This window comes from Mustela putorius, unplaced genomic scaffold (assembly GCF_011764305.1).
Source record: "Mustela putorius furo isolate JIRA1106 unplaced genomic scaffold, ASM1176430v1.1 tig00003853_pilon_pilon_pilon, whole genome shotgun sequence".
Classification (NCBI taxonomy): domain Eukaryota; kingdom Metazoa; phylum Chordata; class Mammalia; order Carnivora; family Mustelidae; genus Mustela; species Mustela putorius.
In genome coordinates this window covers 42,059,461-42,189,773 of record NW_025422005.1, presented here as the reverse complement: position 1 = coordinate 42,189,773, position 130,313 = coordinate 42,059,461, and the positions used below count along the sequence as shown (strand labels likewise).

Below are 130,313 nucleotides of genomic sequence, written 5' to 3'. Positions count from 1 at the left end.
GACACAGAGAGAGAGATCACAAGTAGGCAGGGGTGGGGGGGCGGCTCCCTGCCAAGTGGAGAGGCCCATGTGGGGCTTGAAAAGAGCCAGTTTTTAGGAGAATTTTTTTTTAAGATTTTATTTTTATTATTTTATTTGAGAGAGAGACAGTGAGAGAGAACATGATCGAGGAGAAGGTCAGAGAGAGAAGCAGACTCCCCGTGGAGCTGGGAGCCCGATGCGGGACTCGATCCCAGGACTCCGGGATCATGACCTGAGCTGACGGCAATCGTCCAACCAACCAAGCCACCCAGGCGTCCCTGAGAATTCTTTTATACAGTATTCTGCACCTTGTAATTTATAGTCTTTGGGTTATTCATATAGAAGAGAAATGAGTGTTTTCAGCTTCTATGAAATATGATTAATTAAACCAAGATAGTTAATTGCTAAAAAGAAAAAAAAGGAGGTATGATATGCCTTACAAAGAAAACAGGTGTTGGATAAACTTAGTTCAGACATGAGTTACAGTGCTATTGGCCTTGAGTTCAATGTTAATGAATCAACAATATATATTAAATAATGTGCCTTTAAACAGAAACATAAAACAAGAAATGTTATGTATTGATAGGTTGACAAAACCAGAGGATTGCAGAAGTCTAACCCTGTATTTCTCCTATGAGCAATGGCTTAGTATTCACTAATTTAATGTTCACAGCAACTTTTAGAACATAACTACTACAGAAAGAGAAAGCTGTGTGTGTGTGTGTGTGTGTGTGTATAAAGAGGTGCCTTCCTGCCCTAAGGGTCTGTGATAAGAGCCTCTTACAAATCTCTGTGGCATAAAGCATCAGAACAGCTGGAAGTTCACTCCCTCTAGGAAACCTGTAATTGTTCCTCTGACCGTTCATTCAGCAGAAACTCCTCGGCTGAGGAGCCATTGGGCAGGAGGGGAAACCAGGGTAGCTATAAGGAAGGACAAAAGGAAGAACTTGTGGCAAATGAAGGTGTTCTGAAGCTGAACATGCTGCCTTTGCAGGGGCTGAGTCCCCTGTCTCTGGGGGAAGGGACGTGTTCAAACTGATGCTGGCTGGTGTCAGGGATACTGCAGGAGATAGCCTTATACCAGGAGGGAAATTGAACCAAATGGACCTCGAGTTCACAGGTTATTTTCACTATTTCAAAAAGCGTTATAGAAGTTATGTGGATTATACCCACCATACCACCTCCAATAAAAATTGCCATAGGTTCAAAACATCCACATCTGGACCCCATTTCCTACTGAATCAGAGCCTCTGGGAGAAGAGCCTAGGCATCAATATTTAGAAAGATTCTTCCAGGTGATTCTAAGCCCTCACTGCATTAGGTAAAGAACTACTGAGCTAGGACTAGGTCAATTTAGTAAAATCCCCAGCTGCTCAGAGAATCTCCCCCTTTCCTGCCTATCCCTAGCCTAAAGCAGGGCACTGAAGAAGCTTTTACTAAGTGTGAAGTTCTTTCCTGAAACTCGGATTAGCCAATAAAGACAGCAATGTGACTGGCCGATAAGCCAGGGTCACCAATCCAATAGAACAAGTGACAAGGTCCAGATTAATTATTATGGAACAAATGCTCGCTGTCCACTGGACGTTGGTTTCAAAGCAGAAGTCCAAAACACCGGACTCTGAGCCCGCCCGCCCGCCTCAGGGTCAGGAGGCTGACCTGCTTTAGAGCTGGAGGTCGGGTCACTCCCGAGGCTCTTTATAGAAGCTGACGCCCTGCTGTGTAGCAGGGGCCCAACACAGGAACTCCTGCGTGTTGGGCCCCAAAGGCAGCGGGAAGGGAGGCATTCCCGTCAATATAAACCTCCACAGCAAGTGCAGACAAAGGCCATCAAGCTCCTTCAGGGCTACCTCGTCCAACAACGACAACAGTATACCCTTTACTACTTCAGTTTGCATCTCCCCAAGCGCCTGCGCACCAAGACACTAATGTCCCCCAGTCGCCAACAACCCCGCCGCGGATTGAACCTAGAGATCAGAGGAGTTCCTGAGCGCCGGGGTGACGTCACGCCCTTTGGGGGCGGGATCAGCCCGCAAGGCTCCACCGCCACTGGTCCGCAACACGGCAGTAACCAGGGGAACTGCAAACACTGTAGGGTCTGCTTCCGGTTCGAGCACCCGAAACCCCGCCTCTAGGGATGGACGTGGCTCGGGCGGTTATTCTCCTGTCCCTCTTGAGGCTCCCTTGGACGGAATCCTATGCTAGGGAGCCTGAGCTACCCCTGCCAGACCCAGGGTGGTCTCTGGTCGGGAGCCTTACTGGTCCGGGATGGGAAGAAGAGGCTAGGGGGAGTGGTCAGTGGTTTGGCCACTGTGCAGAGCAGAGCTGTCTGTGTTGGTGTGTGTAGGAACCTGGTACATGCGGGGGGAGGGGGGGGGGCTCAGAAAAGGTTTAAAGTGGAAAGGAGATGGGCGCCTGGGTGGCTCAGTGAGTTAAAGCCTCTGCCTTCGGCTCAGGTCATGATCCCAGGATCCTGGGATCAAGCCCCACATCGGACTCTGCTCAGCAGGGAGCCTGCTTCCCTTACTCTCTCTGCTTGCCTCTCTGCCTACTTATGATCTGTCAAATAAATAAATAAAATCTTTTTAAAAAAAGTGGAAAGGAGAGCTAGAAATCTGAAGGGGGGGGGTCTTGTGTGTTCATCGGATGTGGAACTGTGAAATCTGGGAGTTGGTAGGGGGTAAGCTGTCATCCTGGGGAGTGCGGGTGTCAGCTGTTGGGAAAACGGAGTTGATAAGGTAGGTGGGGAAGAAGAGGGCATGCTCTCTTTCTGAGCTTGGATATTAATAATTAGTACTCTTCAGGCCCAGGAACCCTGTAAGCGCGCTGAAGCAACACCTGGTTAGGTTTCTTAACAGCCCTTTGAGGTCAGTGGTGTTACCCTGTTTTGCAAATGAAAAAACTGAAGCTCAAATAAGTTAACTTGCCCCAAATCAAACAGCCGGCAAGTGGTAGAGTGAGAAAGAAACCCAGACTCTTGTCTCTGTGGCTAAATTACAGAGTTTGAGATTTGAAGTGGGTTTCAGAGGTCCTTCATTCCAGACGCTGCAAATGAAAGTATGTGCAAATATCTGGGTTGGATCGGCAGTACCTGAAAATCAGTTCCCCTTTTGAAGGGAAAGCTCACTCCGTTCCAACTGATTTTTTTTCCTGGGACACTTCTCTAAAACCATGACAGCCAATCAGTTTGACAACCAGATGGCCAGAAGCCTCCTGTGGGCCACTATTTAGGGTTCCCTGAATCTAATCATAGAATTGACCATTGAAAACAAAAAATAGGCTGCTGTGATTTCATTTTGAAGATAGGAGGACTAGTGTCTAGACAGACTGTTAGGGTCTGTGCTAGAATCCAGATCATTTTTTTCATTTCACCACTGTCCCAGAAATTTGCTCCTTGTATCCACTTAATGTAGTGTGGGAAAATTTTTGTTTAATTAAACAGTCTGAAAGGTACTTTAAAAAATGTCTTTGCCTTTTGTACTTCAGAGGTACTATTAAATGTCAGTTGCAGTTTGCCTTGTGGAAAGATCATTTCCAATGTAATATTGCTACAGAACAACAGTTCTCAAATATTTATCTCAGGACACCTTTATTCTCTCTTTTTAAAATTTGACAGAGGGAGAGAGCACAAGCAGGGGAAGTAGCAGATAGAGGGAGAGGGAGAAAAAGCCTGCCCCCACCTCCCAAGCCGGGGTTGGGGGCATGGCAGATGCAGGACTGGATCCGAGGACCAGGGGATCATGACCTGAGCTGAAGGCAGTCCCATAACCAACAGAGTTACCCAGGTGCCTCAGGACACCTGTATGCTATTATGTATATTATTTTTATGCTTTTGTGTATATTATATCTATGATATTTACCATATCAGAAATTAAAGGTAAGAAAATCTTTTTTTCTTTTATAAAGATTTTATTTATTTATTTGACAGGCAGAGATCACAAGTAGGCAGAGAGGCAGGCAGAGAGAGAGGGGGAAGCAGGCTCCCTGCTGAGCAGAGAGCCCGATTCGGGGCTCAATCCCAGGGCCCTGGGACCATGACCCTAGCCAAAGGCAGAGGCTTTAACTCTCTGAGCCACCCAGGTGCCCCAAAGCTGAGAAAATCTTAAAACATTCACTTACCAGTTATTTAAAAATAAAAGTAAACTTGGGGGGCCTGGGTGCTCAGTTAGTTAAGCATCCAGTCCTTGGTCATGATCTCATGGGTTTTGAGATCCAGCCCCATGTTGGGCTCCACGCTCAGCAGAGAGTCTGCTTAAGATTCCTACCTTCGGGGCGCCTGGGTGGCTCAGTGGGTTAAGCCGCTGCCTTCGGCTCAGGTCATGATCTCAGGGTCCTGGGATCGAGTCCCGCATCGGGCTCTCTGCTCAGCAGGAAGCCCGCTTCCTCCTCCTCTCTCTCTCTGCCTGTCTCTCTGCCTACTTGTGATCTCTCTCTGTCAAATAAATAAATAAAATCTTTAAAAAAAAAAAAAAAAAAAAAAAAGATTCCTACCTTCTTGGGGCGCCTAGGTGGCTCAGTGGGTTAAAGCCTCTGCTTTTGGCTCAGGTCATGGTCCCAGGGTCCTGGGATGGAGCCCTACATCAGGCTCTCCACTCAGCAGGGAGCCTGCTTCTTCCTCCCTCTCTCTGCCTGCCTCTCTGCCTACTTGTGATCTCTGTCTGTCAAATAAATAAATTAATTTTTAAAAAAAGATTCTCTCCTTCTACCCTTCCTCACACTTGTGTACTTGCTCTCTCTCTCTAAATAAAATAAATCTTTTTAAAAAGTAACCTGTTACTTCTGAATATAAATAATATTTTAGGGGCACCTGGGTGGCTCAGTGGGTTAAACCTCTGCCTTCTGCTCAGGTCCTGGGATCGAGCCCCACATCAGGCTCTCTGCTCAGCGGGAAGCCTGTTTCCCCCTCTCCTTCTGCCTACTCGTAATTTGCCTGTCAAATGAATAAATAAAATCTTAAAATATACATATTTTAATGAAAAATAGCTAGGCCTTTCTCCCAAAAAATTGGTAAGAAGAGTAGCATTATTTTACATTGTCTCAAATCTGTTCAATATCTGGCTTGATAGAAAATAGCCAGACTAGGGCACCTGGGTGGCTCAGTGGGTTAAGCCACTGCCTTCCACTCGGGTCATGATCTTAGGGTCCTGGGATCAAGCCCTGCATCGGGCTCTCTGCTCAGAGCAGAGCCTGCTTACCCCTGCCTCTCTGCCTACTTGTAATCTCTCTCTGTGTGTCAAATAAACAAAATCTTAAAAAAAAAAAAAAGAAAAGAAAATAGCCAGACTCTCATTTCTGCTTCAGCAACTGAGCTGTTGTATCTTTTGTGTATATGAAGACAGTCTGGTCTAACACAGATTTTAATTGCTTTTTCAAATAACTGTGGACATTCTTTTTTGATACTATACCAAAAACTTAGTGAGTAGTAGTTTCTTGAAAGGAATGTACAGTGTGACTTCTGAAACCATATTGGTGAACTTTTGTACTGTTACATTAAAATCCATTGGTTTATCTTGCTCTTTGTTCTGATATTTTACCCATGTATAATTTTATTACATTAAGCATTGGTCATTTGGAAAACGTTGGCTCACTGCATTAAGCAAATCTTCCAAATGTCAACATTTCAAATTTCATAATGTAATATCAAGTAGAATGTCATTGTACAATATCAAGAAAATCACATTTGTTAATATCATCAACTATCTCATTTTTTAGAAAAAAGTTTAAGCTACTAAACTTAAGGTAGTAGAAACAAGTTTTCATTTGGCCAAAAAGTACTGTCAGTTGTTTTGTTGAAGGAAAAGACTCACCTTTTTTTTGTTGCTGTTGTTGTTTTGTTGAAGGAACAGACTCACCATTTTTTTTTACATATTTGAGAAAATGTTTGTGAAACACCCGAGTCTGAATAACTGTAGTTTGTTAGCTGTTCATTCAAGTGAAAATGGCATTCTATAACCTATGTGGCTAGCTCAGCTGGTAACTCAAACAGGCACACAGGTTTTTTCTGGGATCAACTATTATACTTTGGCTTATAGCAGAAGTGCTTGATGTGTACTTCCCATTTTGTCACACCGAATATTAAAAATATATGTACTCATGAGATGAAATTGAATAAAATTAATTTTTACTATTTCATAAGAAAAAAAATAGATGTCCATGGAAGTAGAGAGGGACTAGTAAGATAATAAAAGTTGCTGTTGGGGCGCTTGGGTGGCTCAGTGGGTTAAAGCCTCTGCCTTCGGCTCAGGTCATGATCCCAGGGTCCTGGGATCGAGCTCTGCATCGGGCTCTCTGCTCTGCATGGAGCCTGCTTCCTCCTCTCTCTCTGCCTGCCTCTCTGCCTACTTGTGATCTCTGTCTAATAAATAAATAAAATCTTTTAAAAAAATAATAAAAAAGAGTTGCTGTTAATGCTGAAAAGATTGGGAAAGAACATTTCCCTTTTCAGTGTGGAGGACTAAATAATCGAAAAATTCTGCCAAGGCACCTGGGAGTTGATTGAGCCACTGGCTCTTGGTTTTGGCTTGTGTCATGATCCCAGGGTCCTGAAATTGAGCACCATGTTGGGCTCCATGCTCAGTGGGGAGTCTGCTTGAGGATTCTCTCCCCATTTCCCTTTTGCCCCCAACACCCCACTCACACACACTCTCTCTCTCTCTCAAATAAATCTTTAAAAAAAACTTTTCCTGGGCGCCTGGGTGGCTCAGTGGGTTAAGCCACTGCCTTTGGCTCAGGTCATGATCTCAGGGTCCTGGGATCAAGTCCTGCATCGGGTTCTCTGCTCAGCAGGGAGCCTGCTTACTCCTCTCTCTCTCTCTCTGCCTACTTGTGATCTCTCTCTGTCAAATAAATAAATAAAATATTAAAAAAAAAAAAAGCTTTTCCTGCCAAGAAACACCCAGAAATGCTGGATAAAATGCAATAAACGTTCTTTTAAATGCATACAGTATGGAGGAGGGGTGTTTTTTCTTTTAATTTTACACTCATCTGTTCTGTTTGAATGTACTTTGTGTATTATTTTTTTAAGACTATTTGAGAGAGATAGAGTGAGCGAGTGGGAGCATGAGATCGGGGGAGAGGCAGAGGGAGAAACAGACTCACCACTGAGCAGGGAGTCAGACATGGGGCTTGATCCCTGGACCCCAGGACCCCAGGACCCTGAGATCATGACCTGAGCCAAAGACAGACAGATGCTCAATGCACCGAGCTACCCAGGTGCCCCTGTGTATTTTATTTTTATTCTTGCTATATCATGTCTTTTATTTTTGTCAGTGTGTTCTGTTTTCACTTTAATTATTTTTGGGGTAGATAATACTCAACACATGAATTAAGATTCAAAAGTATGAAAGGTCAAACTGTTAAAATTCTCCCTCCTACCCCTATTTCCAGTTTCCCAGTTCCTCTCCCCATCCTAGAAATATTTTATGTAACTACAACCAAATACATATATGCACACTTGAGTAATGTTATCCCCCTGTATAATACAAACTTTAGCTTTCTTTACATGCTATTTCACATCTTGAATTTTTCATAAAATAGATTTTTTAGATTATATCAGTGCATAAAAAGTTGCTTTTTTTTTTTTCATAATTCCTAGTGTTCAGTTTATGGATGTACCATCCTTTATTTAACCACCTGTTGGTGGATATTAGGATGGTTTTCAGTGGCACCTGAGTGGCTCAGTCAGTTAAGCATCTGCCTTCCGGCTGGGTCCTAGGATGGAGCCCCACATAGGGCTCCTTGCTCAGCAGGGAGCCTGCTTCTCCTTCTCTCTCTCTCTCTCTCTCTCTCTCTGCCATTCCTCCTTGTGTTCTCTGTCTCTGTCAAATAAATAAATAAAATCTTTAAAAATATATATATATATATGTCCTCTCTTCGTGAGTCTATAATTGACAGTTCTTTCTGTAACTGATTTCCGGTGGTATGGCACCAGAGCTCCCCCCACCCCTGCTTCTTGCCTCCTGACTGCATTTTATTATTTTCTTTTACTTATTTTCTTTTATTTTAAGAATTTATTTATTTATTTGACACGGAGAAAGAGAGAGACAGTGAGAAAGGGATACAAGCAGGGGGAGTGAGAGAGGGAGAATCAGGCCTCCCACTGAGCAGGGAGCCTGAATCAGAGCTCCATCCCAGGACTCTGGGATCATGATCTGAGCCAAAGGCAACACTTAATGACTGATCCTCCTAGGTGCGCCCCTGACTGCATTTTGGTAAGGTTTCTCTTTATTAATTTCTATAACTGGCGCGCATATATATATATATATATATATATATTTAAATTCTTAGCCTTTTATTTTTATTTATTTTTATTATGCTCAATTAGCCAACATATAGACATCATTATGTCTTGTTTGTTTGTTTAAGATTTTATTTATTTATTTGACAGAGACAGAGAAGGAATACAGCAGGGAAAGTGGGAGAGGGAGAAGCAGGCTTCCTGCTGAGCAGGGAGCCGGATGTGGGGCTCAATCTCATGACCTGAGCCAAAGGCAGGTGCTTAAAGACTGAGCCACCCAGGTGCCCCAATTTTCTTTTCTTTTCTTTTTTAAGATTTTATTTATTTGACAGAGAGATCATAAGTAGGCAGAGAGGCAGGCAGAAAGAGAGAGGGCAGCAGGCTCCCCGCTAGCAGAGAGCCCCATGTGGGGCTCGATCCCAGGACCCTGAGATTATGACCTGAGCGGAAGGCAGAGGCTTAACCCACTGAGCCACTCAGGCGCCCCAGGTGGTATATTTTAATATCCTTCAAGAAATCCAGTAGGGGGGCGCCTGGGTGGCTCAGTGGGTTAAAGCCTCTGCCTTCGGCTCAGGTCATGATCCCAGGGTCCTGGGATCGAGCCCCGCATCAGGCTATCTGCTCCGCAGGGAGCCTGCTTCCTCCTCTCTCTGCCTGCCTCTCTGCCTACTTGTGATCTCTCTCTCTGTCAAATATATAAATAAAATCTTTTAAAAAAAAAAATCCAGTAGGTCAGCAGCTCAGCGGATGAGAAAACCTCATTACCCAGAACTCTTGCTTTTCTCCAATGGGTTTTGGTTTCAAAACAACCCCTCCCAACTTCTCCACAAAATTCCCTCTCTCTCTGTTGGAGTAACCTATGATTGTTTCCCGTGGCTTGTTTGTACGAAATTGCAATTCTCCGTTATTCCCAAATAAACTTGTTTTTACTGGTTAAAAACAAAACAAAACAAAAAACTTATTTTTAAGGTCAACACTGCCAAAAGAATTTACTGCTTCTTCCAGCCAATACCTGGAAACAACCCCCATTCCCGCCACCCAACCCTCCACCCCCAATCTGTGGGAGCCCAAGGCTGGATAAGCCTCCATTATCTAACACAGACAGGTTTCCCGTGGCCAAACAAACACCTTCCATGATTTTATAATTTTTCACTTCCCGGACTCTCTTATGTAGGCCCGGTTCACCCACCTCCATATTCTCTCCTTCTCCCTTCAAAACTTTCAGTCACCTCTGTACAAACAGAAGTTTAAGTCCAGTTCACACAGGACAGTCCCTTTTGCTGTAGTGTATTATCTATTAATGAGTAAAACCTGTTCTCACTTTAACTAGCCTCCCCCTGTATCTTTGACAGTAGTCATTATTATGATCCCGGCTTTACTGATTAAAACACTGACCCTTAAGAGGTTGGCATCCTTGCCCCAAATCACGCAGCGGAGCTGGGTGGGCTTCGCCTAGCCAGGGTTCCAAGTCTCCAAAAGGCAAGCAGCGTGGAGAACCGCTCTGGGCTGTGCGCCCCTAGGTGGAGCAGTTGCGAAAACCAGGGACACAGCGGCAGCTCTCTCCGGCGTGGACGGAGTAGTGGACGGGCTCTTGGCACCTTCCCAGCCTGCGCCCAGATGCTGCGCGCCCTGACCAGCGCCCTGCGCCTTCCAGGCTCCTGGAGATCCCTTCGCACCCGGGGCTGCGCCTCCCATGGAGCTACTGGGGACCCAGAGATCCAAGTGCGCGCCCTCACCGGCCGCGACCAAGGTAAGGGCGCTGTCGCGGGAAGCGCCGAGGCGGCGCGGGAGCGAGGGCCAGGGGGCCCACGACAAGCGGAAAGACACCAGTAAGCGGAAGGCGGGACGCTCACTGCGTTTGACGATTTGATTCCCAGCTGCGGTTTCCCAGTCAAGGCTCCCCAAGCCTTTCCGAAGCCTGGGCAGGTGGGTGACCACCCTGCTAGCCGCCCCGACCCTAACTGAGGTCACCTAGGTCCCTTCAGTCCCCCATTCGGGAGCTGGGGGCTTTAAAGGAGGGGAAGGCAACTCGCTCAAGGATAGTACGAGGCACCCACCGCCAGCACCAGTACCACCGCTTCCACCCCCAGTAACTTTAATTAAAAGGCTCTAACCCTCCGGGCCGAGTCCTGGCTGGGTTCCAGAGGGGCGAGGCAGCCGAGCCAATCCGCCAGTGGGGCGGACCAAGGAGGAACGAGAGCAGAGCAGAGAAGGGACGGGAGCTGGGCTTGTTGCCCTGCGCTCTCTCCAGGCCCACGCTGGCTGACGTTTGTGCCTTTTTGAGTCAGAAAGTTGCCGCTGATCCCTGGTGACATGGTTTGGAGACTATGGCCAGGAAAGAATTCTTGGTAGGAATTGGGAAAGGTGGTTTTGTTAAAGCACAGGGACAGGACCTCTGGGCAGAAAGAGAGTCCAGGGGTTTTGAGAGATTAAGTTCTAGAATATACCTGAGGTTTTGTGGAGTGAGGTCTGGAGCCAAGGACCAAGAAAGAATTCTTGAGACATCTTTGGTGCAAAATGGTGGTATATTAAGGCATGGGGACAGGACCCGTGGGAAGGAAGAGCTGCTGCCCCTGGGTTGTGAGGGGTGGCAGGTTATGTACCATGGGGGTGGGGGAAGGAAGGAAAAGGGAGGTTTTGATAGAACTTTCATATGCTAAAGAGGACCTACAAGATACCAGATACCAAAGGCCTAGCCATTGCCAAGGTCATTCTGCCCTTTTTTTTTTTTTTTTTTTTAGCAAGCCATTAAGACAGTTGGGAGATTCCTAAGAATGTCACATATGTCCCAACTAGGAGTGGTGGGTGGGAGAAAGCTGCTGGGTGTCAGCTTTTGCTTTGTCCTCAGCCAGCCTTCTGTTCCCTCATCATTCCCACCTGAACAATTTTGACCCTGAAATCTTTAAGGTGGAAGGTGGAAGGTCTTAGCTTCTGTAACATCTTCCCGCTGAACAGGGGCGTAGAGTGGTCCCTACCTACTCAGGTCAACACTGGTCAGTTGGGGACTTTATAGGGGAGTTAGGAAAGTCTGAGGCAGCTGAATCCAGGGGAGACAGCTCAGGTGATCTTCCCAAGTGGAAAGGATCATCTGTGGAAGTTATGGCAGTGAAGGAGTCGATGCCAGGTGAGGAGACATGGGAGAAACAGCAAAACATGATTAATGTAGCAAAAAGAAAATGAAGCTCAAATTAAGTTTTTTACTAGTTAACAAAAAGCCCTTTTCCAGTCCAGGAGTTTAATCAATCATTAAAGGAGAGAGGGACTGTTTAAAGTGCTAACTTGAGTATGTCAGAACCCAAGAAATATTTTGTGATAATCTGGAACATAACCATAGTATTTTGTTTTTGTGATAATATAAGGGCCTGCTTAGCCAGAGTGATTCCACTTTGGTTAAACAGTGATTTTGTTGTTTATGCAGTAAAACTTAAACTGACCCTGCCCACCCCCTCCGGAGGAACTTACTTAGAAGCAAGTCTGGGAAACCAGTAAAATATGGTCGACCAGCCCCTGATAACAGAGCCCAAATACAAGGATGGGTCAGGTCAGGTAGTGATAACAGAACCCAAATACAAGCACGGTCAGGTCAGGTGGAGACAACAAAGTCCAGAATGCAAGGACGAGTCAGGCCTGGTGGAGACGATCTCATTGGCCAGACTCAACCACATGGCCTTTGCTCTACAAAAGCTAGTCTGTGAAGCTGGGGGTCATCGATCTCTCTGTAAGAGATGGCGCTGACCAGTCGGTTTGATTCTTGGTGCTGGCGCGAAATAAAGCTTTGCTTGACCTTCGCTTTGTATCAGTCTTGCTCCTTTGATCACGGACCCCATCAATAGCACAACTTCTACTTTGTGTAGCAGTTAAAACATTCAATACCATTCTATTTGGTAAAGCTGCTTTACATATTTGTATCACCATAACATTTTAATAGAGAAATACTACTTTGAGGGGCATTTAGGACTGACCATGTACTTTGTAAGAGCTTCCATGTGCCAAATGACCAGTTCCAAAGGGGGAACAAAAGTGGATGTTAGTTGGTCATATCAATGAGACAGAACAAGTTCACCACTGTTTTAAGTTTGGAAGGTTGGCCAGGTTGGTAATGGCTTTAATAATGCATCCGTGATTCTAAGCAAAACCCAGGGAACAGTGGCCATATAACTAACCACTGGGTTCTGTTAGGAGACAAGTCCTCCAATTTTGGGTTTCTGTAACTACAGTCAAGATATCAAGGGCTGGGGCGCCTGGGTGGTTAAAGCCTCTGCCTTCGGCTCAGGTCATGATGCCAGGGTTCTGGGATCGAGCCCTGCATCGGGCTGTCTGCTCCACGGAGAGCGTGCTTCCTCCCCTCTCTCTCTGCCTGCCTCTCTGCCTACTTGTGATTTCTGTCTGTCAAATAAATAAATAAAATCTTAAAAAAAAAAAAAGATATCAAGGGCTATTCAGTTTTGGAGATTCATCTTTTTAATGTGTAATAAAAGGTAGTCCATCGTTACTTTGTAGGGACCAAGGGAGTCCAAACCTAGGGACAATTTTCCTTCACGAAGTTTTTCTCACCTCCATGGCCTTTTTGCCCAAATCAGTGGCCTTGTATAAACCCTATATTACTTTCATTGGTTCCTAAGGTCATATCCTTTGAACATCCTTTGAAGTGAATTACAGCTATCTCCTTAGGTAGGTGTACAGCCTTAAGAAGAGTTAATAATTTTAGGCCTGTATTGGACTATGGAGTTATGGCTTGATAATAAACCCTTTTTCTTCCAAATTGCTCCATGGACATGTAGGGCTAGGAAAGCATCTTTGGAATCAGTATTAATATTAGTTTTTAAGGCTTTGGCAATTGCAAAGTGCTAGTGAGCACTACAGCATTACCATGTTTTCTTATTCCTTTTATGAAAACTATTGTCATCACTGGGACACCTGGGTGGCTCAGTTGGTTAAGCAGCTGCCTTCGGCTCAGGTTATGATCCCAGCGTCCTGGGATCGAGTCCCACATCGGGCTCCTTGCTCCGCACGGAGTCTGCTTCTCCCTCTGACTCTGCCTTCCACTCTGTCTGCCTGTGCTCGCTCTTGCTCGCTCTCTCTCTGACAAATAAATAAATAAAATCTTAAAAAACAAAAAAACTATTGTCATCAGTAAACCAACTATCATTTGTATTTTTAATAGGGGCATCTTAAATATGGCCAACTAAATAAAGTAAGATCAATAACCTCTGAACAGGGGCGCCTGGGTGGCTTAGTGGTTTAAAGCCTCTGCCTTCAGCTCAGGTCATGATCTCAGGGTCCTGGGATCGAGCCCTGCATTGGGCTCTCTGCTCAGCAGGGAGTCTGCTTCCTCCTCTCTCTCTCTGCCTGCCTCTCTGCCTACTTGTGATCTTTCTCTCTGTCAAATAAATAAATAAAATCTTTAAAAAAAAAACTGAAAACCTTTAAAAAAAAATAACCTCTGAACAGTTTTGCTCTATAGAGAAGTACAAGGGTCATAGGGTAACTAGGTTTAAAATTTGACAAGTTCTGATGGGGTCCATTATCAAAGGAGGGAGACTGATACAAAGCGAAGGTCAAGCAAAGCTTTATTTCATGCCAGTATCGAGAATCAAACAGACTGGTCAGGACTGTCTCTTACGGAGAGAGTGACGACCCTCAGCCTCACAGACTAGCTTTTATAGAGCAAAGGCCATGTGGTTGAGCCTGGCCAATGAGATTGTAACACACAGAGAAAGTTGCATAGTCATGCTAGGTCACACATGGGTGGCCAATGGAATTACAATTTACCCTATAGTAGCTGTTTGAACTAGCCTATCACTCTGGTCAGAACTGGTGCCCTAGTTTGGCACCCAAAAGGTGGGGTTTACATTCTTTGGTGGTTAGGGAGGTAGTATGTGTGCTTTACTGATTGGATGTCTCCACCTGGCCTGACTTATCCCTGCATTCTGGGCTCTGTTATCTCCACCTGACCTGACCCATCCTTGTATTTGGGCTCTGTTATCAGGGACTGGTTGACCATATTTTACTGGTTTCCCAGACTTGCTTTTAAGTAAGTTCCCCTGGGGGTGGCGGGCAGGGTCAGTTTAAGTTTTACTGCATAAACAACAAAATCACTGTTTAACGGAGATGGAGTCACTCTGGCTAAGTATCCCCCTTTTCTTTGGAGATTAGTCAAATCCTTGACTTTTCAGCCAGTTCTATGTCCTCTTTTCTACAAATGACATTAGGGCATTTATAATGCAGGGGCCAAAAAGTAACATTTAACAATAGGAACAACAATGAACTCAATGAACTCATTGTTTTTTGAGTCTTAGCTTTAGTCCTAAATCAGCGGGGTCCATCGGCAGCAGCATCCATCTCTGGGGGACATCCTCGTCCTTGGCTCGTTTGATGTGACATGCGTGAATCCAGGCCCTGATGACTTCTACTTTTATTGCTGTGAGCGTGGTCAGGATGACAGTAAACGGTCCCTTCCAGCGAGGCTCTAAGTTTCCCACTTGGTGGCGGCGTATTCAAACCAAGTCCCCCAGTTGGTAAGGATGTGGTTCCACCTCCATCTCCATCTCAGTGTGAGCAGTTTGGATCCCTTCATGGCCTCTTTTTAGGACAGACTGTAATGCCCGCAGTGACCTTGGCCATCTGCAGTGCCTTGGTGAGTGCAATCAGCTCCACTTTTTGCACCTAGGTTCTGTGTGGCAGGGCTGCCGTCCAGAGTTCCTGCTCAGGAGAAACCACCGCAGCCCACACATACCTCTTTCCATCAACCATGTAGATACTCCCATCTGTGAACAGAGTCATCTCCGCATCCGGGAGGGAAGTGTCTCTGAGACCCAGCTTTATTCCTGTGACCTGGGTTAGGACCTCCCTGCTGTTGTGTGGGTGGTTAGCCAACTCCTCTGGCAGCAATGTGTCTGGATTTAGCACCACCAGGGGCTGGAAAGTCACTTTTGGTTTGTTGAGGAGGAGGGTCTGATACCCTGTCACTCGGGCATTTGTCATCCACCGGTGGTCAAGATGAGATTTTGACCCAAAGTCAATTTACTTGCATCCTTGACCATGAGGGCTGTGGCAGCAATTATGCGGAGGCAAGGGGGGAACCCGGCCACTACTGGGTCTAGTTTTTGTTAAGATAGGCTACTGGTCTTTGCCAAGGCCCCAGAGTCTAAGTCAAAACTCCTTTGGCCACCCCTGCCTTTTCATCCACATACAAGTGGAAGGGCTTGGTAACATCTGGGATGGCCAGTGTTGAGGCACTCAGTAAGGCTGTTTGTAATTCCCAAAATGCTTCTGCCTCAGCTGTCCACTCTACCATAATGAGTCCTCCCTTAGTCAGTTCGTAGAGAGGTTGGGCAATCTCCACGAACCACGGTATCCACAGCCTACAGTGGCCCACCATCCCAAGAAACCCCCTCACTTGTCGGGGTGTGGTGGGGAAGGGGTATCGGGTGGTCACCTGTTTCCTGGACTTAGACAGTGAATGCACTCCCTCGTGGACATCAAAGCCTAAATAATTAGTGTGGCTCTGACAAAGCTGTGCTTTCTTTGCTGACACCCAATACCCTTTTTCCTGCAGAGTCTGTAAGAGAGCTCTCGTCCCCCACAAGCATGACTCATAGTCCTCAGCAGCTATCAGCAAGTCATCATCATACTGTAACAGAATGACTCCTGGGTTGGAGGTTCTGTACTCATGCAAATCCTCATGTAGCGCCTTGTTGAAGATAGTGGGTGAATTCTTGAATCCTTGGGGAAGTATTGTCCAGGTGAGCTGGCCTTGGAACCCTTCCTGTGGGTCAGACCACTCAAAAGCAAAAAGGGGCTGAGATTCCCTTGCTAAAGGTATGCAGAAAAATGCATCCTTGCGATGTAAGACGGTATACACAGTTCTTTTGGGGCCCAGGAAGGAGAGTAGGGTATGGGGTTAGGCATCATCGGGTGGATATCTTCAACCCATTTATTAACTTCCCGCAAGTCCTAAATGGGTTGGGATTCCCCAATTTCTGCCTTTTTGACAGGCAGCAAAGGTGTGTCATTAAAACATAATTTTTTTCTCTAAAATAACACTCATTTCCAGAGATAGCCAAATCAGGACTAATGTATTTGAAAAACAAGTCCAGTTTTAACAAACTTGGCCTAATTATTTACATAAGATGAGCAAGAACAGTGAGTGATCATATAGATCTTTAAGAATCTGCTTTGCTGGAACTTCTTATAAGGAATCCCTAGGTTGAACTTTTAGTAGCCTCTCCAGGCCAGAAGCCAAGCCACATACTTGCCATCAGACATGCCTGCAATACCTGTCGATTTGGGCAGATTCCTCTTCCTGAGGTCCCAAAAGTATCCTGAGGTATCTGCACCTGCCAGGAAGTGACATTCTTTACTCACGTGGTGAGGCTGCTGGGAACTCTGTAGGCAGGGTACCAGGCCAACAGTCCAAGGGGCTTTATGGTTCCAAGTTTCATAAAGTCAACCTTAGTTCCTAAAAGCTGTTTGGTCATATCTGAGTCTATGTATGTCTTTCTCAAATATGACATTCCACTCAAAGTCTTGGTAAAATTACTAATGGTGTCCCGTTACAAGAACAGATTCTTACTGAACTTATGCAAATAACTGATTGCCATGGAAGAATACTTACTGAGACCATTTGAGTTTCAGAGAGTTCAGATAGAAGAGTTGAATGCTTTGATTTGTTTACAAATTAGTATTTTTACATTTCTGTAAGTCACAGATAACTTAAGTAAAATTTTCCTTAGTGTGGAAGAGCAAACATTAGAGAACCAGCAGTGTTTAAAATGAGACTTAACACTATCATCTTTTAGTTAATTTAACCCCATGTTACTAATTCTGGTTTAGTTTGAATGCAGCTTTAGTTCTGGAAATTCTTACCCATTTCAGTTTTAGGATTTTTAATATAGAGAATACCTGGTTTTGTCCTTAAAGTCCTTTATATGAATGTCCTTTAAGGTGAAACTCATTTTACAAGAGAATTAAAACAAAAAAACCTCAGAAATGGACATTGTTAATGATCTGAGATTTCACTATGATACTGTAGACAAAGAAACTCAGTTATTCTGCGACCCACTGACACATAACACGTCAGTAATTACAGTATCAAGTGATGAGCTATCAAACATTAAAACTGGGATGCCTGGGTGGCTCAGTGGTTTAAAGCCTCTGCCTTCGGCTCAGGTCATGAGCCCAGGGTCCTTGGATTGAGCCCCGCGTTGGGCTCTCTGCTCAGCAGGGAGCCTGCTTCCCCCTCTCTCTCTGCCTGCCTCTCTGCCTACTTGTGATCTCTGCCTATCAAATAAATAAATAAAATCTTAAAAATATATATATAAAAGGGACACCTGGGTGGCTCAGTTGGTTAAGCAGCTGCCTTCGGCTCAGGTCATGATCCCAGCGTCCTGGGATCGAGTCCCATATCGGGCTCCTTGCTCAGCAGGAAGCCTGCTTCTCTCTTTGCCTCTGCCTGCCACTCTGTCTGCCTGTGCTCACTCTCTCTGACCAAAAAAAAAAAAAAAAATCTATATATAGATATAAATATAAATATAATATTTTATAATATTAAATATAAATATAAATATCTATATATAGATATATCTATATATTTTATATCTATATCTATATATAAAATTTAAAACTTTAGGAAATGCATAGAATCTCTAGAATAGTTATAGCATTTACTCAAATGTAACCCAAGGTTTATTATTTGTTTAGCAATACTTCCTGAGTAACTTAGCATACCAAGGAAAATTCTAATGAGTTAAAGAGATTTCATTTACAATTTAAATCTTGTCAACATCTGCTAAAGTCGTATAAAATTTTAAAGCACTTGCCTAAATATAATTAGGGATGTTAAAGACCTGATACAGGCAAAATGTGGGAAATGGTTTTACTGGGCAGGCAAAGAGGAAACAACTATTTACATTTTCTTCCTAACAGCAGATTAATTTAAGAAAACTGTCTTTTTGAATGGAGACCATTTTAATCTTATACCAGTATACCTTTAAAACCCATTCATTTCAATCTTAGTCTGTTCTGACCACACCTAAAACTTTTTTTCTGAAGGTTTCCCTTCACAAACCTTTTACTTTCTTTTACATTTATATTTTGTCCCAAGCCACTTCTTTTCAAACCATCTCATTTAGAACAAAATTACCTTTTATCTTTAACAAAATGCATTCCCATTCCATATCTTTCTTAAGTATCTATTTTTCCACATACAGAATTGTTTCCCATATTTCCATTAGTCTTAGTTACAGTTAGAATTTTGTACTCTTAGAAACACCTTAGTCTCTAGTCAGTTAAGTATTAACAACTTGTGAACTGTTGCAACAGAATTTTCAGATGGCAAATTTATAAATCAGTTAAGCACAAAACATGTTTACCAACAGATTTAAATATTCTTAGTTTCTTTGCAGTAAGTCAAAAGCATTTACTTGACTTAGTATTTTATCCTATTTGAAAGACCTAGATGTCCAACGAATTTAATTCCATTTGTCATCCAAGCAAAACTTTAACTTTCAGGTTACCAAAGACTTTGAAAGCTATATAAACAATTACCCATGAAAACTCTGAGACAATGAACCATCAGTTTAGTCATCTTTTTGCTAACAACCCAGCAGAGGTAACATGAGGTTATTTGACCTTCAGTAAACCTTGACAGAATAAAAGTTTCACACTTACTGCTGTAACTTTGAAGACAGGTCTATCTTAATTAAACCAACAAACGTAACTTAATTTAAATACTGATTTATGTTCCACCAGGGCCCACCCCATTTTCAGTATTTACCTAAGACACGGGTGGGGAAATCTGAAGCTGGGGGTGTTAGGTCCGGGGTGCTCTTCTTGCTCCTTAGTAGTGAAGAGAGAAGGAGCCTTGGTGCATGGTCTGGAGGCCAGTCTTGCAGGCCGCACCACGATGGTGCAGAAACGGGAGAAGGGGGAGACAGAAGAAACAAAGTGCTGCCAAGAGGCAGAGAAAGGATTCCTGGTTTTAGAGCTCATCAGCCCCAACAGAGAAGCACACGCTGTGTTTTCCCGCCAAAAAGGGGGGAGAGGTTAAGCAGTCCATGTCCGGCCAGAGAAGAGAGTGAATTTCCCTGAAACAAAGGAGTTTGGGCAGCTGCTTGGGAATATTCCTTAAAATCTTTGCCTTGAGTTAGACTAACTCCAATTGGCTCCAGTTAAAGCCATTAACACAGGAAATGAGTGAGGGAGAAGCCCTCACATCTATTAGGAGGGACAGAGAGAAAGTCAGAGTCCCCTTTGCTAGGGATGGCCTGTGTATCCTCCAGCAACCTGGGTTTATAAGGAGAAGGCTTCTTTACATAATTATCATCCAGCATGTCTGGAGGGAGTTTACTAGCTGACTCATTTGGGCAAACACATTCTGCAAAAGGCCTTTAGGTCGGGGTCCTGGTGTAGAGCATTGAAGGCCTAGCTATGAGCAATGAAGGTACCCTAAGTCCATTTGCCCTGTTTCCTGCAGAGGAGATCTAACTGATAGATCCCACTGAGGCCATGCAGTGTGACAGGAGCTCTGTCCTTTCCTAAGTTTTGCAATCCAAATTATTTCCAGTGGGTTAAAAGGCACTCTAAGGTAGAGTCCTTGGAAACTGAAGAAGCCTACTGAGGCCATGCTCCCAGTAAAGGAGGTCCATTACCAAATCCCTCCTGACTCCTGGGTGGCGTCCCACACAGGATTATGTCAGAGGTTCCCGTGTGTCAAAATCGACCTGAGGCTTCCCTCAAGACATCGCTGTTGATCACAATCCTGCCTTACCCAGGAAGGCGTTCCTGCCCGTAAAAGGCCCTGGAGGGGTGCCGGCACCCCTACCCTTCTCCATTGCATCCTAGGTTGCCAATGGGTGCCTGGTGAATGGACCAAAATACTGTGCCATGCTATGCCATCTTCTGTCCTGAAGATTGCATACTGTTTTGCCATTTTAACCCATGGAAATACTAGAAAAGTGAGGCGCTGGGTGGCTCAGTGGGTTAAAAGCCTCTGCCTTTGGCTCAAGTTACTATTTCGGGGTCCTGGGATGGAGCCCTGCGTCGGGCTCTCTGCTCAGTGGGGAGCCTGCTTCCTCCTCTCTCTCTGCCTACTTGTGATCTCTGTCTGTCAAATAAATAAAAATTAAAAAAATCTTAAAAAAAAAAAGAAATACTAGACAAGTCTGTCAAGAGGAAATTACCCAATTCATAGCTTTAAGTAGTTTGTAAAAGACACTGACGAGAAACAGTAAAGATTGAAATCCATCATGGTCTATGTGACATTCCAACACATGTGGTCCTTACAGCAAACTTACCTAGGAAATGGTCCCTGGTTGCATTTTAATTCAATCAGGTACTGGTTTTGACCGGCTCCCAGTGGTGGTCCTGTGGCCAGAAATGGCTAGGCCAGGGATGTGGAGGGGATCACATTAGACCAATCAGGAGGAAACCTCACACGGGATTCTTAAGGTTGGCAGCCATCCTGGTGACTTAGGTGGCTGTCCCGAGCCCAAGACAAGACCACTTGGTGTAAGAACAGGAACAGAGAGAGGGCATCAAGTTTCTGAGTCTTACTACCATTCTGGCCAGGGTACTGACTTCCAGCCAAAACGCAGACATTCTCCTGTAGAATAGCCACAGGTTAGAGAGGATTCCAGCCTGAGCAATTGACTTGCAAGTGTTCCAATAAGACCACACTCCTTGAAAAGCCCCTGAAATGAGACTAAAGGAAGAGGAGAGAATTTTGCACTGAAGCTCAGAGTCCAAATGTAAAGACTCACACCCCCATGTTCGGCCACCAAATGATGAAATTCTAGTATATATGTGAGATTTGGTGGAGGGAGGTCCAGAGTCAAGGACTAAGAAAGAATTCTTGAGACATCTTTGGTGCAAAATGGTGGTATATTAAGGCATGGGGATAGCACCTGTGGGCAGGAAGAGCTGCTGCCCCTGGGTTGTGAGGGGTGGGTAGTTATATATCATGGGAGTGGGGGAAGTAAGGAAAAGGGAGGTTTCAATAGAACTTTCGTATGCTAAAGAGGACCTACATGATACCAGATACCAGAGTCCTTGCCATTGCCAAGGTTGTTCTGCCCTTTTTAGCAAGCTATTAAGATAGCTGGGAGATTCCTAAAGAATGTCACATATGTCCCTCCCAGGAGTGGGGGTGGGAGAAGGTTGCTGGGTGTCAGCTTTTGCTTTGTCCTCAGCCAGCCTTCTGTTTCCTCATCATGAAGAGGGACTGATTATGTAAGATTTTCTATCCTCTGGACAGGTGGGTAATGTTAGGGCACCAGGAAGTTGAGTCTATAGGTTTCTGGAGATTGCTTTTTTCTTATGAATCATTAAAGCAGTTGCAAATGGATCAAGACTGGAGTCCTGCTGGAAGCTGATCTCTAGCAGTTAACCTTTTGTTTTTCCCCTTTCCTTTGTTCTGGGGCAGCCAGGAGTGCCTGAGGAATGTCGCACTTGTTCTAGCTGGGTGCAGGGCAGGGGCAGGTGTCACAAAGCAGCTTGTGCTTTGCCCTCAGCCTGCCTTCTCCCTCATCAACTGGCAGAGAACATTTTCGATTGCACCTGTTGTGTTGTTTTTGCAGGGGTGAGAGGAGACCAAAGTGCATTCAGTGGGGTTACTCACGGACCTCATTTACCATCAGTGCAAAACCAGTTCTGTTTTGGCTTTACTTTCTCCCCAATCCCAAGCCCTCTCCCTAAATTTGTTGTAACTTGGTTTGTGTTTTAATTTACGTAGTTCTTTTTTTTTTTTTTTAAGATTTTATTTATTAATTTGACAGAGAGAAATCACAAGTAGACAGAGAGGCAGGCAGAGAGAGAGAGGGAAGCAGGCTCCCTGCTGAGCAGAGAGCCCGATGCGGGGCTCGATCCCAAGACCCTGAGATCATGACCTGAGCCGAAGGCAGCGGCTTAATCCACTGAGCCACCCAGGCGCCCTAATTTACGTAGTTCTAATGTACATAGATGGTGGTGTACTGTATACATCTTGTGTTTATTCCTTCGTCTTCCCCCCTGCCTGATTCAAAGGTTTTTGTTTTGTTTTGTTTGTTTGACAATGTAGAGAAGTTTATTAAGTGAAGATACAGAAAAACCTCTCAAGAATGAGAGGGGTCCCCAACCAGGGTTGTCAACCAGGGCCATTAGGGTTGGTCTTTTATAGAAAGCTAACCAGGGAACTTAAATCCTCTTAACTTAACCAATCCTCTTGACTTACTCCTTTTTTAGGGGCGGTCATTCTTTGTTGGTCACAGGTTGTTACCATAAAGACACCCACCCCCACGCCTAGGGCAGGGTGGTCCGATTTGTCCCCTTATTTCTGGTTTCCCCACACCTCCACCTTTTGGGGATTTCTGAGAGCCTGATCACTTAGCTCCCTATCTCTCCCTACATAGCTCCCCTGTCCCTTCCTCATTCCGCTCCCTGGAACAGTAACTCTAACTGCCCTTACGGAATGGGATGATGACCGCTCTGGCTGCTTCCTGCTGAAATAAGGCAGTGGGCTTATGGCAGTTAGAATCTATCCAAGGGTCCATCCAGGTGCTTATGGTATGACTCCAGGGGGTCATGATGAGCAGCAAACAGTGCAGGGAACCCTCCTACACTGTTGGTGGGAATGCAAGCTGATTCTAAGTTGTTGTTGTTGTTGTTTTTAAGATCTTATTTATTTATTTGACAGAGAGAGCGCCAGAGAGCACAAGCAGGCAGAGGGAGAAGCAGGTTCCCTGTTGAGCAGAGAGCCAGATGTGGGGCTTGATCCCAGAACCCTGAGATCATGACCTGAGCCAAAGGCAGAGGCTTAACCCACTGAGCCACCCAGGCTCTCCAGATCACTATCTCTTTGATAATCAGTGACCTGAAACAAGGATTTGTGCCTCAACTTTACAAAACAATCACTTGTCAAATTAAGGCTCACTTGCAAATGACAGAATGTTTTATCCCCAAAACACCCCCAAGGATTGGCAGATTAAGCCTCTGCCCTTGCTAGAGGGCAAGTACAAGGCTGGAGAAAGGCCATGAGAAAGGAACTACTGAGAAAAGGTGGAGGAGGCAGGAGGAGGGGGAGGCTCACAGAGGAGAATCCATTCCCCTCCAGCCCATTTTAGAATCATTTGATGTTTGCATTAGAAGGCAGGGCTTCTGCTCCTACGGAAGCTGATGGCACCACCGCATTCTGCACTTCTTTACCTGTTGCCCTTGAAAATAGGATTAGTTGGGGCGCCTGGGTGGCTCAGTCCTCAAGCATCTGCCTTTTGGCTCAGGTCGTGGTCCCAGCATCCTGAGATCCAGTCCCACATCGGGCTCCTTGCTCAGTGGGAAGCCTGCTTCTCCCTTTCCCATTCCTCCTGCTTGTGTCCCCTCCCTGTGTCTCTCTCTGTCAAATAAATAAATAAAATCTTTAAAAAAAGAAAAGAAAATGGGATTAGATTTTTAACCACTCTTGGCTCTTCTTATGATTTGACTCAATTCCTTAGCTGGGTGCGCAGGGTTCAGCACCACAACCTCACCTTCTCATCTTCTCTCTTCGAGCCGGGGGTTCATCTTACACGGTCCCACTTCTGGTTTGTCCCCTTGAATTCTCTTTCCTCTCTGCTGATATAAGTCCTTCTGCAATTACTCTTCCCCCTCCCATTATCCCTTTACTTTCCATGTATCTGGACTGGGCTCTCTCATAGGCTGTTTGTTAGCTCTGTGGAAGTAAGGATTGCCAGCTGAGTCTGGCTGTTAATATAAGGCACATTCACTTCTTCTCTGGGGCTCAGTTTCCCCTTCTATATAGTATGGGGTTGTAAAACCACTTGGTCCCTAATACCTTGCAGTGTTTTCTTTTTTCTTTTTTAAATGATTTTATCTGGGGCGCCTGGGTGGCTCAGTGGGTTAAGCCTCTGCCTTCCGCCCTGGTCATGATCCCAGGGTCCTGGGATTGAGCCCCACATCAGGCTCTCCGCTCAGTGGGAAGCCTACTTTCCCCACCCTCTCTGCCTGCCTCTTGGCCTGCTTGTGATCTCTGTCTGTCAAATAAATAAATAAAATCTTTAAAAAAAAAAAGTTCTTAAAAAATAAATGATTTATTTATTTGCGAGAGAGAGAACGCACACGCGCGCACACAAGCAGGGGGTAGGGGCAGAGGGAGAGGGAGAAGCAGACTCCCCACTGAGCAGGAAGCCCAACGTGGGGCTCCATCCCAGGTCCCTGAGACCTGAGCAGAAGTTAGATGCTTAGCTGACTGAACCACCCTGGTACCCCTTACAGTGTGCTTTCTATTGACTCTTCCAGGGAGCAAGAATTTTCTGTCCTCTTCAAGGTCTTTCTGGCTGGACTAAGAATCAAATTGACGTGAAATAGATTAACAGGAGAAAATCAAATTTAATTCTGTATGTACAGGGAATTCATACAGACATGGAAATTCCAAAAAACCGGGCAAAATGAGATACATAAGTCACTCTGAACTAAGGAGAAGAAGGTAGGGGTCTGGAACTTCAGAGGGAAGGAATACAATTCACAAAAAAGATGAAAAGGAGTAAATGTTTGCTAAACAAATGTTTGCTGGGCCACCCAGAAACAATGGGACATAGAGGACTTTGATCAAACAGGCCATAGAGTGCCTGGGTGACACAGTCGGTTAAGGGGTTAAACTTCTGAGTCTTGGTTGCTGCTCAGGCTCAGCAGTCAGCAAGTATGCTTAACGTCTTTCTCTCTCTCCCTTTGTCCCTTACCTTCTACTTGCTCTCTTGAGTTCTCCTCTCTCTCAAATAAATAAACCTTTTTTTGAAAATATTTTATTTATTTATTTGAGAGAGTGAGAGAGTGAGCATAAGTTGGGGGAAGGAGCAGAGAAAGAGGGAGAAGCAGACTCCCCACTGAGCAGGGACCCGGACTTTGGGCTCCATCCCAGGACCCCAGGACTATGACCTGAGCCAAAGGCAGTCCGTTTAACCGACTGAGCCACCCAGGTGCCCCTCAAGTAAATAAATCTTAAACAAGGCATCTGGGTGGCTTAGGGGGTTAAAGCCTCTGCCTTCCACTCAGGTCATGATGCCAGGGTCCTGGGATGGAGCCCCGCATCAGGCTCTCTGCTCCGCAGAGAGCGGAGCAGGGAGCCTGCTTCCTCTCCTCTCTCTGCCTGCCTCTCTGCCTACTTGCGATCTCTCTCTCTCTGTCAAATAAATAAATAAAATCTTTTTAAAATCAATCAATAAATAAATCTTAAACAACAATAACAAATCAGGTCTTGCTATGTTCCTTCCAGTCTACCATACATAGTTCATAGTAGTTATTTATGGTGATAACGCTCTTCCTGGATCAGATCCTGTATCTAAATTCTTTTTGGGCAGTTGTTGGGGAGGGGGAGGTAAAGAGCTCTTCCTGAATTTGCTGGGTTTGACTGTTTTTTAACTCAAATAATCTTCATGCCAAAGTGACCCAAAGCAGCCTGCTCTTGGTCCCTGCCACTCCCCCCTATATTACCTGACCTGAGATGGAGGCCATCCGGTTAGAAGTGAGCTAAGGTCAGCTGCTAAGGAAATTATTAACCAGTGGCTTATGGGTTTGGTAAGATCGGAGATAGTGTGATACAGATCTACTGCACTGCAGAGGGCAATGCTCTCGGTATCAGAGCTCAACAAAAAGCTTCAGGACCATGGCTGAGTTCTCTCTTATTTCTCCAGGATTTGACATGTAGGAGTACAAACTGAATGAAAGCCAAAGACACCCTGTCTGGCTCCTCATAGCACCCAGCTTGAAGTTCTTTCCTTCTCTTGAATCCTGGAATTTTCCCTAGCATCTATGTCTTTTTCCTGTTACTATACCCATAAACTCTGGATAAGCACTTATGGGCATCATCTTTTTTTTTTTTTAGATTTTTAGATTTTATTTTTAAATACTCTGTACACCCAGCATAGGGTTTGAACTTACAACTCCAAGATTTAGTAAGAGTCACATGCTCTAGCAACTGAGCTAGCTAGGTGGCCCAAGCATTATCGCCTTAAATCCTCTAACAACCTTTTTATAATTTCTTTTTATGGATCAGGAAATTGAAGGCCTGAAGAGTAAACCAACTTGCCCAAGGTCAATGGCTAAGCTGTGACTTGAGCCAAGCACCCTATTTGTCTTCTGAAGAAGAAGATAAAGATGGAGAGAAGGGATAGAGATGAAATATGGGAGACATCCAGCCAGTAAGAAAAGAGACAGAACAGGAAAGTGAAGAAGAGAAAGTTTCTATCAATCTCAAGATGTCATGACTGTGTTAGTTTTCTATTGCCACATAACAAATTACCTCAAGCTTTACAATAACTTTAAGCTTTACAATAACTCAAGCTTTAAAATAACACACATTTATTGTCTTATAGCTTCTGGAGGTCAGAAGTTCAAGCATAATTGGGCAGGGTTCTCTGCTTCAGGGATTTACTGAGTTGTAATCCCGGGAGTTGGCCAGGGCTGTGGTCTCATTATAGGCTTGACTAAGGAGAGATCTACTTCCAAGCTGGGGGCTGCCTCTAGTTGCTTGCCACATGACCCTCTCTATAGGCCCACTAGTTTGGCTAGTGTGCCCTACCAAGAGAGAGTCTTATGTATGCATTGTAGCCTAATGATGGAACTAACACCTCATCACCAGTGCCATATAATTAAACCGCAGTCTTGGAAGTGACATTTTATGATCTTAGCTGCATTCTTTTGGTTAGAAGCAATTCACAGGCCTTGCCCACACTCCAGGGAAAGAGATTATTAAGGCCATGAAGATTGGGCCCAGTCTAGGGTCTATCTGCCACGAAGACCTTGGATTGCTATACTCCACGAAGACCTTGGACTGCTATACTCCAGTGTGGTTTATCTTTATCTACTAGAGTTTTTCTTCCTTTAAGTTGTAGCATTTTCTCTCCTGGAGCTCTAGAGCTGGAGAAGACCTTGGGCGCCTCTGTGGGACTTCCAGAGGCCTGCTGGGCTCAAAGAACTTTTTGAAGGTTTCCAAGGAGGCCAAGGAGGCCACCTAATCTGAAATGTTATGGTTTTCTGTCCTGAACCACAGTTCTCTAACTCCTGGCTGGAAACTCTGTCCCTTGAGAGCCCTGAAACTTTCATTGTTCCTTCCCGTGTTACAGATCAACTCACACTGAGAAAGCCATCTTAATAAATAGGGCTTGCTCCACAGACAAGGCTAAGAACCCTGGAATGAAATAATGAGAGGACTTTGAAGGCTAAAGGATAGGTAAACATGAGAGGGAAAACAGCCAAGAAGGTATAAGAGTATTTGAGCCCATGCCCAGAGCTGGGCTCTCTTCTCTACAACTGGCCCAGATTGTGGGGGTGGGTTGAGGCTAGAGTAGGAAGCAATGGCCAGATTGGGGAAGGGGGGCATCTTTTGGGTGATATTAAGGAATTTGACTTAATTTTGGTGAGAAGGGAAAGGGAGGGACGTGATTGGATTTGGGTTAGAAAGAGGATTTGGACCCAAATGAGGGAATCACTGTGGAGACGGGAGGAAGAGCAAGACTGAAGGCAAGAGGGCCAGTTGGGCAACTTATGTAGTAGAGGAGAGAGCCCATATCAGGTTACTGGCTGCAGGGAGGGTATCAGCTGAAAGGTCTGAGATCTGTTTAAGAGGTTGAATTGTTCAGTGAGACTGAATAAATTGCATAGGTTAGGAAGAGGGAGCAGCAGCCTTCTGGGTTGACAGATCATTTGCTAACGAAGGGTACAGGAGAAAGACTGAGCCATGGGTTTACAAGCTCTTCCACTTCTGTGAAGCAGAAGGAACAAGCAGTTATTCTCTACATTTTATCGTCAGGGAAACTGAAGCATGGGTGTATGTGACTTGTCCCAAGTCCCAGTGCTCATGAAGTGTAGAGGTTGCCCAGAACCCGGGCTGCTGCCTCCATACCCCAGCCCAGGAGTGAGCAGGCCTATTGGCTCACCCAAGGCTACCCTGTCACTTGCAGGAATCACTGAGATTCTGATGAACAGACCGAGTGCCCGCAATGCTCTGGGGAACGTCTTGGTCAGCCAGGTGAGAAAGGGCAGACACCAGGGTGGGGCGGGGGTGTTGGGCTGGGGCTGGGCTGGGGGGTATCTGACAAGGTCTCCTCTGCAGCTGCTGGAAGCTCTGGCCCAGCTGCGGGAGGACCAGCAAGTGCGTGTTCTGCTCTTCAGAAGTGGAGTGAAGGGTGTGTTCTGTGCAGGTGGGTTTCCTCCCTCTGGGCTCATCAGGATATCCCCAGCCTACAGGGGGTCGAGGGCTGAGGTGAGCTCTAGCATAGGACTTACTATTCCCGTTTTTCAGATGTGAACTCAAAAACTCAAGAGGTAAAATTCCTTGCCTAGTGTTACACAGCTAGTAAGAAGTAAAACAGAATTTTACCTTGGCCCCTCTCATCCCCAAATCCTTGTTCTTTCTGCTACACCATGCTTTGTTCTGACCCTTCACTGAGGAAATGAAGAAACCGAGTCCAGTGACATTCACAAGGTCTGTGGCCAAGATAGGACTCTGTGCCCCTTTGCCCATCCATAAGATCTCAGTCCCTGTCACCATAGCTCTCCACTGCCCCTTGACAGTTTGGTTCTCACAAGAGGACAAGCACCATGAACTTCTGTTTCAAAGACTAGAAACATCCCATCCCACAAGAAGCAAGTGAGTGAGAGATATGCTGGGCTGAGCTAAGAACCCACTCTGGGGTGATTGGGGAAGGGACAACAGTGGTCAGTGGGGAGGTGGGAAGAGGACGTGGGGCACTGTAGGAGATCTGGGTCTGTTCCTGACTTGCTCTGGAATCCTGAGATCACCCCTACCCCTCCCTGCACCTCAGTTTCTCCATCTGTCATGAGGGGTTGGAACTAATCAAAGACTTGCAAGGGCTCTCAGCTCTGACTTCTTAGTCTCAGGCTTGAAGAGAATATACTCACCTCCTACTCTTACCTCCACGCCCCTGCCAGCCTTAGATGACACTACTTTGACCAGGGTCCTTGCCCACCTCCATGCCACTGTATCCTGCCCTCGCTTCTCAGTTCTCATCTTACCTGACTGCTCAGTCTCCTTGGACCACACTTGTCCCCTCCTGTTAAAAAATAATCAATGTCAACTGTTTCTCAATAAAACTGAAAAGAAATTATATATATATATGTATATATATTAAAGATTTTATTTATTTATTTGTCATAGAGAGAGAAGCGAGAGCAAGCACAGGCAGACAGAGTCCCAGGCAGAGGCAGAGGGAGAAGCAGGCTCCCCGCCAAGCTAGGAGCCCGATGCAGGACTCCATCCCAGGACGCCGGGATCACGACCTGAGCCGAAGGCAGCCGCTTAACCAACTGAGCCAACCAGGCTTCCCAAGAAATAATATATTTTAAATATTATATTATACATTTAAAATTGTGGTAAATATACACATTACACAGTTTACATTTTAACCATTTTTAAGTATAAAATTAAGTAACACTGAGTATAGTGTGGTGCAACTATCTGAGTCACAAGGCCATGCAACTATCGCCACCATCCAGTTAAAGAAATTTTTCAGGGACGCCTGGGTGGCTCAGTTGGTTAAGCAGCTGCCTTCGGCTCAGGTCATGATCCCAGCGTCCTGGGATCGGGCCCCTTGCTCGGCAGGGAGCCTGCTTCTCCCTCTGCCTCTGCCTGCCATTCTGTCTGCCTGTGCTTGCTCTCTCTCCCTCTCTCTGACAAATAAATAAAATCTTAAAAAAAAAAAAAAAGAAAAATTTTTCATCATCCCAAATTCTGAACTCATTAAGCAGTTCTTCCCCATTCCTCCTTCCCCTACCAGGCCCTGATAATCTCTGTTGTACTCTCTCTATATATAAAGTTACCTCATACAAGCAGAATCATACATTTGGTCCTTGTGTCTGGGTTCTTTTACTTAGCATAATGTCCTCAAGTTTCATCCATGGTGTAGCATGGCAGAATTTCATTCCTACTTATGGCTGAATCATATTCCATTGTGGTGTTTTTGTTATGTTAAGATTTTATTTATTTATTTGTCAGAGAGAGGGAGAGCACAAGCAGGGGAGAGAAGGCAGAGGGAGACGGAGAAGCAGACTCCCTGCTGAGCAAGGAGCCTGAGATGGGACTTGATCCTGGGATCCTGGGATCCTGACTTGAGCTGAAGGTAGACACTTAAACGACTGAGCCACCCAGGTGCCCCTTGTTTATCTATCTTGATGGGCACTGGGTTGTTTATACCTTTTGGCTATTGTGAATAATGCTGCTATGGGTACTGGGAGGCAAGTCTCTGAGTCTTTGCTTTTAATTCTTTCAGGAGTGGGATTGCTGGATCATATAGTAATTCTACATCTAACTTTTTTTTTTTTTAAGATTTTTTTATTTATTCATGGACAGAGAGAGATCACAAGTAGGCAGAGAAGCAGGAAGAGAGAGAGAGGAGGAAGCAGGCTCCCCGCTGAGCAGAGAGCGCAATACGGGACTTGAACCCAGGACACTGAGATCATGACCTGAGCTATAGGCAGAGGCTTAACCCACTGAGCCACCCAGGCATCCCTACATCTAACTTTTTGAGGACGCACCCAAGTGTCTTCCATAGCAGCTGCGTCATTTCCCATTCCCAGCAGCAATGCACCGGGGTCCTCCACACCCCTGCAAGCACTTGTTTTCTGTTTCTGTTGTTGTTGTTTGTAATCCTAAATGATGTGAGGTTGGTGTCTCCTTATGGATTCTATTGGCAATTCCCTAATGACCAATGATGTTGAGCATCGTTTCTTGTGCTTATTGACCATCTGTACATATTTTCTTTGCAGAAATGTCTATTCAAGTTCCTTGTCTTTTGTGGTTTTTGTTACTGAGTTCTAGGAGTTCTTAATGTATTCTAGATTATTACCGCCTTATCAGATATGTGATTGACTTGCTAGTATTTTCCTCCATTTGGTGGGTTGTCTTTTCACTTTTTTTAAAAAAATATTTTATTTATTTATTTGACAGACAGAGATCACAAGTAGGCAGAGAGGGAGGCAGAGAAAGAGAGGGAAACAGGCTCCCTGCTGAGTAGAGAGCCCAATGCAGGGCTCAATCCCAGGACCCTAGGATTGTGACCTGAGCCAAAGGCAGAGGTTTAAACCACTGAGCCACCCAGGTGCCTCTTCTTTTCACTCTCTTGATAGTGTCCTTTGAGGCACAAAAATTTTTCATTCTGATGTCCAAGGTTTTTGTTGTTGTTGTTGCACCTGTCCTTTTTAGACATACAAACCTCCCCCCCGACCTTTGCCTCCCTGGCTTCCTGGACCATGCTTTCCTGACCTTTCGCCTTCTTCTCTGGCTGCTTGTCCTCAAGTCTCCTTTGCTGGATCCTCCAACAGCCTGGGATTCAGTAATGGGTCATTTCACAAAGGCTGTCCCAACCCCTCACCATCCGCAGGTGCAGACCTGAAGGAGCGGGAGCAGATGAGTGAGGCAGAAGTGGGGATCTTTGTCCAGCGGCTCCGAGGCCTGATGAATGAGATTGGTGAGGGTCTTGGAGTGGGTTGGAGGAGGGCGTTCAGGGACGCTCCTGATGCCAGCCCTACCCCTCCTGCCATCCTCTCCCGTCAAGAAAGGACAGTTTCTGTTGTAAGCTCTGTGGAAAGACAGAGGACTCTCCCAGGTGGGATGAGCACATGGAATCCTACAAGGGGGAGGGTAAAAAGGAGGTTCAGAGGGCATTTCTCCCAGAGGGAGCTCTGGCTCTCAGCTTTTGTGTCCTGCTGGCTCTGACCCCTGACCCCTCTACCTTCAGGGTTCAAGTCCAGCTACTCCATAGGAGTCAAATTTCACCAACCATGCTTTCAGGCTTTGACAATTACTGTTCCTTTTGCCTGGAATTTCTCTCCTGGGCCACCTGAACTTTTTACTTACCCTTTAAGACCACTGGGAAGCCTTCCCTGGCCCATTCTCTAAGCTTTGTCAGAGCACTGATCACCCTGGGTCATCATTGCCTGTTCATAGATCTGCCTTCCCCATGTCTATTCAATTCTATGTTCCTAGCACCGAGCAGGGGGCTTGACACACAGAACAGAAAGGCTGATGGTCCCAGGGAGGCCAACGGTAAAGAGGGCCTGAGTGGGGATCATCTAGCCCATCTCCTCACTCCAGTACCCCAGCTTATTTCCCCAGTAAGAAAAACCTACTTCTAAGATAACTGGCAGAGGTACCTGGTAAGGTTCCAAACCTGGGACCAATGAGGCCATAGGCCCTCCCCAGCCTTGAGTCCCTGTCCCGGTCCTTCTAGGGCTTCACAGGCTGAGCCCTTCTTCATCTCCACAGCAGCCTTCCCTGCGCCCACGATTGCAGCTATGGACGGGTTTGCCTTGGGTGGAGGCCTGGAACTTGCCCTGGCCTGTGACCTCCGAGTAGCAGGTACTGGGCAGAAGGAGAGGTGGGATAGGGTGAGAAGGGATGTGTAAGTAAAACAGATTATGTCTGGGGATGCTGCAAAGTTGGCCACTACTCTGGGCTTTCCAAACAGCAGCAAAACTAAAGGCTACGTGGGAGATTGCAGAGTTTGGGTGTAAGCTGGTTCCCCTCCTGGCCCAGCCCGGACTGCTGTAGTGCCTGTCACCTCTCAGAACCAGACCCCCTCATCTCTAGAATGCTTTTGCCAACCCCAGAGCAACTGGCTAGATGACAGAACAAGAGAGGGGAGACGGGGGACAAAGACAAATTGTTCAACTTTCTAGTTCTCTGCAACCCAATTCTGTGTCATGTTTTGCACAGAGACAGTCACAGGGGCAGCTGGTCACTACTGCCTGGCTACTCACAAACATGCCTGGGCAGGAACACTGCTCTCTGGTTCCCTGGCATCAGCCAAGGTTTGCATTACCCGTTCAGAGCAGTTGGCCTTTGCAGACTGGAGGGAGGGGTGGATATAATTGATCGCCTTTAACCTGACTTAATGGTCAGGTGTACACTTCTAGGAGACAGTTAGAAAAAGTCCAAGCGCTAGGTGGTACCACTATCTTCTCTTCCCCTCACTGCTTTCTCCTGCCACTCCAGGTAGAACATTTAGAAATATGTACCTCCAGGTACAGAGGTAGCCTGTATCTACATGATGCATTATCAAAGAGAAGGCAACAGGATACCAAGTCAGGTCATGCTCCACCTTGCTTCTCATGTGCCCATATTTAGGGCAACTACCTTGCAGGGTTTGGTAGATAGCAAGGAGAATGTAAAACCCCGTAGAGGCAGTAGTGGCCGTTCCCTGCAGCCACACTGCATAGTTCAGATGGCCTGTAAGGGAATTCAGGAGATGTGGCTTGAACACAGGGAAATTTCAGCCTGATGAAAAGCCAAGGGGAGTAACTGTGGTGGGAGCAGGAGTCACTGATGCTCTAGCCCAGGCCAGAGGCAAGGGTCCAATGAGACAGAGAATCCCTTAACCCACAAATAGGCACTGGGCACCTTCCAAGAATCCCTTCCTGTTACAAGAACCATTATCTCATTTGATCCTTGGCAGCTCTCTGATGAAGGCAGAAGAGGGGGGACTTTATTTATTTATTTATTTATATCAGTGAATGAGGCTCACGGTGAGACTTGCCTGGATGGGCACCTCCGCCCCTGGGAGAAGCAGTATGAGGGTCTGAGCCTGCTGACTTCCATGCTAGGGCTCTTCCCAAAGCAGAGTCTGTGGAGAGGTCTGCTGTAGCCACCTCATGAGGGAAGCGGTTGGTGGTGGGGTGAGCAGAGCTTAGAGGCAGGTGTCTCTTCCCTCTGGGGAATGGCACTGCAGGAGAGCGTGCGTGCTTCACTCTGCTCTGTTTAAGCAGCTTCCTCAGCCGTCATGGGACTGATCGAGACCACCCGAGGGCTCCTCCCTGGAGCAGGTAACTACCTACTGGACCCATCCTTCTCTTACTTAATCCCCACTCTCTCTAGGTTACTTCCCTGCTTTCCTTTTTTGCATTGTGCTCTGGGTTCTGCCCTTCCATCCTAACTCAGAATCTCCTCCTCTGAGAAGTCCTGGTTGACTCCCAAACTGGGCTTCTCTGGGCTCCCACTTCCCATGTGGATTTACTAACCCTGCTTCATCCCGGCAGGAGGGACTCAGAGGCTGCCTCGATGCCTGGGAGTGGCCCTGGCAAAGGAGCTCATCTTCACAGGCCGAAGACTGAGTGGTGCACAGGCCCAAGCCCTAGGGCTGGTGAACCACGCTGTTTCCCAGAATGAGGAGGGCAACGCCGCCTACCATCGGGCACTGGAATTGGCCCAGGAGATCTTGCCCCAGGTGTGGCTATAGCCCAACACAGGAGGGAGGGCCTGTGTCAGGGGCAGCAGACAGGGGTTGGAGGACACTCACCTCTGGGGAGGCCAGGGCTATGCCCCAAGGGGCCACACAAGACCCACTCATCCAGACTTATATTTAAATTCAGATTACTTAAAATAAAACATTTAGTTTCTCAGTTACACTTTCCCATTTCAGATGCTAATAGGGACATGTGGCTATTGCCTCCTACATTGGACAGTACTGTAATAAAATGTCCCCCAAACTAAAAAAGCAACATTCTAAGCAGATAAAGAACTACCAGCTTATTTTTTCGACCACACTGCAGGGTGGAGAAATTCCTGAAATACATCATGTAAAACGTTGTGTTAGGACCCAGCGTACGTGTAGCCTTACCAGCCAGCTGCCAAGTCCAGAGCCTGCAGGAGACAGGCCAGGATCTGGCTGATAGGGGGTCCAAGGACCTGGCAGCCTCTAACTGCGGGCTTCTCCAAGACAGAGAGGGATGTCCCAAGTTTCCATATGAAAGCAGCTTTAAATGGAGCTAGGTCTTATAATTTATAATAAACACTGAGCCCATATGGAGCACGTCCTACTCATCAGACATGATCCTATGTACTTTAAAACGTCTCTCAATTAGCACCCAGCTGAGCTGATTACCCTTGTTGTATTTGTGATGTAACAGACCCAGAAAGATTTAGTGACTTGCTCAATCAATGTCACAAAAAAGTGATTGCAATACCAGAAAAAAAAGACAATACTGGTATTTGGGCTTTTATTTTGCATGATACAAAATATAATATAGAAACTGGTATTCTAAAGAGTGAAGAATATTAACCTCAAACTAAATGTCAGATCCATTTCCAACAGAAAGAATTTACAAACATGTTACAAAACAAAGATACGTTTATAAAACCGTTAGCCACATATTAAAAACAGATAAAAGTATTTTAGTTAATCACAAAAAAAGGTATTTTATTTAAGAAAGGAATCTTTCTGTCTCCCTTAAATTTAAATAATCCTTTTTGTCCTAACTTTGAGGTCTTCTTTGACAGTAAGGATTGTAACTTTTGAAAATTAATAGTGAGTTTGGTCTAAAAGAAAGCATTTGTTTTGTCTTTCTTTTTTCTTCATCACATACAAACGGAATCTGATGCTGTTACCTAGACCATTTTAATCTGCCAGGTTTCTACTACACCTGAGCAAAAAGTCTTTAAACCAACATAAAACTCTGAGTACCTCAAGGAAGTGTGTGGCTGACTTCCCTTCCCAAACTAGGGAAGGGGGAGGGGGCGGACACTAGCAAGACTTGTGGACTATAGGGTTTGTCTTTTTGCATAAATTGAATGCAAGAGGATTCAGGTTTCTGAATATACTGAAACAATGGTATTCTACTAATATAATTACTAGTATTTCAGTACTTAAAAGTAGCTTTATATACCAAGACACTAGCTTACCAAAAATTAGTTGTAAATTCACTAATCCCAATCCTTAATTTCTAGCAGAGCTACTGGGTGCTGAGAATGAGAGGGTTCCTGGATGGGGTGAGTGTTGGGGATGGTGTGGTAGTTGGCTGTTCTCTAGAGGATAAACCACCAAGACTAGGGAGTCAACGGTAGATAGATCCACACATTCAGGAAAAAAAATGTATGTTTTCAGCATATACACATGGACCTTATCTATATAGTTTTACTTTTCTTTGGTGAGAAATCCGTTTATTAGTTAGTTATCTTTGCTGACAAGCAAAACAGAAGAGTAAAGGCATAAGGTAAAAATCAAAAATAGGGTCGAGCACCTGGGTGGCTCAGCGGATTAAGCACCTGCCTTTGGCTCAGGTCATGTTCCCGGGGTTCTGGGAATGAGTCCCACACTGCACTCCCTGCTCCACAGGGAGTATGCTTCTCCCTCTGCCCTCTGCCACACCCACCCCAAGCACTCATGTTCACTCTTTCTCAAATAAATAAAATCTTTAAAAAGAAAAGAAAAAAGTAGGGTGACCCAGGTGACCCTGTCATCCCAAGGCTGTCCCAGTTAAAAGTGCAAGTCCCACATCCCGATAACTATCAGTCCTTGGCAGACCAGGTTAGGTGGTCACCAAAACAGCTTTCAACTCCCCAGAGATGACTACTGGCTTCTGTTTTGTTTTTATTTTTAATTTATTGGTTTTTTTTTTTTTTTTTGAGATGGCCACTCTTAACTTACACACTCTTCCAGAAATTTTCATTGTATATATAAGAATATATATTATGCACATATACTCACATATTTAAATAACTCTGAACTCCTTTTAAGATGGTTTGGAGGGACAAAGAACACACCTTTAGAGGCTAATCCAGTTCTAAGAGACATTAAAAATATGAAATTAAAATATGCATAGTAAGGATTCAAGCAGTATGGAAAAGTATAAAACAAAAAAGTGAAGTTCTCCACTCTCCTGACTCTTCTCCCCAAAGGAGTATCACGCCAACATTTTTTACACAAACGGGATAATGATATACATACTTAGTATGCATCTTGGTTTTTTTTTCACCCAATATTTTGGAGTTTCCCATTTCAGCACATACTTATCGACCTCATTCTTTGAAATGCACACTTCTTCATTCACAGTACAGGTGTGCCATCATTATGTAACCAGTACTCTAATAATGAACATTTATGTTGCTTTGTGTTACCATAAAATAGCTGGAGTATATAACTGAACATCTTCACATACTTACAGTCCATCTGTAAGGTAGATTCCTACATGGAATTGCAACATCAGGGTACAAACATCCATCTAATAACATTTGCCAGTTCTAATCAAGTTGCCTTCAGAAGCACTGTACCAACTTACTCTATTAATAATGTATGCAAATACCTATTTCCTGAATCTCAGCAAATAGCATTTTACGATTTACCTATACTTAGTCTTAGGTGAAAAGGGGCACCTCATGGTTTTGAACTGCATTTCTTTAAGAGTAAAACTGAGTAATCCTTGTGTTTATATTCCTTTTCTGTGAATTATCCTTATGAATATTTATTAAAAAATTATGCCAGGTCTTTGTAAATCAAGGACATTTGCTGGTCACAAGTATCACAAATACATCTTCTGTTTTTGACTTCTGTCTTATTTACGGTATTTTTCCCAATATGAGGTCATTCATATTTATGTAGCTAGCTTTTTCATTTGTGGCTTCTCTGTTAACACACTTTAAAAATCTTTTTCTGATTGTTGTACTTACAAAAACCTCAAATAACACAATACAAGCAATAGAGGAAGTAAACGCAGTCTTTGCCTGGAAGTGAGGCTGGGGATGGAGGGCCAAGCCTGGAGAGGCACAAGTTGATTAGAAGCAAGAGCAATGAGGCAAAGGTGGCCACTCTTTGATGTGCTTGCTTCTAAGTGGCTGTATAAAATGCCCTCTTGGGATCTCAACCCAGGCTGGTCCGACTCCAAAAGCCCAAGATCCTCATCTTGACCTTTAGTTTACTCTGCTGGTATGAAACCTTCTTGCAGAGGAGGCTTGCATCTGCCAAGATGAGAGGGGTAGGGGAATGGAGCAACAGTGGGAAAGGTGACTGGAAATCAAATCCAAGCTTCACCACTTTTTGGACAAACATGGCCAAGTGTTTCACCTTCCTGAGCCTCAATTAAAGATGGCACCATCCTTGAAGGGTGGGTAGCACCATTAGACAAGTCTGTGGGTAGGAAAACATTTTGTTAAGTTGTAGCACGTTATACACACTGGTGGGATGGATTAAATGACAAGAATTTGAGATAGTCAGAATTGGGAGGCTCAGGGATCAGTTAGGCTTCCTTCATTATAGATAAGAATATCAATATGGTGGCTAACTGAACATTAAAAGAAAAAGAATATCAACTGAGAAGTAGTAAGTACTAACACCAACAAAATGTCAGTAACAGTCAGTAGAAGAGCTGAAAAGTGACTCAGACTGATCTCCCTGTTGATGACTCTCCCCACCATGAAGCTATGTCTCTCTCTTCGAAACCCCTTCCCACCAACTGTTAGCACCAATTCCCTCAACCTAGCCTTTTCTCTTTTCTTTTCCCTAGGCACCCATTGCTGTGCGGCTGGGCAAAGTAGCCATTGATAGAGGAATGGAGGTAAGTAGGTTCTGGGTCAGGACTTGGATTCACTAAAGTCAGTGGGGTGGCTGGAAGGCAATGCTTTCATGCCAGTGCAGACTAAGAACACAGCTAGAAAAAACTCAAACTGGACTCTTCTAAGAGACATTGAGTCTGACCTCTCCCTCTGCCTCAGTTTACCCACCCATGAAATGTAAAGTTCGGCCAGGTGGCATTCTGAATTACATTTTATCTTCATCTCTCTTCGTTAGATAGAAGGTAATTGAGGTCCAGAAAGGGTAAAAGACCTGTCTAGGGTCACAGAGCAAGTGAATAAATAGAATACAGCTCTTGTGTGGCTCCTAGGCCATGTTCTTGGGTTTGTGCTGGTGGTAAGGTGGCCTCATGGATAGGACTCAGGGTGGTGTCTTAGACGCAAGCTAATTCATCCTTAAAACAACTTACTCGTCAACTCACTCATTACACACTGAATCTAGACCTGAGCTGAGAACAGGGACAAAGAGATCAGTTAAATATGGAACTGTCTCCAAGGTGGGAAGAGAGGGCAGATACACACAGAATCACTAATACAAGATTAAGGATACCAAGCAGAGTTGCCTGGGTGGCTGCATCAATAAGGCATGCAACTCTTGGGGTGCCTGGGTGGCTCAGTGGGTTAAAGCCTCTCTGCCTTCAGCTCGGGTCATGATCCCAGAGTCCTCAGCTCAAGCCCAGCATCGGGCTCTCTGCTCAGCAGGGAGCCTGCTTCCTCCTCTCTCTCCCTCTCTGCCTGCCTCTCTGCCTACTTGTGATCTCTATCTGTCAAATAAATAAATCTTTAAAAAAAAAAAAAAAAAAGGTATATAACTCTTAATCTTGGGGTCGAGCCCCACATGGGTGAAGAGGTTACTTAAAAGAAGGCGGGGTATCAAGTAGACACCCTGAAGGGGTGAGAGCTGTGATATTATTGATGTGGCTAGTGGCTACTACTGGGTATTGTTGGGTTAAAGAGGTTTTGTAGATTTGCGCCTTGGGAAGGATGAGGGTTCAAGAAAAAGAGAAAGGTATGAGCAAAAGCACAGAGGTATATAAGTAAGCAACCTGACTTAACAGGAGTGAGGAATGAGTCAAACTACACAGCACAGAGATTGGCACAAAGGCTCTGGTGCTAGCCTGGCCTGGGTTCAAAGACCTGCTTTTCTATATACTGTTGTGACCTTTACTTTCTTTTTTTTTTTCTTTTTAAAGATCTTATTTATTTGAAAGAGTGAGGGAGAGCATGAGAGGGGAGGTCAGAGGGAGAAGCAGACTTCCCATGGAGCCTGGGAGCCTGATGTGGGACTTGATCCCGGGACTTCAGGATCATGACCCAAGCCGAAGGCAGCCGCCTAACCAACTGAGCCACCTAGGTGCCCCTGACCTTTACTTTCTATGCATGATTTCTCAGCTGTATAGTAGCAATAACAGTGGAATTTATACACATATGGTGATTCTCGTAGAACAGTGCTTTTAAGTGGTAGTAATAGTAAGCATCAGGCAGTAGACGCTGGAAAGTTGTCAGAGCCTAGGATGTTATTCCCCAGGGCAATGAAAGCCTGTGAAATTTCCTTCCCAGGAGGGACAGGAGGGACAGGAGGGACAGGAGGGACAGGAGGCAGGGTACACAGCCAGATGTGAAGACGTAACTCTGGTTGTTGCAAACACAGCTCACACTTACCCTTCTCCTTAGCTCTCCAGGCCAAGTGCCATCCTCCCCAACCCTTTGTCCCAAAGTCGTTTTATCTCTGTTACAAATGGTATTCCCTCTCCAGGTAGGAAATTCCTGATCATAATCATCTCTGTTCACAGGGACTAGCCTACAATAAGCTCAATAATACTTCGCTGGAGGAATCCATGAACAGTAGGGAATGGGGGTGCAGGCAGTAGGATAGTTGGCACTAAAGTCAGGCTGATGTAGGCACCACTTCTTTCTCACAGGTGGATATCGCATCAGGGATGGCCATTGAAGGCATATGCTATGCCCAGGTACGTAACTGCTGCCAGTCCGCGGCCAGGCCAGAGTGGGGAGCCTTGTACAATATGTGACCAATTTAATGGTTCCTCCCAACTTGAAAAGTTAGACTCTGGACCACTGCCTCTTACAATCAGCCTGGGACAGTCCTAGGGAAACCACACTGCTTCTCTCTAGGACTGTTTCCTAGGCCATCCAATATACTCTGCCCCCAGAATCACAGAGCACACAGGCAGGTACCTGACAAACCACCACTTCCACTCTCTGTACTAGTGGTTGCTGCAGAGGTTAGGCTGGAGTCAGGATGTCAAGGCCTTGGTTATAACCTGCAGGCTGTGTGTGTTCAGTGGGGGTGAGGGAGGAAGGGTGGTGGGGGTGGGGGTGGTGACCTGCGGCTTACTTAGCCTCGGATTCCTGGGTGAGTCAAAAATACAATCTCCAGGTTAACAAATATCCAGAATGCTCTTAAACAAAAAGTCCTGGAACTTGCAGAACTCAAAGCTAGATTTCTTACTGAAAAACTTAACTGTTTTTCTCTACTAAATAGCTGCAGGTCAGATGGCTGCAGGCGATCAGAACTCTCTAGAGGCATGTAAGCAGTGGGCAAGAGACTAATGGGATAGGCCACAGATGCTAGAGATGTAGTCTACATTCCCTAGGAGACCAAGGAGCCACTGAGGCATTACCTCAGAGGATAGGTATGAGCAAAAGCACAGAGGTAATGGAAGAGAGGTGGAAGAGATAATGGAAGGAATTGGGACTCTGACCTTGTCATGGGGTAGACGAGTTTGAGCAAGTCTTTACTGGCCTCTCTGTTCCTACAGCTCCACCCAAAATTAATACTCTGTCTTGTTTCAGAACATCCCCACCCAGGACCGCCTGGAGGGCATGGCAGCCTTCAGGGAGAAGCGGCCCCCCAGATTTGTTGGCAAGTGACTCCCATTTAACTATAAATATGGGAGATGCCTGCCTTCCAGGACAAGATCCAGAAGGAAAATTTGCAGGGTGACTGTTCATCATTTCACCTCTTCGGGCTTCAGTCTCCTCACAAGGACAAGGATAGATATAAAACAACTGGAATGGTGTTTCATACCAAGGTACTGCCCATGCTACCTACAGTTGCCTTCATAATTCCTCATCCTGACTAGATAATCGCTGGGGTCAAGTTGGCTTTGGAGCCTATCTTTCCCTCCCTATGCAAATGACAAATTAAGGATTAAAACAGACCACTCGGGGCATTTTTCTTGTTGGCTTTCAGGCCTGACCTCTGGCTCTCAGTTATTAGGTGCTCACCAGAGATGGCAAAAGGTTCTAAGAAGCCTCCAAGTTTCTTCCTCTGTACAACAGAGATACTACACAAACCCTGGCAGTAGCCGAACAGGCGTCAGGAATCAGACTGCCATTCATTAAGTGCCTCAGCTGCCTTATCTGCAAAATAAAAATGCTGTGAGGAGGAAAGAAAGAAGAAAAGAAAGAAAGGAAGGAAGGGAGGGAGGGAAGGGGAAAGAAAAGAAAAAAGAAAAGAGTGCTTGTGAAAGTGAACTGTGCCTCATGTTCAATAAACGGAATTATTATTATTTTTTTTTAAACATTTTATTTATTTATTTGACAGACAGAGATCACAAGTAGGCAGAGAGGCAGGCAGAGAGAGAAGAGGAAGCAGGCTCCCTACAGAGCAGAGAGCCCGACATGGGACTTGATCCCAGGACGCTGGGATCATGACCCGAGCCGAAGACAGAGGCCTTTAACCACTGAGCCACCCAGGCGCCCTAAACGGAATTATTATTAATGTACAGTGTTCTTAGGAGAACCAAATGAAATTATCACTGGGAAAACCTTTTGTGAACTATACAGAGTGCCAGGCAGTCTTTGGGCTGTGGTACATAGCCTTTGGGAGCACTGAAAAGCGAGCAGTTAAGTCTGAGGGAGAGAGTAGAGGGTCAGGAAATGGGCAGGTAACAGTGGAGTGAAGCATGAAGGTTCAACAGGCATTGTGGAAAGGAGAGGAAGGCTGAGGGGGAACAGCAAGAGTGAAGGTGAGTGGGAGGATAACACACTTATAAATGATGAAGGCTAATAAACACATGCACACTAGCTAGCCTTCCTGTTGAACCAAGGTAGGAGAAGAGAAGGCTGCATCTTAAGCTTTGGCCTTACGGTCATTTTTTAATTCATCTGAGCTTCTCCAGCCTAGGCCTGGCCTAGAGACACTAAGCCAAGGGCACAGATATATATCAGTTAACATTGTTGTTATGCTGCTAAATACAAGTGTGCCCAACCCTGTGTTCCTGGAAGAAGAGTAACACAGAAGAGCCCAGGTCATAAAATCAGTACGAACTATATTAGGTGGAACTATGTCCTGGGTATAACCACTCTGGAAAGTAACCACCTCACTGAACATCCTTTTTTTCATCTGCTAAATGGGGAGAATACAATTTATTTATCCCAGAGGATTGCTGTGAGTGAAATAAAACTTGGAGGGATGCCTAAACAGGCACTAATTCCTACATCATCCTCACATTAGCAAGAGCTAGTATCTGGTAACAGAATGTTCTAAAGTACTAGAACCCAGTTCAAGAAATGAAGACAGCCTTTTGAAATTAAGCAGAACAGAGAATAAGAGAAAATACAATGCAGTGTCAGAACTGTAGGAAGAAACAGGATGCTGGTGAGCAAGAATTTGGAATATGATTCAGAATAAGGATAAGCCTCATTTGATTCCAAAAGATGGTATACAGTACTCCAGTTAAGAGTCCAGTTAGCTAAAAGCACAAATACCTAGTATGAAAATATGCTACTCTTCATAAAGGAATTTACTTTTGTGTTTTGGACAGATGAATGGTAAGACCCATTTCATTAGCTGTCAGTAATAAGGAAGGAATTCATACTCTGTTCCACAGAGGTTTGCAAAGGACAAAAACAGAAGCTTCTGGTAGTGTGCACTGCAGCTGAGGTTGGTTCTTAAAAGCCCCTATTTTTCTTGCTTCCATGCTAGGCAAGAGCACTCTTGAAATCTATAGCAAAATATTTTTTTTGGCTTCCTCGTCCTCTTGGATTGGTCACAGTCCCACAATATCAAAACTTGACAGGATCAAGATTTACAGTCCCCATACAGTCTTCACCTAAACACTCTACTAGAACTCCTAAGTTCTACTCTTTTCCACCACCACACCCACTTACACAGAATGTCCCGTTCACTCAATCCAATGTGTCAAGTTGGAGGAAGAAAGGCCAGAGGCAGAATATCCAAAATTGGTTAAAAAAAAAAAAATTTTTTTTTCTTCCCTCTACCCCCATAAGTGGAAGATACTTTGGTATTTATTTTATTTTATTATTATTTTTTTAATTTGACAGAGAGAGACACATCGAAGGGAGGGAACATAAGCAAGGGGAGAGGGAGAGGGAGAAGCAGGCTTCCTGCAGAGCAGAGAGCCAGATGCGGGGCTAGATCCCAGGACCTTGGGATCATGACCTGAGCCAAAGGCAAATGCTTAGCAACTGAGTCATACCCAGGCACCCTGGGTATTTATTTAAAAAAAAAAAAAAAAAAATCCCCCCCCCCGCTCCTTTTTCCTCCCCTCCAATGGAAATTCTGCCTCCAGTAAGCATGTATTAACTTTTTTACATACTTCTTTTCTCTTAGCCTCACATAAGTAGGAATAGTAACTCAGGATACTCTTTTAAACATGAAATTTAACATAAATACTAAGGTATCCCCATAGGTCTTTCTTTTCCCCTTCCTCTGACAAATTCCCAGATTTAAGAAACTGGCCAGGGTTAGGAAAAGTAACTGGCAGTGCTGTTGCAACACAAGCTCACAGATCTTCCCACAGAGTCCAAGACTTGACTTTTCAAAACTACTGAAGGGGTGTTTGCAGAATGATTCCAACGTGATTTGGGATTGTGGCTGTCATTCAAATCCAACCTTTCTGTAGTCTACAGAAAATCAACAATAAAAGGCCAGTGAGGCAGCCAACCCACAAACTCCAATGACAACTAGTTCCAACATACAATTGCTGGCAAGGCAGAAGTCCTGACAATGAGAACAGAGAGCACCTCTGAAGCCCCACAGGTTAAGAAGGGCATTCAACACAGAGGAGGGGGTCTCTGATAGTTCATGAAATGCATTCTGAAGTCATCTAGAATGGAGGTTGCAATCTGCTGTGTTTGGGGGTCTGCCTCACTGTGCTCCTGGATGTCACACAAAAGCTGCAATCCTTCTTCTTCAACTAACATTTTGCAGTATTTGCTGGCTGAAAGAAAATCAAACAAAGAAACTTGGTGGACAAACTGGCATTTTAAATATTCCCAAGTCACCACATTCACCTTTTTGAAAAAGGGGTACCAAGGATTAAGCCCCCAACATAAGAAATAACAGATAAAATTAGTCAATTCAAAAGGAATATGTCAAAACTTAAATAATGCTTGACTTGTGTAGTACAGTAACAAATGATTATTTTAGTATGTTTACTTCCAGATGGCTCTAAGCTTCAAAATCTCTAATCCTAGCTAAAAGAATAAGAACTTCATTTTATTACATGTATTATAAACATGTCAAATTCAGACATTATGTCTAGCTAGATAACTTGAAAACACTAGATGCTGGATAAAAGGTAACAAAAAATTTAAATGCATATTCATGTGTACAAAGTAAAGGATTTGTTCAGGAGCCAGATACAAAGAGCAGAGAACACCTAAGCTCATGTAACTACTAGAGTTATTCTGGGTAAGCCTCACTGGATTCTCAAAATCCAAGAATTTATGTCTTAATTTATGAAGTTAGAAGCAATATGTATATAATAAAATATATTTCAGTGCTTAAAGCTGGTCCCTCAAAAAACTATACAGGAGGAGGGATAAGACAATGAAACATCTTTAAGGTTGGTCTGGGCTCTAGGTGGGTATACAGGAGTGGGCTGGACAAGTCTTTCCCAAGAATTCATAAACCATAGTACTGAGTTGGTATAGGATTTGAATTTATACTACACCTAAATGTTCTGGGAACCCTTGAGCTGAGAAGTAAACATAAAAATTAGTCCAATCCCAGAGAAACCTCTAGAGCACCTGACAGAAGCAAATACTAAACTGCTGAAGGAATATGTCTATGATACAGCCCAAAAAGGATTCTCTTAATCAGTCCAAAAGCGAGTTAGACACAGAGAAAGATAATGATAAAAAAACACCGCAATTACCAAGAGTGTAGCACAAAGAAACAAAAACATGGAAACTGTTCTTTTAAACATTTAAAAAAATATATTTATTTTGGGGGTGCCTGGGTGTCTCAGTCGTTAAGCAGCTGCCTTCAGCTCAGGTCATGATCCCAGTGTCCTGGGATCAAGCCCTGCATTGGGCCCTCTGCTCAGTGGGAAGCCTACTTCTTCTTCTCCCAGTTCCCCTGCTTGTGATCTCTCTCTTGCTCTTTCTGTGTCAAATAAATAAATAAATAAATAAATAAATTTATTTATTTATTTTTGAGGGGGGGGGCAGGAGAAACAGGCCCCACACCCTGCACAGAATCCCACGTGAGGATCAGTCCCACAAGCCTGAGATCACAATCCGAGCGGAAATCAAGAGTCGGACATTCATCCAACTCAGTCACCAGGTGCCCCTGGAATTACTATTTTTTAAGTCCACAGGATGTGTAGGATAAAGTGAGAGATGGTACAAGAAACTTCTGATAGATATTCCATAAGGAAAATATAGGAAAAGAGTAATATATTTTTTTTAAGATTTTATTTATTTACTTGAGAGAGAGACAGTGAGAGAGAGCATGAATGAGGAGAAGGTCAGAGAGAGAAGCAGACTCCCCATGGAGCTGGGAGCCCGATGCGGGACTCGATCCTGGGACTCCAGGATCATGACCTGAGCCGAAGGCAGTCGTCCAACCAACTGAGCCACCCAGGTGTCCCAAAGAGTAATATTTTTAAACAGCTGAGAATTTTTATCAGTTTTGAAAAGTTTTAACTGTGACCTAAAGTCCAGAGGCCATAGAACAAAAAGTTGACTAAACACAAAGAACAAAGTCAAGATGATAAAGAGGGAAAAAAAATATTTTCAAGAGTTCTTTCCAATTAAAAAGAGAAAGGGCAACAAACAGTAGACATAAGGTGAATAAAGAATATCAATAGACAATTCAAGGAAAAGAAAAGGACTCTTCAATATAAGATGGCTAACCACATTGAAATGTCAAGCAAGACTATCACTTTCACCTTAGATTGGTAAAGATCAAAAAGTCAACTAAACACTGTTGTAGGAATGTACGGCGACTGGCAAGCTCTCATACATTACTGGTAGGAATGAAAACTGGGAATCAGTTCTCTGGAAAACAGTTTAGCAATACCTATCAAAATTATAAATGTTCCTAACATTTTGACTCAGCAATTCTACATATTCTGCAGATGAACTCACACACTTGCAACATGATATATGTAACAAATGCTATATACTATGTGTGAACTAATAGTACGCTATGTACAAATGCTAATACTATGAGCCAAGCAGTGTTTTAAATATTTAACAAGTATTAACCCACTTAATTCTCATAATAGTCCCATGAATTAGGTATTTTTATCCCCATTTTAACAGATAAAGAAACTGGGACACAAGTGAGGTCAAGTTATTTGCTCAAGTTCCCATTATTAGTAAACAGCAGAAACTGGGAACAGAACAGAGTCTGGTTCTAGCATCTGTCCTCTTAGTTAAGTGAAAATATGCATTTTCACTTGATAGATATAGTGTGTATATGGCTATATACACATATATATACCTATAAACATATATATATATATACATGTATGGTGGTATATGAATTATGTTAATACACACTAAACTAGTGCTTATAATAGAAGAGAGTAGAAACAATGTCCATCTAAAGCAGACTGGATCCATAGAGTGAAGAAATACTAAGCAATTTAATTCATAATGGTGTTATGGAGTTCTGCCAGTTGCTTGCTTTTTAACTTTGGGTAAGTTACTTGACCTCTCTGTGCCTTGTTTTCTCATCTGTAACAGATGTAGTATAGTAATAATAATGCTACCCTCTTCTAGTTGTTGTGAGGATTAAATGAGTTAACTCATAAAGAGCTTGCAACGCTGCCTGGCACAGAGAAAGTACTCAACTAAGTTCTAGTTGTTATAGTCATTGCTATATACTAAAGTCTGTTCCAGGGCCATTCTAACTGGCAGATCTGCCTGCATCTGTTCATATGCCAGCACCATTCACAATACTTTTTTTTTTCTTTAAGATTTTATCTATTTAAGAGTGTGAGAGAGCTAGCAAGAGAGTGTGGGGGACGTGGCGGGGGACAGAGGGAGAAGGAGGCTCCCCATTGAGCAGGGAACACGATGCTGGGCTGGATCCCAGGACCCTGGGATCATGACCCGAGCCTAAGGCAGACACATCACTGAGAGCCACCAGGCAGCCCTCAGAATACTTTTTTTTACAATTTAAAGAGAAATGTTAAGACAAGCTCCTTAAAACCATTTTTCTTGGTCAGTTCTTTCCTGTTTATTCTGCCAGGTTAACTTTAGAATAATTTTCAGATCCCTCATATCACACTTGAATTGTAGTATATCCATAAATTGAAAAGATCTGACATCTCTCTCTTTTTTTTTTCTTGATTTTATTCATTTATTCATTTGACAGACAGAGATCACAAGTAAGCAGAGAGGCAGGCAGAGTGAGAGTGAGAGAGAGAGAGAGAGAGAAGCAGGCTCCCCACTGAGCAGAGAACCCGAAGTGGGGCTCGATCCCAGGACCCTGAGACCACGACCGGAGCCGAAGGCAAAGGCTCAATCCACTGAGCCACCCAGGCGCCCCCTGACAACTCTCTCTTAATAAATATTTCCATCTAGGAATACAGTATGCATCATAATTACTTCAGGTTTTTCAGTTATTTCTCAATTTTCTGCATATAGGTCTCATACTGGTTAAACTTGTCTTTGGTATTTTATACTTTTGTTGGTAGCTAATCTTTTAATTAATTCTAAAAGTTATCTCTTGAGTTTTTTAGTATAAAAATATAGCCTATATTGCTTTTATAATAAAAACAAAAATGTTTCACAATAATCCTTAGCAGAAAATGTAAGCCCCCAATGCTCAAAACAGCCAAACATGGAAAAACATTTAATCTGACTGGGAAACAGTTCCTGACTCCTGGCCCTCCAGGCTCCCACAAACCCATTACAAAGAGGCAGATGTATGTATTACTATAGGAAAAGCATTATTCATGATAAACTGTTGAGTGGAAAGAGGAAGCTATAGGACAGCATGCACAGAATGAGCCAATTTTGTTTAAAAACATTCATATTTACATATAGTATATTTTAACAACAGCATGTGCACAGGAAAAGTATTTGGAAGGACAGTTATAGTTATCAAATTACTAACTGTATTTGCCTATGGGAAATAGGAGTGGGAACCAACTTTCACTTTCTATACAGCTTGATATCTACCTCCAAATATATAATTCTATAGCACTTTAAATGTTTATTTAAATTTAGTTTAGTTAACATATATGTATTAGTTTCAGAGGTAGAATTCAGTGATTCATCAGTTGCATTCAACACCCAGTGCCCATTACTGCAAGTGCCCTCTTTTTTTTTTTTTTAAAGATTTTATTTATTTATTTATCACAGAGAGAAATTACAATAATCCTTAGCAGAAAATGTAAGCCCCCATCTATCTACAAGTAGGTAGATAGGCAGGCAGAGAGAAAGGGGGAAGCAGGCTCCCTGGTGAGCAGAGAGCCCAATGCGAGGCTGGATCCCAGGACCCTGAGACCATGACCTGAGCCTAAGGCAGAGGTCTAACCCACTGAGCCATCCAGGCGACCTCAAGTGACCTCTTTAATGCCCATTCCCCCAATTCTGTAGAATTCTTAAAACAGAAACATTTTCCAATTTCTTTTTTTTTTTTTAAGATTTTATTTATTTATCAGAGGCGGGGGTGGGGGGAGCGAGCACAGGCAGACAGAATGGCAGGCAGAGGCAGAGGGAGAAGCAGGCTCCCTGCTGAGCAAGGAGCCCGATGTGGAACTGGATCCCAGGATCATGACCTGAGCCGAAGGCAGCTGCTTAACCAACTGAGCCACCCATTTTCTTTTTTAAAAGAATTAAATTCAGGGGACACCTGGGTGGTTCAGTTGGTTAAACTATGACTCTTGATTTCAGCTCAGGCCATGATCTCAGGGTCATGAGATAAGAGTCCTGCATCGGGCTCCATGCTCAGTGGGGAGTCTGCTTGAGATTCTCGCCTCCTGCCCCTCCCCTTTCTCACACCCTCTAAGATAAATAAATAAAATCTTAAAAAAAAAAAATGGAAGAGTTAAATTCAGTACACAGCTTAACACATTTCCAAAATTCTATCTTGAACTTAGTCTTTATACAGAAAAATAGTTGGAAAACTACTGTTTTGAATACATACGGTTTTTACTGCAGACATGATACATTGCCCATAGTGCCCAGAGCTGAACTGCTGGTTGAGAGAAGTTGCCAAGGAGTGGGAAAAATGCCTTGAAGGATCTAAAAAGGCACAAAGAAGTTCACTCAGAACTCAGGCTAGTGTCGGAAGTAGAATAATTATTTTCAACCTTTTCCACATAGGGTCATGTCCTCACTGAGACAGATATATTGTTGAGCATATGTCAGAACCTAACGTTTAAGAAACTTCATTTGTGTTAGGCACTCTTTACATTTAACATCTCATTTCATCCTCAATCTTGCACACTATCAGATAGCCTCATTTTACAGATGAGGAAAACTGAGTCTCAGAGATCTTCTAAGTGATGTTCCCAAAATCACAGAAAGAGGATTTGAACAAAAGGTTATTTGACTATAATAATTTTATCATTGTACCATGGCCTCTACATAGTAAAATGAGGGCAAGGTTTAATAGAAATACTACACCATCACGAGATTACCTGTAAGTCACCAATGCTGTCATCTTACAACTTGAACTTGGCCAATTCTGGATGGTAGCATACTACACAAAAAGAGAAACCAAGATTATAGTATTTTATTCCATAATTTTTAAAAAGTCATAATAGGCTTTTCATGTTATTTATCATTACATATATATGAAAAAACAAATTTTCAGAATATGGGAATGATCACCCAAATTAAGGTATCCCTACCTGCCAAAATATCAATTAGATAAACATCATATATGTAAAATATGAACAGTCATGTGGAAAATAGTGCAGTAAAAGAGGGCTTCTTTACAAAGATGCAGGATTGAGCATGCATTCATTCCTCCCCTAAATCCCATGAACAGAATAGTATAAACAGTAAAAAAGATAAAAGAAGGCAAACACACAAGAACAAAGCAGAAGGAAAATGGTAATTAATTTAATAGATCTAGCACTGGAGAATGTTAAACAATGAACCAATTTGAACAGAACCCCCAAGAGACTTAAAAATTTGGTACACCAGATACTTCAGGAAGTAAGATCAGAGGCAGGATTGAAAACAGGAGGAATGGCTGAAAGTACTGAAGAATCAAGACTCCCAGGTCTTCTCTACTATCCCTAACAAAAATTTCTGGACTGGGCAACCTTGTGAACAACTGCAGGTTGGGAATACCATGATTACAACAGGAGATGAAGTGAAAATCTAAATGATAAATGCTGAGAGTCCTCTGTCCTCAGCTCTCATCTAACGGGCTTCCAGACCGTTGGAACCAAGCTTGTAATTTTCAGTTAGAAGAACAGAAGGTTCTTCCTCAGGTAAATTCCAACCAGTTCAGGACAAAAGATCTAGTAACAGTGACAATGACTAATCAAGATCATTCTAAGTAAAACCCATAGTTGACAAATTCTACCCATCTACACTCAGCTTCCAAACAACTCCACTCTTAGATATGACTGGACAGCTGAAGATCACCATATACTTTAAGAAAATCTGTAACATAAAGGGACATAATAGGGGAAAAAAAGCAACGTGCAGGAAACAGAGACCTTGAAGGAAAAGAAAAACTTAAAAACAAAAATAAAACTTCAAATTAATATCAACCATGGAAAAAGAGTACAATATTGTATTAAAAAAGCACTCAAAGAACAAAAAAAGAGTTCTTAGAAATTAAAAACAGAAATATGTAAATACAAAATAAATATGTAAGTACACATAATAATTATTGTATTAAAATACAAAGATTTTTTTTATAAAGATTTTTATTTATTTATTTGACAGAGATCACAAGTAGGCAGAGAGGCAGGCAGAGAGAGAGAGGAGGAAGCAGGCTCCCTGCTGAGCAGCTCAGAGAGATGCGGGCCTCGATCCCAGGACCCTGAGATTATGACCTGAGCCGAAGGCAGAGGCTTTAACCCACTCAGCCACCCATGCGCCCAAAGATTTTTTTTTTAAGATTTTTATTTATATGACAGACAGAGATCACAAGTAGGCAGAAAGGCAGGCAGAGAGAGAGGAGGAAGCAGGCTTCCTGCCGAGCAGAGAGCCCGATGTGGGGCTCGATCCCAGAACCCTGGGATCATGACCTGAGCCGAAGGCAGAGGCTTTAACCCACTGAACCCACTTAGCCACCCAGGTGCCCCAAAATATAAAAGATTTTTTTAAAAAAGGTAAGAAAAAAAATAAGTCCATGAAGGCTGACATTCCAGGAAAAAAAAAAAAAAGAAAAGGGAAGGTAGGGAGGAGGAAAAAGAGAGAAGGGAGAAATAAATTTCCCAGAACTAAAGGAAACAAGCTTCCAGAGCAATAAGTAGCCAACACAGGAGAAGAAAATAAACCTACATCAAGGCAAACTGCTGAGATTTCTAAACACTGAGGACAAACATCTTAAAGGTCCCAAAGGAATATGGCATGTGGCTTCTTAACAGTGATACCAAGAAATAGAAGACAAAGTAGCAGTGGCTTTAAAATTCTGAAGGGGAAATATTCCAAACCTAAAATTCTATACCCAGCCATGTGACCAATTAAATGTGAAGGTCAAGTAAAAGCCTTTTCAAACAAAGAAGGTCTGAAGTTTTCTATTTCATGCATTTCTTCTTAGGAAACTACTAGATATGATCTAACAGAATAAGGGAGTACACACACACACACACACACACACACACACACACACACCAGAAGGAATACAGTCCAAAAAACAAGGAATCCAACACCAGAGAGGCAAAGAGAATCCCTAGGATCAGAGTAACGGAATATTCCAAAATGACAGCAGTATGACAGATACACAAATAAGGAGACAAGAAAACGGAAGGTTCTGGGAGAGAAGCCTCTGAGAAGATGAAATGGATAGAATATGTTTGAAAATACTGAAAGGAGGGGCGCCTGGGTGGCTCAGTGGGTTAAAGCCTCTGCCTTCAGCTCAGGTTGTGATCCCAGGGTCCTGGGATCAAGCCCTGCATTGGGCTCTCTGCTCGGCAGGGAGCCTGCTTTCCCCTCTCTCACTCTGCTTGCCTCTCTGCCTACCTGTGATCTCTGTCAGATAAATAAATAAAATTTTTTTTTAAAATTAAAAAAAAAAATACTGAAAGGAGATTGATAGTTAGAGTATAGGAAATGGTGTGCATAGGGACAAAGAGAAGAATCTTCATTTTCCAGAGTGGGAAAATGAATCAACAGATAATGCCTATTACTGCAAAGTCAAGAAGTAGCAAAAGATGTTATTCAGAGATAATGGAGGTAAAAACCAAAAGATATAGCTTGAAAAGGAGCTGAAAGTGGGAAAGAGAACTGGTAAAGCCATATACAACTGTTTGCAAATATAACTTAAAAAAAAAAAAAAAAGATTTTATTTATTTGACAGAGAGAAAAGACAGACAGGCAGAGAGGGAACACAAGCAGGAAGCAGGCTTCCCAATGAGCAAGGAGCCCAATGTGGGGCTCTATCCCAGTACCCTGTGATCATGACCTAAGCCAAAGGGAGATGCTTAACTGACTGAACCACCCAGGCACCACTGCATGTGAAACTTTTATAAAAGAAAAATACCAGAAGGAATGTAACAAAGTGTTAGCAAGGTTAGCAGCAGATGGTAGGGTAGGAGGGATTCAGAACATTTTCTTTGTACTTTTCTTTTTTTTTTTTTTAAGATTTTATTTATTTATTTGACAGACAGAGATCACAAATAGGCAGAGAGGCAGGCAGAAAGAGAGGAAGGGAAGCAGGCTCCCCACTGAGCAGAGAGCCTGATGTGGGGCTCGATCCCAGGACCCTGAGATCATGATCTGAGCCGAAGGCAGAGGCTTTAACCCACTGAGCCACCCAGATGCCCCTCTTTGTACTTTTCTATTATGCTCCCCCCATTTTCTACAATGAACATGTATTTCTAAAATTCTTACTATCTAGAAAAGTAAGTTTCCTGCAAGAAGAGATTACTCCAGAGTTGGTAAAGAGGTATGGTCCTTGTACCAGATCCTGGAGAAGAGCACTCCTCTGAAGGTCTTGGGACATCCAGGGCTGTTTGTCAGATGTCAGGTGGGCTATGATGCCTGCAGCCAAATAGCTGACTTCCATTTCTTTGCTATGGAGCAAGCTGCTAATGTGTTTCAGCACATCTTCAGTCACCAGTTTGGAAGAAAGTTCTCTAACTTCAGCTATGTTGTTCTACAGGTTAGTTGAAGCAGAAAATATCAGGGATTGGAAAGGAAGACAGAATCAGACACTGGTTCCTCTCCCTCTCCTACGGCTTAGCTCAGATACAGACAGAACACCTAGTCCCACCCTCCTCCCTCTCAGTTTAGCCTAATACCCCACAATCCCACCCCTTGAAGACAAGGATGATCAGCAATGACAAGTCACTGAGTAAGCACTTACTAAGTGCCAGGCACTGTACCAGGCAAAAATGTCTTTTTATCTGGCTTATCTCATTTAATCTTTTCTTAAATCATTATTTGTTTTATTTGAGAGTGTGAGCATGCACAGCAGGGAAGCGCAAAGGGTTAGGAAGAGAGAATCTTCACCAGACTTCACTCTGAGCTTAATCCCACGACCCTGAGATCACAATCTGAGCGGAAACCAAGAGTCAGATGCTCAAACGACTGTGCCATCCAGGAGCTGCTCATTTAACACAGTTGTAGAAATAAGTAAGTCACTCAGCAAGACTTAACTTCTCAGTGAACTTGTCAGGTTTATACTTATAAAAACTGGCTAAACTAAAATAAAATCCAGGCCTGATTCAAAAACTTTGAAGTTCCTCAGGGCCTACTGTATGTTACATTAGCTTGAAAGTTAACAGTAACAATGAAAGGCAGGTGACATTGTGTTTTTTATATATTAGTTTTCTATGCTGTTTAACAAACTACCACAAACTGGGTGGCTTAACATATTTTTTCCCTCACAGTTTCTCTCACAGTTCAACCATGGCTTAGCCAACGCCTGCACTCTGAGATCTCGCATAGCTGCAAAGTGCTAGCTGGGCTGCATTCTCATCTGCGGGCTCCACAAGAGGGAAACCTATTTCTGAGCTCCCTCAGACTGTTGGCAAAATTCATCTCACAGCTGCAAAACTGGGGGTTTCAGTTTCATGCTGGAGGCTACCCTTAGCTCAATAGAAGCTGCCCATAGTTCCTTCCCATGTGGGCTTCTCTCTTCCTCAACCACTTATTTCATGGCAACTTGCTTCCTCTAAGACAGTGAAGAGTGTCTCTAACATATCTGCTAGCAAGAAGGATTAATACAGTAGTCCCCTCTTACCTGTGAGGGACATGTTCTAAGACCCCGTGGATATGCCTGAAGCTGCAGATAGAACCACACTCTATATATACTATGTTTTTTTTCTACATATACATACCTATATAAATTAGGGACAGTAAGAGATTAACAAAGATAACTAATAGAACAATGATAACAATGTATTATAATAAGTTACACAAATGTGGTCTCTCTCAAAATAACTTATTCTACTGTACTCACCCTTCTGCTTGTGAGTAGATGACAAAATGCCTATATGACAAGATAAAGAGGTGGATAACGTAGGCATGTGACATAGCATTAGGCTACTACTGATCTTTTGATGAATGGTCACCTGCTTCCACATTGCGGATAACTAAAACTGTAGATGGGGGGGCGGGTCTACTGTATATACATCATAACATCATCACCAGAGTGATGTCCTGTCATCTTTGCCATATTCTATTGGTAAGAAGCAAGTCACAGTTCCTGCCCACATTTGACAGGAGGGCATTACGCAAAGAAACGAACACCAAGAGTAAGAATCACTGGAGGTTCCTTTGGGGTCTACCTACCACAGAGATGAAAAAACAAAGGTTTAGAAGTGAAACATATAGTCAAGTTGAACACAGGAGTTATTGTATACCCCAGAAACTAGTATGTTAAAAGCAGCATATGGTACTATGCCAAAAACTGCATTATTCTGAGCTCACTTCCCCCCAGTTTTTCACAAGACCAGCTATACCCTATTAATTTCAGCAGAAACTACACTGTTTTGAGATCTACCCCAGTTCTCCCCAAAGGCAGCTATACATATCCTCACCAGCAGCAGGATTTCAGCATTAAGTCGATCAGATGGAAGCCCCAACAAGGACGGACAATATGATAGCATCCTCAGTATAACTAAGGACAGAAATCTCCAGATTTCTCTTATAAGCCCGGCAGAGGCTACTTTTCTAGTAGCTTTTTCAAGAGCCTTATTTCAAGAGTCTATGAACAAAATGTTAACAAGATGCAAGCCACAGGAGAATGTGGGTCTTCTCCATTCAGAAAAAGGAAGGAAAGGGGGCAACCTCATAAATCCTCAGCATTCTTACAGGCTCTCAGAAAAGTAAAAGATCTTTTAGAAAAGGTTAGCTGAGAGGCACTTTGGTGGCTCAGCTGGTTAAGCATCCAACTCTTGGTTTTGGTTCAGGTCATGATCTCATAAGTCATGGGATCCAGCCATGTGTCGGGCTCAGCAGGGAGTCTGCTTGAGATTCTCTCTCTCTCCTCTCCCTCTGCCCTTCCCCTTGCTCTCTCTTTCTCTAAAATAAATAAAGAAATCTTAAAAAAAAAAAATAAGGTAGCTAATAGTAGGACACTTAACATTATATAGCATATATGAGGCTCCAATCCACCTTTCTGGCTTTATTTCCTATGGCTTTTCTTCTTCCCACCATCTCCCCAAATTCTAGATATTCTGTATTACACTGCCCCTCAAATGATTGCATTTTCTCATCTTCCCTAGCCAAAAGACCTTTGTCTCCTGCTTCTTTTGTCTCTCTTTTCTACTTTTCTGTACGTTCCAGATTTCCAATATTAATCATTTAATCCTCTCTACTCTGGTGCAAGTTCTATATGTGCTAGGGATAAAAAGGAAAAGACACAGTCCCTGCTTTCAAGAAGGGCATGGTCTAGAATTAAAAGCTCCCACGAGACTTTGTGCTGCTTTTCTAGCACTTAGAAAACTATTTGTGTACTTAACACCACCTCCCAAGTATTATAAGACCATCAGCTCAATACATTTCATGCATGGCAAACTGAAGGGACTTAACAGTATGTCTTCATTACTTTTTGTAAATCTTCACCTTTATCTTTTGGAAAAAAAGAAATTTCTCAATTATAAATATCCTGATTGAGAGCTAGTATAACAGTATGAGCAAAGAAAATTTTTTAAAAAATTTATTCATTTACTTTAGGAGGTACGGGGATGGGGAGAGGCAGAGGGAAAAGGAGAGGGAAACTTAAGCAGACTCCATGTTTAGCCTGGAACCTGACGCCGGGTTTGATCTCATGACCCTGAGATCACAACCTGAACTGAAGAGTTGGGACACTTCTCTAACTGCATCACCCAGTGACCCAAAGAAATTTCTAAAAAATTGACTGCCTTGATAAAAAGAAAGTATAGTAGAGTGGTTAATATCAGAAGGTCTGGGGCCAGACTGCCTGACTTCGAATTCTCATTCTAGCTCCTAATACCATTGTAGGATAGGGTAAATGGCACTTCTGTGCCTCAGATTTTCTGTCTATAAAATGTAATGAACAATGGGTGGTAGAGTACAGAACATAGCACAATTTTTCCTATCCCTGTTTAACTTAGCCATGTGACTTCCCTGCTCCTCAAGGGATGGTTACCTTCTTTGATCTGGGCTTAACTATGGACATATAATAAAAAATATAAATTTGGTCTTTGTCCCCAATTCTTGAAATTCATTGGATTTCTTAAATCCCTTGGAATTTCCCAAGTAATAGGAATAACAGGAGCATCTTTGTTCTAATGAGGCAACTCTTGGCAGGCACCTAAACAGCTTCAGGATGAGGACTAGTTGCCAAAACAAAACAAAACTAAACTAAACCACAACAACCTTAATTAGAAGACTGGGTTTAAGCTCCACTCTATAACTTCTTGGGGATGGGAGAGGAGCTGAAGACTGAATTACAATCAGTTGTGCCTATGTGATGAAACCTCCATAAAAAGTCCTAAATGATGGGTTTGGAGAACTTCTAAGTAGGTGAACACATCAAGGCACGGGAGGGTGGTGTGCCCAGAGAGAAGATGGAAGCTCTGCATATACTCATCCTTCCCACCCTATACACTTCTTCCATTTCACTGTTTCTGAGTTGTATTCTTTACAATAAACTAATAGCAAGTAAAGTGTGCCTTCCTGAGTTCTGTGAGCCATTCCAGCAAATCATTAAACTGAGGAGGGGGTTGTGGAAACCCTTACTTTACAGCCAGTCAGTCAGAATTGTAGGTGGTCCAAGACTTAATGACTGGCAACTGAAGTGCAGGCAGTCTCATGGGACTGAGCCCTTTAACTTCTGGGATCTGATGATAATTCCAGGTACTCAGTATAAGAACTGAATGGAACTCAACTGTAGGATATCCAGTTGCTGCTGGAGAGTTGGAGAAGTGATTATTGGGAAACACCCCAGACCACCTAATGTGCTTTGCCCAGTGACACATTAGAAAAATATAACATTAGCAGAGATTTAAGAAGAACTTACATAGTGCGACTTGCCTTCTTGTGCTACCCTGAACTGGCCAAATAAAGAAGCCCATGGAGACATGCGGCCCAACTAACAACCTGCACCAACTATCACAGCAAGAGTCAAGCCATCTAGAGCATCTAGCCCTAGCCCTAGGTGATGCCACCAGGTATCAGAAGCAACATGAGTAACTAACTCCACATGAGACCAGAAGAACTGTACAGCCAGGTTCAAACTGTGGACCCACAAATTCAAAAGTACATAAAATGGCTACAGTTCGAGCTATAGTTTGTTCACAGCAACAGATGATTGATATGGTATTACTTTACAGGGAATCATGTGAAGATTAAATGAGTTAATACACAGAAATTCCTTATAAAAGTGCCTAGCATATAGTAGGTGCTACATTAAGTGTTAGTTTTATTTATTTTTTTAATTTTAGTAGTTAGAATCAACTGAAAACAATTCACCTTACCCAAAGACCAAGTACTTTGCTTTGTATTGCTGACTCTGAAAAAGTCTGTCAAAAGAATACACAGGTTACTTTATCATGAAAAAAAGAACTTTACATACAAACTCAATTCTATTTTCCCACCTCCAAGACTTGGATGAAGATTGCCAGTCCTTGATTTTCCATAAAGTGACTACAAGCAGCTGGAGACTCATCTGTAAGATTCCAAAGGGCTTTCAAAGTAAACAAGAGGGTGACATCATCTAAATTCTCAGCAGTCTTTTGTTTTACTATTGCTAGAAGTTCCTAAAAACCAAAGAGACAAAAAGTTAGATGCCCCAGTGACTGACTCGATTACAGTGTAAGAAAAGGAATAGTTGTTAAACCACTTCATATCTTCATGATCCATTTTTTCTCTATATAATGAGTTACATCTAACTCCTAAGGTTTATAATGAGATTAAAGGGGGGGAGGAGGTAAAATTTTATGAGCACTTGACCTAGTTCTTGGTCCTTGTAAATAAGATTCATAATCAAGTACATATTAGGTATTCCATTGTTTTTTTTTTTTTAAGATTTTATTCATTCATTTGTCAGAGAGAGAGAGCATGCGCACACACAAGCAGGGCGAGCAGGAAGACAGAGGGAGAGGGAGAAGCAGACTCCCCAGTGAGCAGGGAGCCCAATGTGGGACTCAGTCCCAGGACCCCGGGACCACAACCCAAGCCCAAGGCAGATGTTCAACCAACTGAGCCACCCAGGTGTCCCCCATTGTTCATTTATTGAGAATGTTTAGTAAACACCTCCTGGAAATCAAGCACTTATTCACGTTAAATGAGACAGATTAAAAAAAAAAATAGTTGGTTTTTCCTCAACTAAATAAGAATTCTAAGTTTTGGGGATGTCTGGGTGGCTCAGTTGGTTAGGCTGCTACCTTTGGCTGGGGTCATGATCCCTGGGATGGAGTCCTGCATTGGGCTCCTTGCTCAGCGGGGAGCCTGCTTCTCTCTCTGCCTTTGCCTGCCACTCTGCCTGCTTGTGCTCTCTCTCTCTGTCTCCGACAAATAAATAAACTCTTAAAAAAAACAAAAAAAACAAAATAAAGTCCTTAAAAAAAGAAAAAAGAATTTTAAGTTTTGGTAAATGTTCTGAAGAAAACACACAAAAGCCTAACAATGTATTTTAGAAAAGGTATGAAAGGGATGCCTCCCTGTACAGGTAATATGTAAACTGAGACAAATGAGACCAAAAGAAAAAGAGGGATATGTGAGTTAAGCAAGAAATGAAGACATGGTGGTGGTGGCAAAGTATATGACAGGCAAGAGAAAAAGTATGCTATTCTAGGTCACTGAGCAGATCAGGATGGCTAGAGGGTAACAGTAGTACTACAATCACGTGTCCTAATAGTTTAAAGAAACCATGGGTTCACTTGAACAGATTCCAAAACACCATTTCAGATTAGAATATTTCTGGACACAAGTTAAACCAGTATTCATGCTTTCTTTCAAAAATATTAGACTATCGGGCGCCTGGGTGGCTCAGTGGGTTAAGCCGCTGCCTTCGGCTCAGGTCATGATCTCGGGGTCCTGGGATCGAGTCCCGCATCGGGCTCTCTGCTCAGCAGGGAGCCTGCTTCCCTCTCTCTCTCTGCCTGCCTCTCCATCTGCTTGTGATTTCTCTCTGTCAAATAAATAAATAAAAATCTAAAAAAAAAAAAAAATTAGACTATCATAACAGAGGGAAAAGTTAGGTGTCTTCATTCAGCCACCTAATAAAAAGGTACATAAAATATAACAGCACTAAACAAATCAGAGTATGTCTATTTTCAAGAGGAATGAGACCACTTCAAATATCTTACTTCATCAAGAAAGCATGTATCAAAAGAATTTATCACAAAAGTAAAACTTTAAGTGTGCTTGGGTGGCTCAGTCTGTTAAGCATCTGCCATTGGCTCAGTCATGATCCCCGGGTCCTGGCATCGAGACCCACATCGGACTCCCTGCTCAACAGGAAGCCTGCTCCCTCTCCCACTCCCTCTGCTGTGTTCCCTCTCTCGCTGTCTGTCAAATAAATATACTCTTTTTTTTTAAGAGTTTATTTGTTTATTTGACAGAGAGAGATCACAAGTAGGCAGAGAGGCAGGCAGTTAGGGTAGAGGGAAGCAGGCTCCCCACAGAGCAGTAAGCCTGACACAAGGCTTGATCCCAGGACCCTGAGGCCATGACCTAAGCCAAAAGCAGAAGCTCAACCCACTGAGCCACCCAATAAATAAAAGCGCCCCAATAAATAAAATCTTTAAAAATAAATAAATAAATAAAATAAATCTGGGAGAGCCAAGAGGGAAGTGTAGAGTGACACATAGTACTTAATGACAGCAATCATCTAGAAGATCAAGGGGATGGGTAGCAGCAAGGGTGGGAGTAGGGAAAGTGAGGCTGATCCTGAAAACAATGATGACTGTGGTCAGGGTCAGGCCCATATTTAGATGCTTTATGTATTTTACCTTAATGACATTCAAAACAACTGCAAAATATTACTCCTATGACAGATTATAATGAGATTAAAGGGGGGGAGGAGGTAAAATTTTATGAGCACTTGACCTAGTTCTTGGTCCTTGTAAATAAGACTCATAATCAAGTACATATTAGGTATTCCATTGTTTTTTTGGTTTTTTTTTTTAAGATTTTATTCATTCATTTGTCAGAGAGAGATGCCTGTTTTTCAAATGATGCCTGTTTTTCAAATGATGCCAGTTTTCAGATGAAGAATCTGAGGCATAGAGAAGATAAATTATCTGAAGACTTGACTAGATAAATTATCTGAAGACTTGGCTGACCATGTTTTCACCTAAACAGGCTGAACCTGTTTTCACCTAAAGTCCAAATTTTTCATAACATTACATAAAACTCTTTCTCTGAGAACTACAGTGCTACTCTTCCCTCTGTGTTCCTTCAGTACTTGCTATCTCTATCTATTCTGTATCTTTGTCTACTCCTGTTACCATCCCCAGCAACTCCATCAAATCATCCTGACAAAACTGCTGCCTTAAAGACCCCACTTTATGCCCCAGGCCCAAACATCTGAATACTGAAAAAAGACTGTGCTTGAGTCTCACTTTCAATATTTGCCAAAACACTTTAAGAGGGCATTCAACTGTATCTGGGGATTTACTGTATTTCTCAATGAATTTGCTCCCAACGCTACTCTTTTTTCATCATTCTTTCTCTCCTCCAACTTTAATCACCATCTTTTTACTCCTCTAATTTGATCACTTTATCTAGTTTTTCAGAGAACTACCACTGTTCTTCCCAATAAAATCTCCCAGCCTACCTGCACTTCCATCACTGTATTCCTCGTTCCCTTCTGCTCTAATCTAAAGCCTACTGTACAATTCTAGTACACACATACAGATTTGGCACTGAATTATTTCCGTCTTGCCTTGCCATCAATTTTCCCCTTTTTGTTCAGAATTATTTTCATGGGTATAAAATAGATATCAATGTAAATGATCTTGGAAAAAAACAACTACTGGCCCTACTGGCCCATGTATTATCTTCCTTTATCTTTCCTTCTCATTAAAATATATTGAGGGACGCTTGGGTGGCTCACTTAAGTATTGCCTTCATCCCAGGATCCTGGGATGGAGTCCCACATCGGTCTCCTAGCTCAGTGGGGAGCCTGCTTCTCCTTCTGCCTGCTGCTCCCCCAGCTTGTGGTCTTTCTGACAAATAAATCTTTAAAATAAATAAATAAAATATATTGAAAAGTTGTCTCCATTTCTCACCTCTCATTTGCTCATCATTGTAGTCCAAACAGGTTTTGTCCCATTATTCCACTAACATAATGTAAGCAAGACAACTAATAACTTCTATCTTGCCAGATGCAACTGGCAACTCTGTCCTCATTTCACTCAACCATTTAATAGCATCTGACATAACTGCTCAATTTTTCTTGAAATAATTTTCTTGGATTCAAAAACATCACTCTTTGGGGCGCCTGTGTGGCTCAGTGGGTTAAAGCCTCTGCCTTCAGCTCAGATCATGATCCCAGGGTTCTGGGATCAAGCCCCGCATCGGGCTCTCTGCTCAGTGGGGAGCCTGCTTCCTCCTCTCTCTCTGCCTGCCTCTCTGCCTACTTGTGATCTCTGTCTGTCAAATAAAAAATAAAATCTTTAAAAAAAAAATCACTCTTTCCTGGTTTTCTACTAAGTCATTTTAGACACTCCTATCTCTCTTTTCTGGCTACCCCTTCTCTTCCAACATACTTGGTTTCAGTCCTTTTCCTTTCTCTCTATATACTCCACACTCTTTAGGTAGGTACTTGCATCCTATATCAGAACTGATGACTCAAAATTATTCTCTAGCCCTGTCCACCCAATCCTCTGAGCTGCATCCTGTATCAAGCTGCCTCCTTGGTATCTCAAGCATCTCAGACCTTAACACATTTAAAATCACCCTTGATTTTTTTTTTTTAAGATTTTTATTTATTTATTTGACAGAGATCACAAGTAGGCAGAGAGGGAGGTGGGGTGGGGGAAGCAGGCCCCCTGATGAGCAGAGAGCCTGATGCAGGGCTCGATCCCAAGACCCTGAGATTATGACCCGAGCTGAAGGCAGAGGCTTTAACCCACTGAGCCACCCAGGCACCCCCACCCTTGATTTTTATCCCCCAAACCTACTGACTAGATACCAAATACCCAGAAGACTCCACTTGTAAAACAATACAAAAGGTAAAGGTCTCAGGAATTAATTTAAGAAATACAGAATATCAATATGAAGAAAACACCACGTACTTCTGGGGACATGAAAGACTGAATAAATGGAGTAACAGATAGTGTTCTCAGAAGGAAAAATCAGTATCAGAGATGTTAATTCTTCTAAGTCAATCTATACACTTAACAAAACCCAAAGAAAACCAAGCTTTTTTTAGAACTAGATAAGCCAAGGGCACCTGGGTGGCTTACTCAATTAAGCATACAGTCCTTGATTTGGGCTTGGGTCATGCTCTCGGGGTTGTGAAACTGAGCTCCACGTCATGTTCCATCCTCAGTGGGAGAGTCTGCTTGAGATTCCCTCACTCCTCTTCCTCTGCCCTTCCTCCCACCCCCCGCTCATAAGTGTGTACACACTCTCTCTCTAAAATAAATCAATAAAATCTTAAAAAAAAAAAAGAACCAGACAACCCAATTCTGATGTTCACATTAAAAAAAAAAAAAAAAAAAAAGATAACTAAAAGAAACCCAAGGAAAGATCTTAACTATTAAGGAATTATAAAGCCAATAAATAAACTATGATATCAGCATATAAATAGACATATAAATTAACACAGCACAAAGTCCAGAAATAGATGCAAAGAGATACGGGAATTTAATATATGATAAAGGCAGCAATGCATAAGAGTGGAGAAAAGATAATATATTCATTAAGGAAAAGGTACAAAGCAAACACTGAGCAAACAGTTGGAGCAACGCTCCAAGTAAATCAAGTACTTTTTAAAAATCATGAGAAATTTTGAGAAATACTTTCAAATGTGCCATCAATGTCAGAGAAATAAAATAATAAAATCAACCCTATAAATATTTTAAAGTTACTGCATGGCAAAATATGCCATGAATAAAGTAAAAAAGTCAAACAACCAAGTGGGGAAAATAGATGCATTTCATATCACAAAGCCTCAATTTCTTAATATATATAGAAATTTTATAAATCAGAAGAAAGCTAGCAATCCAATGGAAAACATATCAAGGACATGAACAAATAGTTCACAGGAAACATAAATGACTGGGGGGCAGGAAGGTATCACAAGCCTCATGCCAAAGTAAGTATAAAATAAAACGATGAGGGGCGCCTGGGTGGCTCAGTGGGTTAAAGCCTCTGCCTTCGGCTCAGGTCATGATCCCAGGGTCCTGGGATTGAGCCCCACATCAGGCTCTCTGCTCAGCGGGCAGCCTGCTTCCCCCCCCTCTCTCTGCCTTCCTGTGATCTCTGTCAAATAAATAAATAAAAATTTTTTTAAAAAAGCATTTTATTTAGAGATGTGGAGATAGATACTAGAAGAAGTAGTAGTAGAGTAGAAAGTTTCTTCTGGGGAGCAGGTCTTACAGATGTTTCTTTTTTTTTTTTTTTTAAGATTTTATTATTTATTTATTTGACAGACAGAGATCACAAGGAGGCAGAGAAGCAGGCAGAGAGAGAGATGAGGAAGCAGGCTCCCTGCTCAGCAGAGAGCCCGATGCGGGGCTTGATTCCAGGACCCTGGGATCATGACCTGAGCCGAAGGCAGAGGCTTTAACACACTGAGCCACCCAGGCGCCCCCAGATGTTTCATTTTATAAGCTTTTTAGAAGGATCTGACTTTTTAAATTATGTTCACACCCTTTTTATTGGAAAAAAGAAAAGTTATAAGAATGATAACCCACTTACCTTAACTGCCATGAGGAGCTCTTCCTGAAGTTGTGCAGTTTGCTCAGGTGAGAGCTATAAGCAAACAAAAAGCCAAAAGTAAAATACTAGCGGGTCAGAGCTCCCTCAAGAAGAGAGAGAGAAATCTTGCCTTTAGCGATCACATACCTGAAGGGCTAGAATAGAAGTGATGCTCACTGCCATTGTTTGCATCTTGGGGTTCTCATGTTTACAGAGCCATCTCATCACAAACTTGGCAGCATCAAACCTGAAAAGCAGTATTTTTCTCACAATAAAGTTTTAAACCATACGTAAGGAAAGAGGAAATCACTTAGCCTCCCCAACGAATTCTGTATCTTAGATTTCTAAAGCCTCAGCTATGAAAATCAAAAGCATCTGACAAAAAGATTAGGAGAGCAGGCAAATAGGAATGTAAGCGAAATGCACAGAATTCAGAGAAAGATAAGCAGATCAAAGAAAGGCTTATTTTAACCATTAAGTTTCTACTATGATGGGTCTGAAAAAAGGAAAGAAGATCCCGTAGAGGCAGTACTTTGTAATCTGAATTGTAGACAATGCTAAGATGCCACAGCGAACAAATCACTTAGAGAGAATGCATGCCCTTTTTTAAAATGAGGCAGCTGGTAGTCAACTGCTATTGATTGCAGCTGTAGGAATAAAGACTGCATTAAGAAAGACCTAACTTTTCAAGAAAAGGTAGGTAGAAATAGTTTTGTTTTTGTTTTTTTTTAGTGAGGAAGACCGCCTTCCCTATTGTAATTTTAAAAGTCAACTCCCAGGGGCGCCTGGGTGGCTCAGTGGGTTAAGCCGCTGCCACTGGCGCAGATCATGATCTCAGGGTCCTGGGATAGAGCCCCGCATCGGGCTCTCTGCTCAGCAGGGAGCCTGCTTCCTCCTCTCTCTCTGCCTACCTCTCTGCCTGCTTGTCATCTCTCTCTGTCAAATAAATAAATAAAATCTTTAAAAAAAAAAAATCAACTCCCATTTTAAGTACACATCTCAATTAGATTTGAGAATGGCTTAGCCTACAATTCTGCACCAACATATCACAGGCTTTGTTCATGTTAGCCTGTGCTTAATTTTCCTGCCATCAGCAGCAACTACTACAAATGTTTTTGAGCTTATGGATCTGGAAGACTATACTATAAAGGACTCAGGAGGAGCTCCTCTGGAGTCTAAGAAGATGATTTTCTTAATTATTATCAACAAAATTGTAAGAAAGACTTTCATTTAGAACAGACTCTACTTCTTAAGCTAGGCACTGCCATAAGTACTTTACAAACATTATCATGTCTAATCCTCAGAAGAGTCACCATTTTATAAGTGAGGAAACTCATGCAAAGATAATGGAAGGGATAGAACTTGAATCCACGTATGTTTGACTCTCTGGACCCCATGTTCTTAACCACTCACTATTCTGAACTAGAATCACAGTTTGGGAGACATTTTCAAGCACAGCTGGCCCTGGAACAACACAGGTTTGAACTGTACTTGTCCACTTATAAACAGATTTTTTTCAATAAATATACTGGAAAATTTTTTGGAGATTTGCGACAACTTGGAAAAACTCAGACCAAGCGCATAGTCTAGAAACATCAAAAAATTAAGATAGGTATTTATAAATGCATAAAATATACATAAATACTAGGTAGTAGTTTCTTTTACTATTTATAACCATAAAATATACACACATCTACTAAAAGTTTAAAATTCATTGAAACTTACACAAACACCAACCCTACATGGTACCATTCAGTCAAGAGAAATGTAAACAAAGTATTAAATAGTAACAGCATAAAAGTAACTGTAGTTCATACTCTACAACTGTAATTATTTCACAGCCACCTCCTGTCAATATGGGGGTGAGCTCAAGCGTTCTGAGTATCCACTTAAAATGCCATGCAAAACTAATCACTCCGTATGAGCAGTTTGTCTTTCCAGTAAATTGCAAAGTAAAAAGTAATCTCTTACAGTTCTTGTGTATTTTTCATTGTGTTTCATGAAATACTGTAAACCTTGAGTAAAACCATTGGGGAAGACCCACATAAAGTGCCACCAGTGATGCTAGATGTGCTCCCTGAAGTCAGGAAGTACCTTGCTAGTAAAGGACTGCCTTCCCCCGAACTCCTTTTTGTAATGTGACATTACAAAAAAAAGGTGACTGCCTGATATCTACTGTAGACTGAGGTCTGCAGCTGAGGTTACCCATCATTTTAAGACAAAGGAGTCCAGTATAAGGACCACTGTAAAAAAAAAAAAAGAAGAAAGAAAGAAAAGAAAAAGAAAAGTGAATTTGTTAAGTTGTTGTTGCAGCTATGCCAGGAGGCATGAAAACCTTGCACTTTTTGCAAAACACATTTTTATCTCTTTTATGTGGGTACAGGATTGCTGTGAGAAACTCATACTTACAGACTCAAATATGATTCAACGAAAAGTGAATTCATGGGGCACCTGGGTGGCTCAGTGGGTTAAGCCTCTGCCTTTGGCTTGGGTCATGGTCTCAGATTCCTGGGATCGAGCCCCCCGCCCACGGCCCCCGCATGGATGGGGCTCTCTGCTCAGCAGGAAGCCTGCTTCCTCCTCTCTCTCTCTCTCTGTCAACTTGTGATATCTCTCTCAAATAAATAAATAAAATCTTTTAAAAAAAAGTGAATTCATTATATGACAAGTTAAAACAAAAAGAAGGTGAAGGATCTAAAACTATAAAATTCAAGGGGCACCTGGGTGGCTCAGTGGGTTAAGCCGCTGCCTTCAGCTCAGGTCATGATCTCAGGGCCCTGGGATCAAGTCCCGCATCGGGCTCTCTGCTCAGCAGGGAGCCTGCTTCCTCCTTCTCTCTGCCTGCCTCTCTGCCTACTTGTGATCTCTCTCTGTCAAATAAATAAATAAAATCTTTAAAAAAAATAAATAAAATAAATAAATAAATAAATAAATAAAACTATAAAATTCAATGCCAGCAAAGGATGGTTTGATAATTTTAGAAAGGGGTTGGAATTTAAAAATGTCAAGATAACAGAAGCAGCTTCTGCCAATCAAGACACAGCAGGTGAGTTCTCAGACACCATTAAGACAATCATGGAAGAGAAAAGAGAGTAACCTGAACAAGTTTCTAATGTAGATGAAAGTGTCCCATCCTGGGGAGGGGGAGAGCCACAAAGGACATTTATTAGAGAGAGAAGTGAGCACCAGGAATGAAGGCAAGAAGGGACAGGCTAACTCTACCGCTTCGTGAGAATATAGCTAGCTTTATGGTTAAGAATTGTCCCTATCAGGGCTCCTGGGTGGCTCAGTGGGTTAAGCCTCTGCCTTTGGCTCAGGTCATGATCCCAGGGTGTATGGTTAAAAATTGTCCCTCTTGGGGGCCCCTGGTGGCTCAGTGGGTTAAGCCTCTGCCTTTGGCTCAAGTCATGATCCCAGGGTCCTGGGATTGAGCCCCGCATTGGGCTCTCTGCTCAGCAGGGAGCCTGCATCCCCTTCTGTCTGCCTGCAACTCTGCATACTTGTGATCTCTATCAAATAAATAAATAAAATCTTTAAAAAAAAAAAAAAAAAAAAGAATTGTCCCTGTCTATAAAGCTGCTAAGCCCCAAGACTTGAAGGAAAAGATAAATACTGGCTGCTAGTCTTTTGGTTGTACAACACGGTTTGGACAAGAATCCTCTTTCTGGTGGCACTCAGGTGGCTCAGATGGTTAAGCATCTGCCTTTAGCTTGGGACATACTCCTGGGGTCCCGGAATCAAGCCCCACGTAGGGCTCCCTACTTAGTGGGGAGTCAGTCTGCTCCTCCCTCTCCTTCTGCTTGCCACTCACTCTCTACCCCTCTCTCTCTGTCAAATATGTAAATAAGTAAATAAACTCTTCAAAAAAAAAAATCCCTTTTCTGGATTGGTTCCATCAATACTTTGTCCCTGAAGTCAGGAAGTACCTTGCTAGTAAAGGACTGCCTTCCCCCCCACCCCTTTTAAAATTTTTCTTTAAATTCTAGTTAGCTAACATATGGTGCAATATTGGTTTAGAACTGCCTTTTAAAATTCTATTTTTTTTAAGATTTTTTTTTTTAAGATTATATTTATTTATTTGACAGAGATGACAGGCAGGCAGAGAGAGAGGAGGGAAGCAGGCTCCCTGCTGAGCAGAGAGCCTGATGTGGGGCTTGATCTCAGGACCCTGGGATCATGACCCGAGCCAAAGGCAGAGGCTTTAACCCACGGAGCCACCCAGGTGCCCCAAGATTTTATTTTATTTTTTTTAAAGATTTTATTAAAATTATTTTGAGAGGCGCCTGGGTGGCTCAGATGTTAAGCGTCTGCCTTCAGCTCAGGTCATGATCCCAGGGTCCTGGGATTGAACTCAGCTTCGGGCTCCCTGCTCAGTGGGAAGCCTGCTTCTCTCTCTCCCTCTCTCTCCCTGCTTGTGTTCTCTCTCTCACTGTGTCTTTCTCTGTCAAATAAATAAATAAAATCTTTTAAAAATAATAAAAAAATAAAATTCTTTTGATATTGGATAATGCCCCTGGCCACCCAGAATGCCATAAGTTCAACACTGAAAGCACTATTTGCCCCCAAACACAGAGTCTCTAACTCAGCCTCTAGATCAGGGGATGACAGGGACCTTTAAGGCTCATTACACAGGTATTCTATAGGAAGGACTGTCAATGCTACGAAGAGAATCCTGATAGAACATCATGAAAGTGTGGAAAGATTACACCACTGAAGATGCCACTGCGGTTATCAAAAAAGCTGTAAAACCCATCAAGCCTGAAACAATAAATTTCTCCTGAAGAAAACTGTTCAGATGCTGTGCATGACTTCACAGGATTTATAACAGAACCAATCAAGGAAATCATGAAAGAGATTGTAGATATGCCCCAAAAAGGGTGGGATCTTGTAGTTTAATGGTAAGGATCTTGGAAAAATTAAAGAGCTAATACAGCCCACACGGGAGAAATTAACAGATGTCAACTTAATGGAGATGAGCACTTCCAAACCAGTGTCCAACAAAGAGGAAGAAGATGCAGGAGAAGCAGTGACAGTAAATTAACTGGCATTAGATAATCTGACAGAAGAGTCTTATTTTTTTTTTTTAAAGATTTTATTTATTTATCAGAGAGAGAGAGGGAGAGAGCGAGCACAGGCAGACAGAACGGGAGGCAGAGGCAGAGGGAGAAGCAGGCTCCCTGCTGAGCAAGGAGCCTGATATGGGACTCGATCCCAGGATCCCAGGACGCTGGGATCATGACCTGAGCCGAAGGCAGCTGCTTAACCAACTGAGCCACCCAGGCGTCCCCAGAAGAGTCTTATTATTCAAGACTGCTTTTGACTTCTTTTATAACCTGGCCCCTTCTGTAATACGGGCAGAGAAACTAAACCAAATGGTAGAAGAAGGACTGGTACCAAATAAAAATATTTTTAGAGAAATGAAAAAGCAACGGTGGCAGACAGAAAGATATATTTCTGTTAAGGTACACCAAGTGTGCCTGCCTCCCCTTCCACTTCCTCCACCTCCTCCACCCCCAGGATGGCAAGACCAACCCTTCCTCTTCCTCCTCAGCCTATTCCCCATGAAAATGATGAGGATAAAGACCTTTATGATAATCCATTTCCACTTAATGAGCACTAAATAATCATCATGCTTACAGTTAATAAATGTATCTATTGTGTATGTATCTTCATATGAACATCTAACAACTATACAACAAAAACTGTAGGAGATGCTTCTGTGTCATCATCATCATCATCGCCTAAGCATTCATAATGCAGAAGATCACATGCAAAACTTGCAAGTGGACAGCCTATTCTTATATGGCATAAGGTAAGTGATATTTAGTATAAAATTAAGAAAGTGTTAGTTTTCTTACAGCTTAAAACTTTGCTTTCAAAGAATTACATTACCATACACTATGCCTTTCTATCATAATTGGAGAAACTGCCTATAAGCCTATCATTACAGGTAAATAATTTTACTTTTTAAAATGTACCAATGTGGGGCACCTGGGTGGCTCAGTGGGTTAAGGCCTCTGCCTTCGGCGCAGGTCATGATCTCAGGGTCCTGGGATCAAGCCCGCATCAGGCTCTCTGCTCAGCAAGGAGCCTGCTTCCTCCTCTCTCTCCGCCTGCCTCTCCGCCTACTTGTGATCTCTGTCTGTCAAATAAATAAATAAAATCTTTTAAAAAAAAAGTAACAATGTTTCCAATATTGTATTAGGACTGTATACTGTATGCCATAAAAATTCATTGCAATTCATTCATTAGAAGAAGGATATGCTGGGCGCCTGGGTGGCTCAGTGGGTTAAGCCGCTGCCTTCGGCTCAGGTCATGATCTCAGGGTCCTGGGATCGAGTCCCGCATGGGGCTCTCTGCTCATCAGGGAGCCTGCTTCCCTTTTTCTCTCTCTGCCTGCCTCTCCATCTACTTGTGATTTCTCTCTGTCAAATAAATAAATAAAATCTTTAAAAAAAAAAAAAGAAGAAGAAGAAGGATATGCTACCATGAAGCAATTCTATTGATTATACAACACTACCATAAAGTAATCTTATGGCTGCTTCTTCATAATCAGTGCATGACTATATCCCCAATAAAAAAAAAAAAATATATATATATGTTTTGTTTCGTTTTTGTTGAGAGAGAGTGTGTGTGTATGTGCACATGAACACTCTTCACGGAGCCTGCCAGTGCCACAACCTTAAGATCATGACCAGAGCCAAAATTAGTAAGAGTCAGGCACCTAACTGACTGAGCCACCCAGGTGCCTTGTTAATAAGTATTTCTTTTTCACATTATCTTTTTTCTTTCTTTCTCACTAAGTAAACTCCACCCCCAATGTGGAGCTCAAACTCATGACCCTGAGATCAAGAGTCACATGCTCTACCAACTGAGCCAATCAGGAGCCCTACACTGTCTTTTCTTTTTCTTTCTTTCTTTCTTTTTTTTTTTTTGGTAAAGATTTATTTAGAGAGAGTGCACAAGCAGGAAGAGGGGAAGAGAGAGAGAGGAGGAGAGAAGCAGACTCCCTGCTGAGCACGGAACCTGACACTCAATCTCATAACCCTGAGATCATGAGCTGAGCCAAAATCAAAAGTCAGATGCTTAACCAACTAAACCACCCAGGCACCCCTACCTTTTCATTTTTGTCATCTAGCCTTAGTAATACATACAATGTCTACAGTGTTTTGGATGATATAAGATGATACCGATGTAGGTACAACAGACAATTCATCTTAACATGTAAAATACATGTTAATCGACTGTTTATCACGAAGGCTTTCCAGTCAACAACCGACTATGAGTAGTTAAGTTTTTAGTGACTCAGAAGATATACACGCATTTTTGACTGTGCAGGGTTGGTGGGGCAAGTGTCCCTAATCCCTGCATTGTTTAAGAGTCAGGGTACTTCCAATCACCTCTGTGGCAGATGCTTAACAGAAACATTTTCCTCAGACACCTTAGCCCAGCCTTAATCAAACCCTCGCTAATAAGCTAAAAACCAAAAACCAACAATGTTCAGAGTAACACTGGTTAATATCCCAAAATCAGATGACCAAGTTTTATACTTGCCTGTCAAAGGGAACATCCACAAGAATCCTGGAATTAGTCAAGGAGAGAAGACAATTCTTCTGTAACTTTAAGGGAATAAAGAAAAATAATTTTGAGCAAAGGTATACCCCATTCTAAATAAAGATTCTAAGCACCTGGAAGGTGCTACCAATGAGCTTTTCTTATTGAGAACTCACTGTGTACCTGGATCTCTCCAAGTTAATCATTTAATCTCACTATGTCACATTCACCTCTGCCTAAAGAATAATCTGTCCCCGCTTTTTTGGCAAAGCAAGGGGTCTCTTCCCCCTGAACCCTAGTGCCTGTGTACCAATCCAAATTAATTACCTGAAGCCTGGCCATGTACAGATGTCCTTACTAGACCTCATAACTAACTCTGTGATAGAGCTATACTTGCAACCTAAGACTGCTAACTCTGTGATAGAGCTATACTTGCAACCTAAGACTGCTACTGTTGAACTGGGCCTTTACAGATAGGAAAGAAAGAGAAGGTCTCCTGAGAAAGCTGAGAATAGAAAAATATACCATCTCTTTGAAAAGCCATGAGTAGGCCAGTCTAAATGAAGTACAGTGTATGAGGAAGGAGCAACAAGCCTGAAATGCCAACAGGAACTAGGCAGTAACATAAAAAAGTGAAGATAGCCGAGTGGGACACAGCAGAGCAATGGTGGGAATTATGAACAACAGGAGAATTCATGCCCTTTTATGGGGGAGATTTTACTCTGATGGCTTCCATGAAGGAATTAATACTAAACTCTGAAGGAGCTGCCAACTTTTCAAGAGAAAGTGAAAATGCAGATTTTTTTTAATTGCAGAAAGACCACCTTCCTTATTTTTTTTTTAATTTCCATTGTAAGTACACACTTCAGTTACATTTGGCAAATTGATACAGCTGTATAACCACTACCATCCATCATCACCATAACTGAGATAAAAAATATTTCCATCACCCCAAAGAGTTGCACTATACTACCTTCTAATCAATACCAACCTCAGAAAATTACATTGTCATTACAGATTAATCTTTCCCAAAGTTTCACACAAACAGAATCATATAATATCTACTCTTCTGTGTCTGGCTTATTTTGCTCAGCATATAATGTTTTTGAGAGTCATCCATGTTGCATGTAACAGCACTTAATTCCTTTTTACTGCCAACAGGAGTTTCTTAAAAGAATATACCACAATTTGCTTATCTATTCACCTGTTCAATAAGAGAAAGGTTTTTGGTTTTAGGGGATATATTATGAATAAAGATATAATGAACATTCATGTAAAAGGCTTTGTATGAAGCTGCAATTTCATTTCTCTAGGAATAGAAAGATTAGATAGTAAAGAAGATCTATGTCTAACTTTAAAAGAAACTACCAGACTGTTGAACTGGTAGTTGTATCATTTTACATTCTTAACACCTATTTATGAGAATTTCAGTTGCTCCACACCCTTGCTAACCCTTTGTATTGTCAAGTCTTTTAATTTCAACCAGTCTGGAGGGTGTGTAATAGTATCTACTAGTAATTCAATGTGCTTTTATGCTTTTCTTTTTTTTAAAGATTATTTATTTATTTATTTGTCAGAGAGAGAGAGGAGCAAGAGTGAGCGCAGGCAGACAGAGTGGCAGGCAGAGGCAGAGGGAGAAGCAGGCTCCCTGCCAAGCAAGGAGCCTGATGTGGGACTTGATCCCATGATGCTGGGATCATGACCCGGGCTGAAGGCAGCTGCTTAACCAACTGAGCCACCCAGGCGTCCCTCAATGTGCTTTTTTTTTTTTTTAAAGCTTTTATTTATTTATCAGAGAGAGAGGGAGAGAGAGCAAGCACAGGCAGACAGAATGGCAGGCAGAGGCAGAGGGAGAAGCAGGCTTCCTGCTGAGCAAGGAGCCCGAAGGCAGCTGCTTAACCAACTGAGCCACCCAGGCGTCCCCCTCAATGTGCTTTTAATTTGCATTTTCCTTCTGACTAAAAACACTGAGCATCTTTTCACATGTTCATCTGTCATCTGCTTAATCTTCCTCAGTAAAGTGCTCAAATCTTTTGCCTTTTTATAAAATGGATTTGTCTTATGTGGAGTTAAGAGTTCTTTATATTCTCTATAAAAGTTCTTTTTCATATATACAAAATAAACATTTTTTCCATCCCATGACTTACCTTTTTTAGTTTGTGTACGTGTATGTATGTATATGTGTGTGCATATGAGAAGACTTTAATTTTGATGAATTCTAATTTATTATTTTTCTTCCATGACATGTGCTTTTTATATCCTAAGAAAATTTTGCCTACTCCAAGGTCACAAATATTTTGTTCTGTTTTCTCCTAGAAATTTTATGGTTTTCAGCTTTTATATTTAGATCTATGACTCAATTCAATTTAACTTTTTTTTTTTTTTCAATTTAATTTTCACATACGATGTTAACCCTGTAAGGATGTACTAAAGTGTTAACAATACACGGATTTCTGGGTCAATGGCTTCTAACAAATTTTTAAAAAATTTAAACCCAACTGCTAATCCAAATATACTACTTTTTTCTGTAACAAACATAAATTCCTTATCTATTCTCTCTCAGGGAGATGAAAAATCAAAACAAAATAATGCTAATACTAATAATAGCTAATACTAACTAATACTAAAAAATTTTTTCATATTATTTGTCCTGAAGTTAAGAAGCAGTCAAGTATTCAATTCAAATTACCTGCTGGTAATGGGGGAAATTTTTCAGAGCCTTGAAAAGCAGACAGGTGACCTCTGACAACAGACGAACGGGCATCCCCCTGGCCAGGCCCTGGCGTGTTAAGTTGAGGGCGCAAGCACTGGCTGTGAACTGCACTGGCAAATCCAATGGATGATTCCTCATTCCTACAGCCACAAGCTAAGGAATAGGGTGAAAAAACAAGATGAACTTGTTTTTAGTGGCATATGACAACAGGAGCATTTTTTTTTTTTAAGATTTTATTTATTATTTGACCGAGACAGACAGACAGACAGACAGCACAAGCAGGGGGAGCAAAAGAGAAAGAGGGAGAAGCAGGCTCCTGCTGAGCAGGCAACCAAGCAGGACTTGATCTCACGACTCTGGGATTATGACTTGAGTTGAAGGCAGATGCTTAACAGTCTTAGCCACCCAGGGGCACCAAACATTCTTTATACTGTCTGCATTTGTGTTAGCTGGCAAAAATATTTGTTCACTGGAATAGAAAGTAAAAGATTTTTCCCTATCCTAAGCATTTACTTCTCAGGGCAACAGCAATACCTTCCCATCCAAATGAGGCTATTAACTAGATTCTCTGAACTTCCATTTCCTCCATGATTTCGTAATCATTTATTGAGCCTCACTCCATACAAGGCATTGTGATAAATACTACAGGAAATTACTTACACCCTATTCCTTAGCATAAAGCCTTGTGAGAAAAACACGGTACGTAAACAAATAACATTGTGAGGGATATCAAAACATGGAACTGGGAGGGAAAAAAAGCACCAAAAAAAAGCACCATAAGCTATATAAACTGCTACCTAAGGTAACTGGGGAGGGAGCATTCATTTCTGGTATGGATCAGAATTCTTCATTCCAAGAGCACCTTTAGGCAGGGACTCAGGTAAGATTTGGACAGAAGGAGGTGGAGATAGAGATGGAATGAAAAAGGGATTACTTAGGAATGGAAATGTGATAAGGAAATACACAGAACAGATAAAAGAATGGGATGAATCTACCAACAGAGGAGGAAAAAATTTCAATTTAATAAAATACTGAAATAATTTGAAAACTGCAAACATTAGAAACTAGGTCATTAAAAGAGAGACTGTAGAAGATCTACAACACAAATGTAACACGAAGGCGTCGTATTAAGCTTAGACCAGACCTGCACTAACATTCAGGGACAGTACAATCTGTTCTGTCTATCTCTATCTACTTCAGAAACCAGTCTGCTGATACTGGCATGAACCATGATTTTAAGAGACCAGAGCCCCTCGCTCTGACAGCTGCATGAAGTAACAGAGACTAGACACAGACCTAGGATACATTTCCACTATGGAAAATGATTTTTTTTCTATATTGCTAATTTGCTCCTAGGATTTCACCAGATTGCTATCATCCAAGTTAAATATGTAGAAATAAAACAACAAAACAAAACATGATTTTCAAAAATCATAGAATCTTAGATATAAAAAGGACTTTTAGAATATCTAATTCAAGCTCCTCATTACATACGGGAAACAAAGGTCCAGAGTTTTTCACTTTATACAATACTGCTTTTAAGTTATGAACAAATCTTATCTCCGACAGTGTAGAAATACCCAATTTTTTTTAAGGAACTATAAAGAATTACAGAATAATAATAAAAACAAAGTGACTTCGAGTCTTCCATTTTCATCTTACATTTCACTTTAAATAAATGTACTTTTCTTTCCCAAACCACTTAATATTTCCAAAAACATTTAAAATAAATTCATTTTTCTATAAACCAAAGCAAAGTTTGGCCCTATCAATACTGGTCATTTTACTTTATTCACAAAATACTTTAAATGGTAGATCTTGCACCCTTAATTATTGTATTTTGTTCTGTTCTTGTTGGAGACACTGTTGTTTTCTTTCAGAAAACCAAATGTTAGGTTTTAAAGAGTACACAAATGAATAAATAAGAAACAACATTTACAGCAAAGTGAATATATGTTTATAGATTAAGAACTCCCATTTTAGGCAAAATAGTATATATGTCCTCTCCTTCTCAGACTAAATCAAAACACTTGATGACTTGAATTAATTTAGATGCTCAAAATGAGAGATGCTCTGGCCATTAATTAAGCCTAACACTATTTTCCTTTCTCCCTAAGGGTACCTTGGCTCTAATAAGGCCAAGTATAAGTAATAAGTTACTGTATTCCATGTGTTTGGTGAACAGCTTTAATTGAACTAAGTAAAAAGTAGTAACAAAAACTACCTTTCTGAGATGTAGTTACCTTTAAAATAGCAGGCATGGTTATCTGCATTGAAAATGTCTCGGTGAAGAGCCTGTAGAGTGCTTCCTTCATAAAACATGACCTATTCCTGTATCGGCTCAGTGCTTCTGAGATCTGACTCATATTGGCTCCTCCAGCAACCTGAAAAACAAAGATGTTACCAGTAGGCTTCACAGTTCAGGCTTTTAGGGGCTTTAAGTGTTTCAAACAGTGAAAGGTGTTCAATTAATGGTCCAGGTGCTTTACAAAGTTTTTTGAATCCTAAGCCTAATAGGTAATGTTTTCTTCAACCTAATTTTACAATTAGGGGCCAGAGAGAGATAAAGTATGGAGCTAAATGTAACGAACCAATTATGTGGTGGAGCCAAATTCTAAAACCATCTCCCTAAAACTGTATTACAGTTAAGACTTCAGTTGAACAATGGGTAGCATATATATTTTTAAACAATCAAGAATCATGATTGCATATCTTCTAAGTACTACTCATATAGGATAAATTAAGATAATAAGAGAAAGGTAAAACGCCACATAAAATAACTAAAATGAAAAAGGAAATTGACATTTTTGTAGTAATATTATTTTATTATTTGTTATTTATTAAATGTTAACATAATTCTTCCTTGCTATCACTTAGGTGATAGTTTTTAAAAATCTATACATAGACTTTGGGTCTAGAGGATAATGGTGTCCCCATATCCAAAACATAAAATCAACAAGGAATGCAAACAAAAGAACCCAATTTTCAATATTCTTGGAGTGAAGGGAAAAAAGGCAATAAAGTGGGAAACTCAGAATTTTTCAGAAAAGAAAAACACTCCCCTCTCTAATCCACCATGACCAGTAACAAAATCACTGAAGAAACCTCACACTGCTAATTAACATCAATAAAGGACAATGCCTGTGAATTAGGAACTATGTCAATTAAGTAACAAAAAACTAAAAATTCAAATAAATTCCATATAAGGCTATTATAAGAAATATTTAAGTAGCAAATCTACACATTTCAGCTGAGAAAAATTCTTCCTATAAACCAACAGGGGTACCTGGATGGCTCAGTTAAGTGTTTGACTCTTGATCTCAGTTCAGGTCTTAATCTCAGGGTCATAAGTTCAAGTCTTGTGTTGGGCTCTACACTGGGTGTGAAGCTTATTTTAAAAACAAAAACAAGGGGCACCTGGGTGGCTCAGTGGTTTGGGCTGCTGCCCTCGGCTCGGGTCATGATCTCAGGGTCCTGGGATTGAGCCCCGCATCGGGCTCTCTGCTCCACAGGAAGCCTGCTTCCGTCTTTCTCTCTCTCTCTCTCTCTGCCTGCCTCTCTGCCTACTTGTGATCTCTGTCTGTCAAATAAATAAATAAAATCTTTAAAAAAAAAAAAAACCCTCAACAACAAATCAAAAGAAAATTTTAACACAGCACTTTAAACTAAATTGAATATTCTCAATAAGCATTTTGGCATGTGAAAAAAAATACCCTCAACAAAAAGATGGAAAATCAGTTGATTAAAAAGGAAAGAAAAAGACAAAATTATATAAAAACTAAGTTAAAAGGTACCCAAGGAAGGGCGGTTTGAATAAAAATTTACTAAGGGGAAGAAACGTAAGAAAACAAGAAAGAAGTACAAAGGATCTTAGATTGAATGTTGATATGAAAAAAACGACAAAGATCCATGAGGCATCCACCTGAAGTTTCTGAGGGGAAAACAAACTATATTTAAAACTGTTAGCTAGGGGGCGCCTGGGTGGCTTAGCCAGTAAAGTGTCTGACTTCAGCTCAAGTCAGGATCTCAGGGTCCTGGGATGGAGCCCTACATCGGGCTCTTCACTCAATGGGGAGTCTACTTGTCCCTCTTCCTCTAATAAAATATTAAAAAAGAGAAAAAAAACAAAAAACAAAAAAAGGGAGGAGCCTGGGTGGCTCAGTTGGTTGGGCATCTGCTTTGGGCTCAGGTCACGATCTCAGGGTCCTGGGATCGGGCCCTGCACTGGGCATCCTGTTCAGCAGGGAGTCTGCTTTTCTCTCTCTCCCATCCCTCCCCCAGCTCGTGCTTTCTCTTTTGTGTTCTCTCTCAAATAAATAAAACCTTAAAAAATTAAAAAAACAAAAACAAAAACAAAAACAAAAAGCATATACAGAGAAAATTCCAAAATGACTGCATATACCCAAGAAAAGGCTCAGAAAAGACCTAAAAAGACCTTAAAATTTTTATCTCAGGCTACTACTTGGCAAAGTAGTAGAAAAGCCAAAACAAATATAGTAACAAAACAGCAAACCCTAAGGAAAGCAAACAATCTGATTTCTAGAATTACCATATATCAGTTTCAAATGTCCAGTTTTCAACAGGAAAAAAAAAAAATCCAAGGCATGCAAAGAAATAGAAAGGTACGGCTCATTCAAAAGAAAAAGAAATCAATAGCAACTGTCCTGTTTAAAACAAAAACAAAATAATCACAGATCTATTAGGAAAGATTTCCTGAAAATTTTCAGAGAACTAAAGAAGATATAGATAAAAATCAAGGAAATGATTTAAGAACAAAAGAGAAAAACCAACAGAGATAGAAAACATAGAAAAGAAAAAAATTATGGAGCTGAAAAGTACAATAACTGAAATGCAAAATTCACCAGGGGGATTCAAAGGCAGATTTGAATGGGCAGAAGAATAAGCAAACATGAAGAAAGGACCATGGAAATTATTGAGTTAGAAAAGGAAAAAGACCTAAAAAAAAGTGAATGGAACTTCAGGAACCTATGGAATACCAAAAAGCAGACCAAATTACACATTATGGGAGTCCCAGAAGAGAGAGAGAAAGAGGATTTGAAGAAAACATGGATGAAAACTTCCCAAATTTGATAAAAGACATGAATATGAACATCAGTGAACTCAAGAAGACTCATACCAAGACACATTATAATCAAATTTTTGAAAGCTAAAGACAGAGAAAATCTTGGAAGCAGCAAGAGAAAAGTGAGTCACAAACAAGGATGCTCAATACAATTATGTGCAGATTTCTCATAAGAAATTTTATAAAGGCCAGAAAACATGGGCCAGTATGTTCAAATTGTTAAAAGAAAAAACAAACAAACAAACAAACAAAAAACAAAAAAAACCCTGTCAACAAAGAATCCTATATCAAGAAAAACTGTCCTCCAAATGTGAGGGAGAAATCAGGACATTCCCAGATAAACAAAAGCCAGAGAAGGTGACTACCACTAGACCTGCCCTGTAAGAAATGCTCAAAGGATGGGACACCTGGGTGACTCAGGCAGTTGAGCACCTGCCTTAAGCTCGGGTTGTGATCTGGGAAACTGGGAGAGAGCCCTGCATTGGGCTCCTTGCTCAGCAGGGAGTCTGATTCTCCCTCTGCCTGCCTCTCCCACCACTTGTGCTCTTTCTCTTTCTCCCTTACAAGTAAATAAAAAATCTTTTTAAAAAAAGGAATGCTGCAGGGAATGCTCAAAGGAATCCTGCAGGGAAAAATAAAGTAACATTAGAGAATAAGAAGGAACCATACGAAGTAATAAGGATCTCAAAAAAGGTAAATACAAGGGCAACTTAAAAGGCTAGTGATATATTAAAACTGATTAGTAGGAGCCCCTGGCTGGCTTAGTGGATAGAGTACTCGACTCTTGATCTCAGTCATGGATTCAAGCCCCATGCTGGGCATACAAATTACTTAAAGAAACAAAAAACCAAAAACTGACTGGTAACTCTACATTTTGTTTTATACAGGATTTAAGAAACTAATACATTTTCAGGGCACCTGGGTGACTCAGTAGGTTAAGGCTGCCTTTGGCTCAGGTCATGATCTCAGGCTCCTGACATCAAGCCCCGTATCGGGCTCTCTGCTCGGCAGGAAGCCTACTTCCCCCTCTCTCTCTGCCTGCCTCTCTGCCTGCTTGTGATCTCTGTCAAATAAATAAAATCTTTTAAAAAATAAAATAAAGAAACTAATATATTTTCTAAAAAATAATTACTCTAAAAGCTATTATTATAATTTACGTTTGTAACTGCAAATTTTGTTCTCTACATAATTTACAAATTTTATTTATTTGAGAGAGCGAGAGAACATGAGAAGGAGGGAGGGGCAGAGGAAGGGGGAGAAGCAGACTCTCCCACTGAGCTGGGAGCCCAACACAAGGCTCAATCCCAAGACCCTGAGATCATGACCTGAGTTGAAGGCAGATGCTTAACCAACTGAGGCACCCAAGTGCCCCTGTTTTCTACATAATTTAATAGGCAAAGGGATTAAAAAGAATTATCATTTTACACTTTGGGGCAGAAAATGTATAATGACGTAATTTGGGGACATCATTGATTAAAAGGGCTGGGGATGAAGATGGAAATTAGCAGGGTTTTGGTTTTTTTTTTAAGATTTTATTTATTTATTTGTCAGAGAGCGAGCGAGTGAGCACATGCAGACAGAATGGCAGGAAGAGACAGAGAGAGAAGCAGGCTCCCTGCTGAGCAAGGAGCCTGACGTGGGACTCGATCCCAGGACGCTGGGATCATGACCTGAGCTGAAGGCAGCTGCTTAACCTAACTGAGCGACCCAGGAGAACCGGAAATTAGCAGTTGTTGTTTTTTTTAATATTTTACTTATTTATTTGATAGAGAGAGAGCACAAGTAGGCAGAGAGGCAGGCAGAGAGAGAGGAAAGAAGCAGGCTCCCTGCGGAGCAGAGAGCCCGACGCGGGGCTCGATCCCAGGTCCCTGAGACCATGACCCGAGCTGAAGGCAGAGGCCCCAACCCACTGAGCCACCCAGGCGCCCCAAAATTAGCAGTTTTTTATGTTCCTGAAGTGAAGCTGATATAAATTCAAATTAGAATATTTTAATTTTAGGATATTAAATGAAATCTCCATGATAACTACAAAAAATAGTTATAGAATATACATACACAAAAGGAAATGAGAAAGGAGTGTAAACATTTCGCTATAAAAAAAATCAGCTGGGGCACCTGGGTGGCTCAGTGGGTTAAAGCCTCTGCCTTCAGCTCGGGTCATGATCCTGGGGTCCTAGGATCGAGCCCCACATCAGGCTCTCTGCTTAGCAGGGAGTCTGCTTCTCCCTCTCTCTGTATGCCTGCCTCTCTGCCTACTTGTGATTTCTGTCTGTCAAATAAATAAATAAAATCTTTTAAAAAACATTAAAAAAAAAAATCAGTTGGAGTACCTGGGTGGCTCAGTCAGTTAAGCATTTGCCTTTGGCTCAGATCACGCTCTCAGAGTTCTGGGATAGAGTCCCATGTTGGGCTCCCTGCTTCTCCATCACCCTCTAACCCTCCCCTTGCTCTGTTCTGTCTGTTGCACTCTCTCTCTCAAATAAATAAAATCTTTTTTTTTTTTTTAAGATTTTGTTTATTCATTTGAGAGACAGAGATCACAAGCAGGCAGAGAGGCAGGCAGAGAGAGAGAAGGAAGCAGGCTCCCCTGCTGAGCAAGAGAGCCCAATGCGGGGCTCAATCCCAGGACCCTGGGATCACGAACTGAGCCGAAGGCAGAGGCTTTAACCCACTGAGCCACCCAGGTGCCCCAGATATTATATATTAATAAAAGGTTAAGTACAGCAAGAAGATATAAGCATAAACATTTATGCACCTAATTACAGACCATCAGAACATATTACATGAAACTGACAAAGGGAGAAACAGGGGCGCCTGGGTGGCTAGTGAGTTAAAGCCTCTGCCTTTGACTCAGGTCCATGATCCTGCGGTCCTGGGATGGAGCCCCGCCCCACATCCCCGCCCCACATCCGGCTCTCTGCTCAGCGGGGAGCCTGCTTCCTCCTCCTCTCTCTCTCTCTCTCTGCCTCCTTGTGATCTCTGTCAAATAAATAAATAAAATCTTTTTAAAAATGCTTAAATTAAGAAGACAAGAAAAATCTCAAGTCAACAACTTACCTTTTCATAACTTAAGGAACAAGATAAAGAACAAATTAAACCCAAAACTAGCAGTGTGAAGGAAATAATGATTACAGTAGAGATCAATGAAATAAAGAATAGACAAATAACACAGAAAATTAGTAAAACCAAAAGCTGGTTCTTTGAATAAAATTGACAAGCCATTAGCTACCAGATGGACTGAGAAAAAAAGAAAGGCCTCAAAATACTAAAATCTGAAATGAATGTGGGCACATTCTTACCAATTTTAGAGAAATAAAGAAAAAATTGTAAGAGTATTATGAACAATTATGCCACAACAAATTGAATAACCTAGATGAAATGGACAAATATCTAGAAACAGAAAATTTTAAGAGACCTATAACTTAGTAAGGACAATCGATCAGTAATCCAAGATCTCCTGACAAAGAAAAGCCAGAACTGATGGCTTTGCTATTAAGTTCTAACAAACATCCAAGGAAGAACACCAATCCTTCATAAAATTTAACAAAAACTGAAGAGAAAACACTTCCTAATTCATTCTACAAGTACAGCATCACTCGATACCAAAGCCAGATAAAGATACAAGAAAATTACAGATAAATACACTTTATGAACAGTGATTCAAGATTCAACAAAATACAGACAAACTAAATTCAGCAGCATAGTAAATGGATTACATTCCATGGCCAAGGAGGATTTATTCCTGGAATGTAAAGATGGTTTAATATATGGATAGTGATATGGATAGCATATGGATAACATGAATAGTTAATGGACATTAACAGAACTAAGGGAAAAACCATGATCATTTCAATTGATGCAAAAAAGCATATGACAACACCCTTTCATGGCAAAAACACTCAACAAACTGGAAATAGAAGGAAACGACCTTAGCTTAATAAAAGCCATGTATTTAAAAAAACCTGCAATGAAAATCATACTCAATGGTGGAAGACTGGAAGTATTTATTCTAAGATCAAGAACAAGACAAGGCTACCCACTTTCCTGACTTTCACTGAACATAGTACTGAAATTCTAGCTAGAGCAAATCAGGCAAGAAAATGAAATAAAAGACAACCAAATTGCAAAGGAAAAAGTAAAATTATCTCTGCAGATAATATTTCATATGCAGAAATCCCTAAAAACACACAAAAAAGCCAATAGTGCTATAAATAAACTTAAGAGTCGCAGGAAACAAAACCAACACAGAAAAATCAGCTATATTTCGAGGCACCTGGGTAATTTCAGTCAGTTGAACATCCAACTCTTGGTTTCAGCTCAGGTCAGGATCTGAGGATCATGAGATGGGAGTCCCACACTGGGTTCCACACGTAGTGCTGAGTCTGCTTATGCATTCTCTCTCCAATCCCTCTGCCCCTCTCCCCACAGTCTCTCTCTCTTAAATGAATAAATCTTTTTAAAAAATCAGTTACATTTCTATACAATAACAAGTAACAATCTGCAAAGGAAATTATGAAAACAATTCCACTTACAACAATACAATAAAGTACTTAAGAATTAACCCAGAGGTGAAAGACTTACACAATGAAACTACTACAAAACACTGCTTAAAGAAATGAAAAAAGACATAAACAGACAGACAATTTCACAGATCAAAAGACTTAAGATAACAATACTATCCAAAGTGACCTACATATTCAACATGATCCCTACCAAACTCTTAAGAATTTTATTTACCAAAACAGAAAAATCCATCCTAAATTCATATGAAGTTCCAAAGGACCCCAAATAGACACAGCTATCTTGAAAAAGAACAAAAATGGAGACGTCACCTTCCTAATTTCAAAACTTAACTACACAGCTACAGTAATCAAAACAGTGGTACTGGCATAAAGACAGACATACAGACCAATGGAACAGAACAGGAAACTCCAAAATAGGAAGCCCTTACATATATGGTCATATATGAGGTCAATGATTTTTGACAAGGTTGCAACAACCATTCAATGAGGAAAGGACAGTTTTTTCAAGAAACTGTGCTGAGTAAACTGAATATGCACATGCAAAAGAATAAAGTTATGTGCCCCTACTTTGTATATATAAAAAAAAAAAAATAACTCCAAATGGATCAAAGACCTAAATATAAGACCCTAAAACTATACAACTCTAACAAGGAAACAGAGGGCAAAATCTTCATGACAATTCCCTGGGGCACCTGGGTGGCTCAGTTGGTTAAGCATCTGCCTTTGGTTCGGGTCTTAATCCTGGGGTCCTGGGATAGAGCCCTGAAGTGGAATTCCTGCTCAGTGGGGAATCTGCTTCTCCTCATGTTCATGCGTGCGCATGCGTGCTCTCTGTCTCTCACAAACAAATAAGATCTTAAAAACAAACAAACAACTTCATGACAATGGATCTGGCAATGATTTACTATATAGAATACCAAAAAAACAGCAACAAAAGGAAAAAATCTAAATATCGGACCTAAAGTGAAATTTTAAAGTAATCTCTATACTCAATGTGAAGCTTGAATTTATAATGCTGTGGTCAAGAGTCAGATGCTCTACCAACTGATCCAGCCAGGCACCCTGGACTTCATTATTTTTTTTTTAATTTTGTTCATCAAAATATATCAACAGAGTAAAAAAGCAACCCACAGAAAAGGAGAGATTATCAGAAAATCATATATCTAAGGGATAATAAATTAATAGATACCTATACTCACAATATAGAGAAAACTCCTACACTCAACAACAAAAAACAAGCAACCCTACTCAAAAATGGGCAAAGGAGGGGTGGCTCAGTGGGTTAAAGCCTCTGCCTTCGGCTCGGGTCATGATACCAGGGTCCCTGGGATCAAGCCCTGCGTCGGGCTCTCTGCTCAGTAGGGAGCCTGCTTCTCCCTCTCTCTGCCTGCCTCTGCCTACTTGTAATCTCTGTCAAATAAATAAATAAAATCTTTAAAACAAAACAAACAACGGGCAAAGGACTTGAGTTAACTCTTCTCCAAAGAAGACAAAGAAATACCCATCAAGCTCATGAAAACAAGCTTAAAAATCATTAATCCGTAGGGAAATGCATATCAAAACTTCAGTGAGATACCACCTCACCCCCACTAGGATTGTTACTATTCAAAAACAAAAAAAGAAAAAAAAAACACAGAAAATAACGTGTTGACAAGGATGCAGAGAAAATGGAATGTTTATGCACTATTTGTAGAAATACAAAATTGTATAACTGCTGTGGGAAACATGTGACAGTTCCTCAACAAATTAAAGATGGAATTACCATATGATCTAGCAATTCCACTTCTGCGTATATACCAAAAGAATTGGAAATCAGATCTCAAAAAGATATCTGAATACCCTGGTTCGTAGAATTATTCACAATAGGTGGAAGCAACCCAAGTGTCTACTGACAATAAATGCACAAGGAAAATGTGGTATATACATAATGGATATTACTCAGCCTTAGAAAGGAAAGAAATGTTGCAATGTTACAATAGGGATGAACCTTGAGGACACAGGCTAAGTGAAATAAGCCAATCACTAAAAGGCAAATACTGTATGATCCCACTTACAGGAAGTACTTAGTCAAAATCATAGAAACAGAAAAGTAGAATGGCCATTGCCCAGGGTATGGAGAAAAAGGGGAATTAAGGCGTTAGTGTTTAATGGGTATACAGAATTTGTTTTACAAGATGAAAAGATCTATGGAGATGGATGGTGGTAATGACTGCACAACTTCATGAGGGTATTTAATATCACTGAACTGTACATTTACCATCTTAAATTTAAAATGCTAAATGTTATGTTATGTGTAGTTTGCCATCCAAAAAATTTTTTTAAAGGATGGAAATACAGACACTTGGCAGGTCAGTTGGTACAGCATGTCACTCTTGGTCTCTGGGTCCTGAGTTTGGGCCCCACATTGGGGGAAGACATTACTTTAAAAAAAAAAAAAAAAAAAATTGAAGAATGGAAATATGAAATGACATGGGGTGATTTTCAAGACACATTGTTAGGTAACAAATGTGAAGTATCTACTGCATATTGTATTAAGAGGAGGAAATAAGAGAACCTAAGTACATCTGCCTAGTACCTTGATTATATCCTCAGTCTAAGAAAGAAAAAAGGAACTGCAAACAAATCAACTCTTTTTAGCAGGTTTGTGGTTTCCTATAAGTATAGCGATTGAGGAAACTCTTCTACGTGTGCCAACGGTGCTAAGAACCAAATTCTCACTGTGGAAAAGAGAAACAAAACAATGGGGAAAGGCAAAGGAAAATAACGTGAGGATGGTCATTTGGAAGTTGGGGGTTTTTTTGTTTTTTTTTTTTTTTTAAGATTTTTAAAATTTATTTGTTTGAGAAGGAGATTCCACACTGAGTAGGGAGTCCAGTGCGGGACTCAATCCCAGGACTTCCGGATCATGACCTGGGCCAAGGGCAGTCACTTTTTAAAAAAAAAGAATTATTTATTTATTTGACAGAGAGAGATCACAAGTAGGTAGAGAGGCAGGAAGGGGAGGGGGAGAAGCAAGCTCCCTGCTGAGCAGAGAGCCTGATGGGGTTCAATCCCAGGACCCTAAGATCATGACCTGTAGAGGCTTAGCCCACTGAGCCATCCAGGTGCCCCCAAAGTCACTTAACCAACTGAGCCATTGAGACACCCTACACAAGTATTATTTTTAAGCTTATTTCACATATCTGTTAGCCCTGTTTGCCGAAAGGACTTAAAAACAAAGTGTACTGGGCACCTGGGTGGCTCAGTGGTTAAGCCGCTGCCTTCGGCTCAGGTCATGATCTCGGGGTCCTGGGATCGAGTCCCGCATCGGGCTCTCTGCTCAGCAGGGAGCCTGCTTCCTCCTCTCTCTCTCTCTCTCTGCCTGCCTCTCTGCCTACTTGTGATTTCTCTCTGTCAAATAAATAAATAAAATCTTTAAAAAAAAAAAAACAAAGTGTACTAACAACAATGAGCATACCCAGTATTCAAATACTAGCTTCTTAATAAAAGGAACCAGGGCCCTAGCAGAAATGTCAGAAGGGCTAAAACAGGGAAGTGTAACAGACCTAGAACACCTCAATGTGCTAGAAAGTAAGGAAGTACTCAAAATAATAACAACGATTATAAGAATGGGAACATGTAAAAAGATAATACAGGAGCCGGTATGAAGGAGCTCTCATTGGCCAAACTGAGCATCAAAGTAATTAAGGGCAGTAATGAATGGTAACCCCCTGAAAACAACGAGAGGCAATGAGTTCATACTGACAATAGGCTAGACATAGAAAGAAAGACAGGGTTCTTCCTTATGGTAGGAAGCCTACTACTAAATGTAGAAAGGAGGGCCAGAGTTGGAAAATCATTACTTTGCAACAATTCCAGTAAAGACTGGTTCAGGTAAAAATCTTCAGTGGATGCTAAATCCAGATTAGTAAATTTGATGAGGACCAGGGTATTTGCATAGTCTTCAACTACCTTATATATCACTTACTACTTGCAAGAGAAAAAAAAATTACCTATATATAGTGTAGAGACAATACAATACTACACAGATAGTATTTTATCTACACTAGACATTTTATCTAATATCTGCTCAATACTTTACATGATAAAAAGAAAAATGACTTATGAGGGGTACTGTATGCTTCAGAATTGATATTCTTGAGACTGACGCAACACCCTTCACACGGAATTGTGGCCAAAGACGAAGAACCTGATTATAAGGAAACATCAGACCAAACCCAAAATAAGGAATATCTATTCTTCAAAAAAATCAACAAAACAAAGCTAGTCTGTATTCCTCATAAATATCAATGTGACAAAGGACAGGAAAGACTAAGAACTCTTTTGGATTAAATTACAAAGCAACATGACAAATGAATGTAAAACTGACCCTGGCCTAATAGGAAAAATATTTTACAGAGGGCATAATTAGGATAATCAACACTGTAAATATGTACAGTAAGATTATGTACAGTATGACATCAATGTTAAACTTCCTGAAATCTGATAACTGCATGGTGGCTATAAAGGAGAACATCACTGCTCTCAGAAAATACAAAATCAAGCATTAAGGGCTAGAGGGGCATGATATATGTAAGCCACTCTTGAATGGTTCAGAGAAAAATTGTATGTAGAAAGAGGATATGGCACAACAAATGTGGCAAATGTTTAAAATTAATGACCCACAAGTTAAAAATTATTTCAAAACAATTTTTAAACACTATACATTGTTTAACTGCCCAAGGACCTACATGCTAAGAATCTAAATAATGGATATATTCTAAAATTTTTAAAAGCTTTATGATTACCCAGATGTAAGACCTGAAAAGAAACAAAGGAGAAGCCACAGCAAGACCAAGTAGACCAGACAGCTATTGCCTCCCCCTTTCTTCTCCTTGGCTTCCTGCAGATGCCATGACAAAACAATCTTCAGAAGGGATTCTTGCCACACCCCACCAAGGGATCAACAAGATTTCCTACCAAATGAAGATTTTGCATGGCTTTTAATACTAATGTAGGATATCCTTTGTGCCTATTTTATTTTATTTTTTTTCTTAAGGTTACCACACTCAAGGGAGGACTTAAACTCATGACCCTGAGATCAAGAGTTGTATGCTCAAAAAAAAAAAAAAAAAGTTGTATGCTCTACTGACTTAAGCCAGCCAGGTACCCCACCCCTGCTTCTGCCTATGTTAAAAGAATTAAGTATATGTTGCCCATTCTAATTTGAGGTGAATAAGTATCTGTTGTCTTTGAAGGTCTTTGCTGACACTTAATTTTATCCATTTAAATGTAAGCAAATATTTCTTAAAGATTTTATTTATTTGCCAGAGGGAGAGAGCACAAGCAGGGGGAGAGACAGGCAGAAGAGAAAAGCAGACTCCCCGAGGAGAGCAGGGAGCCTGGTGGAACTCAATCCCAGGACCCTGGGATCATGACCTGAGCTGAAGGCAGTCACTGAACTGACTGAACCACGGAGACGTCCCTGTAAGCAAATTTTTGATCAGCTCAAACACTAAGATACTTAGTATACTTTGCATCTGACCTCAAACATATTTCCATTAAATAAAATGTTTCCTGAAACATACCTTTCTTTTTTTAAAGATTTTATTTATTTAGGGGCGCCTGGGTGGCTCAGTGGGTTAAAGCCTCTGCCTTTGGCTCGGGTCATGATCCCAGGGTCCTGGGATCCAGCCCCCCATCGGGCTCTCTGCTCAGCAGGGAGCCTGCTTCCTCCTCTCTCTCTGCCTGCTTCTCAGCCTACTTGTGATCTCCGTCTGTCAAATAAATAAATAAAATCTTAAAAAAAGATTTTATTTATTTATATAAAACAGAGATGCAGCAAGAGAGGGAACACAAGCAGGGGGAGTGGGAGAGGGAGAAGCAGGCTTCCTGCTGAGCAGGAAGCCAGTTTTGGAGACCCTGGGACCATAGCTTGAGTCAAAGGCAGATGCTTAACTGTCTGAACCACCCACTTGCCGCTAAAACATACCTTTTAAATTTGCCATACCATGGGGCGCCTGGGTGGCTCAGTGGTTTGGGCTGCTGCCTTCGGCTTGGGTCATCATCTCAGGGTCCTGGGATCGAGCCCCGCATCGGGCTCTCTGCCCTCTCTCTCTCTCTCTGCCTGCCTCTCTGCCTACTTGTGATCTCTGTCTGTCAAATAAATAAATAAAATCTCTTAAAATAAATAAATAAATTTGCCATGCCTTACACTCCCCATAAGGCTGGCTTAAGATCTTTAGAGTTTCTTAGTAGCGGGAGAATTGCGGTCTCTCCTCTCCATCCCAACAATATCTAAAACTGTGTATGATACCTAATTTTAAATTTTCAAAATAAACTAAACTTACATGTACACCAGGTAAGTTTACTGAAACATAATTTCCCATTTTCTTTTGGTGTACCCACTCTAACAGTATCTTAACTACATGCATAATCCGTCTATAGAATATTCTAGCATTTGTCCCATATTACTGCATATACCAACAGTTTATGTGCTAAAGAACAATTATTCCACCGACTGCTACAGTCTTTTTATCACTGAGACACTAAATGCTATTAATCTTAAATAGGCCTACGTACACACACTCCTGGTAAACAATGCTCTACATGCTTAATCTGTAAGTTCCCATTATTATCTCTATTCAAGCCTAATAATATAACTGATGGTTTCCAGCTTCACTGGACATGCTAGAAAATTAAAAGGACTGGGGTGCCTGGGTAGCTCAGTGGGTTAAAGCCTCTGCCTTCAGCTCGGGTCATGATCCCAGGGTCCTGGGATTGAGCCCCGCATTGGGCTCTCTGCTCTGCAGGGAGCCTGCTTCCTCCCCTCTCTCTGCCTGCCTCTCCGCCTACTTGTGATCTCTGTCTGTCAAATAAATAAATAAAATCTTAAAAAAAAAAAAAAAAAAAGAGGGCACCTGGGTGGCTCAGTAGGTTAAAGCCTCTGCCTTTGGCTCGGGTCATGATCCCAGGGTCTTGGGATCGAGCCCCACGTCGGGCTCTCTGCTCTGCAGGAAGCCTGCTTCCTCCTCTCTCTCTCTCTGCCTGCCTCTCTGCTTACTTGTGATCTCTGTCTGTCAAATAAATAAATAAAATCTTTTAAAAAAAATTAAAAATTTTTTTTTAAATTAAAAAAAAAAAAAAGAAGAAAGAAAGAAAGAAAAAGAAAACTAAAAGGACTTCACAGGCTCCTGGGTGATTCAGTTGGTTGAATGTCAGACTCTTCATTTCAGCTCAGATCCTGATGTCACAGGTCATGATATTGAGGCCTGTGTAGGGCTCCATGCTCAGTGGGAGTATGCTTGGATATTCTCTTCCTCTGACCTTTCCCCTACTCACGTGTGTTCTCTAAAATAAACAAAATATTTTTAAAAAATATAAAAGGACTCCAAAATACAATTGCTATTTTCATCAAAAGAATAAAAATGTGAAAATAGCTCTCTCCTTTTCTACGCCATCATGGTGCGTGCAGCTGACTACCCTTTGCTATGTCTTCTCACAAGACGTTCAGGATCAAGCAGTTCTTGGCCAAGAAACAAAAGCAGAAGCGTCCCATTCCCTAATGGATTCTGATGAGAACTAGTAATAAAATCCAGTACCAATGCCAAGAAGAGGCACTGAAGAAGAACAAGGCTGGGTCTAAAGAGATTACACATGAGATGGCACACAAATTTATGCTGAATGAAGGTCACCAGCTCGTATCCTATCACTCTGTAAATATCACTACTACCTGAAGAACAGACATGTTTTATTGAGGGCTGATTTTTCTGTCACTATGCTTCTGCACCAGTAGGCTTGTCCAGTAAGTATGTGAGAGACCTTTTATGGGGGGTGGGATAAAAATGTGAAAACAACTGGGGCACCCCTATGGCTCAGTCGATGGAGCACATGACTCTTGATCTTTGGGCTGTGAGTTTGGGCCCCATGCTGGTCACAGTAAGTAAATAAGCAAATAAATAAATAAATAAAAATCAATGACTGAAAAATCATTTTACTCTCTCACCCTAGAAGGAATTACATATGGTGTAATTACAAAGCATTTTAAACCAGTGGTTCTGAACCTTTGCTGCACATTAGAATTACCTGGGAACTTTCAAAATCTTGATGCCCATGCCAAGTCCCAGTCCAATTAAATTAGAATCTCCGGGAGATCAGACACAGGCATCAGTACATTTCAATACGTCCAAAGTGATTACAATGTACAACCAAGATAGAGAACCATTGTTTGAAAAAAGAAATATTCGAGGGGCGCCTGGGTGGCTCAGTGGGTTAAAGCCTCTGCCTTCAGCTCAGGTCACGATCCCAGGATCCTGGGATCGAGCCCCGCACCTGGCTCTCTGCTTCCTCTGTGCCTGCCTCTCTGCTTACTTGTGATCTCTGTCTGTCAAAAAATAAAGAAAAAAAAAAAAAGATATTCGGGGCGCGTGGGTGGCTCAGTGGGTTAAAGCCTCTGCCTTCGGCTTAGGTCACAATCCCAGCGTCCTGGGATCGAGCCCCACATCAGGCTCTCTTTCCCCCTCTCTCTCTGCCTGCCTCTCTGCCTACTTGTGATCTCTGTCTGTCAAATAAATAAATCTTTTTTTTTTCTAAAGAAATATCCTGAAACATAAATATTTAAGTATATACTGTTCTAAAAACAGCACCATGAGTGCTTGCTTCAGCAGTACATATACTAAAACTGGAACAATACAGGGAAGATCGGCACAGCCCCTACAAAAGGATAATATGCAAATTTATAAAGCATTTCACATTTTAAAAAATAAAAATATATAGCACCATGACTGGTTATAAACTTATTCTGGCAGTGTTCAATACTTTTTTTTTTAAGGATTTGTTTATCTGAGAGAGATACAATCAGCACAAACACGAGTGTGCCAGCGGGAGGAGAGGCAGAGGCGGGAGAGAGAATCTCAAGCAGACTCCCCACTGAGCACGGAGCCTGACACAGGGCTCAATCCCACAACCCTGAGATCATGACATCAGCCAAAACCAAGAGTTAGTTAGACACATAACCAACTGAGCTACCCAGAAGCCCTGTCAAAACTTTTTTAAAAAACCTTTTCAAAATTGTTTTCTCTCATACCTTTACCAAAAATGTCGATCACCCACCTTACTAATTATATTTAGCTGTTACTAGAGGTAAACAACACAAGTTTTAGAGTCACAAAGACTTGGATACAAGTCCTAGCTCTACCATTTAATATGTAGTTATATGATTAGTTTAACCTCTGAGCTTCCAAATCCTCATCTGTAAAATGGAAAGATTAAAGAGGAAAAGAATGTGCACAGTGTGACATCCTGTACATAGGAAGGAATGTATAAATGGCTATACTTATCATACCAAACTAGACTAGAAGACCTGGAGGCCAGGACCATATCTTGTTTAAGGCCATAATTTCCGAACCTAGCACATGGTAGCTACATAGGAATTACTGTTAAGCTCCTTGAGGATTTTTTATCTGTCTCTGTAACCCTAATACCTCATGTACATTCTTATAGAAAACAAAAGCCTAATAAAGTTCTGGACAAAGGAAACAAACTTATTTCAGATAGAAAACAAACCCTCAAGCCTTGCTTTGCAGTAAAGAAGTCAGAATAACCAGCATCCGTAGCCAACAGTCCCACAAACTGCATCGCAGGCCGCTGCCGTATAAACAGTTCTACAGCTCCATCGGTGATGCAACTGCCCCCTGAAATATCCAGTGACACAATATGGGGCAGAATATCCTTTTGCTGCAGCAAATGAAAAGCTAAATCTGATTTGAGTTGCCTGTGATCAGAAATATCAAGGTGAAGCAGACATTTAAGTTCTCTAATAACTGCAAGAATTTGTGGTTTGGTCATAGTCAGACATTTCAGATAGTGCATTGTCAGAGATTTGAGTCGATCCTTACACATAAGGAGTGCAGAGATGTTAGTGACCAGAGTACTGGAGATATCCAAGCTTTCCAGTTTTGGTAACTTAGCAACATTAGCCAGGTCTTCACTATGAAAACAAACATTGAAAACACTTAAAATGCGAAGACCAGTGAGCTGACCAAAGAATAGCAGTCTTGAATCTCGAGGGATGCTTGCCGAGTCCAACAGGAGACACCGAAGGTTTTGCTGGATCCAGCTATTGCTGCAGAGTCCACTTATGATGTCTGGGATTGGGAGGTCAGTGTGCACGGCAGTGGCATCTAGCTCAAGGACTCTGTGATGGCAGAAGGCTTTTGTGAATGCAGCTGCTGAGATTTTAGCTTTTTGAATATTGACCAGCTTCAGTTTCATCTGGTTGCCTTGGAAAATGCTTGCTGTTCTATCAGTCAGCTTGCCTATAAGAGAACCAAAACCAGCTTGTAATAACAACTAAATCTCTTGCCTTTTCCAGGAGGTATTGTGGCCATTGAACAATGATGGATGCTAATAGTAACAGTGACTATATTTACTGCTTACTTTGTGCCAAGCATTCTTCTAAACCCTTTACTCAGGCTACTTCATTTATTCTTTATAATATCATAATAATACTATAATACTATTATTATTACTAACATAACTGAGGAAACTGGAGCTTAAAAAGGTTAAGTCACTTGCTCCAAGTCAAAATATGTGTCAGAATCAGGAAACAAAACCAGCTCAACTCCAGAGCCCATAGTTTTGTCCATGGTAACCTGGTTCACAAAAAAACAAAACCAAAACAAAAATGAAAGAAAGAAAATAGGTAAACAAGTACAGGATATATAATATACAAATAACACTATTAATGATTACTTCTAACCAAATTAATCAACAGCCTCTGATAAGTCACTTACCTCTGTGGGCCTCATTTTCCTCATCTATAAAATAAATGGGTCATACCAGATTTTACTTAGAAAAGATTTACTAAACATCTTCTATGTGTGAGATCGTGTGTTAAGTAATGGGCACAAAAGGTAATTACACCCCTGTGACCACAAGGAATTCACATGCAGTAGTGATTTGCACCAGCTATTGAACTAGTACAGATGATATTAACTTTGGAAAAAAGTTCTGAAGACTAAATATAAGTTTAGGGGAGTGGGGGGAGAATATGAAGGGCGGAAGAAGGTATCAAACACAAGGAGGCACAGAGCAGGTTATTTGAAGACCCTGAGTAGATCAACACTATTGGAACACAGTGGTGTAAAAGCTACAAAGGAAAGTGGAAAGGAAGGTAAAAGGCAGATGGGGCCTGTACACAAAGCTAGGAAACTCAAACTTTTAGCCTATGGGACAACTCCGTTTTGAAGCAGAAAAAAAAAAAATGGTCACAATTCTATTTTTAGAAATACTGGGGCGCCTGAGTGGCTCAGTCAGTTAAGTATTTGCTTTTCGTTCAGATCATGATCCCAGGTCTTGGGATCAAGTCCCACCGGGCTCCCTGCTCAGCAGGGGAGTCTGCTTCTCCCTCTTTCTCTGCCCCTCCCCTGCTCGTTCTCTCTCTCTCTAATAATAAAATCTTAAAATTAAAAAGAAAAGAAAGACCAATCATGTGACTATAAAATAATAAGAATGGTGTTTGGTGGGAGTGAGATGGGGCAAGATATTATTAAAGGTTTTCATAATGCAGGGCGCCTGGGTGGCTCACTGGGTTAAAGCCTCTGCCTTCAGCTCAGGTCATGACCCCAGGGTCCTGGAATCGAGCCCCACATCGGGCTCTCTGCTCAGCAGGAAGCCTGCTTCCTCTTCTTTCTCTGCCTGGTTCTCTGCCTATTTGTGATCTCTGTCTGTCAAATAAACAAATAAAACCTTTAAAAAAAAAAGAGAGAAAGAAACAAAAGAGCAAAGGGGAAAAAGGAGAGGCAAACCAAGAAAAAGATTTTTGGGACAGCTGGGTGGCTCAGCAGAGTGTCCAACTCTTGATTTTGGCTCAGGTTGTCAGGTCGTGATCTCAGGCATGAGATCAATTCCCATGGCAGACTGGCCCTGGGTGGGGAACATACTTGGGATTCTCTTTCTCTCTCTCAAAAGAAACAAAAGGAAAAAGAAAAGAAAAAAAAAAGAAACAGACTCTTAACTATAGAAAACAAAATGATGGCTACCAGAGGAAAGGCAGGGAAAGATTATAAATATGGGCTGGGGATTTAGGAGGGCACTTGTGATGAGCACTGGGCGATGTATGAAGTGCTGAATCACTAAACTGTACACCTGAAACTAGTATGACACTGTATGTTAATAAACGGAATTTAAACAAAAACTTAAAAAAATGCAAGTGTTCTAAAGGAAACAAGAACATAATACAGGGTAAGGAAAGAAAAAAGGATGACAAAAATCTTCTGTCTCTCTGTGGAGTTCAAGGAATGTTTTAAACTAAGACCTAAAGGACGTAAAAGATAAAAGTCACTGTCATTCTAGATGGAAGGAAGAGCTAAAATTCTGCTATGGGAAACTAGTAGGCTTTTTCTGTGAAATGAGAGGAAACCAATTAGGCTAAAGCACAGCTGAGGAAGGGGATACCAGCATCTGAGAGGTTCGAGACAGAAGCAAAAGTCAGATCTTGCAGACCAGGGCAAAGAACTGACATTTCATCCTAAGTACAAGAAGAAGCCTTTCAAGGGTGAAAGAAGGTGTGGCTGGATCTGTTAAGAGGGCTGTTTGCTATGTGGCAGAGCTTGGCAAGGGGCAAAAATGGAGGGCACCGGGGTGCCTGGGTGGCTCAGTGGGGTAAAGCCTCTGCCTTTGGCTTGGGTCATGATCTCAGGGTCCTGGGATCGAGCCCCACACATCAGGCTCTCTGCTCAGCAGGGAGACTGTCTCCCCGCGCCCCCCACCGCCCCTCTGCCTGCCTCTCTGCCTATCTGTGATCTCTGTCTGTGAAATAAATAAATAAAATCTTTTTTAAAAAAAAATGGAGGGCACCTGTGAGGTCACGAGAGAAAAGAAAAAGGTGTCATTAATAGGAGCTAAGAGGAAAAAGAATGTTCAAGATAAGATATTTTGAAGGTAGAAAATGTTTCAACAGAACCAAGAAGAGAAAAATGAAAAATGACCCTTCCTAAGTCACTGAACAGGAGGTATACGGCCAACTCATTTTGGAGATGGGGGAAACGGCAGTGTAACAGCGGTTTTAACAGAAAACCTAGATGCTTTATAGGAACAAAGGACTTAATACCAGATAGAGCTGCAGGGAGTGCCACCAGCCAACAGCCCTCATCTATGGGATATTAGCTGAAAAGAATTGCCTCACCCAAGGTCACACCATTTCCCATGCAGACCCATATCCAAAACTGAATTGGGAGGTATAAAAGTCTTGTCCTCACAGTCCAAATTTACACAGATCTAGTAGTTGTTCCACCTTCAGGATTCCCCAAAAGATCAGCTGAAGCATTCTAAATTCTATAGAGTTTAAACCTATGAGACTAAAGAATAAACACTTGGAATTAACTGGCATAGGGACAGTATTTAAAGATATGGAAGGAGCACCTGGGTGCCTCAATGGGTTAAGCCTCTGCCTTTCGGCTCAGGTCATAACCTCAGGGTCCTGGGATTGAGCCCTGCATTGGGCTCTCTGCTCAGGAGGGAGCCTGCTTCCCTCTCTCTCTGCCTGCCTCTCTGCCTACTTGTGATCTCTGTCTGTCAAATAAATAAATAAAATCTTAAAAAAAATAATAAAATAAAAAATAAAAATAAATTTAAAAAAATTTTAAAACTGTGGGATGAAGATATGGGAATGAAAGAGAAGGAGCAAGGACAAAGTACTGAAAACATCTACATTTAAGGTCAGTAGAATGAGGAATAAGTCATAATACCAAATAACAGCTGCTGAATGTTCTAAACATTCTAGATACATTAACTCTCTAAATGCTCCTAAAACCCAATGAGGAAGGGATTATTATTAATCACATTTTACAGATGAGTTGAAGCACAGGAAAGTTAAGTAACTGGCCCATGAAAATATACCTAATAGCCATGACAGTATACAAACCCAAAAGGTCTCACACCAGAACCAGAACTCTTGCACCTTAATTTGTTCTGCCTTTCAAAGAAGCTGAATAAGGAGACAGATTAGCAGCAGCCACTGAGGTAAAAGAAAACCAGAAGCAGAATATGATGACTGAACAGCTCAGAAAAGAAGGACAGTATACACAGGACACATCCTGGATATGTGGTTCTGAGTACTGTGCTGGGAACTCTGGGGAATCAGAGTAGCAGTGGTAGCTAAAGAAAAAAAAGACCTACGGAATGTTCAAAGTCAGATGAGTACCCAAGATGGAACCTCAAGGAACACAGAACACTTAAGGTACATACAGAAAAACAATAGCATACAAAGGAAATTGTGGAAGAGTAAACAATGATACAAGGTGGGTGGGTGGGGGAATAGAGAAAAATGAAATACCCAGGACACATGGGTGGCTCAGTCAGCTGAGCCATGACCTCCAGCTCAGGTCATGATCCCAGGGTCCTGGGATCGAGTCCTGCATCGGGATCTTCGCTTGGTAGGGAGCCTGCTTCTCCCTCTGCCTGCTATTCTCCCCTTTGCCTGCTGCTCCCCCGCTGCATGTGCCCTCTCTCCCTCTGTCAGATAAATAAACAAAATCGTAAAAAAAAAAAAAAAAAGAAAAAGGAAAACGAAATACTCTAAATCAGAAAGGTCAAGAGTAATTAATACTAAAAATCAAAGCTACAAGAATCCTCTATGATTTAATGAACCTAGGCAATGCTCATTTATGGCCACCTAAGTCACAAAACCAGACAACCAAACTTAATTAGCCCCCTTAAGGAAGTATAGGGCCCTACCAGAAACATAAAACCTGAATCTGATGAAGCCTCTACATCTACTTCCAATTTGGAGGAATTACAAGGATCAAAGGAACAATCAAAAAATCATAGCACTGTCACTCCACATCACTCGGCATCAGGGAAATACAAATCAAAACCACAATGAGGTATCACCTCACACCAGTCAGAATGGCTAAAATTAACAAGTCAGGAAATGACAGATGCTGGCAAGGATGCAGAGAAAGGGGAACCCTCTTACACTGTTGGTGGGAATGCAAGCTGGTGCAAACACTCTGAAAAACAGCTCGGAGGTTCCTCAAAATGTTGAAAATAGAACTACCCTACGACCCAGCAACTGCACTACTGGCTATTTACCCTAAAGATACAAATGTAGTGATCCGAAGGGGCATGTGCACCTGAATGTTTATAGCAGCAATGTCTACAATAGCCAAACTATGGAAAGAACCTAGATGTCCATCAACAGATGAATGAATAAAGATGTGGTATATATACACAATGGAATACTATGCAGCCATCAAAAGAAATGAAATCTTGCCATTTGTGACGACGTGGATGGAACTAGAGGGTATCATGCTTAGCGAAATAAGTCAAGTGGAGAAAGACAACTATCATATGATCTCCCTGATATGAGGAAGTGGAGATGCAACATGGGGGGTTAAGGGAGTAGGAGAAGAATGAAGGAAACAAGATGGGATTGGGAGGGAGACAAACCATAAGCGATTCGTAATCTCACGAAACAAACTGAGGGTTTCTTGGGGGGAGGGGTCTGGGAGAGGGGGGTGGGTTATAGACATTGGGGAGGGTATGTGCTATGGTGAGTGCTGTGAAGTGTGTAAACCTGGCAATTCACAGACCTGTAGCCCTGGGGATAAAAATACATTATATGTTTATAAAAAGTTTAAAAAAAAATTAAAAAGGAAAAAATCATAGTGCTGTCAAACAATGGCAAAATCCAGACTGGAAAAACTCTACATAACAAACCACCATGGTTTCTCGGAAAAAAATAACTGGAAAATCCTCAAACGTATGGAAATTAGCAACATATGTCTTTTTCTTTTTTCTTTTTTTAAGATTTTATTTATTTTTTTATTTGAAGGAGAGAGACACAGTGAGAGCAGAAACACAAACTGGGAGTGGAGAGGGAAGCAGACTTCCCGCTGAGTGGAAGAGCCTGATGCAGAGCTCGATCCCAGTACCCTGGCAACATGCCCTAGCCAAAGGAAGACAATTAACGACTGAGCCACCCAGGCAGCCCATAAGCAACATACTTCTAAATAAACATATGGATCGAGGAAGAAATCTCAAGAGAAATTTTAAATGTTGAACTACATTAAGATACAACTTATCAAAATTTGTGGGATAAAGTAAAATCAGTGCTTAGAGGGAAAGTTATAGTTCTGAATACATACATTAGAAAAGAAAGATCTAAAATCAATCATCTAGGGGCGCCTGGGTAGCTCAGTGGGTTAAAGCCTCTGCCTTCGGCTCAGGTCGTGATCCCAGGATCCTGGGATAGAGCTCCAATGGGGAGCCACACTGGGCTCTCTGGATTGGGTTTCAGCTCAGGTCATGATCCTGAGTCCTGGGATCAAGCCCCCTGTCACGCTCTCTGCTCGGCAGGGAGTCGGCTTCAGCCTGTGACCCTCCCCCTTCTTGTGCTCACTCTCTCTCTCTCTCTCTCTCTATCTCTCAAACAAATAAATAAAATCTTAAAAAAAAAAAAATCAAGCTAACTGGGGCACCTGGGTGGATCAGGTGGTTAAACATCTGCCTTTGGCTCAGGTCATGATCCCAGGTTCCTGGGATCAAGTTCTATATCAGGCTCCTTCCTAAACGAGGAGCCTGCTTCTCCCTCTGCCTGCCTCTCCCCCTGCTTGTGCTAGCACTCACTTTCTCTCTGACAAATAAAAAAAAAACAAAATCTTTTAAAAAGGGGGCGTCTCTCCCTCTGCTCCTCCCCCTGCTCACAGGTACTTGTTCTCCCTCTCTCAAATTTAAAGAAAAGAATTTTGGAAGATTTTAACTTATTTATTGGAGACAGGGAAGAGAAGGGAGGGGCAGAGGGAGAAGGGGAGAGAGAGACCCTGCTGAACACTGACCCTGATATGGGGCTTGATCTCACAACCCTGAGATCATGAGCTGAAATCAAGAGTAAGATGCTTAACCGACTGAGCCACCCAGACATCCAATAAATAAAATCTTAGAACAAAACAAAAAACCTCCCCACACAGGGGTACACAGTGGCTCATTTGGTAGAGCATGTAACTCTTGATCTCAGGGTTGAATTCAAGCCCCACAGTGGGCCTAGAGAGATCACTTAAAAAAAAAAAACAAAAAACTACCCACACAAAGAGGCCACAAGGGCTTCACTGGTGAAATCCACCAAACATTTAAAGAATACACAACAATTCTTCATAAATTCTTCCAAAAAAAACAGAAGAAGGAACACCTCTCATCTCCTGCCATATCCACATAAAGATATCACAAAAGCAGAATATAACAGACCAATATCCTTAAAATAATGGCAAATCTCAAAAACAAAAACAAAAACAAAACAAAAAACCTCACCCAAATAACAGCAAACCATCTAGCAACATACAAAAGAGTTATACACCATGCCCAGGTGGGATTTAGCCCAGGAAAACAAGACTGTATTAATATCCAAGAAGGAATTAAGATAATACACTATATTAATAGAATAAAAAACAAAACCCCCATGAGCATTTTAACATATAAAAAAAAAAAAAAGCCAACACTTTCCCTGATGAAAATGTCCAACAACTAAAATAGAAGGAAACCTCCTCAGGCTGTTAAGGGCACCTACCAAAACCCCAAAACTAACATACTTAATAGAGAAAGACTAGATGCTTTCCCCCGAGACTGGAAAAAGATAAGCATATCCATTTCAATACTTCAATACTTCAACATTGTATTGTAGGCTCTAGTCAGGAAACTGGACAAGAAAACTAAATAAAAGGCATCCAAAACAGAAAGAAAGAAGTAGAACTATGTTTATTGCTGATGACAGCATCTTGTAATAACAAATCCTAAGGAATCCACTAAACAATTACTAGAATTTTTTTTTTTTAAAGATTTTATTTATTTATTTGACAGAGAGAGATTACAAGTAGGCATAGAGGCAGGCAGACAGAGAGAGGAGGAAGCAGGCTCCCTGCTGAGCAGAGAGCCCCATGCGGGACTCGATCCCAGGACCCTGAGATCATGACCTTAGCCGAAGGCAGCAGCTTAACCCACTGAGCCACCCAGGCGCCCTAGAATTTTTTTTTTTAATGGTGAAAACAATGAAATTCATTTTATTACATACCTTTGATTAGGTGAATGCTTTCTGCATTCACTATGCAGAATAACCACAGTCCTACTGTCCTGGACTTACCCTAAACCTACCCCAATTAGTGCCACTGAACTCAAGGCTGATTGGTTGCTTAGCATAATGCACTGTTTTTGTTTTGCTTTTTTAACAACGAATTAATGAGCTCAGAAAGTTTCCAGTATGTATGATCAACAACAACAACAACAAAATCAATTGTAGGGGAACCTGGCTGGCTCAGTTAGTAAAGCATGCAACTCTAATGTTGGGGTTGTGAGTTCGAGTCCCACATTAGGTGTGGAGCCTACATTAAAAAAAAAAAAATGGTAGGGCATCTGGGTGGTTCAGTTGTTAGGCATCCATCTGGGATTGAGCCTGCCTCGGGCTCCTTGCTCAGCAGAAAACCCGCTTCTCCCTCTCCCCCTGCTTGTGTTCCCTCTCTGTCAAATACATAAATCGTTTAAAAAAATAACAAATAAATAAATAAAATGGTATTTATGTACACTAAAAATGAACAATCCAAAAAATGAAATTAAGAAAGCAATTCCAAGGATGGCCAGGTGGCTCAGTCAGTTAAGCGTCTGCCTGGGCTCAGGTCATGATTCCAGTGCCCTGGGATGGAGTCCAGAGTCAGGCTCCTGACTCACTCTCTGCCCCTCCCCCTGCTCATACTCTTTCTCTCTCTCAAATAAATAAATAAAATCAAGAAAGGAAGGAAGGGAGGAAGGAAGGAAGGAATTTTATGTAAAATAGTATTAAAAGAATAAAATACTGGGGCACCTGGGTGGCTCAGTGGGTTAAAGCCTCTGCTTTCGGCTCAGGTCATGATCCCAGGGTCCTGGGATCAAGCCCCACATCTGGCTCTCTGCTCAGCAGGGAGCCTGCTTTCTCCTCTCTCTCTCTGTCTGCCTCTCTGCCTACTTGTGATCTCTGTCTGTCAAATAAATAAAGAAAATCTTTAAAAAAAAAAAAAAAGAAAAGAAAAGAATGAAATACTGAGATGCCTACGAGGCACAGTGATTAAGTGTCCAACTCTTGATTTCAGCTCAGGTCATGATCTCAGGGTCAAGAGATCGAGTCCTACATGGAATCCCTGCTTGGGATTTTCTCTCTCCCCCCTCTCCTCTACTCTCCCCCTGTCCCCTCAAGAGCTTGTGCATGTGTGCACGCTCGCTCTCTCTCTCTCTCTCTCACTCTCAAAATAACCAAAAACAAAACAAAATTTAAAAAATAAAAAAATATTTTAAGATTTTATTCATTTATTAGAGAGAGAGCATAAGCAGAGGGAGAGGCAGAGGGAGAGAGAGAGGAAGAAGCAGACTGTCTGCTAAGTAGCCTGATGTCGGGCTCGATCCCAGGACTCCAAGATAATGACGTGAGCTGAAGGTAGATGTTTAACTGACTGAGCCAAAAAAAATAAATTTAATAAAAGTGTAAAACTTACATGCATAAACTAAAAAACACTATTGAAAGATATTTTTTAAAAGAAAAAAAAGAAAGAGAATGCCTGGATGGCGGGGCTTGATCCCAGGACCTTGGGATCATGACCTGAGCTGAAAGCAGACACCTAACTGACTGAGCCACCCAGGTGCCCCACAGCGGGATTCTTTGTAGAAACTGACCAACTGGGATGGGTGCCTGGGTGGCTCAGTCCATTAAGGGTCCTGGGAAGGGGCGCCTGGTTGGCTCAGTGGGTTAAAGCCTCTGTCTTCAACACAGGTCATGGTCCCAGGATCCTGGGATCGAGCCCTACATTGGGATCTCTGCTCGGTGGGGAGCCTGCTTCCCACCCTCTCTCTCTGCCTGCCTCTCTGCCTACTTGTGATCTCTGTCTGTCAAATAAATAAATAAAATCTAAAAAAAAAAAAAAAAAGGCTCCCGGGATCAAGAGAGGGAGCTTACTTACTTCTACCTCTTTCTCTGCTATTCCCTCTGCTTGTGCTCTCTGCACAGTCTCTCTCTCAAGTAAATAAATTATTAAAGAAACAAAAGAAAAAAAAACAGACCAACTGGTTCTAAAATTCATACGGAAATATAAAGGACCCAGAATAGCCAAGACAATACTAAAAAGAACAAAGTTGGAAAACTTGCACTTTCCAACTTCAAAACTTACTACAAAGCAACAGTAATAGAGTCATACAAACGTAAGGACAGACATATTGTTCCATGGAACAGAATTGAGAATAAGAAATAAACCCATGCCTATGGTCACCCAATATATTTTTTAAAGATTTTATTTTTAAGTAATCTCCATAGGCAATGTGGGTCTTCAACTCACAACCCCCAAGATCAAGAGTCTCAAGTTCTTCTGATTGAGCCAGGCAGGTACCCCACTGGCACTTTTTTTAAAAAAACTGTATGACCGGGCGCCTGGGTGACTCAGTGTTGATTAAGCCGCTGCCTTCAGCTCAGGTCATGATCTCAGGGTCCTGGGATCAAGTCCCACATCGGCAGGGAGCCTGCTTCCCTCTCTCTCTGCCTGCCTCTCTGCCTACTTGTGATCTCTGTCTGTCAAATAAATAAATAAAATCTTTAAAAAAAAAAAAAAAACGAAACTGGATGACCAGGGGTACCTGGCTGGCTCAGTTCATACAGCATGCAACTCTTGATATCAGGATTGTGAGTTTAAGCCCCGTGTTGGGTGTGGAGCCTACTTTAAAAAAATCTTTAAATAAAAAAAATAAAAATGAATAAAAAATAAAAAGTTGCCGGGACTCCTGGGTGGCTCAGTTGGTTAAGCAGCTGCCTTCGGCTCAGGTCATGATCCCAGTGTCTTGGGATGGAGTCCCACATTGGGCTCCTTGCTCGGCAGGGGGCCTGCTTCTCCCTCTGCCTCTGCCTGCCATTCTGTCTGCCTGTGCTCGCTCTCTCTCCCTTTCTCTCTGACAAACAAATAAATAAAATCTTTTAATAAATAAATAAATTAAAGATAATAAAAATTTAAAGTTGCCAAGACTATACAATAGTCAAAGAATAGACTTTTTACCAAAGAGGGATGGGACAACTGTACAAGAACATGTTAAAAATGAAGCTGGACTCTTTACACCTCATGCCATATACAAAAATAAACTCAAAATGAACCCAAAACCTCAGAGTATAAGGGTGAAGAAACCAACATTCTTAGAAGAAAATACAGGTGCAAATACTTAGGACCTTGGACTGAGCAATGAATTTTTAGATAGGATACCAAAAGCATAAGCCATAAAAGAAACAATAATTGGGCTTCATCAAAATTAACTTTTTGAGTCAAAAAACACTATCAGCAAAGTGAAAAGAGAATTCGTAGAATGAAAGAAAATAACTGCCAAGCCAGTAACTGATCAGGAACTTATACCTAAAATATTTAAAGAAAACAGACATGGAGACATAATGTATAGCATATGGAATATAGTCAGCAGTAGTATAAAAACTTTGTATGGTGACAGAGGGTTACCAGATTTACCATGGTGATCATTTTGTAACATATGCAATTAATCACTGTGTTGTAAACCTAATGTCAATTATATGTCAATTAAAAAAAAAAAACTCTGGCACCTGAGTGGCTCAATCAGTTAAGCAACTGATTCTTGATTTCGGCTCAGGTCATAACGGAGTCATGGGATGGATCTCAGCAACCAGGTCTGCACCCAGCATGGAATCTGCTTGAGATTTTCTCTCTCCCTCTGCTCATCCCCCTGCTCACACTCTAAATAAAGAACAAAATCTTAGGGCCCCTCCTACAACTCAGTGACAGAGGACAACCTAATAAAGAAATGGGCAAAGGGGCGCCTGGGTGGCCCAGTGGGTTAAAGCCTCTGCCTTCAGCTCAGGTCATAATCTTAGGGTCCTGGGATTAAGACCCGAAATTAGGCTCTCTGCTCAGCAGGGAGCCTGCTTCCTCCTCTCTCTGCCTGCCTCTCTGCCTACTTGTGATCTCTGTCAAAGAAATAAATAAAATCTTTTAAGAATAAAATCTTAAAAAAAAAAAAAAAAGCGCCCCTCCTACAACTCCGTAACAGAGGACAACCTAATAAAGAAATGGGCAAAGGGGCGCCTGTATGGCTCAGTGGGTTAAAGCCTCCGCCTTTGGCTTGGGTCATGATCCCAGGGTCCAGGGAGATGGAGCCCCACATCCAGCTCTCTGCTCAGCAGGGAGCCTGCTTCCCCCTCTCTCTCTCTGCCTACTTGTGATCTCTGTCAAAAAAATAAATAAAATTTTTAAAAATTAAAAAAAAAGAAATGGGCAAAGGATCTGAATAGACATTATTCTAAATAAGATATACAAATGGCCAATCGCACATAAAAACATGCTCAACATCATTACTCATTAGGAAAATGCAAATCAAAACCACAATAAATACTTAACACCCACCAGGATGGCTATAATCAAAAAGTCAAACGACGACTTTGGTAAGGTTGTGAAGATATCAGAACTCTCGCATGCTGCTGATGGGAACATAAAATGGTGCAACCATTTTGGGAAACAATTTGTTAATTCCTCAAAAAATTAAACATAGAGTTGCTGTTTAACCCAGCAATTCTACTCCCAGGTACATACTCAAGAGAAATGAAAACATATGTCCACACAGAAATGCGCACCACGAGGGGCGCCTGGGTGGCTCAGTGGTTTAATCCTCTGCCTTCAGCTCGGGTCATGATCTCAGGGTTCTGGGATCGAGCCCCGCATCGGGCTCTCTGCTTAGCAAGGGGCCTGCTTCCTCCTCTCTGCCTGTGTCTCTGCCTACTTGTGATCTCTCTCTTTCAAATAAATAAATAAAATCTTTAAAAAAAAAAAAAGAGGGGCGCCTGGGTGGCTCAGTGGATTAAAGCCTCCACTTTCGGTTCAGGTCATGGTCTCAGGATCCTGGGATCGAGCCCCGCATGGGGCTCTCTGCTCAGCAGGGAGTCTGCTTCCTCCTGTCTCTCTCTCTGCTTGCCTTTCTACCTACTTGTGGTCTCTGTCTGTCAAATAAATAAATAAAATCTTAAAAAAAAAAAAAAAAAAAAAAAAAAAAAAAAAAAAAGAAAAGAAAAGAAATGCGCACCACGAATGTTTATAAGCAGCATTATTCATAACAGCCAAAAAGCAGAAACAACCCAAATGTCCATCAGCTGATAAATGAATAAAATGTGGTACAGTCACACAATGGACTATTATAGCCATAAAAATGAAGTAGTGACTGCTGCTACAATATGGATGAACCTTGACCATACTGAGTACAAAAACCAGACATAAATGGTCACATACTACACGATTTGATTTATATTACATGTTTAGAAGAAACAAACCTGGGGTGCCCAGGTGGCTCAGTGGGTTAAGTCTCTGCCTTCAGTTCAGGTCATGATCCCCCAATTGGGCTCTCTGCTCAGCAGGGAGCCTGCTTCTCCCTTTCTCTCTGCCTGCCTCTCTGCCTACTTCTGCATACTTGTGATTTCTCTCTCTGTCAAATAAATAAATAATCCTTTAAAAAAAGAAAACAAACTCATAAAAATAGAAAGAAGATGAGTAGTTGTTTAGGGTTGGGGGGATGGGTTAAGAGTTTAAGATGATGAAAATGTTCTAAAATTGGGCGCCTGGGTGGCTCAGTGGGTTAAGCCGCTGCATTCGGCTCAGGTCATGATCTCGGGGTCCTGGGATCAAGTCCCGCATCGGGCTCTCTGCAGAGAGCCTGCTTCCTCCTCTCTCTCTGCCTGCCTCTCTGCCTACTTGTGTTCTCTCTCTGTCAAATAAATAAATGGAATCTTTAAAAAAAAAAAAAAAGAAAGAAAATGTTCTAAAATTGATTATGATGATGGCTGCCCAAATCTGTGATAAAACAAAAAACAAAAAATCCACTGAATTGTACTTTTTTTGTTGTTTTTTGTTTTTAAGATTTTATTTATTACTTGACAGAGAGAGAGAGATCACAAGTATGCAGAGTGACAGGTAGAGAGACAGGGACGGGGAAACAGGCGCCCCACCTAGCAGAGAGCCTGATGCAGGGGTCAATCCCAGGACCCCCAGGACCCTGAGATCATGACCGGAGCGCCAAAGACAGAGGCTTAACCCACTGAGCCACCCAGGTGCCCCATGAACTGTACATATTAAATGGGCGAATTATACAGTATGTGAAATACATCTCAGTAACTTGTTACAAAAAAAAAAAAACTTCTTATTAAGAAAAAACTGTAGGGGTGCCTGGATGGCTCAATCAGTTAAGCGTCATGCTCTCAGAGTCCTGTGATGGAGTCCCGTGTCAGGATCCCCACTCAGTGGCGAGTGTGCTTATCCCTCTGCCCCTCCCCTGGCTCATGTTTGCTCACTTGCTCTCTCTTAGATAAAATCTTAAAAAAAAAAAAGGAAAAAAGAAAAAACTGTAACATGGCAAATTAAACATAGCCCTTGAAAGCCCAACTACAATGGGAAGTAAAGAGAAAAAATTTTAACAGTTTTTTTTTTCTTTTTTAAGATTTATTTATTTGAGAGAACAAGTGAGCATAAGCAGGAGGGGGAGAGGGAGAGAACCTCAAGCAGACTCTACACCAAGCGTGGAGAAAGACAGATGCAGGGCTCAATCCTAGGACCCGGCAGTCACGACCTGATCCAAAATCAAGAGTTGACTGCTTAACAGCCGGGTCACTCAGGTACCCTGGAAAAAATTTTTCAAAGTCTCATATTCACAATGAAAAGAGTAGAAGCAGTACCTGGTTGGTTCAGTCAGAAGAAAGAGTATGTGACTCTTAATCTCAGGTCATTAATTTGAGCCCCATGCTGGGTGCAGAGATTTCTTAAGTAAAACTTTAAAAAAAAATAGTAGGAGACAGGACTACAGCAACAGCATTTCAGAAGCTAGAGAGCAGATGAAGTGGGAACCTGGGTTAGTTCCCCACCGTCTTCACTCTGCTAAGCCAATAGTAAGGTAAGCCTAGAAGCAAGATAAATTTCCATCAAGGAATCCCAAAAAGACTAGAAGATTCAAATCTCCACACAAATAAAATGGGAATAATTTCCATATCTCCCATCCACTTCTTGTGAGAGCTAAACAGGAATTTTATATGAAAGTGCTTTTCAAATAGTAAAGTGCTAGAGTACAATATAGAGGAACCTTATCAAAATAAAATAAAATAAAAATAAAGGAGCTTTATCTTTACCTTGCCACGTCATTACCCCAAGGAATCGATCAGCTACTTCCTGAGGGAAATTCCAATGGTCCGGAAGGCACAAGGTTCCATCAGATCTTTCAGAACACAATTTCTCTAAGTTAGCAATCAGGACGTTCAGACAGATGTTGACCAAAGTGTAGGGAGATGCCTCCTCCTAAAAAACAAACTTTGTTAGAATACACCTACAAAAATTCAACATAAAAGTGGTCATGCAAAATACAAGAAACTAGGGGCGCCTGGGTGGCTCAGTAGGTTGGGCCTCTGCCTTCGGCTCAGGTCGTGATCTCGGGGTCCTGGGATCGAGCCCCACATCGGGGTCTCTGCTTGGCGGGGAGCCTGCTTTGTCCTCTCTCTCTGCCTACTTGTGATCTCTGTCAAATAAATAAATAAAATCTTTAAAAAAAAAAATACAAGAAACTACTTGATGAAGCTATCTGAAGATCTTTATCTTTATCTTAATAGTGATTTATATGATTTATATGTAATGAAATCACCTTATTCCAACTGTTAACTGAATGGAAAATTTTATCTATTTTACTTTCTGTTCTAGCATGAAAATAATTAATTTCTCTCAATCTTTCACTCATCACCTGTTCTGTACCAGCCACTGAAAATACAGGATGAGCAAAATATAGTTCTAATCCTTTTGGAGCTACAGTTTTAATGCAGAATACAACCAAGAAATCTGACAATTTCAATAAAACACACGGGACAACTAACACAGAAATCACATGGTCATTCATTCAACAAGTATTTATTCAATGATTACTATGTCCCAGAGGATAGGAAGGATTGCCTATTATTACCCTCAACAGTTCATGAAAAGATGAATATTTCCACATGTGCTGACTGAATTTCATCTCTCCTTGCCTCTTCCTGTCATTTCTTCATTCATACATACATCTTTCAAACTCTCCTCAAATAAATCATTCTTAACATGTAACTTGTGGGGCGCCTGGGTGGCTCAGTGGGTTAAGCCGCTGCCTTCGGCTCAGGTCATGATCTCAGGGTCCTGGGATCGAGTCCCGCATCGGGCTCTCTGCTCAGCGGAGAGCCTGCTTCCCTCTCTCTCTCTCTGCCTGCCTCTCCATCTACATGTGATTTCTCTCTGTCAAATAAATAAATAAAATCTTTAAAAAATAAAAAAAAAAAAAAAACATGTAACTTGTGCTCTACTATGTATCTTAAAAACAACCTACACAAAAAACCTTCTGTTGACCCCCATATTCTCTTCAATATATACATACATACCTACAATAAAGTTCAATTTATAAATTAGGCACTGTAAGAGAGTAACACACTGTATTAAGCCACATGAATGTAGTCTCTCTCAAAATATCTGATTATACTACAACGTACCCTACCTGTGATGATATAAAATTGATAAAATGCCTATGTGATGAGATGTAGTTAGATAAACGACACTACCTTCTGACAATACAACAGGAGGAAGATCACCTGCTTCTGGACCAGAGCTGCTTTCTAGTAAGTAAAACCAGAGAAAGTGAAACCTCAGATAAGGAGGGACTACTGTAATCACTTTCTTCCTATACATTTTTGTTTTTGTTTTTTAACTGAGGTGTAAATCACACATAGCAAAAAAAAAAAAAAAAAATTACTTTTTGTTGTATCCTTAGTTCTATAAATTTTAATAAATGCAGTCATGTACCACCACCATAATAAAGATAGAGAGCAGTTCTATGACCCCAAAATTCCCTATGTCCTTTTGTAGATAGTCCCCAATCTGTGTTCTGTCCCAGAGTTGTTGTTTTTTTTTTTTTTTAAGTGATAAAATCTTGCAACTTTATTCAGAGTTAAAACAAAGGGAGAGACAATTTCCTGGCATTATGATACAAACACTTGATTCAGCATTTTTAAAATTAATCCCCACATCCTTATTATTTCTATCAACTATAAAGTGTGCTTTTTAAAAAAAGAATGTTATTTTTATTCAGGAAATTTTCCTAAGAAATCTGGGCGCTCAAAAAATATTAGTGCCTATTACATCATGTGTGGTTCCCGCTGTCAATATCAGAATAGAGGCTGGCTACAGACGGAGGTCCCTGGTACCACGCCCCCAAAAGTAAAGATTTATCTCAGTTATCAGTGTGTTGAAGGACTTTGTTTTAATAAAGCTGAAATTATATCTTACAATAGGATTTTTTTTTTAGATTTTATTTATTTATTTGATAGACAGAGATCACAAGTAGGCAGAGAGGCAGGCAGAGAGAGAGAGAGAGAGAGAGAGGAGGAAGCAGGCTCCCCCCTGAGCAGAGAGAGCCCGATGCGGGGCTCGATCCCAGGACCCTGGGACCATGACCTGAGCTGAAGGCAGAGGCTTTAACCCACTGAGCCACCCAGGCGCCCCAAATATAAAAATATATTAAGATATAAAACAATACAGATCTACTTTTAAATACTCTTTTATTTACTCCATAGCCTAAACTGAATATACCAATATGTCTGGAGTCCCTTACTGTGTCCCTCCCTGATATTATTTCCCATCCCTTCACCCAGAGGCAATCATTATCTTTTTTTTTAAAGATTCTTTTTATTTATTTGACAGAGATCACAGTAGGCAGAGAAGCAGGCAGAGAGAGAGGGGGAAGCAGGCTCCCTGCTGAGCAGAGAGCCTGATGCAGGACCCTGGGATCATGACCTAAGCCTAAGGCAGAGGCTTAAGCCCACTGAGCCACCCAGGCACTCCAAGGCAATCATTATCTTGAATACTGTTAGTTCTCCATGTTTGTGAATTTCATGTAAACAGAATTATACTATAGTATTCTGCTACTGGTTTTTATTTTATAAATCAGTATATGTTCTAGAGAAACATATACATAAACAAACATATAAAATTCGTTCTTCAAATCACTCTATTAGGTTTCCACCTGCCACCAAGACCACTAATGACTAATGCCTCTACCTCTGTATTTGACTACTGATTACATGACTCTAAATATTAATCTATAGGGGCACCTGGCTGGCTCAGTCAGTGGAACATGCAACTCTTGGGGTCATGAGTTTGAGCCCCATGTTGGAATAGACTTTGCTTAAAAATAGATAGATATTAATCTATAAACCCAATGAATTCCAGATTAACTCCAGGTCCTATCTCTCGTTAAGCTAGACTTAGATACTCAGTTGCCTCCCTGACATGTCTACTTAACTGTCACAAATACTTCAAATTCACCATGTAGAAAACTAAACCTTCCCCAGTCTTTTACTGCTCAATAAAATGGCATCAAACCTATTTAGCTGTTTAATCTTTACTGTTAGTTTTTGTTTGTTTGCTTAGGTTTTAACTTTTTAAAAGATTTTTATTTATTTATTTGAGAGAGAGAGCAAGCATGACTGGGAGAGAGAGGCAGAGAAGCAGACTCCCTGCTGAGCAGGGAGCCTGACGCAAAAACAAAGCTCAATCCCAGGACCCTGAGATCACGACCTGAGGTGAAGGCAGAGGCTTAACCCACTGAGCCACTCAGGTGCCCCCAGGTTTTAATTTTTGATCAACAATGGCAGATATTTACTTGTCAGATATTTACTGTAATTTTGTATTAGGAACCTTTTAGGGGCACCTGGTTCAGTCAGTCAAGCATCTGACTCTTGGTCTCCACTCAAGTCTTGATCTCAGGGCTATAAGTTCAAGCCTCACTTTGGGCTCCACACCAAGCATGGACCCCACTTTATTTATTTATTTAAGATTATTTATTTATTTGAGAGAGAGAGAGAGAGAGCACAAGCAGGGGAAGGGACGGAGGGAGGGATAGAGGGAGAGGGAGAAGCAGGCTCCATGCTGAGCAGGACCCTGAGGTCATGACCCAAGCCAAAGGCAGATGCTGAATCAACTAAGCCACCCAGGTGCCCCTCAAACCCACTTAATAAAAAATGGGGAGCTTGGGTGGCTCAGTCGGTTAGGCACCTGCCTTTGGCTCAAGTCATGATCTCAGGATCCTGGGATCAAGCCCTATGTCAGGCTCTCTGCTCCGCGGGGAGTCTGCTGCTTCCACTCATTCTCCCTCTGTCCTCTCTTCAAATAAATAAATAAAACCTTAAAAAAAAGAACCTCTTGGGGCGCCTGGGTGGCTCAGTGGGTTAAAGCCTCTGCCTTCAGCTCAGGTCTTGATCCCAGGGTCCTGGGATCGAGCCCCACATCGGGCTCTCTGCTCTGCAGGGAGCCTGCTTCCTCCTCTCTCTCTCTCTCTGCCTGCCTCTCTGCCTACTTGTGATCTCTGTCTGTCAAATAAATAAATAAAACCTTTTAAAAAAAAAATTAAAAAAAAAAAAAAAGAGAACCTCTTGAACTGTTGCCATGGCTAATAATTTAGAAAATATATTAAAATGCTGAATCAAATAATAACCAAGTAGTCCAACCACCATGCTGCAGCTCTACCTTTGGCATTTCAATTCATATGGCATTAGAGTTTTGATCTCCACAATGCATTAAGAGCACACAGGAAACAAGACCATTTCCTTTATAAAGCATCATTTGCCAACCCCTTTCTTTCTATTTTATTTTATTTTATTTTTATTTATTTAAAAGGCAGAGATCACAAGAAGGCAGAGAGGCGGGCAAAGAGAAAGAGGAAGGGAAGCAGGCTCCCTGCTGAGCAAAGAGCTCTGGGATCATGACCTGAGCCGAAGGCAGAGGCTTCAACCCACTGAGCCACCCAGGCACCCCTGCCAAACCCTTTCTTAAAACAAATTCTAAATCTTCCAAGTTAAGAGAATCAAGTAATAAAAGCTCACATTGCAATCTGGATCAATCTAATTTTAATCACATTTCCCCTTTTTCTAGAAATTAGTGTGCTAAAAATAGCATGTTTTCAAATAAACTAACAATGGCTAGCTGTATTCTGTCTTCTGTCTCAGATGGACAGAAACTAACAAGAAAAATTTGCACTCAAAAACGCTACTTTTAATTTCCTGAAATACAGACAGTAGAGAATTTTTAACAGTGCTTCTACAAGATATACCAATTTAAGATCATTAACTGTATATTGTGGTTAATTCTATTTATCAGCTGTCATAAAGCATCACTGGAACTGGAACTATGCTCAAATACCATCTCTTGAAAACAAATTCCAACCCACCAACAGGTCATCAACAACCTTTCACTAGGATAGCAAAGGCTAAATGAGCATGTTAAAAGAATAAACAATAAAAATAATGTCAAGGTTCCAGAGTTTACAATATGTACCAAACAAAAAGGAAGAAGTATTCAAAGACACTTTACTTTTGGCAACAGACCAAGTTGCAAAAAAGTTACATATATGTATCTTCATAAATTATTTCATTTTGGAGGTGCCTGGATGGCTCAGTCTGCTAAGTGGCTGCCTTCCACTTAGGTCATGATCCTGGAGTTCTGCACTGGGCCCTGCACTGGGCTCCCTGCTCAGTGAGGAGTCTGCTTCTCCCTCTGTCCTTCATCCGCTGCTCTTGCCCACTCTCTCTCTCAAATAAATTAATTACTTCATTACCAATCTACCTTTCTATATGAATTGCTATCTGGGTGACCTTGCATTACTGCACCTTAAAAAGAAAAGCTTGGGGACTTTTTTGTCAGAAAGTGAATAATTTTCTAATTTATCTATTTTGCAACTTTGATGATAATGGATTTGTTGCTGTTGTTTCGTTCTTTCTAAAAGTAGACTATGGGGCGCCTGGGTGGCTCAGGGGTTGAAGCCTCTGCCTTCAGCTCAGGTCATGATCTCAGGATCCTGGGATCAAGGCCCGCTTCGGGCTCTCTGCTCAGCGGGGAGCCTGCTTCCCCCTCTCTCTGTTTCTGCCTGCCTCTATGACTACTTGTGACCTCTCTCTCTCTGTCAAATAAATAAGTAAAATCTTAAAAAAATAAAAAATAAAATAAAAGTAGACTATGAAGATATCTCAAATTTGTTTTGGAATTATGAAGAGGACAAACATAAATAACTAAAAGAGAAGTACCTGTAATCTCAAATGATTATTTTTAACCACTCCTTTATACAGACATATTGGGGAATGGAATAGTACTGAAACAGGATTTATCAAGATTAATAACATAATATGATAAAGAGTAGAACATCTAAACAGAATTGGGGAGAACAAATACCACCTTTTTCTATTTCTTTTGTTTCACATGACAGTGCTTTATATGGAAGGTATGGAAGGTACAACGAGATACCACCTCACACCAGTCAGAATGGCTAAAATTAACAAGTCAGGAAATGACAGATGCTGGCGAGGAAGTGGAGAAAGGGGAACCCTCCTACACTGCTGATGGGAATGCAAGCTGGTGCAAACACTCTGGAAAACAGATTTCAAAAAGGTGAAAATAGAGCTACCCTATGATCCAAGAAGTTGAAAATAGAACTACCCTATGCCCCAGCAATTGCACTACTGGGTATTTACCCTAAAGATACAAATGTAGTGATCCGAAGGGGCACGTGCACCCGAATGTTTATAGCAGCAATGTCCACAATAGCCAAACTATGGAAAGAACCTAGATGTCCATCAACAGATGAATGGATAAAGAAGATGGGGTATATATGTATAATGGAATACTATGCAGCCATCAAAAGAAATGAAATCTTACCATTTGTGACAACGTGAATGGAATTAGAGGGTATCATGCTTAGCAAAAAAAGTCAATCGGAGAAAGATGACTATCATATGATCTTCCTGATATGAGGAAGTGGAAAAGCAACATGGGGGGTTTGGGAGGTAGGAAAAGAATAAATGAAACAAGATGGGATCAGGAGGGAGACAAACCATAAGAGATCCTTAATCTTACAAAACAGGCTGAGGGTTGCTGGGGGGAGGGGATAGGGAGAGGGTGGTTGGGTTATAGACATTGGGGAGGGTATGTGCTATGTTTAGTGCTGTGATGTGTGTAAACCTAGCGATTCACAGATCTGTACCCCTGGGGCTAATAATACATTATATGTTAATAAAAAATTAATTTAAAAAAATTCGTACTTTGAAATCTAACCCCAATTTGATGATAACTGGAGATAGAAGCCTTTGGGAAGTGATTAGGTCATGAGCCCTCATGAATGGAATTAGTGCCCTTATAAAAGAGACTCCAGAGGGCTCCCTTCCCCTTTCTGCCATGTAAGAACATAGCAGAAGCATCTATGAACAAGAAGTGAGTTCCCAGGGCACCTGGGTGACTCAGTGGGTTAAGCCGCTGCCTTCGGCTCAGGTCATGATCTCAGGGTCCTGGGATCGAGTCCCGCAACGGGTTCTCCGCTCAGCAGGGAGCCTGCTTCCCTCTCTCTCTCTCTGCCTGCCTCTCTGCCTACTTGTGATCTTTCTCTGTCAAATAAATAAATAAGTAAAAATCTTAAAAAAAAAAAAAAAAGAAGAAGAAGTGAGTTCCCACCAAACACCAAATCTGCCAGCAGATATGGACTTGAAGTTGGACTTCCTAGCCTCCAAAACTATGAGAAATAAATTTCTGTTGTTAATAAGTCACTTGGGCTATGGTGTTTTTGTTATGGCTGCCTGAAGACTAAGACACTCCTGAGCCCAAGGATGGCAGCAGTTACTCAGTGAACATGGAGTAATACTTTACTGTGCTTATTTCCATAACTCACCCTACTATCTTCGGAAGTAGTCCTTTAGTTAAATTCTCATTGAATTATCCCTATTCTGAGTGTGTCATCTATTTCCTGCTGTGCATATGACTGTTAAGACTCCCAAATAAATTTCTAGTCTGTCCCTTTCTTTCTAGCTATACTACCAATTATTTTTTTAAGATTATTTATTTCTTTCACAGACAGAGATCACAAGCAGGCAGAGAGGCAGGCAGAGAGAGGAGGAAGCAGGCTCCCTGCTGAGCAGAGAGCCCGATGCGGGGCTCGATCCCAGGACCCTGAGATCATGACCTGAGCCGAAGGCAGAGGCTTTAACCCACTGAGCCACACAGGCGCCCCATACTACCAATTTCTAATCCAAGTTACTACCACATCTAACCTAGAATACTGAGAAATTATAAATTAATTTCTCTACTTCTGCTCCTAATTCTTTTCCAATCTACCTCTACCTAGAGTCTAGACTCATTATTTCTAAAATATGAACTATACCATGTAACTCTCCTAATAAACATGTTTTATTTATTAAGATTATATTTATTTATAAGAGCGAGAGCATGAATAAGCAGAGGGAAGAGCAGAGGGAGAGGGACAAGCAGATAGTGCTAAGCACAGAGCCTGATGCAGGGCTCAATCTTTTGATCCTGAGATCATAACCTGAGTCAAAATCAAGAGTTGGGCAATTAACTGACTAAGCCACCCATATTTAACATGTTTTAAAGACAAGGACTTTAAGGGGCACTGACTTGCTCAGTCAGGAGAGAATGTGACTCTTGATCTCAGGGTCATGAGTTTGAGATTACTAAAAAATAACATCTTAAAAAGATATAAAGACAAGGACTTTAAAACAGGTATTATAATTCATGGATATAAAGGAGAACATGAACGTAATGAGTATGGAATCTCAACAGAGAAATGGCAGATCTGAAAAAGACCCAATGCAACTTCTAGAGTCGAAAAATATAATGCCTAAAATAAATAACACATCAGATGAGATTAACAGATTAGACACTACAAAATCAGACATCAGTGAAGTTGGAAGGTAGTTCTACACTGAAAGAGGAAACTGTTGGCAAGGAGAAAAAAAAAAAGGAAGCATAAAGCCCCAAGTCATCATCTTAAGCAGTCTAATATAAATGTGTGACTGAAACTTCAAAAGACAAGAGATGGAGGGGGAATTTTTTTTTTTTTTTAAATAACGGTCAACATGGACAACATCCTATACTTGGAATCTGTGCAGTTGTTTTTGTTGACTATTTACTGTATCACGGTTAATTCACTAGGTACAAAGAACAATTTAAACAAATGTGATGGCTTTCCTTAAAAAGTCAAAATATGTCATTAGATACAAAATATTAACCCACTGATCCCAGAAGCAAAATGGACCCAAAATGAAATAAACAAAAGACCCCACAATATGGCAAATGTCTAAAAACCACTAATAAAAAGGAAAACCCTAACACGGAAGGTTGAGGCGTGGATTGTGGCACAGTTCTTTTTTAATTTTATTTATATATTTATTTATTTTTAAAAGACTTTATCTATTTATTTGACCGAGAGAGATCACAAGTAGGCAGAGCAGCAGGCAGAGAGAGAGGGGGAAGCAGGTTTCCTACTGAGAGAGAGCCCAATGCGGGGCTTGATCCCAGGACCCTGAGATCATGACCTGGGCCGAAGGCAGAGGCCCAACCCACTGAGCACCCAGGCACCCCAACACAGTTCTTTTTTTAGAAGTATGACCACTAAACTTTCTTCAGATGCAAGACTAGCCAGGAGACAACGAATTAACTTTTTTAAGTATGTCTGGAGCCCAACACAAGGCTTGAACCCACGACCCTGAGACAGCAACCTGAGCTGAGACCCAGAGTTGGACACTTAACCAAATTAGTCACCCAGGTGCCCCAATGAAGTATGCTTTTTATTTATTTTTTTTTAAGATTTTATTTATTTATTTGAGAGAGAGACTGTGAGAGAGAGCATGAATGAGGAGAAGGTCAGAGAGCGAAGCAGACTCCCCATGGAGCTGGGAGCCTGACCCGATCACGGGACTCCGGGATCATGACCTGAGTGGAAGGCAGTCGTCCAACCAACTGAGCCACCCAGGCGTCCCGAAGTATGCTTTTTTTTTTTTTTTAAAGATTTTATTTATTTATTTGACAGAGAGAGATTACAAGTAGGCAGAGAGGCAGGCAGAGAGAGAGGAGGAAGCAGGCTCCCTGCTGAGCAGAGAGCCCGATGCGGGGCTCTATCCCAGGACCCTGAGATCATGATCTGAGCCGAAGGCAGCGGCTTAACCCCCTGAGCCACCCAGGTGCCCCCCGAAGCATGCTTTTTAAAGATTTATTTATCTGAGAGAGTGAGCGAGCATGTATGCACGCAAGCAGGGGGAGGGGCAGAGAGAGAAGAGAATCTCGAGCATACTCCTAGCAGAGCACAGAGCTTGACACAGGGCTTGATCCCAAGACCCTGAGATCAAGACCTGAGCTGAAATCAAGAGTCAGATGCTTAATGGATTAAGACACGCAGGTGCCTCCCCACCCTTTTTAAGAACAGTTTAAAAAAAAAAAAAGAAAAATTTTAAAGGACACTTTCAAAAGCAATTTTTTTAAAGTTTAGTGATAACAAAAGTACTGTTTTACATTTTGCAAGTTTCATTAGTGTGTAGCTTAAGAAAATGGAATCTTAGGGGCACCTGGGTGGCTCACACGTTAAGTGTCTGCTTTTGGTTCTGGTCATGATCCCAGAGGACTGGGATTAAGCCCACATGTGGCAAAGTGGCAGGATATAAAATCAATGCACAGAAATCAGCTACATTTCAGGGCGCCTGGGTGGCTCAGTGGGTTAAAGCCTCTTCCTTCGGCTCAGGTCATGATTCCAGGGTCCTAGGATCAACCCCCATATCAGGCTCTCTGCTCAGTGGGGAGCCTGCTTCCCTTCCTCTCTCTCTGCCTGCCTCTGCCTACTTGTGATCTCTGTCAAATAAACAAATAAAATATTTTCATAAATAAAAACTGCCACCTTTAAAAAAACAAACAGGACCCCTGGGTGGCTCAGTTGGTTACATATCTGTCTTCAGCACAGGTCATTATCCCAGAGTCCTCAACTCAAGTCCCAAGCCACGCTCCTTGCCCTGCAGGGAGCCTGCTTCTCCCTTTGCCTACCACTTCCCCTGCTTGTGCCTGCTCTCTCAACAAATAAATAACATCTTTTTTTTAAAAAAAAAGAAAATATTAAAACAAAACAAAACAAAAACCTGTTATTTTTGAGTGACCATTAAAGACTAAGGGAAGGGAAAAAGAAAAAAAAACGATTAAGGGAAAGAATAGAAGAGAAACAGAACTGTAAGTCAGTAAAAGAGGTAAAATGAAACTTTAAAAATGTTCAATTCAAAAGTCAGGGAAGGGGACGCCTTGGTGGCTCAGTAGGTTAAGTTGTTACACGTCTGCCTTTGGCCCAGGGTCCTGAGATGCAATCCCCCATCAGGTTCCTTACTCAGCAGGTGCCTGCTTTCCCTCTGCCAGCCACTCCCCAGCTTGCAAATAATTAAAAAATCTTAAGGAAAAAAAAAAGTCAGGGAAGGAACAAAACAAACAGGACAAATAGAACACAAACAGCAACACAGTAGTCTTAAACCCAACAATCCTGAATAATTACACTCTAATTTAAAAGGCACACATGGTCAGACGGTATAAAAAAGAACTTTGTTTATAAGAGATGTGCTTTAAACATAAATAATACAAAATTGTTAAACACTAATCATAAGGAAAATGGAGTTAACTATATTAGCATCAAAAGAAGAAGGCTCAGGGCAAGAATATTACCAGAAATCATAAAAATAAAAGGATCAATTCATCTAGAAGATGTAATTCCTAAATGTATATGCACTTACTAACAACTTTAAAATTCATGAAGCAAAAACTGAAAGAATAAAAAGAAAAATCCACAATTACAATGGATGAACACCCATTTTTCAGCAACTGATAAAAAACAAGTAGTTGGAAAATGAATAATATAGAAAATTAATATTAACAACCAACTTGCCATGACATTCATAGAATATTATATCCAAAATGTACAACATATATTCCTTAAGTGCACATGAACATGCACCAGGATAGATCATATTTGAGCCATAAAACAAATGTCAATAAATATAAATGGATTAAAATTATAAGAGTATGTTCTCTGACAATTACGTTAGAAGTTAATGAAAAAAAAAGTGAAATATCCCCAACTACTTGGTAATGAAGCAATACATTTCTTTTCTTTTCTTTTCTTTTTAAAGATTTTATTTGTTTATTTGACAGACAGAGATCACAAGTAGACAGAGAGGCAGGCAGAGAGAGAGAGGAGGAAGCAGGCTCCCTGCCAAGCAGAGAGCCCGATGCGGGACCCGATCCTGGGACCCTGAGATCATGACCAGAGCCAAAGGCAGCGGCTTAACCCACTGAGCCACCCAGGCGTCCCTGAAGCAATACATTTCTAAATATCCCATGGCTCACATAAGATCTCATAATGGAAATCAGAAAATATTTTGAACAACATATCAGAATTTAAGGATATTAGTCAAAGTCATGTTAGAGGAAATGTATAGCTCTAAATGTTTCTGTTATAAAAAGAAACATGTAAAATTCATGCCTAAGTTCCCACCTTAAAGAGATAAAAAAGAAAAAAAAAGATAAAAAAGAGAGTAGGTTAAACCCAGAGTAAACATAAGAAAATATAAAGATAAGAGCAGAAATAAGAGAAAACAGATGTACAATGGATATAAGTCAAAGCCAAAAGTCAGTTCTTTAAAAAGACTAATATCACAAAATCCCTAAGTATAGGGGAAAGTAAGAGAAAGAAAAGAGAAAAAACACCAATACCAGGAACAAAGACTGAATGTCATTACAGATCCTGTAAGCATTAAAAGGAAAATAAAAGAACTGTACAAACAATTTTGCTAAAAAATTTGGTAATTCAGATGAAATACAGAAATTACTGTAATAACAAACTATAAAAACTGACAATCTGTTAGACATAACATTCCTAAAGGCACTTACTTCTTGATAAATGGACCCCTTTATAAATATAAAGTGTATTTATATATATAAATATAAAGTATATAAATATAAAGTATATTAATTGCTCTCCCAAAGAAATTCAAGGCTCAATGGCTTCAATGGTGAGTTCTATTAAACACTGAAGGAAGAAACAACCTCGGGATTATGAGTTCAAGCCCCATACTGGGGACAGAGTTTACATAAAAGAAATAAATGGGGGGGTGCACCTGGGGGACTTAGCTGGTTGAGCCTCTGCCTTGGCTCGGGTCATGATCTCGGGGTCCTGGGATGGAATCCTGCATCGGGCTCTTTGCTCAGCAGGAAGCCTGCTTACCCCTCTCTCTGCCTGCCTCCCTGCCTACTTGTGATCTCTCTCTCTGTGTCAAATAAATAAATAAAAGAAGAAGAAATGATACCCAAGCTCCACAAGCTAAAAAAATTGACTAGGAAAAAGAATTTGAATAGGGAACATTTTCCAATTCATTTTTTGAAGACTATCCTGACACTAAAACTAGGTATTTCTGGAGAGCAATTTTCCTCATAAACACAGACTAAAAATACTTAACTAAATATCAGCAAATAAAATCCTGTGATACATAAAAATAATAATACATCATGACCAGGTGGGGATTATTCCTAGAATGTAAAGTTAAATTCACAATAAAAGCCACTACATTAACAGAATAAACAACAAAAACATGGTCTTAAATGCTGACGCATCTGACAAAATTCAACACACATTCATAACTTTTTTTTAAGATTTTTATTTATTTATTTTACAGACAGAGATCACAAGTAGGCAGAGAGGCAGGCAGAGAGAGATAGGGAGACTCCCCTTATCCTGAGCAGAGAGCCCAACCTGGAGCTCGATCCCAGGACCCCGGAGCTCAGGACCTAAGCTGAAGGCAGAGGCTTAACCCACTGAGCTACCCACACATTCATAACTTAAAAAATACTCCTGACAAACTAAGAATAGAAGAAAACTTCCTTAATTTGATAAAGGGCAACTATGTAAAAACCTACAGCCAGTATCATAATTAAAGGTGAAAGATCTAGAATACAAAGAGGTCTACTCACACCACTTCAACATTCTACAAAGGTCCTAGAAAATGCAATTTAGAAAAAGGAAATAAACAAGCCCTGGGTGGCTCAGTTGGATGCCAGGATCTCTGCTCAGCAGGGAGCCTGCTTCCCTCTCTCTCTCTCCTCTGCCTGCCTCTCTGCCTACTTGTGATCTCTGTCTGTCAAATAAATAAATAAAATCTTAAAAATATTTACAACATCGAGCGCCTGGGTGGCTCAGTGGGTTAAAGCCTCTGCCTTCGGCTCAGGTCATGATCTCTGGGTCCTGGGATCGACTCCTGCATCCGGCTCTCTGCTCGGCAGGGAGCCTGCTTCCTCCTCTCTCTGCCTGCCTCTCTGCCTACTTGTGATCTGTCTCTGTCAAAAAAAATAAATAAAATTTAAAAAAATTTAAAAAAAATATTTACAACATCAAAAATAGGGATCAATTTAACAAAACATGTGAAAAGATCTTTACATCAAAAACTACATCCTGTAGGGCGCCTGGGTGGCTCAGTGGGTTAAGCCGCTGCCTTCGGCTCAAGTCATGATCTCAGGATCGTGGGATTGAGTCCAGCGTTGGGCTCTCTGCTCAGCAGGGAGGCTGCTTCCTCCTCTCTCTCTCTGTCTGCCTCTCTGCCTACTTGTGATCTTTCTCTGTCAAATAAATAAATAAAATCTTTAAAAAAAAAAAAAAAAGAAACACTGGGGCTCCTGGGTGGCTCAGTGGGTTAAACCTCTGCCTTCGGCTCAGGTTATGATCTCGGGGTCCTGGAATCGAGCCCCGCATCGGGCTCTCTGCTCAGCAGGGAGCCTGCTTCCCCCCTCCCCTCTCTCTGCCTCTCTGCCTGCTTGTGATCTCTCCCTCTGTCAAATAAGTAAATAAAATAAAAAACAAACAAACAAACAAAAAACTACAACGTGTAAAGGCAACATACACAAACGGAGAAATAGATATCATAAGCAAAAATGTATTCGTGCATTGTATTAATTTTTAAATTAATTAAAAATAAAATATTATAAAGCGAACGTATACAGTACACTATGTAACCAAACAGAAAATGGGTTGATCACTTTTCTAAGGAAATCTGTTTTAATCCCAGTCAGCGGCAACAAAAAATGTGCTTAAGATACTGTTAACGCATACTTAAAAACCCAGTTTTCCATCAGCTATAAACAAATTTACAAATCATACAACAGCATTTAAAAGTGAGTCCAGGGGCGCCTGGGTGGCTCAGTCGTTAAGCGTCTGCCTCAGCTTGGGTCAAGATCCGGGAGTCCTGGGATCCCAGCCCCACACTGGGCTCCCTGCTAGGCGGGAAGCCTGGTTCTCCCTCTCCCACTCCCCCTGCTTGTGTTCCCTCTCTCGCTGTGTCTCTCTCTGTCAAATACATAAATAAAATCTTTTAAAAATTAATTAGTTAATTAATTAATTAATTAATTTTTAAAAGTGAGTCCAAAGGAGTACAGGAGCACAGACCAGATCTTTGCAGGGCACAAAAGCCTTCCGACAAGGCGTTGTATGCAAAATACCATCTCAGTGAATACTTCCTTCCCTCCGAATTTTAGGTTCACTAGAGCCTTCACCAGATTTTGAATTCTAAGAGAGTGGCCCTTGAGGCCTTGTAGAATGTGGAATCTGACTTCAGAACACCTCACGTCAGGTTCAGGTTTTTGAGTAAATAAACTAACTTTCAGAGTTCTCAACTTCCCTACACACCAGTAAAACGGAGACTATCGATGCTTACAAAAGACGGGAGATAACCAAACTACTCGGTAAGCAGCAAACACACTCTTTTGGTCTGCATTTTGACAAGTTTGGTTTAATAGGAATTCTGCTGGGGTGGGGGGAGAACACATGAAATGAAGGCATTTCAGTCTTGGGGTTTCACTGCCCCCCTCGCCGGGCTCAGGAGGGACGTCCAGTTCGAGTTGCCAGTTCCAAGACCTGGTGTAGTAGGGACTGCTGGGTCACACCCTCTGTGGGGCACCACGGCCACAACGCACGTGGCAGTACGGTCGAGATTTGGGGCATTTAGCTCCATTTTGACAGTAATAAGCGCCACCGTCTACTGTCAGCCAAGCCTAGTGCCATGACCGGAGCTTCCGTCCAAATTCATCCTACCTTGCAAAATACCGGTTACCGTAGACACCGGCATGAGTCGGAAGCTCGAGGAGAGGACTCCCTCCTTCCCAAAGTGACCCAGGGGGCGGCACTTGCCCCGCCCGCGCCTCCGGGCTGCGGCGCGAGGTCAGTGCGCTCTGCCCTGAGGCTGAGACGCCCCGGGGAGAAAACTCCCTTCCAGCAAGCACTTCCCCAGCGACGACCGGAGCCCAGCCGAGGCTCAACCCTTTCGGCTCTACCCCCGCGTCGGCCGAACAAACAAGCAAGTGCCTCCGCACAGCCCCCGACGACTCCCTGACGAGCGTGGCGTCCCGCCGAGGTCCGCGTCCGCGCCCTCGTGCTCACCTGCACCACGCAGCAACCCAGCGCATCCTTCTGAGCGTCAGGCGGGACGAGAGTCCGGGGGGAGAGGCCCGGGTGCAAGAAGTGAACCATGGCGACCCCCGTCGGTGGGACGTCAGGAGAGAGCGGGTGTCGAGCCGGGACCCGGATCCCGCGAGAGGACGAGGCGTCTCCAATCGGGAGGCCGCTTGTGCAGCGCCGGCTCCCAGGCAGCGCACGCAGCCCTCACGCCGCTCCGTCCCCGCCGCAAAAGTTTTGAAACGCCCGGCGAGGCGGCGCGCACGCGCCCGCTGCAGCCTCGTCCCCTCCCGCGGAGGCCGGACCGCCGCAGACCCCGCCCCCAGGATGGGCTCTCCCCTCTCCTATACGCCCCCACCAACCCCCCGCCCCGCCACAGTCGACCACTACCCCACCCTATCAGGGCCCAACAGTCTCCTTTGGGGCACCGCTTCGCCTCCGAAAGCAGCCTTATTCTTCTGTGCAACTCACCCCATTCCTACTCACCCCTCAGAGACCAAATTCCCTCAAACCCACACCTTAAAGATTGATACCGCATTCCCGTCACCCCTCTAAATCCTGCCCAGCGACCACTTCAGTGAAGTTGGGAAAGAGGTTATATTTTTATTTTTGCTTTAGTAATCTCTACACCCATGGTGGGGCTTGAACTCATGACCCAAGATCAAGAGTCGCATGCAGTACCCACTGAGCCAGCCAAGCTCCTGTAGAATATATGTTATACATTAAAAACATATATATTTTGGGGCGCCTGGGTGGCTCAGTGGGTTAAAGCCTCTGCCTTCAGCTCAGGTCATGATCCCAGGGTTCTGGGATCGAGCCCCGCATCGGGCTCTCTGCTCAGAGGGGTGCCTGCTTCCTCCTCTCTCTCTGCCTGCCTCTCTGCCTACTTGTGATCTCTGTCAAATAAATAAATAAAATCTTTAAAAAAATAAAATAAATAAAAACATATATATTTTAAAGACCTTTCTCCTAAAACTCCGGCACAGGCACCTCTATTATATCTACCTTCTCTGTTTCAACTCCTACTGACATTGGATGATCAAATACCAAAACCACTTCTGACCTTTTAAGTCCACAAAATGAACTAGTCCACTTCCGTCTAACCTACAAGGTCCAAGAAAGCAACCCTCAAAGAGCAGTGAATTAGTACACTTCAGCTAATTTAGAATAAAATATGTCTTGAAAACGGTACTTCTAAAAGCGTATAAGTCTTGAATTTGAATCTTGGAATGTTTGCTCAGTCCTACCTACAAAGTTGTAAACCTTGGGCAAGATTCTTTATTTCTTTAAAACTCAACATCCCCATCAGTAAAATAGGGTAAGAAAGAATGTGTTAGCACACAGGATTGATGTAAAGATTAAACAAGATAATGTACATTAAAAACATAAAATGCTTGACACATAGCAAGTCTTTGATAAGTGGATTCAAAAGTTAAAGTAATTTTTCAAGTACAAATACTTTGCAAAATGCTTTCCTTTCACATTTATTCTTTTTTTTTTTTTAAGATTTTATTTATTTATTTGACAGACAGAGATCACAAGTAGGCAGAGAGGCAGGCAGAGAGAGAGGGGAGGAAGCAGGCTCCCTGCAGAGCAGAGAGCCCAATGCGGGGCTCCATCCCAGGACCCTGGGATCATGACCTGAGCAGAAGGCAGAGGCTTTAACCCACTGAGCCACCCAGGCGCCCCTCACATTTATTTTTTTATTTAATCCTCATGGAGGCGGGGAGTCCTTTTCAGTAGGTATCTCCATTTTACCCACAGAGAAACTGAGCACCTGAGAGGTTGAATAGACAAGTTAAATTGTTGCATCTGATGAGTGGAAAACCTGATGATCAAAATCTAGTTTTCTAACTCCCAGTCCAGCCAGTGTTTTGTGTTTTTTTCCAGTGGACTATTTCATAACTTCTCCACTATCCTCAAACTTCCAAAACTTCCTCTCCCAATGATATTCTCAGCTGCCTGTTTTACTGAAAAAAAGAAAATCAATTAAAAAAAAAAAAAATCCCAAGCTCCCACCATCACCACCACATCTACCCACCTATCTGTACTATCACCTATTTTGTTCTTACCTAAACCCAACTCTGGCACTTGGACTTGTCCGCTAGATTTAATTCTGTCTTGCTTACTCGAAGATATCATCCCACAATGTCCTTTCTCCTGCATTATCATTTTTCCCCCTCTCTTGGATCGTTGCCACTAGTGTACAAACAAGCTGAGGGGTACTTAGGGCTCAGTCAGTGCAGTGTGGGACTCTTGATCTTGGTTGTAAGTTCCAGCCCCACGCTGGGTGGAGAGATTGCTTAAAAATAAAATCCTTGAAGGGGCACCTGGGTAGCTCAGTGGGTTGGGGCCTCTGCCTTCCACTGGGGTCATGGTCCCTGGATCCTGGAATCTAGCCCCACATCGCATCAGGCTCTCTGCTCAGCGGGGAGCCTGCTTGCCTTTCTCTCTCGGCCTGCCTCTCTGCCTACTTGTGATCTCTGTCAAATAAATAAATAAAATCTTTAAAAAAAATAAGTAAAATCCTTTAAAAAATAAAAAATTGGGGGCTCCTGGGTGACTCAGTCATTAAGCGTTAAGCGTCTGCCTTCAACTCAGGTCATGATCCCAGAGTTCTGGGATGAAGAGGGCATTGGACTCCCTGCTCAGTGTAGAGTGTACTTCTTCTCCCTCTCCTCCTTCTTCCCCACACCCCAACTGTGCGCTCCTCTCTCTCTCTCTCAAGTGTATAAATAAATAAATATCTTTCAAAAATAAATAATAAGTCAATCTAATACTTTTCCCATAATGAAAAACAAAAATACTACTTTTGACCTAATTTCTCCATTCAGGTTGTTAAAATAAAAAACAAATGGATATCAGCTTGGAAATTCCTTGAACAAAAAAAAGAAAAGAAAAAAGTTTAATTTAGCTTATTTTCCAAAGCTAACTTAACTGGGTCATTTCTTGCTTAAGCCTCTGAAAATTATATGCAAAACTTAAACTTGGGGTGCCTGTGTGGGCCCTTCCCACTGCTCATGCTCTCTCAAATAAATAAATAAAATCTTTTTAAAATTAAAAAAAAAAAGAATAAAAGAGGAGTTAAAAATTATTTCCAAGATTTTATAAGCAACTGAAATGAAGAAGTAGGTCTATACTGAAATAGGAAGGACTGACAAGAGAAGCTAGTTAGGGAAGGATATCACTTCTTTACTTTTGGACACAGTGAGGCTGCTTACATAACCAGGTGGATATGTTGAATGGACAGCTGGATATGAGCCTGAAGTCTAAAAGTGAACCATAGGGTAGACATCTTAAAATAGGGATACATCGGCATACAGATTGCTTTTAAAACTATAAAACTAGATAAAATCTCCATGAGAGTGGAGTACACAAGTACTAAGTCCTGGCATACCCAAGGATGGAGACTCTGGGAGCACCTGGGTGGCTCAGTGTGTTAAGCCTCTGCCTTTGGCTCAGGTCATGATCCCAGGGTCCTGGGATAGAGCCCGGATAGGGCTCCCTGCTCAGCAGGAAACCTGCTTCTCCCTCTTCCACTTCCCCTGCTTCTGTTCCCTCTCTCGCTGTCTCTCTCTCTGTCAAATAAATAAGTAAAATCTTAAAAGAAAAAAAAAAAAGGAGAATTCTGGAATCAAGAGGATGAGAAGGAGCAATCAATGAGGTAGGCGGAAGAGAAGAAAGAAGAGAGAGGTAGGGATGGGGGAGGAAGAAGAGATGTGTTCTGGAAGCCAAATAAAAGTATTTTGGAGAAGACATCACTTGAGTCAAATGCTGCTGAATAGTCAAGACAAAGAATGAAAAGTGACCACTGAATTTAG

The 130,313-nt window shown here is 41.8% G+C and overlaps 2 protein-coding genes and 1 non-coding gene across 8 annotated transcripts; 2 read left to right on the top strand and 1 right to left on the bottom strand.

The window, feature by feature from the left end:
* The first annotated feature begins 9,644 nt into the window (after window positions 1–9,644).
* On the top strand, window positions 9,645–42,112 carry ECHDC2 (enoyl-CoA hydratase domain containing 2). 6 transcript variants are annotated; one of them, XM_004774438.3, is made up of 10 exons: window positions 9,647–10,004; window positions 28,183–28,250; window positions 28,335–28,422; window positions 31,621–31,707; window positions 32,508–32,597; window positions 34,001–34,060; window positions 34,274–34,461; window positions 38,513–38,563; window positions 40,502–40,549; window positions 41,394–42,112. In XM_004774438.3, the coding sequence occupies exons 1-10, from the start codon at window positions 9,872–9,874 to the stop codon at window positions 41,469–41,471; spliced, it is 891 nt and encodes a 296-aa protein (XP_004774495.2). In that variant the 5' UTR covers window positions 9,647–9,871; the 3' UTR covers window positions 41,472–42,112. The 6 variants fall into 6 exon arrangements, with proteins under 6 accessions (XP_012902312.1, XP_004774495.2, XP_044920468.1 ...); XM_045064532.1 differs by having other exon boundaries at window positions 9,651–10,004; window positions 34,004–34,060; XM_004774439.3 differs by having other exon boundaries at window positions 9,652–10,004; window positions 32,505–32,597.
* Window positions 41,752–126,704, bottom strand: ZYG11A (zyg-11 family member A, cell cycle regulator). The gene is given in 15 exon segments (XM_004774444.3): window positions 41,752–41,898; window positions 44,547–44,788; window positions 49,960–50,057; window positions 50,456–50,517; window positions 53,905–54,099; window positions 58,892–58,936; window positions 59,012–59,173; window positions 65,289–65,342; window positions 65,436–65,535; window positions 72,843–72,907; window positions 75,532–75,708; window positions 77,799–77,939; window positions 94,705–95,456; window positions 110,318–110,483; window positions 126,478–126,704. Coding segments are annotated over 15 exon segments (2,496 nt in total). The 5' UTR covers window positions 126,568–126,704.
* On the top strand, window positions 93,791–93,897 carry LOC123387400. The gene has a single exon (XR_006601858.1). It is a non-coding gene; the product is annotated as a U6 spliceosomal RNA (small nuclear RNA).
* Window positions 126,705–130,313: the final 3,609 nt, after the last annotated feature.

Coding starts and splice junctions, on each gene's coding strand:
- ECHDC2 (XM_004774439.3), top strand. CDS start 9,872: ATGCTGCGCGCCCTGACCAGCGCCCTGCGCCTTCCAGGCTCCTGGAGA. Junction 10,005..28,182: donor CCTCACCGGCCGCGACCAAG/GTAAGGGCGCTG, acceptor TGTCACTTGCAG/GAATCACTGAGATTCTGATG. Junction 40,550..41,393: donor AAGGCATATGCTATGCCCAG/GTACGTAACTGC, acceptor GTCTTGTTTCAG/AACATCCCCACCCAGGACCG.